Source organism: Globicephala melas, chromosome 13 (genome assembly GCF_963455315.2).
Source record: "Globicephala melas chromosome 13, mGloMel1.2, whole genome shotgun sequence".
Classification (NCBI taxonomy): Eukaryota; Metazoa; Chordata; class Mammalia; order Artiodactyla; family Delphinidae; genus Globicephala; species Globicephala melas.
Window position 1 is genome coordinate 7,389,865 of NC_083326.1, and position 144,179 is coordinate 7,534,043.

General features: G+C 40.4%; 2 protein-coding genes and 2 long non-coding RNA genes across 8 annotated transcripts; 3 read left to right on the forward strand and 1 right to left on the reverse strand.

Moving 5' to 3' along the window:
• The first annotated feature begins 5,881 nt into the window (after positions 1-5,881).
• On the forward strand, positions 5,882-28,224 carry ELAC1 (elaC ribonuclease Z 1). Of its 2 annotated transcripts, none has more exons than XM_060310267.2 (5): positions 5,882-5,976; positions 11,978-12,142; positions 17,515-17,982; positions 19,470-19,961; positions 25,843-28,224. In XM_060310267.2, the coding sequence occupies exons 2-4, from the start codon at positions 11,986-11,988 to the stop codon at positions 19,934-19,936; spliced, it is 1,092 nt and encodes a 363-aa protein (XP_060166250.1). In that variant the 5' UTR covers positions 5,882-5,976; positions 11,978-11,985; the 3' UTR covers positions 19,937-19,961; positions 25,843-28,224. The 2 variants fall into 2 exon arrangements, with proteins under 2 accessions (XP_060166250.1, XP_060166251.1); XM_060310268.1 differs by lacking the exon at positions 25,843-28,224 and adding an exon at positions 23,569-25,822.
• A 356-nt stretch (positions 28,225-28,580) lies between these two features.
• LOC132598331 (uncharacterized) lies at positions 28,581-55,020 on the reverse strand. Its single transcript, XR_009566366.1, has 3 exons — positions 54,863-55,020; positions 30,717-30,829; positions 28,581-29,621 (listed from the first exon to the last, which is right to left on the reverse strand). It is a non-coding gene; the product is annotated as an uncharacterized lncRNA (long non-coding RNA).
• Positions 30,682-40,120, forward strand: LOC138842947 (uncharacterized). The gene is made up of 3 exons (XR_011377965.1): positions 30,682-31,916; positions 34,367-34,546; positions 39,951-40,120. It is a non-coding gene; the product is annotated as an uncharacterized lncRNA (long non-coding RNA).
• A 165-nt stretch (positions 55,021-55,185) lies between the features above and the next one.
• Positions 55,186-115,583, forward strand: SMAD4 (SMAD family member 4). Of its 4 annotated transcripts, none has more exons than XR_004041979.3 (13): positions 55,186-55,577; positions 73,459-73,835; positions 74,704-74,878; positions 75,306-75,335; positions 80,006-80,218; positions 83,200-83,319; positions 83,414-83,530; positions 84,964-85,017; positions 97,792-97,975; positions 98,999-99,167; positions 107,440-107,578; positions 108,112-108,224; positions 109,066-109,202. XR_004041979.3 is itself a non-coding variant. In XM_060310187.2 (13 exons), exons 2-12 carry the CDS (start codon positions 73,587-73,589, stop codon positions 109,275-109,277), a joined length of 1,662 nt encoding a protein of 553 aa, XP_060166170.1. In that variant the 5' UTR covers positions 55,186-55,577; positions 73,459-73,586; the 3' UTR covers position 109,278; positions 114,918-115,583. The 4 variants fall into 4 exon arrangements, 3 of the variants coding, with proteins under 3 accessions (XP_060166170.1, XP_030723810.1, XP_069903148.1); XM_060310187.2 differs by lacking the exon at positions 108,112-108,224 and adding an exon at positions 114,918-115,583 and having other exon boundaries at positions 109,066-109,278; XM_030867950.3 differs by lacking the exon at positions 108,112-108,224 and having other exon boundaries at positions 109,066-115,583.
• The last annotated feature ends 28,596 nt before the right edge of the window (positions 115,584-144,179 follow it).

Consider the following 144,179-nt stretch of genomic DNA (forward strand, 5'->3'; position numbering starts at 1 on the left):
GAACTCTTAGGGTCACATAGCTACTTAAAATGGCAAAACCACTATTCAGAGCTCTTGCGTCCTGTTTTGACAAAACTCCGATCCTGTTTAAACTAGATTCTCCACATCCTCTGAGCACAGGCTGAGCAGCACAACACGACTATAGAACATCCCAGTCGTGCTCAGTCAAAATCACCAATTTCAAGACACCCTCAATGCTCCTGGCACTTGCCTGTCCAGTGACTGATATCTTCCCTGCTGTCAGATTCCCTGATGTCCTCCCACACCCTTGCTCTCAAGACAGCTTTGCTTCCCATTTCGCAGACAAATAAGACGATCAGAAGAGAATGTCCTCAAGCTCCCCTTCTCCCCATCTCCCCAGGAACCTTGAGAAAGTGAAAAGCAGCAGCTCCTAACTTCCAGAAGCTGGCCTGATACTAGGAACTCACAGCTAGGCCTCGGCCGGTGCTCTCCTGTTGAATGGAAACCATCTCACATCAGACAAGAACATCGACATCAGACAAGGCCGCTCTGACCACAATGGATCAAGGCCAAAACAAGGCTACTCCACCATCACGTCTACACACGGACAAACCTAAGCATTGTCCAAACCACAGAAATAACCTCCCTCGCGCCCTCCCCCCGGCCCCGCATCCTGGCTAATATGCTTGATTACGATACTTTACCAATGACAGTTTTAGCCTCACTCTAGTCTGCATTCCCTATAGAAAAGGTTTATCGAGATAATCAGTCATACGTGTGTCCCTGCTTCCTGACAGCACCCAATCCAGAGCGAACCCCGGCTTCCGTGGGCCCTCTGCAAAACTACCCAACGAAACCCCGAATCCTGTAATAGATGCTTCCTAACACACTCATACGGACACCCCAGAATTCCCCATGTGTGCGCTCTCCCCGGCTGCAGTGAGTGATAAACCCAACTTGGTCACAGTTACAGCTGTGCTCCTGGTGCTTTTTGGCTGGAGGGCAGTGCCAACCTGCATCTGCATCCACATGCTTAGGAATGGGCCACACTCCTGTCAGCCAGGACCAGCCCCCCACTTGGGCATGAGGTACCATCTCCTCTCACCTGCTTAAGGGCCTTGCTCATCAATTCTCCTCTCTCTGCATCATCCATTTTCCCTCTATTGGATCACTGTCATGCTGACTGGGGCCGGAGGACTCCTGACCCTTCTCCCCCTCCAGCTATTGCCCCAAGTCACTATTCTTTAAATCAAAACCCTTCAATACTTCCTCTATACTTCCTGACTTCCATTCTTCTCCTTCCACTTGCTCTTGAACCTCTCCAATCAGGCCTTCATAGCCAGCATCCACAGAAACCTACACACTGCCAAATTCAAAGGTCACACTTTTACTTTAATTTTACTGGATCCGTAAGCATTTGTCACAGTTGATCACTCCCTCCTTTTCATTGTTATTATTTTTTAATATAGATATAATTTCAAACTTATAGAAATGTTGCAAGATCAGTGCAAAGAACTCCCAAGCGCCTTTACCAAGATTCACCAATTGTTTATATTTTGCTCTATTAGTTTCGTCATTCTCTCTTTCTCTCTCACTATATAAATATTTATTTGCTGAATGATTTAAGAATAAATTGCAGACATGATGCCCCTTTATTCCTAAGTACTTCTGTGTGCATTTCCTAAGACCAAAGGTATTCTCTCACATAATCACAGAATAGGATTCTTTATGTATAGTATCATGTCATCTGCAAACAGTGACAGTTTTACTTCTTTTCCAATTTGTATTCCTTTTATTTCTTTTTCTTCTCTGATTGCTGTGGCTAGGACTTCCAAACTACGTTGAATAATAGTGGTGAGAGTGGACATCCTTGTCTTGTTCCTGATCTTAGAGGAAATGCTTTCAGTTTTTCACCATTGAGAATGATGTTTTCTGTGGGTTTATCTCTGTGCTTCCTGGACTTGGGTGGCTATTTCCTTTCCCATGTTAGGGAAGTTTTCGACTATAATCTCTTCAAAGATTTTCTTGGGTCCTTTCTCTCTCTCTTCTCCTTCTGGGACCCCTGTAATGCAAATGTTGTTGCATTTAATATTGTCCCAGAGGTCTCTTAGGATGTCTTCATTTCTTTTCATTCTTTTTTCTTTATTCTACTCCATTCTTCTGCTTCAGTTATTCTGCTATAGATTCCTTCTACTGTATTTTTCATTTCGGTTATTGTATTGTTCATCTCTGTTTGTTTGTTCTTTAATTCTTCTAGGTCTTTGTTACACCTTCTCGATCTTTGCCTCCATTCTATTTCCGAGGTCCTGGATCATCTTCACTATCATTATTCTGAATTCTTTTTCTGGAAGGTTGCCTATCATCCACTTCATTTACTTGTTTTACTGGGGTTTTATCTTGTTCCTTCATCTGGTACCTAGCCCTCTGCCTTTTCATCTTGTCTTTCTGTGAATGTGGTTTTTGTTCCACAGGCTGCAGGATTGTAGTTCTTCTTGCTTCTGCTGTCTGCCCTCTGGTGGATGAGGCTATCTAAGAGGCTTGTGCAAGTTTCCTGATGGGAGGGACTGGTGGTGGGTAGAGCTGGCTGTTGCTCTGGTGGACAGAGCTCAGTAAAACTTTAATCCGCTTGTCTGCTGATGGGTGGGGCTGGGTTCCCTCCCTGTTGGTTGTTTGGCCTCAGGCAACCCAACACTGGAGCCTACCTGGGCTCTTTGGTGGGGCTAATGACAGACTCTGGGAGGGCTCACTTCAAGGATTACTTCCCAGAACTTCTGCTGCCAGTGTCCTTGTCCCCACGGTGAGCCACAGCCACCACCCCCTCCACCTCTGCAGGAGACCCTCCAACACTACCAGGTAGGTCTGGTTCAGTCTCCTATGGGGTCACTGATCCTTCCCCCGGGTCCCGATGTGCACACTACTTTGTGTGTGCCCTCCAGGAGAGGAATCTCTGTTTCCCCCAGTCCTGTCGAAGTCCTGCAATCAAATCCAACGAGCCTTCAAAGTCTGATTCTCTAGGAATTCCTCCTCCCATTGCTGGACCCCCAGGCTGGGAAGCCTGACGTGGGGCTCAGAACCTTCACTCCAGTGGGTGGACTTCTGTGGTATAAGTGTTCTCCAGTTTGTGAGTCACCCAGCCAGCAGTTATGGGATTTGATTTTATTGTGATTGTGCCCCTCCTACCATCTCATTGTGGCTTCTCCTTTGTCTTTGGATGTGGGGTATCTTTTTTGGTGAGTTCCAGTGTCTTCCTGTCAATGATTGTTCAACAGTTAGTTGTGATTTCGGTGCTCTCTCAAGATGGAATGAGAGCACCGTCCTTCTACTCTGCCATCTTGAACCAATCTCCCTGTAGCTAAGTTTTTTAAGAGAGCTTTGAATTTCTTTTACTTTATATTTTGATTTTATGACTAGAACAAATGAGCTGTAAAAAGTTACGAGATGATCAGGAAAATTTGAACAGTGACTGTATATTTGATGATGTTAAGGAATTATTGTCTTTGTATGATAATATTATGGTTGCATTTTTTAAAGTCCTTATCTTTATATTTATATACTGAACTATCCACCATCATTATACAGAGATGAATTTTTTTAAAAAAGAAAAGATCCTTAAATGCTTTTAGAAGTGTTTATGGAAAAAATGATACTGTGCCTGGAAATGAAAATAATCCAGGGTTTTTTGTTGCCTTTGGAGGGGCAGGGGTTCTAGGTGAAACAAATTGGACCAGGTGTTACTAACTGTTGAAGTTGAGTGACGATTACACATAATGGTTCATTAAACATTTTCTCAACTTTTGTGTATGTTAAAAATTTCCCATAATGTAAAGTTTTAAAAATGAACAAAAAGCACTGTCCGGTGTTCTCTAAAGCTATAAGAACCTCTGAGGAGTTGTAAGAAACCTTGATTGGGGTATGGGTGGTGGGTGGCAGGAACCAGCCAGGAACCTCTGGAGTGGGCAGATCTATGGAGGGTACCGCTGTGGGGAAGCCCTAGCTGAGTTGTGATCGAGACCTAGCTGTAGAATGTGTCTTCCTGAGCACTTCTTAGCTAGGCAAGTGTCAGAATAAATAACGTTCAAGGTCCAGTTTTTAATACTTTGCTAAACCAGTCCCCACACAAACAAATCCACCTTATTTTTCCATTTCCAGAACACTAATCCAAGTCTCGACCATCCTACAAGAACCAGTTCAAGTCTGTTTCTTTTTGGGGGGGGTGGGGGGCACCTAGCGCAGCTTGTGGGACCCCTTGGCAGTGAAAGCGCAGGGTCCTAAGCACTGGACTGCCAGGGTTTTCCCTAACCCTGTCTTAACTGAGTGATCTCCCTATTTCTATCGTCTTATCACTCCTTTTGGCTTCTCTTTTGTTCCCTCATATTGTTAGTGGCTTTCTGATACCTCTTTTCCCAACCTCAGTGTATGCTCCTAAAACCAGGGGCCATGACATACTTAAAAAACTCTCTCGGTCTTCCCTGGTGGTGCAGTGGTTGAGAGTCCGCCTGCCGATGCAGGGGACGTGGGTTCGTGCCCTGGTCCGGGAGGATCCCACATGCCGCGGAGCGGCTGGGCCCGTGAGCCATGGCCGCTGAGCCTGCGCATCCAGAGCCCGTGCTCCGCAACGGGAGAGGCCACAACAGTGAGAGGCCCGCGTACCACAAAAAAAAAAAAAAAAAAAACTCTCTCAGCACCAAAAATAGTACTATCCACAAAGTCGGAGCTCAATTAATACTTGAATAAATAAAAGCTTTGAAGAGGCCCAAAAGTAAATGATCTAATGGTTTATTGAGCAAAGCAGTCGGGGTCGGGGGGCTGGGGTGGGGGGAGGATGGGATTTTGATCCCTCTATCCAGGTAGTTTTAAAAACCTCACATCCACAGCACTTCTATTCCTGTTATGAAGCTGTTGGATACTTTGACCACTTTGAGCATGTGAGCAAATACCAGTGCATCTAGCACTGCATAGGAGCATGAAATTTTAAAATTATTATTATTATTTTTTGCCTGCGTTGGGTCTTCGTTGCGGTGTGCAGGCTTCTCCTTGCGGTGGCTTCTCTTGTTTCAGAGCACAGGCTCTAGGTGCACGGGCTTCTGTAGTTGTGGCATGTGGGCTCAGTAGTTGTGGCTCGTAGGCTCTAGAGTGCAGGTTCAGTAGTTGTGGCACATGGGCTTAGTTGCTCTTCAGCATGTGGGATCCTCCCGGGCCAGGTCTCGAACCCGTGTCCCCTGCATTGGCAGGGGAAATCTTAACCACTGCGCCACCAGGGAAGTCCCAAGCCTGAAATTTTGAAAATTGGGATTTAAATCAATGACTGTTTTCCCCGTGGTTTGTAGTTACTACATGCAGTTTAGGCCCCGGCTCTTCACTCGCGCGTCCAGCAGGCAATGCTGTGCGTTCACTAAGTGAACACACCTGCGACGCTCGTGCGTGCACAGCATAGGCAGCCTCAGATTTTCAGCAAACATTCCGCTGTATCCCTGGAATAGCAAAGTGAAATGGAGCGGAGACTCAGGATCTATAGTAACGCTGCTATGAACTCTGATTCTAAGGCAGCGCAAGCTTACACTTTCAGATTTAGTGATTAAGATAGAAAGATTCATCCCCACGAAAGAACAGACTTTACACAAAGATATGCCAGAGCAAAGCATCTGGGAGAACACTCTTGTTTGAAAACATTACACGGAAAACAAAAGGCTGAACCGTATACTTTTTCACCTTGGGGGCTCTGGTCCTCACGGGTTACCGCCACCATCGAACCCAGTGCGCTGGTGCGGGCGAGTGAAGGAGAGGGAGTCCCACTGCAGCACAGAGCGGATGCCCGGGGCCGCTGCCCAGCCTCCAGGCGCGGTTGAACTCCGGCGGGAACCACCGAGCGCGGACCTCCGGCGCTTCCTAGAGCAGCCTCACGTGGGCACGGCCGGCGGCGCACTTCCGCCCGCGCGCGTCGTGTCCCTGTGGACGGCTGGGCCTCGCTGCGGGCCTGCGCCTCCCTCGGCTCTTGCCGCGGGTCTCGGGGAGTGGGTGAGTGGGGCAGGGCGCGCCGGAGGGGGGGCGGGCCAGGGTCTGCGCCGCTGAGGCACCCCACGCGCCCGCCGAGCGGGCTGAGGGCGCGCTTCCTGCGGACTCGCGGGCCGGGACCGGAGCAGAGGACCCAGGCCCGGGAGCGCCGGGGACGCGTACGCGCCTTGTCCACCCCGACCCCCAGACGGGGGCCTCAGTTGCCCGGCGCTCCTGCCGACGCCCACCCCTCATTTTGCTACACTGATGCTGAATTGGAGGAGAGGCTTGGCTGGCCAACGGTTGGAGACCTGGCCTCTGGCCCTGGCTCGGCCTTGGCCGCTCACTCTATCTCGCGGGTCACGCTTTTTTCATCTCTAAAATGGAGGCTGGCAGTATCTGCCCTACCTGCACCACTGGGTGATGGCAGGGTTGGCACTGCCTGCCTAGAAACTCGTTCTGAACCCGGCAGACTTTAGAATCTTCTGGGAAGCCTTCCAAGTGCTGAGGCCCCAGAATCACCAGGTGTTCGTGATATGGAGCCGGGACTGAGAACCACTGGCCCAGAGTGTCAAGTGACAGTTCTGCGATCGATCGTGTGCTGTGTTCTCGCCCAGAATGTGCACTTCCTCCAAAGTGGTTCATAGTCATGAAAAAGCAAGCGGCTGGGTTTTTTTGTTTGTTTTTTTTTTGTCCAAAAAGACAGGGATCAAAATCTGGTTTGGTCACTTATTTCCTAGTGCTTAGAATGGTGCATGTCACAAAACATGCACCACTGATTAAATAAATTAACGTCTGATTACTTCCGAGCTAGTGGAAGAGTTGTTTGGCTTGTTTTTCAACTTTTTATTATGGAAACTTTCAAGTATATACAAAAATAGAATCATGTACTGAATGTACCAACTCACAGTCAGTTTCATCTGGTACCTTCACCCCCACTGGATTATTTTAAAGTAAATCTAAATGTACCGTTTCATCCATTAAATACTTGTTTATGTTTATAGAACACAGTAACTCCTTAAATATAAAACCATCATCAATCTCATAAGAATTTCATGTTACCATCTATCCAGTGAAAGTTTATCCCCTGTTGTCTCTTTTTTTTCCTCCCATTGTCCAAATCAGGAGTCAAACAAGCTACACATGCTACACTTGGTTGACGGCTCATATCTCTTCATCTCCTCCCTCTTTATTATTGTTTTTCCTTGTATTTCATTTGTTGAAGAAACCAAGTCATTTGTCCTGTAATGTTTCTTACATACTGAATTTTGCTTTTTCTGTCCCTGTGGTGTCCTTTAATAAACTGGTATTTAGATAACAGCCTTTTCCAGATGCAGGTTATACTTTTTGGCAAGAAAACCTCCTAAATTACTGTGTACTTCATATTACATCGCATCAGGAGTTGGAGTAGGTCTTGTCTCTCTTTGTGGTGTCAAGATTGATCACTGGACCTTTTCCGTACAAATTGTATTGCAGGGTGACTAACTAATTGATCAGGGAATTACTGAAGGATGACAGCTAATAACTACGGAAGGAATGAGAGAATATCAGCTTGGCAACCCCTAATGAAATAATTGGTCCTGGAAATGATCATTAGTGGCTGTTAATGTCAGAAAAAGAGAGACAGCCAGACAGTATGTGCTCCCTGATGGAAGTACCCAATAATACCACTTGTCAAGTATTCTTAGACGATGGGTGAGGGATAAAGATGACAGGATTGACCGTGAGTTGATGATTGTTGAAGCTCGGTGATGGGTATGTGACAGTGCACTATATTAATCTGTGTTTGAAATTTTTCATAACAAAAGTTTTTTTTTAAAAAAGATTGACTGGTTGACTAGTGAGCTCACGTCAGCCCGATCCATCCATTATAGTTCTCCATTAGCCTTTCACTAAGTGGTTCTCAAAACTGACTGCATGTTAGAATCACAGGGGAAGAATTTTTTTTTTTTTAATTCTAAAACACACGTCTTTTGCAGAATTTCCTGTTTAATTGTTCTGGGATGGAGCCCAATCATTGATACGTTTTAAAAGCTCTCTAGGTGATTCTAATACTCTCATACTCTCCAGGGTTCTGTACCACTGGCTTAGATCTATTATTTGTTACACATGCCAAGTGATTATATTCTATTATACTTTCTGCATTTATTACTTTAAATTTTCAACTTTCTACATTCTGCATATTCTTCCGCCTCTTGCAAACTGCAATCCAATAAGAAATCCTCTGCAAATATTATCAGAGGAAGTCTTGATCTTGGAAGTGAAAATGTGGAGTGACACATGGAAAGGACACTAGCAATAACCTCAAGGCTTGTGTGGGGGGTGGAGAGATGTACCACCCACCCGCTGTGTGAGGTGACTGTATCCCCAAATGGAAAGGGAGATCAGGTGATACGTAGTTAGAAGAGCATGTTCAGCATTATGACACATTTCTTAAAAATCATCAATATTAAGTAAATTAAATATAAAATAAATTCAAATCAAATAAATAAATGAAATGCTGCTTATTGCAACCAAAAACAATTCAAAGATTTAAAAGAAAAGTTAATAATCTCCACTATCACCACCATCATTTTAATCACCTGTGAGATAACCAATATTAGCAATATGGTGTATATTCTTCCTCACCAGACTGTCTTGTATAATGTAGGGGTTTGGGCATTGTTATAAAAATGAGATTATGCCATAGCCATCTGTAACTTTTCTCACTGTCATCCCTTCAGGACAAGAGTTACAGACCTGACTGAACTGTAGAATAAATAGTTCATGATATGAATATACAATAAAATATTCAGTTGTTTCCCTATTGAGATATATATATATATATATACATATATATATATGTATATATATATTCCGATGGTTTCCAAATTTTAGCCACCTTAAAAGTAGCACAATAAACATCATTGTACACAGATCCTTTATTTCTGTAAGGTCGATTTCCAAAAATGGGATTGCTGGGTTAAAGTATATTGCTATTAGCAGCATCATTATTATTGGTAATATATATTGCCAGATTACTCTCCCAGAACATAATAGCAATTCATACTAACACCACTAGTAAAATGCAGGTACCCATTTTCCCTTGTCTTGGTTAGCACTGGATAGCATTAATATTTGCCACCTGATGTGTGGAAAATAATGTCTCTTTTCCTTTAATTTGCATTTCTTCTAACTACTGGGTGACTGAGCACTTTTCATGCTTATTGGCCGTTTGGATTTCTGCTATGAACTTCCTGTGTATATTCATTGCTTATTTTTCTATTTTATCAGTTTTTTTGTTCCTGTTAATGCATTTACTTGGACCATTTCTTAGGGGCATTAACCCTTTATCATACAGTACAGTTTTCTCCAGGTGTTTTTTTGGTCCTTTGACTTTAAGAATCTTGATATATGAAAGTTTTTATGTAGTAAAAATGTCGTTTTAAAAAATTTCTGGGTTTCATGTCTTGTCAGTAAGGGTTTTCTCATCCCCAAAGTTATATACATATTTTCCTAATTTTTTGAACATATTTTTTTGGACCTTTCACATTTATATTTCTAAACCATATGGAATGTATTTTTATATACAATGCAAAATAAGAATCTTGCTTTACTTTCTTCTGCAGAAGTAGCCAATTATGTCAGTGTTGTTCATTAAAAAAGCCACCCTTTTTATACTTTTGTTGTATATTGATTTCTGTACGTACCTGGGTTTATTTCTGGACTGTCCCTTCTCTGTCACCTCTATTTTTGTGCCAATATTATTCTGTTTGCTTTATGCCTGATTAATGTAGTAAGTGTTAATATCTAGAAAAGTTAAGTCACTACTCAATGCTTTGTGTACTTTTCTTGCCCATTCTCAGACATGTATTTTTTCTTCCATGTGATCTTTGGGTTGCTTTTGTTCCAAGATAAATCCCACTGGAAATCTGATAGAATTTACATTAAATATATATACGTTAATTATGAAAAGATAGACATTTCTGTGATAGTAAATCTTCCTATCAGGGAAGCTAATGTGTATCTCTTTTGGGGTCTTTTAGGGTCTATTCCTTTCCTATTAACTTTCTAGTTATTTTATAAGACTTAGTTTTCTCTTGTGAGTGAGGGGTTTATTCCTCATTTTTATTTTTATCTGGTTATTGCTAGGACTGAGAAAAGTTTTTGATAGATTTTTTTCCCCCTATAGATGATATATTTATCCAGCTTGCTGCCAAATTTTCTTGTTTTAGTAGTTTTTCTTAAACTTAATATGTTTGTTTTCTTCCCTGCCATCAATGTGGATGCTCTATAATTGGTTATATTGATATATAAGTTTGAGTTTGTGCTTATTTTATTTGATGCATATCTCCTATCACAGAAGTATATGAGAGATAGATGTGCCCAAAAGTAGTAAAAGGAAAAAGAGATCTCAGGAGTTGGCAGAAATCTACACTCAACAGGTTATTGCTGATCACTTATAAGATTAGAAGCCCAGGCGCTAACCCCTCATGGACTCTATTATTATGGGAGTGAGTCATTCACTCAGCATTACTGTGTGATATTAGCATTACTGTAGAGTGTTGTAGAGCGTTGCTGTGGCTTATGATGTTTCAGAGAAAGGGCTGCTCACCACGGGCACCAGAGATATCACTTAGTGAGCATAATTAAATTCCAGCTCTTGCCCAGAATCTCACTAGAGTTGTTTATTTATTAGAAAGACTTTTTTAAAAAATTAATAAGCAGAAAGTACAGAGTTCTTATATACCCACTCCTTCCCCCAATTTCCACTAATATTAACATCTTACATTAGTGTGGTAGTGATGAGCCAATATTGATACATTATTTTTTTAAATATTTACTTTATTTATTTATTTGGTTGCACTGGGTCTAAGTTGCGGCAGGCAGGCTCCTTAGTTGCAGCTCGTGGGCTCCTTAGTTGTGGCATATGAACTCTTAGTTGTGGCATGCATGTGGGGTCCGGTTCCCTGATACATTATTATTAACTAAAGTTTACATTAGGGTTCATTCACTCTTTGTGTTGTATATTCTATGGGTTTTGACCAATGTACAATGACGTGTGTCTGTCTTTACTGTATCATACAGAATAGTTTTGCTAAAAAATCCCATGTGCTAAATCCCATGTCCTAAAAATCCCGTGTGCTCCACCTATTCATCCCTCCCTCCCTTCCCCCAAACCACTGTCCTTTTTTTTTTAACAACAGAAATTTATTCTTGCACAATTCTAGAGGCTAGACATCTGAAACTAAGGTGTCGCCTGGACCTTTGTTATGGATAATAAAGCTACAACATAAGGAATGCTTAAGACAGAAGGTGACATGATAGAGTTGCCCTGGAGCTAGTGTCCTGGCGTCTCAATCCTAGCTCTGCCACTTACTAGCCGTGGGACCCTAGGCAAGTCACTACCTCTCTGTGCCTCAGCCTCCCCATCTCTAAAATGGGGATGATGGGGCTTCCCTGGTGGTGCAGTGGTTGAGAGTCCGCCTGCCGATGCAGAGGACATGGGTTCGTGCCCTGGTCTGGGAAGATCCCACATGCCGTGGAGCGGCTGGGCCCGTGAGCCACGGCCGCTGGGCCTGCGCATCGGGAGCCTGTGCTCCGCAGCGGGAGAGGCCACAACAGTGAGAGGCCCGCGTACCGCAAAAATAAATAAATTAATTAAATAAAATAAAATGGGGATGATGATATAGTACCCACCTTGTAGAGTCAAACCACTGTGTTTTTACCATTCCCGTAGTTTTGCCTTTTCCGGAATGTCATATAGTTGGAATTCAATTATAGTTATTAATTGACTGGGTTTGGCTTTTTCAACATTTATTTTTGTTTGTGTGAGCAGTCATACAAGGTTTGGTAATTTGTGGTTTTAACTGATTAAGAGTTACTAAAATCTTTCTTCGGATTTCTGTGGAAAACTATTAGAGAACAGGAATCCAAGCTATTCTTAATAACCAAAACATAGGTAATAGTAAAACTCACAAGAACCTGTTTTTGGTGATTTTGAGCAGCGATGTGTAATAATCCCTAAGGGCTCTTCTCGTTCCAGGGTGGAGGATGTCTATGGATGTGACATTTCTGGGGACAGGCGCAGCATATCCATCCCCAACCCGGGGTGCCTCTGCTCTGGTCCTTCGGTGTGAAGGCGAGTGCTGGCTCTTTGACTGTGGGGAGGGAACCCAGACACAGCTTATGAAAAGCCAACTTAAAGCAGGTCAGTGTGCATTCAGCTCTCTCATTAAGGCTGTCCCTTGTTCTGCTTCACTTTCTTGGCTCTCCTTGGGCCTTTTGCTTAGAAACAGCCCTGACAGTTGCACTCCATTTCAGTGCTGGAGCCCTGGCAATACTTGGAAGGCGCTGGGGTATCTGGCCACACCCACTAAACCATCTTTCTTCCTCCCTTCCTTCCTTCCTCCCTTCCTTCCTTCCTCCCTTCCTTCTTCCCTCCCTTCCTTCCTTCCCTCCTCCCTCCCTCCCTCCCTCCCTTCCTTCTTTCCTTCCTTCCTTATTTATGTATTTACTTTTCATTCTTCCTGTAAATGTTGAGAGCAAGGATTTCTATAGGCTTAGGGCATGGAGGATGGAGTGGGTTGCATCAGACATATTAAATAGACACTGCCCAAGCAAAGGAACATACTTATTTCCACCAGGAGATAGGTATAAGTATCATGAGAGAATACAAAGGGTGGTAGATGTTCTGGGGAGTGAAATGTTCTTTTCCACTTGGGGTCATTCTCAGAGAAGGTGACCTGTGAGTTGTTAAAGGAGGAGGAAGGGTTCCCTGGGCTGGGGAGAAGAAGGGCATTCCAGCCATAGCGAACAGAGTGAGCTTAGCACCAGGCAGACTGAAGAGTACCGTGTTCACCAGAGCCTTGGCCCAGAGTCAGGCAGACCAGGGTTCCAGTCCCAGCGGTGTCTCGGCTTATTACCTGAGCAGGTCAGCCAATTAAGCTTTACTTTGCTCACCTTTCAAATGGGCTTAAAAACTCGACTTAGAAGGGGTGTTGTGAGAATTGTATACAATAATCCCTTCTCTGTGTGGTTGTCTCCTTCTCATCAGTTAAATCTTAGCTCAAATGCTGTCTTCTCAAAGGCTGAACCTCTGGGGTTAAGTAATTTCTCCTCACCCCAGGCATTCTACTATTTTGTGCTATTTTTATTGACTTCTTAGCATCATCAATATCTAAAATTATGTTATTTAAATAGTTGTTTCTGTGGTCACTGTTTATTTCCCTGTACAATAAAGTAAACTCAGTGATCACTTACATACCTAGTAGATGCCCAGTGATATCTGTTCAGTTAATGCATGAATAAGATGTTCAACACTTAGTTCAGTGCCTCTCACTTGTTAGGTCTTGATAAATGGTAGTTATTGAAATTCCTACTACTCATCACAGTACCTAGCATTTGATGACTAAAGGAAGTATAGTTCTATCATCCAAGGATTCCTTGGTCTAGTGGTGAAAACTGACATGCAAACAGTCATGGTGTAATTTGCTAAGTAAGAATAATGGAGGTGTTTTCTAACTACTTTTGAAGCACTAAGGAGAGGGGCACTAACTGTATCTGTGTGTTCAGGGAAAGCAGCCTAGAGATGGTAACAGTTGAGCTGGGTTGTAAGAGACGAATAGAAGTTTCTCTGCGGAGAGAAGTAGGGATGGCCCTTCAAGGAACAGACAACAAAGTGAGCAAGAGTTTCTAGGAGAGAAATGACATGTTTGGGGAATATTAAGCTATCCAGAATTTTGAGTACTTGGCTGGATAGATGAGAGATAAGAATGCTTAAGGAAGTAAGTAAGGGCAGACTATGAGGACTCCTGTGGTATTCTAAGGTATCTGCACGTTATTCTATTGGCAACAAAGAATCATTAAAACATTTTAAGCCGAAAAAAAAAAAAAAATTAAGCCGAGCAATGACATGGTCTGATTTGTGTTTTAGGACAGTTTTCCAATGGCACATATATTGGGAGAGAGAGATTGGCATCAGGAGACCAGTTCCAAGGCAGTGGCATTCACCTGAGAGAGAGAGAGAAGATGAAGATGTTGAAGCAGGAAGTAGGGATAAGGATGAAGATGAGAGACTCAAAGAGATACTTATAGAGCCAACAGCAGGTGGTGACTGAGTAAATTCCTAGTCTGTGAAGAAGTGAAGAATTATTACAAGTTACAGGTGATGATGTCCCAGACCAAGATTGGGAGTTAGGAAAAGAGCTGTTGGAAGAAGGAACTAACGCACTTGGGACACGTGGCCTTGAGGTGTACACAGTTCAACCCTGATTATATACTGTCTTATGTTGAAACCCTGAGGTCAGAGCAGGTATTATGCTTTACTTCCCTTGGATCACACAGGGGTTCCTTTCACGAGAACATGCCTCCACATGCCAGAGTGGAGGCTGTAATATTTAACAGTTTAGAGAGTAGGGGTTAAGGTGGCAGGGTGATTAAAATAGAAACAAGTAACTGTTGTGTTAAGAGGTTTGGGTGTAGGGTAAGTCTTCACTTTTTATTTAGTACCTGTATCAGTTATGTAATGCTGCATAGCAGATTATAAATTTAGTGGGTTATTTGCATTTATTATCTCATAGTTTCTGTGGGTCAGGGAGTTCGGGCCTGGCTTAGCTGGATTCTCTGCTTCAGGGTCTCACTAGGCTGCAATCCAGGTCTTGGCCAGGGCTGCGGTCTCATCAGAGTCTCCACTAGGGGAAGGATCTGTTTTCAGTGCTCACTCAGGTTGTCAGCAAATCCTTGAGGTTGTAGGACTGAGGCTGCCTGCAGCAACTAGAGGCCTCCTATAGTTCCTCGTCATGGGGGTTTCTGCTTCAGGGTAGCTTGCTCGATTCCTGCCAGCAAGGGAGAGAGATTCCAGAGCAAGTCTGCCAGCAAGATGGAGTCTTGTAAATGACATAATCGTATTGCATCCTTGGGCCATATTTTACTGGTTAGGAGTAAGTCCCCAGTCCCACCCACACTCAAGGGGAAGGAATTATAGAAGGATATGAACAGCAGGAGGCAGGGGCCATGGTGGTACCCATGTACCACCTTAACTCTATCTGCCACAATACCTTTCTCTAGTGTTTTATATTTTACAGCTATTTTATATATATTTTTAAACAATGCACAAAGCTCGAGCTTTTTAAAATAAAAGTTTGGCAAAAAATAATAATAATAAAATAAAATCTAAGGGAACCTTTAGTTTACAAAATTTTTGTTGACTTAAGAAAAAATTTTCTGGCTTCAGAGAGGAGAGTGATATGGTAATCCTAGAACATTAGCTGAGACACTCTAGCACTTCAAAAGCCCCTGTCTCAACCTGGAATGCATCACCCTCAAAACATCTTGGCTTCTCTCAATAACCCAATATGGACCTATCGCTATTGGAGTCATTGAAGTCCTTTTAGCTTATACTACCTCCTGGGGTAATGGGTTTCATAAGGAAGTATTTTCTGTTTCTCTAGATATACTTCTTGCAAGTTTCCTTGGTCCTAATATGCAAGCATCTGATTAAAAAGTGTAGGTTTGCCATATCTACTTTTTTCATAATTTTAAAGAGTGAGCTTAAGCCTTTTTTTCCTCTAAAATGATTACAAAAAGTATTATAAAAGTATAATTTTTAAAATGATTATAATAAGTATACATGCTCGTTGTAAAAGTTCAAACAAAGCAGAAAAATATAAATAAGAAAAGCCTAAATCCCCCTCTCTTCGGTGAATTTTCTATACATGTAGATATGGTAATGGTGTAGGTGTATTTGTGTGTGTGTATAATTTTGCATAAATGGAATCAAACTATACTTGGTGTGACCTGCTTTTTTTCAACTGAATATTACGTATGAACGATGTATTGCAGACATTTTCCTACAGCACTAAATATCACTGCATTATCCCTTAGAGGATGCTTAGTATTCTACTCCTATATGGATGACATTTTCCCTGGTAACTTTCGTGATCTTAAGTGAAAGGGAACTCATGCATTTTTCTTTATTCATTTGATAGCTTCCTCTTACCTTTGATAATTGTGGTTGCCATTCCTTCTCCCTCTGAAATCAACTTTCTTGAAAAATGAAATGTTTGTCTTCCCTGAAACTGTGATATCTGTGGGAAGTACCTTTTCTTACTTAATTTATCTCACTTGCTTTGAGTTCACAGATTGTTTTGGTGTTCAGTTTTGGCTGTGTTTTGCAGTAGATAGGGAGAGGCCCAGAAAGTCTGATTTGGCAGTTTTGAGGTCAGCGTGAGACTCAACAACTGTTGTAGTTCTTTTGTCTCTTGAGTCCTCAGGTCACACTTGGGGGCGTGTTGGCAGCCCAGACAGCAGGAAGGGGGCAAGGAAAGGGTTCCAGAAGTCAAAAAACTGCAAAAACGAGGACTAAAAAGAGAAAACAAAAAGGAGCATGTTGAGGAAACTTCTAGCGTGCCTCCTGGCAATTTTCAAGGTTCAAGATCAGCCTCTGCCCAGTCTATTCTCTGCCACAGGGGCCTGGCTTGGTGTAGTAACACTGGGAACACTCGCTTGGAGAACACTGTTACCTAGATGTCACAGGACAAATCCCATCACAATAAACTATTCCTGTTCTTTTATGGCATCGATAAACTGTTCCTGTTCTTTTATGGTATCAAATGTTTGAAATGGGTGGGCCATGAGCTAGGACTGGAAGCCACTGTTATACTAAAAATGTGTTAATTGTGATTGTTGCTTTTAAAAGGCCTTGTGGTGCATCTGAGAAAAATGTTGATGTGGCATCCTGCCACATACCAGGAGTAAATTCAGTTTACCAATGGCTAAATCAAGTTACAACCTAAGTCAGTATGCACTGGAAAAGCTGTTGTATTAGTTCAGATTGAGAGAAAGGGAGGGGCCCACATGCCTTTACATAGCACCATGGGGGATCTACCCTCTAAACTGCACTCTGCATCTATTGCCCACTTCCTCCCCCTCGGTTCTTCACCCCACTCCCTTTCCACCTCCCTCCTTCTCCCTCCTTCCTTTCCTCTCCCTCCCTCATCCCCCTTCCCTTTTCTCCTTCTTCGGCCTCACCCAGACAGGCAGGCTCTGGCTTGGTTAGTTAATCTCTGTCCAGTGTGGAGTCCTTAAAAGGCAATTTTGAATTCAGGCACTGGTCCAGTCCGTTGGAGCCAGGGGAACATTTTTATGCTGGAAGTACTGTTCATATTTGCTGTTCTCAGAGGGAGCAGTAGGGGGCAGTGTAACTGCCAGATGTTTTTAACACTTGTGGCCTATCTGGTAACTTATGTGAATCATTTTGGTACACTTTATCCTTTTTTTTTTTTTTCCCCCAGTAAGAGGATGTGTAGGAAAGTACTCTTAAAACTGTAACACTGTGTAATTTGAAGATGTTTTATGAAAAAAAGTTATATCTTATTAAAGCCATCTAGTGAAATAATACCTGTCTTTCTTGCTTCTAGAATCATGTAGAAGAATATAAAGAAATAAGTTTATGGTGATAAGTAGAACTTCTAAATTCATTTTATTGCTTTCTATGTAAGTTGTTATGCATGTTTCAAGTAGCTTTGTATGAGTTTTATTTCTGAAAAATTCCCAAATTTATTTCTCTGCCTCAATCAAAAGGGAGAATTACTAAGATCTTCATCACGCATCTTCATGGAGACCATTTCTTTGGCCTTCCTGGCCTCCTCTGCACAATCAGCCTGCAGAGTGGCTCCATGGTCACCAAACAGCCGATCGAAATCTATGGCCCTGCGGGGCTTCGGGACTTTATCTGGCAAACCATGGAACTTTCTCACACGGAGTTGGTCTTCCCTTATGTGGTCCATGAGCTGGTGCCTACAGTGGATCAGTGTCCTACAGAAGAACTGAAAGAATCTGTACACGTGAATAAAGCAGACAACCCTCCCAAAGACGGACAGGGAAGAACTATCGTGTTAGACTCAGAAGAAAACTCGTACCTCCTGGTTGATGATGAACAGTTTGTTGTGAAAGCATTTCGCCTCTTTCATCGAATACCCTCCTTTGGATTTTCAGTTGTGGAGAAGAAACGCCCAGGTAAACTCAATGCACAGAAACTGAAAGATCTTGGTAAGTGTTTTTTTTCCTTTCTCGTCAATCGAGTTGTTAACCAGAGCAGTTAGAAGCGTCATAGAAACCTTCTTTTCTTGTCTCCCAGGCCTAAAACTGACATTTTCTCTACTTACTTCCTTTGCTCAAAGTTTGTTTATTAAGAGAAATCCTTGAGGCCAAAATATGCTATACAGAGCGAAAACCAAGTATCTATTTGAATTCTCTCTTCAGCTCCCTAGATGCACATTCTTGATCTGTCTTATCTTCAGCTTTTACTATCTTGGTTGGTGGAGTGGACCTGTTGTCTCAGGTCTAGGCTTTTATTTTTTCATGTCATGTTTTTGAAATATGTTTTCAATGACATCTTTGGCCAGAGACTTTTTGCCATAGTTCTTAACCTTGCAACTCCAACCAACTGCTTTCTGGGTTTTCCTTCTTTATTGACTTTGCCTAGTCAATCAACCTTGATTAAGTTAATTTGGTGTTTAGAACACTGCCTTAACCAGTTTTACATACCTGGGTTCATCACGCTCGGAAGCAAGCATCCAAAGATTGGCTTGGGGCCCATCAAAGGCTTCATACCTCCTCCATGCTAGGCCATCATGTGTGAGAGTTCTTCAGCGCCTCTCCCGAAGCAGTGTCCGGGTACATCATTCCTCCAGCATACCACCTTCCTTGGCATGGCTACAACAGAGCCTGTGAAAACACGGTGATGGTGATGGTTTTTTTGTGTGTCTTTTCTTTACTTACGCAATGTCTTCTTTCTTTTCCAACTAAAACAAAATGCTAAGTAATGAGGAAAAGTGCCTTAGGCCAAAGGTATTTTTATTATCTAAAAACCTGTGAAAATACTGTTGTATTGGGAAACTTTAAACATGATCTATGTTGGAATTAGTGAACACATTCTGTTTGTTTGTATGTGTTGCCCAGAGTGATGATCAGGTGTTATTCTCGATTAATATGAGACTTAAGCCCAGTTTGGTAAACATGGAACTGCCCCTATCTACAAAGAAGATTGATTATTTATAACTGCCTGAAATTCTGCTTGATGTTGTGATCCAGACAATCCCCTCTAACAGTTTTTTTTTTATTATGTTAGTTTGTTGGTACCTTGTCATTTAAATGGGCTCTTTAATTTTACCCAAAGATGAGCTTATTAAATACAGCACTCTCAAATAATGTTATTCCCATGCACAGCAGAGAATCAAGGCTGTTATCTTGACTGTAATAAGGTTTTAGTGGGACTTAAGAGCTTAAAACTCATCTGACACGTGTGCTTGGAAATGTTTTAAGTACTTGGGCATTGCTAATATCAATAGCCAACAGTGAACTTTTAAAAATGTATAAATATTCCAGTTTTCCACAAGTAATAAAATATTTATAACAATTATGAAAAGAATTGGATGCCTTTTCCACTTGCTATTTGCTGTGCTGTTGAAACAGACTCTCTTAACAAGTCATAAATGCCATTCCCATGACGTGATGTTATCTGCCTCTGTCATTAGGTGTTCCGCCAGGTCCTGCCTATGGGAAGCTGAAAAATGGAATTTCTGTTGTTCTGGAAAATGGAGTTACAATTTCTCCCCAAGATGTCTTAAAAAAGCCTATTGTTGGAAGAAAAATCTGCATTTTGGGTGACTGTTCTGGGGTTGTGGATGATGGAGGAGTGAAGCTGTGCTTTGAAGCAGACCTGTTGATCCATGAAGCAACCCTGGATGACACCCAGATGGACAAAGCAAAGGAACACGGCCACAGCACGCCACACATGGCAGCAGCATTTGCAAAGCTGTGCCAAGCAAAGAGGCTCGTTCTGACTCACTTCAGTCAGAGGTACAAACCAGTTGCCTTGGCCAGAGAAGGAGAAACAGATGGGATCGTAGAGCTTAAAAAGCAAGCTGAATCAGTGTTAGATCTCCAAGAAGTGACTCTAGCAGAAGATTTTATGGTGATTGGCATTCCAATCAAGAAATGAAGCCAGTGTTCCTGAATGCATTCTGGTGTGTCTGTGAATATGTTACTGAACGAACAGTCAAGTTTGTTGTTGTCGTCGTCGTTGTCGTTTTGGTCTAAAATTATTTGGGTCCTAACAATCCTAACAAGGATGGAGCTGCACTGCTGAACTAACTCAGCATTGAGAAGGGAGCAAGCTTTGTGATAATAGATCACTTTAAAAAGAATAAAGCCAGAATCCTTCTTCAAGTCCACACTTGACAAAATGATAGACTGTTCAGGTGTATATGTTTTGTGGCTGCTGCCTCAGAGGGTAGCCAATATGCCATGCAATCCTGGGCTTAGCTTCTGCCCGGCTTTATTGCTGTTGTTGGCAAAGCAGTAGCAGGGCTTGGCCCTCCTGGCTAAAAATGGTATTTTGGCATTTTGTGTTGAATCTGTTCATGTTATTAACAGAATAGAGAGAAATGTAATGAGACATTGGATATGAAGGATTGAAGCTGGCACGTTAAGTCTTGAATTCTTTGCTTGAATACTGAGTGCAGAGTCAGGCTAGGTGTTTATCCTCCAATTACTATTTTATTGAACTTTCCAGTTTGCATTAAACCTGTGGTTCTCAGTTGGAGGTGATACTCTCCCTTAGATGGAGTTTTGAAATTGTGGGGATGTCTCTTGTCAAAACTAGGGGGGGTTACTACTGGTATTTAGTCAGTAGGGGCCAGGATGCTAGATCCTACAAAGTTCGGTCAGTCCTAAACAGTGAAGAATTATCTCGTCCCAAAATGCATATTGCAGGCCTGTTGAGATACACAGCAAGTTAAAACTTATACTCCCACTGTGAATATACTTTATAAAAATTAGTGACATACTGAACTAAACTACGAGGTAAGTCAAATTCTACAACAAATCCTAAAAAGCTAGCTAAGGGAATATGTTGGAATTGGAACATCTTATCCAATATTATTGGTCATAAATGAGCTATGAGCTGGAGCTTATGAATCTGGAGGTTAAAAAATGATACCTGTCCAACTTGCGTTTACACTTTCCAATAAATAATTCTTTGAGCACAATTTTAGTAAATGTTCTTTCTAGAATAGCTTTTCTTCATGAGTTGCCTTCCACCTGCCTTCTGTCTTTCATGGGGTATCTCGGACTCATTTTCCCACAGTATTTCTCAAAATGTGTTAATGGAGAGGTAGTCTCAAGTACTGATTCAGTCAAAAGGCTTCCCTCATCAAATCAGTCTGGGAAACCCTGTGTGCTGTGTGTCCCTCCGGCAGAGTTCTGGTTCCCATCAGTACATTCAAAACAGCACTGCTTCAGGGATCACCAGCCAGTCTTTGGTGCCAGAAGGCCCTGATTTCAGAGTCCCATTCTTTACCTCATGATGGTCCTGTGTGCTCTGGAGCAGATGACTTACTCTCTGAGCTGCTCATCTCTAAAAATGGGAAAAATAAGAATAAGACAGTGAGAAATTGTCACTGAAAAATAAGACAGGGAAAAAATTAAATAAGACAGTGTATAAAAGGAGCATAGCACATTGCTTCAGGGCATAAAGTCCTAAAGTACAGAGGCCTGTCAACTCTATTGAACCCCTTTCTGAGTCATATTTCACCGTATATTATCTATTAACATCTCAAGAACCTATGAGTTTATTGTACACTTATTCAGAAATACTGTCATGGTGTATACTATTAAACTCCTTTGGGTCCTGGGGCTTTTCTAGTAAAAATTGACTCCTGGATGGGTCTGGAATCCCTAGAGTAATGATAATCAAGATGGGTCTAGTTACTCAGTATCTCAGTCATTCTGAAGCAGTCTCCAGAGTGGTCTGACTCAGCCCTGCTCTAGGCTCCCGGCCTGCCAAGTACCAAAGGTGACCAGACCTAAAGTGTATCTTGACTTCTGAACTCAATTCAAACAAGCATTTATTAGATACCAGTGGTGTGCCAAAACCTGTACAAGAGGGAATGGCTAGTACTAGTACCTCTAATGCCTGGAGCTCTTGTGGATAAAGATTGTATCTTAGTCACCTCTGCATTCTTGGAAATACCCACCCGTAGTAGGCACTCAGAAATGTTTATTGAATGAAATGAGGCCTTGATGTCATGCATGCACAAAATTTATGACCTAAAGTTTAGAACCTGTGCCTAGCCCATTTTATGACTGTATTTGTCCAAAATTTTTAGCTGCCTGATTGGTGGTACCCCATTCACTGCGTTGGGAGTACATAAATGAATATAAGACAGAATTTCAAGCTCACTGTCTTAAGTGCTGAAGACTGATAGGTAAATATCAGTAAATATGCAGTTCCTTCAAGTGTTTCTGATTTTATAGCCTACCACTCCATTTTGCTGTTCCTGAGCGTTCCTTGAGAGCTGACTTGAGCTCAAGCCCTTAGAATCAGGCTCTATTAGTATGTGTGGGCTAAGCCCTCAGAGAACATGATGTGGAACGAATTGATATGTTGGATTAAGTGTAGGGTATCAGTTCATGGTGAGAGTTCTTTCTTGGACTCTCTTCTGGCCTAGAATTTGTTCTTAATGGTAGAACACATTCTAAGAATTTGTGGAGCTAGAATTAAGAGTGAATCTTAAATTGGATTTCCTAGAGCTTGTAATTTGTTCATGGTTATGTGACTCCAGATGGGATTAGAATATGTGGTGTTCCCCAAATGTATTTGATCACTGAATCCTCTTTTGCCAAGGAGCATCTTGGAACACTGAGAAATGCTGTTTCTTAATACTTCTGAAAAGTATTATATTTATAATTTTTACCTGGACAATTTATTGAAGTAATAAGTTCCATATCTACACCGAGTATAGTATTTTCTTTGTCTTAAACTGACTTTCCCATTGTCAGGAATTCATAGGTTCTTGCTTACTTTAAATAAATATGCACTTTCTGTTTCTCTAAAGGTATTTAGACTTGCCCAAATACACCCCAAATCATCTTTGTTTTCAAATACCCATGCCTCATTAATATACTTTTAATAAACTTTTAAACATAAAAGCAGCATATGCTCAGTAGTTAATTTTTTTTAAAGATTCAAGAAAAGAAGATGATTACTCATAATTCCACCATCTAGAGAGCTACCGCCTTGGTCCAGTGATCCTCAAACTGAGATGTGAGTCAGTATAACTCAAGGTAGTACATAGGTGGACAGGGTGCATAGGTAGCCAGAGATCCTTGGGCTCTGATTCCAAAGACTCTAATTCAGTAGGTCTGGGGTGGAACCCAAGAATCTGCATTTTTAAAAAACCACCCCCAGGTGATTCTGAAGTATATGAGTGGTAGAACACATGAGGAGAAAAAGCTGTCTTTATTTATGCACTTTGAAAAATTGAGGTGTATATAAATATTTTATGTATATTTAAACATGCTTATAGATCTATGTATATTACACACATGCATATTTTTACATGTAGGTTGACCTCAACTGTTTTTCTCATTTAACATGAACATTTCCTCACAGTATTAACTGTTCTTTGAAAGCATGAATTTAATGATTTTATATTATTCCATTCTATAGAGGTAATATAATTTATCTGTTTTCCTACTTTTGGGGCATTGAGATTGTTTTCCATTATTATAAATAATAATATCATGAATATTCCTGGGCATAAATCTTTGTATCTCTGCGTATTTCCTTAGGATTGATTTCTCTGAAGGTCAAATCTGACTTACTGTTTTGGACTCTGGGTAAGAATCTCCCACTTGTTTTCCAACTCAAACCGCAGCAGCATGAGAGGCCTGTTTCACTACTCCATTGACAGATGATATTGAATATCATCAATTAATGACTTTTCTAACACTTCTCTTCCAAGACATTTGTCTTATAAAGATTATTTTTGCCTTCTAGTGAAAATAACTTTATTATGTCTTTCAACCACCACATATAATTCAACTGTGATTTCCTTGAATATTCTTATGCCACCTTAAAATCTGACCGTTCTTTCTTAAAGGGGTAAAAATCCTTCCTGCTTCAAATATGTTCATGACAGATGTAACAGTGAAGGTAACTTTTGTCTTCACAAAGATATAAATTTATGGTGAAATGTACTGATTCTGTCCTTACTGACCGATGGATTTTTTAGGTACTGAATGAGTCAAGAGTTATTTTTTTTTTATGGGGAGAATAAAAAGGAAACGCTGGTGATGTTCACTCTTTGGCAAGATACGAATAGAGTTTAAGGTGGGGTGCGGTGGGACATGGGGTAAGATTGAGAAATTGTTTTCTTCCATAGTACGAAGTAAAAAATAAAGAGTACTTTAACCATATTATGTTTTTTAAAAAGGGGCAGGTGGCAGTAAATACTGGGTGAATAAGAGTGGAGGATCCTTAGCGAAATGTGCAAGGGATGTGGGGAGGGACAGGCAGAGGACTGTTTTATATAAGCCTAAGAGCCCTAGTACTATTTGGTATTTGGAACTACTTATGTGTGTATGTGTGTGTCATTTAGTTTAAAAGTTACATTAAAACACATAAACATAGATAAGACCCTGCTCCAAATAATTATGTCAGTTGGTGTCTCCAGATGGGTGCCCCAGGCAGCTAACAGTTCCTTTCAAGAATTTTTAACATTCCGATCCATTCTCCATACCACAGAGAGATTTTTTTCAAATGCAGATCTGAGCCTAGCGCGCAGATTTTAACGTTCTTGCCTTGCCCTCCCCTCCAAGCTAACCTTACTGAACGGCGCCACTCGTTTGTGCGGCCCTAGCCACGTGGGCCTTTAGTCCTTTGTCAGAGGCTCCTGTTGTTGCACAGTCTTGGCATGGACTGCTCCCTGGGCCTGGACCCTGCTCCCTCAGCCTGGAGCGCTCTTCCTCCTCTCCCCAAGTTAACCCTTGCTGGGCCTTCTGCTCACAGCTCTGCAGTCACATGCTCCTGGAAGCCTTCCCAGACTTCCCCACTAGGTCGCATGTGACTCTCAACAGTACCGGCACCCCACATTCCTGTTGCCTGTCACTTCGTATTTTCATTTTGTTCCTGTGAATATTCAGTTGATGTTTCTCTTTCCCACTAGCACTGTAAGCTTCACAAGAGCAGAACTGTGTCTGACTTTGTTTCCCTTTGTGCCCTAGTGCCTAGCTCAGCCCCTGGAACAAATTAGGCATTCAATAAGTAGTGGTGACTGGTTCAGTTTTCCTTGCCATCCTGTTATTCTATAAGATGCAATACCTTGTTCTCCTAGGGATTTTTCCTGATTAAAGCAAAAAAAGCAAAAATCCCTACCCTTATGAGGCAAATCTTTATAAATACTAATTCTAAAGCTTTAGCTTGGTGTCCTAAGATATGCAGACAGATAACCTAGAGTCAGGAAAGGGCTGGAAAAAGGAGTTTCTCTGCCTGAGAAAGTGGGATGTTGGCCTTCGCTATGCATACGAAACTCAGAACAAAGGTATAAAGAATGAGGGAAGAAGGCCAAGCCCCATGTGGGAGTCTGGAGCCCCATGCAGGGTAGGGAAACGGTGGAAGAACCTTAAGGACACAGAGGTCTGATGTTCAATTTTATGGTGGCTGTGTTGCTTGAAAGTAGACTTTCTTTGAAGTCTGCTGGACACAGGATTTGGGGATCTCAACACTTCACACCACCAAACTAGAACACGTTCTGAATTCCATGACTGGGTTGACGTGGGTGGGAAAAGGACAGCAGGAGTGAAAGAATGAGACAATCCCAAACTAATATGGTTCAGAAGGAGCAGAGTCAGAGGTGTGACCACGAGAACCTTCTCCCAGGAATTTTCAGAAGATGGCAAGGAGTGCACTGACCTTTACATAACCCATGGAATTGGGAGGTAATATAGAGGGTTGAGCCAATTTCACGTATACCTTAAAGGACAGGGTAGCTCTAGCTGACACCTGGATGCAGATATTTAGGTGCCCTCGACAGACTTTTTTTCTTTTTTTTTTTTTTTTTGCAGTACACGGGCCTCTCACTGTCGTGGCCTCTCCCCGTTGCAGAGCACAGGCTCCGGACGCACAGGCTCAGCGGCCATGGCTCACGGGCCCAGCCACTCCGTGGCATGTGGAATCTTCCCGGACCGGGGCACGAACCTGCGTCCCCTGCATCGGCAGGCGGACACTCAACCACTGCGCCACCAGGGAAGCCCGACAGACATATTTTTAAGGATTAAAAAGCTGTCACATCGAGGATAAGGAAGTTGAAGGGGGTGCCTAAGTTTATCCAAAGTAAAGAATATTTCTGCTCCTAAATAAAGCTAGCTGAGAAACACTGTTGCTCTGATGTCAGCATGCTAATCATACTCAGCAGACACAGCAGGTACAAAGATTAAATTCGCCCACAAAAAAGTAAAAGGGGAAAGGCGAAGGATCAAGTTTCCCAGCTATATAAATCCCCCTGTAACTGCCAGAAACTCTTCAGGCAGACTCAGGTAGAGCTAAGCAACACTGAGTTCAGTGTCACGAAATGTAACCAAGGCTATTTTGTCTAGGTTGTTCTCCTCATTGTTGTGGCTTCCAGATCATAGGCTTGTCTGAATGACACCATATCTCCATCAAACATCCTGGACTGGAGTTGACCTTGTAGACATATCCATGTCTGGGGCATCTGGGGCAGCAATCCAAGTGTTGCTCCTAACTGGCTTGCAAAGGGTCTTGCGTGGAACACATCCTCACACAGCTAGTAGCTACTGGAATGCGATCGATTTTCTCCCCCATACACCTACACTGAAAGGTAGTATAGCCTACTGCAAGTGGTCTTCAAACTAGGGTATCTGTACCCCTGGAGGTATGCAAAAACTTTTCTAAGGGTATACAGGCATGCTTTCATATGAAATATTTCCTAAAATCAATCTTTCTGAGAACTAGCATAGGCAAAGTGTCTTACTGGGTCAATTGTACAATGCTCCAGGATACCAAAGAAGGGGATAATTGAATTATTGGTATTGGGGTGAAAACATGAATGACTGGGTAACAAATTCTTTTCAAGTTGGGTAGTTTCCAGTGTGTTGCTTTGAATAAAACTGAAGGAGGATCTAACCAAGTTTAGATCAAGGAGTAGCTAATCTGTCCAATGATAGATTTTAATTGCTTTATTGAGATATAATTCACATACCATACAATTCAATGGGTTTTCATATATTCATGGGGTCGTGCAACTATCACCACTATCAATTTTAGAAACTTTCAGTTATCCCCAAAAGAAACTGTACCCTTTGGTAGTCACTCTCACTTTCTTCCCAAACCCCATGGCCCTAAGCTACTTTCTACCACTAATCTACTTTTACCTACTAATCTACTTTCTGTCTCAATAGATTTGTCTATTCTGGACATTTCATACAAGTTGAATCATATAATATGTGGTCCTTTGTGACTGGCTTTTTTCACTTAGCTTAATGTTCTCAAGATGTAATTGATGTTGTAGCTTATATCACTACTTCATCCTTTTTATGGCCAAATAATATTTTATTGTGTAGACATACCACATTTTATTTATCCATTCATCAGTTGATCCAATGATAGATTATTAAAAGGAATTTTTACAATATACTTATATCAGGAATGCAAAATGAGACATGGCTACAGATCTTTTAATAAGTTAAAAGAAGATGATATAAATAACTTTAATTTTAAAGTAAATTACTAAAACAGCTTCCTTAAAAAACACAATTTGCTAGAACTGACACAAGAAAAAATATAGGACTATTCACTTTTCTATTTATTAAGGAAACTGAATTTGTGATTAAACCCTTCTTATAAAAAAACAAAACTCCAGGCCCAGATGGTTTTGCTAGTGAATTATTCTAAACAATTAAGGAAGAAATATACCTTTCTTCCACAGACACAGACGCAGGAAACAGAAAATGAGTTAGGAAATGTTCCCTCTTTTTCTGTTACTTTTTCTAAGTAACCTTGATGCCACAACTTAAGGACATCAAAAGACAGGAAAATTACAGGTTAATTTCTCTCACAAAAACTCTTAAGAAAATAATTAGCTAATTGAATCCAGTGACATATAAAAAGAATAAGACATTTGACAAAGGGAGTTTATTGAAGAATGCCAGTTTTGTTTAACATTTAAAAATCAATATTATTCACCACATTAGCAAAAACTACTGGGCATATACCCAGAGAAAACCATAATTCAAAAAGACACATGCACCCCAATGTTCACTGCAGCACTGTTTACAGTAGCCATAACGTGGAAGCAACCTAAATGTCCATCGACAGGAATGGATAAAGAAGATGTGGTGCATATATACAATGGAATATTACTCAGACATAAAAAGGAACGAAATTGGGTCATTTGTAGAGGTGTAGATGGACCTAGAGACTGTCATACAGAGTGAAGTAAGTCAGAAAGAGAAAAACAAATATTGTATATTAATGCATATATGTGGAATCTAGAAAACAGGACTTCAGTCCTACAGCTGCAAGGAGCTTAATTCTCCCAAAAGCAAGAATGAAACATGCTTCCCCAGAGCCTCCAGATAAGAGCCCAGCCCCTGTTAACACCTTAATTTTGGGATTGTGAGACCCTAAGCAGAAAACTCAGTCAACAACTAGAAACCCCCTCCCTCACAATGGACTTCTCATCTACAAAATTGTGAGATAATAAATATATGGTATTTTAAGCTGCTAATTTTGTTGGTATTTTGTTATGCAACAATAGAAAACGAATATAGTCACTATGTAATTTTCAAACACGGTTTTATTGAGATATAATTTACATACTCACAATTTATTCAAGTGTACACTTCAATGACTTTCAGTATATTCACAGAGTTGTACAATCACTGTCATTAATTTTAGAACATTTTCATCACCCAGAAAAGAAACCCCTTACTCTTTAACTATCACCCCTCAGCTTCCCGTCCCCCTAGCCCTAGGCAAGCACCAATTTACTTTCTGTCTCTGTGGATTTGCCTATTCTGGACATTTCATATAAATGGAATCATACAGTACATGATCTTCTGGTTTCTTTCACTTAGCATAATGTTTCAAGGTTCATCCAAGTTTATGTCCATGTATCAGAACTTCATTCCTTTTCATGGCTGAATAATAAGTAGTCCGTTGTGTGGATATACCATATTTTGTTTAGCTATCCATCAGTTGATGGATCAGGCTTGACTCTTTTTTTCTGTAATTGTGGTTTAAAAAAACCACAAAAAACCTGCAATAATATAAATTTACCCTAACAATTTTCAAGTGTATATTACAGTATTGTTAACTATATACATATTGTTGTACAATGGATCTCAAGTAGTTTTTCATCTTGCATGACTGAAAATTTATGCCCATTGAACAACAACCCCCTGCTTCCCTGTCCCCCCAGCCTCTGGCAATCACCAATCGCTACGTAATTTTTGGTACACAATTTGGACATGGTTCGAAAACTTGAGTAACATTATTATTACAAAGTTATTTTCATCCCCATTTACTCACTTATAAAACAAGATTCTCAGGGCTCACATCTATAAAAATGAAAACTAGAGATAGTATGGGTACTGAACCTGGTCATGCTTTAGTGTTAAGTAATATTTATCAATGGTCTTGGGCTGCACTCCACAGGCCTACAAGGCCTGTGCTTGCCCAGCTTCAAGACCAATAAAAGAGCCCGGAGTCAGCAACAGAGACAATGGTTTAATGGATGGAGCTTACACGTCTGAAGCAAGGTCCTGGAGCGACACCCCATCGTGTGTGGCAGCCAGCAGTCAGGACATGGTAGCTGTCTTCGTCTCTGGGGGAAGGGGAGATTACCAGTTATAGGGGAATTAATGTCAGGTGGACTCATTAGTTACCAGGGAAACCAGTAGAGGGGCACGCCCCTCACTGTCCCTTTGACAAGAACAATCACCAGCTGGGGCCTGGACCAAATACATAGGAAGGTCAGTCATGTGCATAGGGTTTTGGTAAAGCAGGCACTGATCTAGCAGAGGATGTACAACAGCCATCTTAAGTGGCCTGACCATAAAAATGGACACAGAACTGATTGTAAAAAAAGGAAAAAAACCGACTCATTGATCTCACTTAAGAAATGTATTTCCGGGGCTTCCTTGGTGGTGCAGTGGTTAGGAATCCGCCTGCCAATGCAGGGGACACGGGTTTGAGCCCTGGTTCATGCTGCAGAGCAGCTAGGCCCATGCGCCACAACTACTGAGCCTGTGCTCTAGAGCCCGCGCACCCAGAGGCGGGGCTCCAAGACGAGAGAGGCCACCCCAACGAGAGGCCCGCGCACGACAATGAAGAGTAGCCCCCGCTCACCGCAACTAAAAAGAAAGCCCACACACAGCACCGAAGACCCAACACAGCCAAAAATAAATTAAAAAAAAAAAATGTATTTCCAATAAAACTTAACTTTTCATATTAGTAACTTGTAATTAGGTTATTTCGATCAATTATAACTACTTATAATTTTAATAATAAGTCAATCCATAAGAAATTTTTTGGTCACAAGAAATATAAAAAAATTGTTTTCAATATATTCAGATTTTTGTTACAGGAAAATATGATAGAGTGATCAATAAAAGTATGCAAAAAAGCATAAAAGGGCTTCCCTGGTGGCGCAGTGGTTGAGAGTCCGCCTGCCGATGCAGGGGACACGGGTTCGTGCCCTGGTCCGGAAGGATCCCACGTGCCGCGGAGCGGCTGGGCCCGTGAGCCATGGCCACTGAGCCTGCGCGTCTGGAGCCTGTGCTCCACAACGGCAGAGGCCACAATGGTGAGAGGCCCGCGTACCGCCAAAAAAAAAAAAAAAAGCATAAGAATACTATTAATTAAGGTAAGTAGAATGGAAAACAATCAAAAGGAGAACAGGAATGATGAAATATTTTACCGGGAGGACCACTGGCGTAGTAGATGGGAGCATAGACTCTGAAGTAAAACTGCAGTGTGGTCTTGAATAAATTATTTCATCTCTCTTTTGCCTTAGTTTCTTCATCTGTGAATCTGGAATGGTAATAGGATTGCCATGAATAAACTGTTATGAAGATTAAATGATTTAACATAGATAAACAATTAAAACCGATAGTACTATATACAAGTTAGACATTATCATTGTCAAACCTCAGATCTGAGCCCGGGGTGTTCCCTCATCATTCACTTCAGCTTTAACTCCCATGGAGTTTGGAAACTGCCCTTAGAGTACTCCACCAACCCAGAGGGTGAGTAGGGAGTACCTACAACCCCCCAGTTTAGGAAGGTTGGGTCCAGGACACATTGCTTTGAATCTGTTTAGGCCACTAGCCACATGTGCTACTAAGCATCTGAAATGTGACTAGTCCAAACCAAGATGTACTATAAGTGGAAAATATTCCCTGGATTTCACACAATATGAGAAAAAGAATATAAAATATTTCAATCATTTTTTACATTGATTATGTGTTGAAATGATATTTTGGACATATTAGGTTAAATAAAATGTATTATTAAAATTAATTTCACCTGTCACTTGACTTTTTTAATGTGCCTACCAAACAATTTAAAATGACATATGTGGTTCTCCTTGTATTTCAACTGTACAGTTCTTTACACAGTCCACCTCAAGGTCAGCAGTCAGAGTGATCCCTTAGAAAGATAATTAAGGTCACATCGCTACTCTGCTCAAAATTCCCCAATAATATTGCGTCTCACTCAAGAGTAAAGGTCAAAATCCCAACCAAGTTCTACCAGGTCCTAAGTGATCAGCCCTAACCACTGCCACCTCCAATCTCCCTGGTCTAGGGTGGGACCAAGATTTTGCCAAACCTGAGGCTTACACCATAGGTGAACAGGAGGGAAAGGAAAGAGGAACGTGGGTCCTTGTTAAGGAAAAGAATGCAAACTACAAATATAAAATTAGTTACAGAATTGATGTTAATTTAGAATTAGAAAATAAATCTCAACAATTTAATTCAGATCCCTTTCTTCTGATATCTCTTTAGGCAATTTATCAGACGTGCTTACACAGAGATTCTTCCAGATTGCAGCCTGGCTCCACCACCCCATCTAGAACTCTCCACGACTCCCAAAATTCCCCTCAGGAACAGAGGTCCAGGCAAGTGTCATTGGCTTCGTGGTAAATCTCACTCTGCTCCAATCTCATCTCCTATCATCCTCTGCTCTTTCTGTCACCTCGCTGTTCCTCACACCAAGCGTGTGCCCACCTTAGGGCTTTTCTACTTACTGTTTCCTGAGCTTGAAACATTCCATCCCCAGCTACATTCATAGCTCGCCCTCTCATTTCCTTCGGGTCTCTGCTCAAATGTCATCTCATCAGAGCAGCCTGACCTAGATAGACACTCAAAAAAATCTGTTGAATGAATGCATGTATATAAACTGAATGACAGGGAGACCCCTATCATTTTTCAATATGAAATCATTTCTTCAAGGAAATAATTCACTCTGCACCCCCAGCCCATATCCTCATGGTAAATAGGAAGTGAAGTCACAGGACATTCTATTCCTTTCTATCTGTGTCTTTCTAGAAGAGCAGTTTAGCATGGTGGCTAAGAGTGCGATGTTTGAAATCCTAGCTCTGTCAGTAGCATGTGACCTTGCGCAAGGTCACTTAGTTTCTATGAGATTCAGTGTCTTCCTCTGTAAACTGGATACTATAACAGTATCTGTCTCACAGCGGTGTTGGGAGGATTAAATGGGTTGATATGAGTAAAACACTAAGAATAGTGCCCGGCATATAGTAAGTTCTCAAAAAATATTGGTAAACAATAGCATATGTAAATTATATAGACTATAAACTCCTCAAAAGCGGGAGCCCTGCATTCTTTGTAGCTCAGCTAACATGTAGAGCCCACTCAAGATTTTTCTACCGGTTTGGCTCAGCGGTATTAATTTATTAGCACATGCAGGCATTGTCTTGCTTGCTGGTTTCTCCATCTGCTCTAAATTTAGTACTAAATAAAGACAGTTGTGGGGTGGAGGAGATTTTAGAGATCTCTGGTCCAAATCCATTGGGCTTTTGTTTTGTTCAAAAGCTGTAATCTAGACAGAATTTAGAAATATCTGCTGAAGACTGTTTTTAGGCATGTGTTGCAGAAATTTGTAGCATCTATTTACATTGTTATGTGTATCCATACTTTGAATCTTCAACCATTTGCATATGGCAATATCCTGATATTCCAAATTTGATGTTACTCTGTATATGAGCCCACATAATTCCTAACTCATTATAATGTATGGATATTAAATCAATTGATTTATGAGAAGCAATCCACTTTTTCAATCTTAGAAGTAGAACAGTCACAATTCTACAATCCCAGGTTTAAATAAAGATGTCTAGGAGTAGGGTTCCATTATTAAACTTTACATTTGTTTTAGTGCATAATAATACCTTATGTCTGTATACCTTGTTTAATGTTTACAATCACCCAGTAAGGTAGGCAGGTAGGGGAGTATCATGAATCTCATTTTATAGATGAAGAAATTAGAACCAAGAGGTGTTAACTGACTTGCCTAAGTTTACTAAGTGGTAATAAATGGCAGAGCCAAGACTATATTCAGTTTTCTGACTATTAGCCAGTGTCCTTTTCCACTCTCCGGGCAGAGGGAAAAGTTAGGAATTCTTCCACCAAGTTTTACAGCCAGACTGTACGAAGGACCTGACAGTACTCACCAACGGTGGTCTGTGTGTAAAGGCTCCTTTGGTCAGTCCCAGTTTGTAATGCTATAGGCCCATCCCCTTGGCAATGAAGATTTATACCAGGAAAATGTTGCAGATAACTGTGTTTAACTGCATCTGCTAGAACCGAGAAACTTTGGGATTGAAAGATCAAAAACAATCATTGAAAAAATAACTTGAATAGTGGTGGGGAATCTTCCAATCAAGTACTCAACCTCTTTGCTCCTTACTTCAAGCTAAAGATGCCTATGAAACCCCACATAATGTGGCAGCAGAAGATATTTTTGTAGACAGAACTTTGAATAAAAACAATCATAGTTTTGCAGAGTCTGTTTTCACTGGAAGAGAGCCACCACCCCAGAATTTCTTGTCACTAAATAGTTAGGAGGGAACAGGATCAGAAGTAGAAAGAGAAGTAGCCTGAACATACAGCTGATGGGGATGGACTCTACTTGGTTTATGATGTAAAGGAGTTAGCATGAGTGGTAGGGACAGAATGACTAAAATCTCCATGCGGTTAGCATATATATTCTGATCAGATGAGTGTAAACTGGCATAGACAAGTATGAAACATTTGATGTTGGACATAGAAAGGGGTGAAGAGAAAGCCAGACAATGTAAGGGATCTATTCCACATAACACCCCAGTATGATAGTTAGGAGCCTTTATATTTTAGAGGACTGAATACCCATTCAATGAGCTTGAACAATAACAGAATTTATCGATTTCTTACAAGTCCAAAGAACAGGGATGGTACCAGCATCAGATGCAACTGGTTCCAGAGCTCAGAGGAATCAGGGTTTTCCCTCTCTCTCCTTCTAACTTTTAACTCTGTTCTCCTCTGTTTGTTATCCCCTTTCCTACTGCAGATGGGCTTCCTCCGTGTAGTCAGAGATGGTTGCCAGCAAAGGCAGGCCAATGATCCATCCTAGCACAGCAATCCCAGCACAAAGAAAAAGCATGGCTTCCATGTATAAATTCACAGAGAAGGATTGTGATTGGCCAGTGTGAGCCATATGTCCACCCATGGACCAGTCTCAAACACTCAGGTGAGTTCCAGGATTCATCAATCCTTGGTCATGTCTCCACATGCAAATCAAAGCAAGCAGATGGGGTCTGTTACCAGAAAACTGGTGATGAGGAATTTGGCTGGGCTATCACCATCCACTATAGTAGTAGTTCCAAAATTTGTCTGAAGGTAAAAATCACCTGGACCTTTGTTAGAAAACAGATTCCTGGGCTTCCCACTCAGACCAATGCAATCAGAATTTACAGGGGAGAAGAATGGTAATTTGTACATTTAACAAATAACCCAGGTGTATTAGTTTACTACTGCTGCTGTAACTAATTACCAAAATCCTTAGTGACTTAAAGCAACATAAATTTATTATGTTACAGCTCTGGAGATGAGAAGTCCAGAATCAGTTTCAATGGACGAATGTCAGAGTGTGGAAAGGACTGGTTTCTTCAGTAGACTCTGAGGGGAAAATTAATTTCTTGCCTTTTTCAGCTCCTAGTGGCTTTCTAACAACAAGGCTTTTTTTTTTTTCCTTTTTATCTTTGACTGCGTTGGGTCTTTGTTGCTGCACGTGGGCTTTCTCTAGCTGCGGCGAGCAGGGGCTACTCTTCGTTGCGGTGTGTGGGCTTCTCATTGTGGTGGCTTCTCTTGTTGTGGAGCACAGGCTCTAGGCGCACGGGCTTCAGTAGATGTGGCATGTGGGCTCAGTAGTTGTGGCTCACGGGCTCTAGAGCGCAGGCTCAGTAGTTGTGGCACACAGGCTTAGTTACTCTGCGGCATGTGGGATCTTCCTGGACCAGGGATCAAACCCGTGTGCCCTGCATTGGCAGGCAGATTCTTAACCACTGCGCCACCAGGGAAGTCCCTCATAGTGGCTTTCTAGTGGTATTCCTTGCCTTGTGGCTCCATTTTCCATCTTCAAAGTGCACCACTTCAACTTCTGGTTGCAACGTCACATTGCTTTCCCTTTGACTCCAAATCCTCCTGTGTCTCATTAGTCAGGATTATTATGATTACATAAGGCCCACCCAGATAATCCAGGATAATCTCTCCACCTCAATATCCTAATTTAATCACATCCGAAAAGTCCCTTTTGCCATATAAGGTAATATTCATAGGTTCTTATTATCAGGCAAGGCTGAGAAACACCACAAGGAATGGTTAGTTAACATAAGAACTGCAACATAAATATTCCAAACTATAAATACTGTAGAAGAATAACTAATTATTTAACTGTATATAATATATAGATGCCCAAATTGGGTGTCCCAACCACCATGTTTTGGCATGTACCAATAATTCATGATATTTTATTGTTGTATAGTGGATCATTGAATGAATTTACCACAATCTGTTTGTACATTCACCTGTGGATGGACATTGGGTTATTTCCAGTTTTTGGCTATTTTGAATAAAGATGCTATGAACATTTGTGTACAGGTCCTTGTGAAGACATATTTTCAACTTGGGGCAGTGGGATAAACATCTAAGAGTGGAATTTCTGGGTATGGTAAATGTATATTTAATATATATATATATATTTTTTTTGTGGTACGCGGGCCTCTCACTGTTGTGGCCCCTCCCGTTGCGGAGCACAGGCCCCGGACGCACAGGCTCAGCGGCCATGGCTCACGGGCCCAGCCGCTCCGGGGCTCGTGGGATCCTCCCGGACCGGGGCACGAACCCGTGTCCCCTGCATCGGCAGGTGGACTCTCAACCACTGCGCCACCAGGGAAGCCCTATATTTAATTTTTTAAGATACTGCCAAACTGCTTTCCAAAGTGACTGTCCCATTTTACACACCTACCAGCATTCCAGGCACTCCACACCCTTGTTAGCTCTTGGCATGGCAAGTCATTTTAATTTTATCTATCCTAGTAGGCATAAAGAGGTGTCTCACTGTAGGTTTAATTTGCATTTCACTGATGACTATTACTATTGAGCCTCTTTTCAATAGTATATTTTTGCCATTTGTATATTTTCTTTAGGCATTTTGTTTTCTTTGTCTTATTTCCCTCCCATCACTCTTTCCTGATTTTTTTTTTTTTTTAAGATCCTGCTAATGCAAATGCCCTTAAAGTAGCGGTGGTGGCTTCATCCGTGGTGGTTTCTGCTAAGTGAGGCCTTGGAAGGAAGTGATGATGGTAGATGAGATTGAGGAGGTGGGTCTGGTGTGGTCAATGCTGAGGGCAGAGTAGGGAGGAGCTGTGAGCGGTTACAGATCAGGAAAAGCTAGGACAAGAGCAGCTGTAGTTTGGGCAGAAATGAAAGCCTTCCCCATCACCTTAGGGCTCTCCTCCCTCAGTTGTTCCTGTCAAAGTTTTATTATTTGCAACCAAAAGAGTAGTAACTAATATAACCTAACAGGTCACTGTGCTCCCTAGCCATCTGATCCAATATAAATCCTGACAATCCTGAGTAGTAGCTATGAGACTTCTTTGGATGTTTATCTTCTGAGCCTTTGTTTCCTTATCTATAAAAAAAAAGAGTTAATGGCCATCATCAAAAAGTCTACAAATAAATGCTGGAGAGGGTGTGGAGGAAAGGGGATCCTCCTACACTGTTGGTGGGAATGTAGATTGGTGCAGCCACTGTGGAGAACAGTACGAAGGTTCCTTAAAAAACTAAAGATAGAACTACCATGTGATCCTGCAATCCCACTCCTGGGCATATATCCGGAAAAGAAGAAAACTCTAATTCGAAAAGATACACGCACCCCAATGTTCATAGAGACACTATTTACAAAAGCCAGTCTAAGTGTCCATTGACAGATGAATGGATAAAGAAGATGTGGTATATATATATATACAGTGGAATATTACTAAGCCATAGAAAATAATGAAATAATGCCATTTGCAGCAACACAAATGGACGTAGAGATGATCATACTAAGTGAAGTCAGACAAAGACAAATATTATATGATATCACTTATATGTGGAATATAAAAATTAGTACAAATGAACTTATTTATAAAACAGAAACAGACTCACAGACATAGAAAACAAACTTATGGTTACCAAAGGGGAAGGGGCAGGGATAAATTGGGCGTATGGGATTAACAGATGCACACTACCATATATAAAATAGATAAACAGGGCTTCCCTGGTGGCGCAGTCGTTGGGAGTCCGCCTGCTGATGCAGGGAACACGGGTTCGTGCCCCGGTCCGGGAAGATCCCACGTGCCGTGGAGCGGCTGGGCCCGTGAGCCATGGCCGCTGAGCCTGCGCGTCCGGAGCCTGTGCTCCGCCACGGGAGAGGCCACAACAGTGAGAGGCCTGCGTACCACAAAAAAAAAAAAAAAAAAGGTAAACAACAAAGATTTACTGTATAGCACAGGGACCTATATTCAGTATCTTGTAATAAACTGTAATGGAAAAGAATACAGATATATACATATATAAGCATAACCGAATCACTTTGCTGTACACCTGCAACTAACAAAATATTGTAAATCAACTATATTTCAATTAAAAAAATTTATTTTAATTTAATAAATTAATTTAAAATGTTAATGGCACCTTCCTCACAGAATTATTGAATAGCTGACATGAGATCACACGTGCAAAAATGCTTAGCAAATTTTTAAGTGCCCAAAGGGTGTAAAGTGTTGTTGCTCCTATGATTGTTAACCAGGAAGTGACTGACAAGTGCTGGCAATCAGTCATCTTGTGAAAGGGTATTCCCTTTCTAGATCCCTTTTGCCAACTTCATTACGTACATCCAGGTGAAAAAGTCTGAGAGCCACTTGGAAATAAGAGTTTGCCAAAAAGGGATGGGGCAAAACTAATCTTTGATTCCTGAATGTAGCTCATTTGATTCTCACAACAGCCTTAAGTTTCTTTTGAGGATAAGCTCAGGAGTGGAACTGCTGGGGTTTAGGGCTACCCAGCCTTATCCTCACGCAGTAATGCCCAGGGCTCTCCTGAATGACCACGCCAGGAGCAGTCACTTACACTCCCATTGGGAGCACCTTAAGCATCCTGTTGCCCCACCCACTGCCAGCAGTTAATGGCATCTGATTTTCTTTTCTCCAATCTGAGAGGTGTAAAATGGTATTTAGTTTTGATTTACATTTCACTGATTACTAATGAGGTTAAACATCTCTTAGTAGACTTATTAGTAATTCAGGTTTCTCCTGTGAATTGCCTCTTCCTATCCTATGCTCATTTAGTTTTGTCAGATTCCCTGTCTTTTCCTTAAAGCTATCTTAAAGGACTTTTTTTGAATATTGTAAGTATTTATTTTGTGTTGATTTTGAACATTACAAATAACTTTTCCCAACTGACCACTTGTCTGTTAGTTCCATTTATGATGGCCTCCATAGGACAGAAATATTTAATTTTGATTTCATCAAATCTATGGATTTTTTTTCCCCTTAAAATTTGTGAATTTGGCCTCTTTTTAAAATTTATTTTATTTATTTTTGGCTGTGTTGGGTCTTCGTTACCGTGCGTGGGCTTTCTCTAGCTGCGGCGAGCCGGGGCTACTCTTTCATTGCGGTGCACAGGCTTCTCATTGCAGTGGCTTCTCTTGTTGCGGAGCACGGACTCTAGGCACACGGGCTTCAGTAGTTGTGGCATGGGGGCTCAGTAGTTGTGGCTCACAGGGGCTCAGTAGTTGTGGCTCACAGGCTCTAGAGCGCAGGCTCAGTAGTTGTGGTGCACGGGCTTAGTTGCTCTGCAGCATGTGGAATCTTCCCGGACCAGGGCTCGAACCCGTGTCCCCTGCAATGGCAGGTGGATTCTTAACCACTGTGCCACCAGGGAAGCCCCACATACATTCAATTCAAGTTCAGAAGTATGTAACCTCATCCATCTTACATGTATATCTCCTTTCTGCCATGTCAAAATCTCAGTTCTCAATGACACCAATATACTCATTTCCTTTATCCTTCTTTTCAACAAATTATTTTTTGATTTTGCTATTCATATTTATTGCTTTTCTTTCCTCTCCCCCACCATCATCAAATATCATTGATTTTTGCCCTTATCTTTATGGGCTTTTGCATTGAACGCTTAGCTCATTTGGTTTCAATATTTCTTGTTTGTTAAATAAGTGCATGTGGCACTATATATCCCTTTTAAGGACTACCTTACATATACTTTGACACGTGGTGTTTCATTTTTTTTGTAATTTTCCTTATTTTAATATCTTTATTCTGGTATTTAATAGTATTTTTTGCATTTTCAGATTTTTAGGAATTTTAAGCTATCCTTTTGTTATTGATTTCTAAATATATTGCATTCTTCATTAGAGAACATGGGCTGTATGATGTTAACTCTTTGGAATTTATTGAGGTGCACGACTAGTACATGACTGATCTTTGAGACTATTCCATATATTCTTGGAAAGAATATATATTCTTTATTTGTTGAGTATAAAGCTCTCTAACAGACTGAGCTTACTAATTGAGTCATTAAAATATGCTTTATAGGGGCTTCCCTGGTGGTGCAGTAGTTAAAAATCCACCTGCCAATGCAGGGGACACAGTTTCGAGCCCTGGTCCGGGAAGATCACACATGCTGTGGAGCAACTAAGCCTGTGCGCCACAACTACTGAGCCTGCTCTCTAAAACCCGCAAGCCACAACTACTGAGCCCGTGCGCCTAGAGCCAGTGCTCCGCAACAAGAGAAGCCACCGCAATGAGAAGCCAATGCACCACAACGAAGACCCAATGCAGCCAAAAATAAATAAATAAATAAAATTTACTTTTAAAAAATATATATATATTTCACTTTCTTAAAAAAAACTATTTGATCCATCAGTTTCTAAGGTAATACACACAGTCCCTGACCTATGATGGTTCAGCTTAAGATTTTTCAAATATACGATGATGGGAAAGCTATACAATTTCAGTAGAAACTGTACTTTGAATCTTGAACTTTGATCTTTTCCTGGGCTGTCGACATGCAGTACAATACTCTCTCCTGATGCTGGGCAGTGGCAGTGAATCATAGTTCCCAGTCAGCCACAAGATCACCAGGGTGAACAACTGATACATTTACAACCATTCTGTACCCATACAACCACTTTGTTTTTCACTTTCAGTATGGTATTCAGTAAATTACATGAAGTATTCAACACTTTATTATATAAAATAGGCTTTGTGTTAGATAATTTTACCCAACTGTTGGCTAATGTTAAGTGTTCTGAGCTTGCTTAAGGTAGGCTAGGCTAAGCTATGATCAATAGTTTAGGTGTATTAAACGTGTTTTCAACTTTTTATCAGGATATAACCCCACAGTAAGTTAAGGAAGATCTCTATATTAAATGTCCAATTACGGTTGTTGATTCTTCTATCAGTTGTTGCTTTATATTTTTTTGAAGTGATATTGTTAAGTGCATATATTTTATAATCTTTATAGCTTCTCAGTCTATACTGCATATGAAGTCCTCTTTGTCCCTTAGGATGTTTTCTACTTTAAGGTCTATATTGAGTAATATTAAATGGAGTTCTTTTGGTTCATATTTACCCTGTATCTCTTTTTCCATCTCTTAATATTCAAATAATGATTCACTGGGCACTTCCCTAAGCAGTGCTGTATAAGAGCATGGCAAGCATCAGGATGCCCCTGAGTCCAAGTTCAGCTCCTACGGTTGCAATCCTGCACTGCACCCTGCTCCTTTTCTTATTATTTTTCTCTCCCACGACTGTCTTGTTCATATTATATCCCTATCTTGGAGCACTGTAGCTGACACCTAGTAGGCACTCAGTAAATATTTGTTCAATATGAATGCCCTCAAGAGCATACAGCCTTATTAGGAAAATGAGATCCCTTCAAGAATAACTTATGGAGCACTTACTACATGCTAAATCTTTCCCACATGTATTACCTCTTTGACCTTATCTCCATCCTTGCTCCTCTCTCTTACCCTGTCCTATCTGCACTGATCCTACTGTTGTCACATTAACACACTAGGCTCATTTCTACTTCAGGATCTTTATACCTGCTCTCCCCAGATTTTTGCATAGCTCACTCCTTTACACCTCAGGTCTGCTCAGATGTCACCTCTTCAGACAACCTTCCCTAATCACCCTATTTAAAATACTACTCCACCCTCTCTCCAAATCTAGTCATTCTCTATGATCTTTTTGAAAAAAAAATCACTATTTAATATTATATTATTTGTTTGGCTACGTTTATTTTCTGTAGAATGTAAGTGCTTTAAAGACAAAGAATTTGTCTCATACACCACTACATCCCCATCTAGAGCAGTGCCTGGCAAACAGTAGACACAATAAATTTTTGTTGGAGAGAATTTTCAGTTAATTCTCAGGGAAAAAACGTTAAAGAAGTATGATGATACCTATTTTTACAGATGAAGTAACTAAAGCCGAGAAGATTCAGTAACTTGCCTAGGAACACAGTGATGGAGAAGGATTTGAACACAGGTCCCTTGACTCCAAAGCTCATCCATAACGCCCACCGCTATTTTATTGTCTCCTAATGAAGGAGAACGCAAACACACAAGATGGTAGGAAGTCAGGTGCCAGTTGGGGGCTTGTGGTTTTTTGGATGAGATCAGCTGAGACGAAGTCACTGGTAGACAGAGGGTTGGGCCCTACGGATGACTGAGAGTTGGAAAAGTGGGGAAGGGAGGGAGGCAAACCCTAGGCCTGGCCTGTGATTGCCCACTGTGGCTTTTTCCTTTGCTGAAGAATCAGTTCTGATTTGCTCCCTGGGGGAGCAGTTAGGGCAGGCTGTAGGGGAGGAGGGCATGAGCCTGCCTTCCAGGGCCTTTGGGTCAAACCCTCCAACAAAGAACCCTATCCCAGGGGACTTTGTGGACTGTGGTTAGGATAGGATTTAGGACCTGCATTCTAACTAACCAGCATAGCCTCAGGCAAGTTCAGACCAGAACCTCCCCTGCAAAGCCATTTATCTATGTGCTGGGGAGGGCAGATGGGCATCCAGGCTGGAGGGGGCTTCTGAGCCAGGCCATCTTTTTTAGAGAGGATCGGTGTTATTGTTGAACCAGGTAGGAGCTGACCTGATAACCAGCATCCCTGAAAAGGAGAGAGAGGAAACAGCTCTGACCACCAGTGGCCTCCAGGGCCTTCTCATTTCCTTGGCGATTAAAGATACGTACATGGATATGCAGGTACCCAGCAATGGAGGAGTCTCGCGCCACCTCAGAAAGGGCTGTGGCCCCCTCGCAACTTAGGAGCAGACCCTGGATCCTGCAGTGCTTCTCCACCAGGTTCACCTTGCAGGCCAGGCTCCGGCAAGCTCTGGGTAGCCATAGGCAGGGAGGGAGCGGAGGGCAGGAAGTGTGGGGACAGTTAAAAGGTAGCAGCTGAGCTGCATAAGTTGCTTGTATATTTTGGAGAAAACCATAATTCAAAAAGAGTCATGTACCACAATGTTCATTGTAGCTCTACTTACAATAGCCAGGACATGGAAGCAACCTAAGTGTCCATCGACAGGTGAATGGATAAAGAAGATGTGGCACATATATACAATGCAATATTACTCAGCCATAAAAGGAAACAAAATTGAGTTATTTGTAATGAGGTAGATGGGCCTAGAGACTGTCATACAGAGTGAAGTAAGTCAGAAAGTGAAAAACCAATACCATATGCTAACACATATATATGGAATCTAAAAAAAAAAAAAGGTTCTGAAGAATCTAGGGGCAGGACAGGAATAAAGATGCAGACGTAGAGAATGGACTTGAGGACATGGGAGGGGGAAGGGGAAGCTGGGATGAAGTGAGAGAGTGGCATGGACATACATACACTACCAAATGTAAAACAGATAGCTAGTAGGAAGCAGCCGCATAGCACAGGGAGATTAGCTTGGTGCTTTGTGACCCCCTAGAGGGGTGGGATAGGGAGGGTGGGAGGAAGACACCAGAGCACGGGGAAACGGGGATATATGTATATGTATAGCTGATTCACTTCGTGATACAGCAGAAACTAACACACCGTTGTAAAGCAATTATACTCCAATAAAGATGTTAAAAAAAAAGGCAGCAGCTGGGTGCAGCTTAGCAGAAGTGCCAGGGAAGTGAAAGTCAGCCAGGCAAAGGAAAGGGGAAGAGGCAAAAGCAGAGAGGCAGCAGCTGCCACTGGGAAAAAGGGAAAGAAAACGCTCAGAGCAGTGGCAAGTGTTCTGGGAGCCTCAGAGAGGTGAGGGCTCTGCCGGCCTCCTTTTCTTGGAAGAGGGGGACTGAAGGGCTGAGTCTTGGAACCAGGTGTCTTTACCCTTCACACGGCTCCTTCCTGAGGGTTAGATGTGGGGCGTGTGCTGCTGAGATGCTCACAGCATCCTTCTTCTCCTTCAAGTACCTCCCCTCTAAAAGGTGCCACTTGATTATCCTCAAATCTCTAAGAAAATAGTAACTGTAGTTTTGGTTCAAGGTAAAGCTAATGATTTTCCTCAAGGTTGTCTCCCAGGAAAAATGCTTCACAAATAAAAGATGTTGGTGATGTTAAGGTATAATAGTTTCCCCCTTAGAGCTGAAAGCTACAATCCCTTTGTACAAATATTCATTATAAAATTCTTACATCCCTAAAATGATACCATAGCACAAATGCCAACTCTTTTTTGTTTGTTTGTTTTTGCTTTTGATGATATCATCATTTATAGCACTCCCTGCCTGCAATGTTCCCTCTTGTGCCTGTGACTTGAGGACATGGGGAGGGGGAAGGGTAAGCTGGGACGAAGTGAGAGAGTGGCATGGACATATATACACTACCGAATGTAAAACAGATAGCTAGTGGGAAGCAGCTGCATAGCACAGGGAGATCAGCTCGATGCTTTGTGAGACTGTTAGATGCCAAGTTCACTTGTTGGGCTAAAAACTGTCTAGATTTAAGGCTGATTTGGAGTCTCCTAGGGAAGGGGAAAGACTGGATAAATTATAAGCCTTTCAGTTAATGTTCATCACCATTCAATTCCTTACTCTAAAGTGTGGCATCCAGTAGGCTCACTCTGCATGTACATTGAATGAAAGGATGTTTGAAAAAAGAAAGCTGACCTTATGATTGAAAACCATTTGAAGTGCATAGAATCAAAACTGTGGACTGTCTCCTAAATGTTCCTTACCATTATTCCCCTCCCCAATAAAATTTGCATTTTATTTTATTATTATTTTATTTATTTATTTATTTTGTGGTACGCAGGCCTCTCACTGCTGTGGCCTCTCCCATTGCGGAGCACAGGCTCTGGACGCGCAGGCTCAGCGGCCATGGCTCACGGGCCCAGCCGCTCCGCGGCATGTGGGATCTTCCCGGACCGGGGCACGAACTTGTGTCCCCTGCATCAGCAGGGGGACTCTCAACCACTGCGCCATCAAGGAAGCCCTAAAATTTGCATTTTAGCCCCTATAGTTCTGGGCCCTAGAGTCTACCTTGCCTCTGGAACTCTGATCCAGGGAGCAGCAGTATCGGCCTCATTTGTGAACTTGTTAGAAATGTAGACACTCCAGCCCCACCTGGGATCCACTGAATCAGAATCTGCACTTTAACAAGATCCCCAAGTGATTTGTGGGCATGTTAAAAGTTGGAGAAACACTGCTCTAAAGCACCTGGTCCACCTCCTTCCTAAGGCACCTGATCAGGAGGCCCTCCAAGGCCCTGGCTTCAGCTTATAACTATAAGGGTCACCGGGCAGCTCCATACAGTACAGTGTGTGGTGGGCTGGAGCCTACAGAGTTCAAATTCCAGCTCTGCTGCTAAAGGAACTTTATCACATGGGCAAGTGACTTAAAAAATTCAACTTACAGAAAACTTGCAAGAATAGTACAAAGAACTTCTGTATACCTTTATCCCTATTCACCAATTATAATGTTAACATTTTGCCACATATGCTTTAATATTTTCTCTCTCTACCTATATAAATATTATTAATGTTTCTGAACTCTTGGAGGGTTAGTTGCATACACTGGTATGCCTTCCCCCTTAATACTTCAGTGTGTACTTCCTAAGAACAAGGACATTCTCTTACATCATCACAACACCAGGGCCAGATCCAGGGGGAGGCGAGCAAGGCCTGGGAGTGAGTGATCCCAAGGGGGGGCTTCCTTGAATTTTGCACACTAGGAGTCTTGCTTGCCACACCTAGTCCTGGCCCTACACACTACAGTCATCAAAATCAGGAAATCTAACATTGATTCTGTTGCCCATATTACAATTTTGTCAATTGTCCCAATAATGTCCTCGATGGCATTTTTTTCCCCACACCCAATTCAGAATCACGCGTATAGTTGTCATGTCTATTGAGTCTCCTTCAATCTAGAACCATTCTCTAGTCTGTCATGATATTGACATTTTTGAAAAAATAAAGATCAGTTCTTGGGCTTCCCTGGTGGCGCAGTGGTTGAGAGCCCGCCTGCCGATGCAGGGGACACGGGTTCATGCCCCGGTCCCGGAAGATCCCACATGCCGCGGAGCGGCTGGGCCCGTGAGCCATGGCCGCTGAGCCTGCGTGTCCAGAGCCTGTGCTCCGCAACGGGAGAGGCCACAACAGTGAGAGGCCCACTCTTATAGAATGTCCCTCAACATGGGGACAAGTTTTTTAAATCTCCTGATGGTTCAGTTTAACCACCTGTAGATTGAGACTTGAGACAGGACAGGTGTGGGTGGATTAAAAAGTTGCTATTACTGATTAGGAGCTTGTTGGTACCATGCTAAGTGCTTTACATGCATTATCTCATTAAGTCCTCCCTACAGCTCTGTGACAAAGGCTGTCTTTTTACCCCCGTTTCACAGATGAAGAAACTGAGGCTTGGAATAATTTGTCCAATGTAAGGAGTGAAATGGGGACCTGAACCAAGTCAGTCTGCCTCCAAGGACTATTTGCTTAGTAAACATGACAGTGATGCTTACCTAAATTTATGTAACATAAAATTCACCATTTTGGAAATTCCCTGGCTGTCCAGTGGTTAGGATTCAGCGCTTCCACTGCTGGGACCCCGGGTTCAATCCCTGGCGGGGGAACTAAGATCCCACAAGCCAAAAAAAAAAGAAAATTCACCATTTTATTTCCCCCCCCATTTATTGAGATATAATTGATATATAACATCATTTAAGTTTCAAGTGTACAAAGTGATGATTTGATACATGTATATATCACAAAATGATTACCATTATAAGGTTAATAAATCTATCACCTCACATAATTACATTGTTTTTTCTTCTGTGGTGAGAACATGTAAGATCTACTCTCTTAGCAACTTTTAAGTATACAATACAGTATTGTTAACAATAGTCAGCATATACTATTAGGTCCCCAGAACTTATTCATCTTATAATTAGAAACTGGTACTTTTGTCCAACATCTCCCTACTTCCCCTGCCCCCCAGCCCCTGTCAACCACCACTTTACTCTCTGTTTCTATGAGTTTTAATATTTTAAAGTGTACAATTCTGTGTCTTTTAGTACAGTCACAATTTTGTACAACCATCAGCACCATCTAATGCCAGAACATTTCCATCACCCCAAAAAGAAACCATATATTTCCCAATTCCCCTCTCTCCTATCCCCAGACACCCACTAATCTACTTTCTGTTTCTATGGATTTGCATATACATACAATATAATACTACTGAACAGTAAAAAGGAACTAACTACTGATACACACAGTAACATTTTGGATCTCCAAAACAACTGAGTGAAAGAATCCAGATACAAAAATCTGCATACTCTAAGATTTCATTTATATGAGATTCTAGAAAAACCAAAACCTTAGCAACAGCAGACATGTCAGTGGTTACCTGGGGTCTGGAGTACGGAGGTGAGGACTGACTGCAGAGGGACAGAAGGGAACATTTTGGAGTGATGAAAGTGTTCTAAAACTGGATTGTGGTGGAGGTTATACGATGTATGCATTTACCCAAATTCATCTCTCTACCTAAAAAAGTTTGTAAATGTAAAATTATACCTCAATAAAACTGTAAAAAAAAAAAACCCAAACATACCTGTCTTCCATTGTTCAACTCATCAACATGTCTTCCTTCATAGGCTGGCCCCGAATCTATCTTCCCAGCCTCATCTCCCACCTCTCCCCTCCGTGCATTCACTCAACAAATATTCTAACATTCCATGCAAGGCCCAGTGTTAGGCACTCTGGAGGGAGTGAGAGAAGAGAACCTCTGTCCTCAGGGAACTCACAGTCTAGTCTGGGAGCAGAAAGAAAGGGTGCTCAACCTTGAAAAACATCAGGGGTCCTAGAGGATCACTGAGTCTTATAGGAGAGGAAGAAGAAGATATGTTCCAGTCGCTTTCAATTTCAAGTTGCAAACAAGTTTCAATTTAATTTTTTGAATAGGGAATACATTCACATGGTTCAAAAACAAAAGAAAGTGTACAGTGAAAACTTTCCTCCCACCCATCCCCCATCTGCCCACTTCCCACTCCATTCCACACAACCACAGCTGTCATAAATACACATTACTTTTTCTCCTTTTTAACAGAAAAGATAGCATAATATACACATTGTCCTGGGCCTTGCTTTGTCATTTGGCAGTAAACCTTGGAGATCTTTCCATACAGGTACAGCAGAAAACTTTACTCTGACAGTTATATAGTGTTCCTTCGTATGGATGTGCCATAATTTATTTATCCAGCCTCCTTTTGGTAAGCATTTGAGTTATTCCCAACAGCCTGTTACGGCAAACAATGCCATAGTAAGTAATCTCTTATAAGTAGTATATTATGTTTTGTTTTGTATATGGCCAAATATATCTGTGGCTACATATTGAAATTTCTTTAAATCATTTACAAACACACCAACCACTTCCGCATCTCTAGGCTGTTTTCTCTGCCTTGAAATTCCCCGCTCAATCCCTTTCTACTGGCAAACTCCTGCTTTATCTCAAGATCTAGCTCAAATGTCACTGTCTTGTGAAGATTTCTGAACTCCCGCAGGCAAGATGGGGTTGCTCTTTCTCTTTTCTCTCACATATTCCATCCCCACATCACCAGAATTGTCTACTAACACTTCACTCTTCCCCCACTTGACTGGGAGGTACTCAAGGGCATGTGCTATAGTAGATTTATCTCAGAAGCCCTTAGAACTCAGTACCTGGTAGATATTGAATAAAACGTTCATCGCATGAACGGTTAGGACTGACAAAGACGGCTCGCATTGCTCCTGTCCCTCACTTTCAGCTGCCTCCCAGCCTCTGTTAATACTTAGAGGACTGCCATCAGACAAAGGTGGGCCAGGATTTCCCTTCCCCTCCCACCTGATTCCTTCCTTCCTGCTTTCACCCCTTTCCCCCCTCAGGAATCTGTCCACAGCTGCCCTTGTGGCCCTTGCTGGATCTAGCTATTACGGTGGAGAAGGAAGGAAGGAAGGAAGGAAGGAAGGGAGGGAGGGAGGGAGGGAGGAGGGAGGGGGGAGGGGGGAGGGAGGGGGAGGGAGGAGGGAGGGGAGGGAGGGGAAGGGGGAGGGAGGGGAGGGGGGAGGGGAGGGGAGGGGGAGGGGAGGGGGAGGGAGGGGAGGGGGAGGGGGAGGGGAGGGGGAGGAGGAGGGGAGGGAGGGGGAGGGGAGGGAGGGGGAGGGGGAGGGAGAGAGGGGAGGGGAGGGGGGAGGGGGAGGGGGGAGGAGGGGAGGGAGGGAGGGAAGGAAGGAAGGGAGGGAGGGAAGGAAGGAAGGAAGGAAGGAAAGAAGGAAGGAAAGAAGGAAGGAAGGAAGGGGAGAAAGAAAAGAAAGCGAAAGAAAAGAAAGAGAGAGAGAAAAGAAAGGAAAAGAAAGAAAGAGCAAAAGCAAGCAAGGAACTGGAGCCTTGGCTCCACCCATCTTCTCCCTTCCCCATCAAGCCTGGCTTTGGCCGCCTCTAAAGCTAAAACAACAAATCACCTGATAGTCAAATGCACAACAGTCAGCCTCAAGCATAACTTCCTACACTTTAAGCCAGAGGAGATGACAGAGTTTACTATAGTGCTTTTAGGAATGTGGGAAACACAGTGTTCAGGTTAATCAATGTTAAGTGATCTTCAAAGGCAACTTGGATAATTGTAAAAAAAAACCCAAAACACTGGGTTAACCCCAAAGTGATCATGTACTACCTCTTGCCTGGAGCTGTTAATTGCTATGTCATTTCCACAAGAATACTGCATATTATTCTATTCCTTCCTAGGTGGGCAGTACAGGAGGTGAGAGCTCTCTGTCTCCATCTCTGGGATGAAAAGGTTAAAACTCTGTATTCTCCTCACCCTAGGGAAGCTCCAGTTCACAGGAGGTGGAGCCATCAAAGAAAACAAAAGGGAAAGAAAGCTTTCAAGCCTTTGCCTGCCCAGGACTGAGATGGATCTGGGAATTGAGACGTTTCACCCAGGGAGGTCTCAGGAAAGGTGGTAGCTTAGATCCTTTGGGGGCTGTGGTCTTCAAAATTTCTTGCTTACCTCCTAAAAGAAATTTGACAAACTATGTTTCTTCTTGTATTTTTAAAGGTCATATGTAAAATGTTTCATCTTAAGTTTAAATAATGGCAAAGTTTGTTATTTTTGGCATATTATAGGTACTGGCATTTAAAAATAAGATTGTTACATCATTCTTTAAGTGTATCCAAGGGAATCTAAATATCACGATGCATCTATCATCCATTTAAAAAATACATAAAAAGCATTTCTTTAAAAGAAGTTTAACATCATTCTTTATCTCTTTACCTTATATTTCCATTCCACTTGCCCCGGAACATTTTAATGTAATATTTTAGGCTGGAAAGTCTTTTATTGATCAGCCTATTTTATTTCCCTATAAAAATAAAAATAACTTTGAGTCTCTAAGTTTAAAACATTTATCTCAATTGTATTACCAATATAATTTTGTTATTCTTTTGGTTCAATTTTGAATATCTAATTTATCTAAATTACATACTATGAATTTTGATCAACCATTAAAGTGTAGAATATTTTTGCCAGAATAAAATAGGGTTCAGAGTCAACTCTATTTCTCATTTCCACTTGTATGGATAGAAGCATGAAACACCTTGTTCATTCATTCAACAAATATTTATTGAGCACCTCCTATATGTCAATAGGAACTCTAGGCACTTGGGATAACTTAGTAAACACTACAGATAAATCCCTGCTCTTGTGGAGCTTTCATTCTAGGGGGAGATGACAGACAATAAGCACTAAGCATAACACATAAGTAAATAAGACAGTATGTTAGAAGATAAGAGCTATGGGAAAAGATAGAGCAGGGTAAGGGTGATCTGGGGTGTAGAATGAGGGTTCAGAATAGGTTGTGATTTCAAAAAGGTCAGGGTGGGCCTCACTGAGAAGATGACATTTGACTAAAGTAAATGAGGGAATTAGCAATGCAGATATCTGGGGAAACATGTGTTCCAGGCAGAGGAAACAGCTAATGCAAAGGTCCTACCTTGGGAACCTGGCTGGTGTCTTCTAGGGTCAGCTAGGAGGTCAGTAAGTCTACAGCAGAGTCGTCCAAGAGAAGAGTAACAGGAGATGCAATTAGAGAGGTAATGATCCGAAGTGTGGTGACGGTGTAGATCTCATAGAACCCTGGAGACTATTTTAAGGATACAGACTTTTACTCTGAGTGAAATGAGGAGCCATTGCAGGGATTTAAGCAGAGGAATGATATGATCTGACTTGTATTTTAGGAGGATCACTCTGGCCGTTATGTTGAGAATAGACCCTAAGGGGCAAGCATGAAAGCAGGGAGAGCTTCTAGAAGACTAACCCAAGCATGAGATGATGGTGGAACAGACCAGGGGAAGCAGTGGAGGTGGTGAGGAATATTCTGACTCTGGACTAGACATGGGATGTATAAGAAAGAGGGAAGTCCAGCATGACTCCAGGGCTTTTGATCTGAGCAACTTGAAGGGTGGACTTCTCATCAACTGAGACAGGGAGGTTGTTGGGCTGAACAGATTTGAGGGAGGAGATGTGCAGTAGGCTGCTGGGTATCATAATCTGGAATTTAAATGAGAGGTCTGAGCTGAAGATATAAATTTGGGAGTTGTCATCATATATGATGATCTCATGTATCTTAGATGGTACTGAAAGTCAGGAGGCCTGATTAGATCACCAATGAAAGGTGAGTAGAGATAGAAAAGAGAAGAAATCCAAGGAATGAGCCCTGAGTCATTACAAGGTCTGGGAGAAGAGATGGAATCAACAAAGAAGAAAGAAGTAAGGGAATGAGGGATCTGATGAAGTGATGAGGAAGAAAACTAAGAGGGTGTAGTTAAAAAAAAGGTGAATCAAGTGGTTAGCTGTATCACTTGTTACAAAGAGGTCAATTTAAGATGATAATTGAGAATAGGTCATTGGACTTAGGCAATGTGAAGTTCATTGTTGACCTTGACAAGAACAGTTTTGACAAAGTGATAAGGATGAAAGCATGAATGGAGTGGGTTTAAGAGAGGGTGAGAGACCCTCTCAGCTGAAGACCTAAAATATGCCACATATGTAATCTCATGTGTGTTGTTATGATCCTATTACCTATGTATGTAGTCTTAACATATACATCATATTTGGCATGTTTTTCAACTTTATATTAAATGTATCATATGTTATGTATTTTGTTGCTCTAGAATGGGAGAAGAACTAGAGACAGCACAGAAAACTCTTTTAGGAGTTTCATTGCAAAGGAAGCAGAGAAATGGGGCAGTTACTGCCAGTGGAAGTGGGTCAAAGAGAAGATTTCGTAGGACTGGAGAAATAACAGCTGCTTATAAAAGTTTATGGGAATCACCCAGTAGAGAGGGAAACATTGATAAGATAGAGGAGGGAGGATAATTGGTGGAGTGATGGTGACACCCTTGATTAAGCAAGATGATATTGGGGTCTATTGCCTTAGCAGAGGGACTGGCTTTAGCGGGCAGCATGGAAAATTCACCTACGTAATGGAAGGGAAGGTGGAGAAGAGGTTACAGATGCTGGTATGTGGGTATGGGTAGATGAGATGGCGAGATTCTGTGTAAGTTTTCGTGTCGTTGCTTCAACTTTCTCACTGGAATAGGAAACAAGGTTATGAATCAAAAACAAGGATGAGAGGGAAGGAGGTACAGGTTGGAGGACAGAGAGGTACGACATCCAGAAGAATGGAGGAGGGAAGTAGAATTCCTGGGCAGCACTAAGGACCCACTTGAAGTTCCAGGTGATGAAATTAAAGTGAAACTAGCCAGCGTGATTGTGTTTTTCTTTAGCCACATTCAGATGTACGGGGGCTGATGTGAAGTAGATGGAGAGCTGGCTTGAATCAGGATTGTGGTTTTGCCCAGTAACGGCAAAGGGGGAAGAGGAAAGGGGGTTGAAGGTGTGGTGTGCCAGGGAGTGATTGTAATGACTGACCAGGAGTGTAAGCTGGATAAGGATGGGAGAGAGGATAAGCGGATTGCAGAGTTGTTGGAGTTCGAGTACTACAGGGAAATATGGAAATAGGAGGGGCTGTTCAGAGTGTGAGGGGTTTGAAACTGTGAAGAAGTTATTGAGTTTGATGAGGCTCTTGTGATTATGCCAAGTGAATAAGTGGCTGAGTTAGGGTAGGACAAGATCCTTGGAGGAGACGTCATGGAACTGAGAGGGCAGGGAATGGGGATGATTATCGGGTATATATTACAAACGCTTAGGATTAAGACTGAAATGGTACTGGAGTGACTGACAAGAGCAAATGATGAAAAAATGAAGAGAAATGAGAGCAATGATGAGGGATACTGAATGACAAGACTTAAAGCTGCAGGTTAATGGGGAGGAGAGAGAGGGATGGTCTGGAAGTATTGTGGAGGAGCAAGCAGGAGGCCTACCTCACCTCCAGGCCCAGTCTATGACGCTCATGGTTGAAAATACAGGACCTACGACTTGAGAGGGGGAGGGGAAGCAGTGCCCCAGGGGAAAGTCAGGTTTCCCTTAAACAAGGAAGCAACAGAACCTGAAGAAATTCTGAGGAGGTTGAGCTTATAGGAATTGTCCTTTGAATAAATAAATAGAGACTCTAATGTGGCCCCATATGATCCTGCCTCTAGGTGTTCATGTCCTGTGTGGTCTCCTTCCCCTGAGTGGGGGTGGGACTTGTGATTTGCTTCTGGCCAACAAAGTACGGCAAAGGTGACAAGATGCATGTGTATAGATAATTGCGAGAGATAGGAATGGAAGTTCAGATATAGCAATGTTATCAATTCTTTTAACTCCTTCTAAGGTATACTGCGAAAAATCAAATCACATAGTTAGGTTTTCCTTCAATTTTGTTGATAGCAAATAACTGAAAACCACCTGACTTGCAAGATAACTTATAACCATTCGCTTTGAGTCATTCACTTTCTCAGCACAGTCACCAATTTCTGACTTGTTCCTCTGCATTGTCCTGGAGGTTTTTTACATCTTGGATCGATGCACCTTAGTAATGGGTGAGAGTTTTTACTTTGGTTGGACAGCGGGAGTAGAACAGTTTTGAAAGGGGGATGCTGTGTCTTCAGGTGCTTTCTCAAGCTAAGCAATTTTTTTTTTTTTCTAAATCTTTGCCCACATGCAGCATGCGGGATCTCAGTTCCCCCACCAGGGATCGAACCCGTGCCCCCTGCATTGGGAGCATGGAGTGTTAACCACTGGACCGCCAGGGAAGTCCCAAGCTGAGCAATTTTAGACTATAGTACACATTGCAGTGAGGCATCTGGAAATGAATTCCCTTAAAACTAGTCTTGGAAAGTCTTCATAAACCCCAGGGAACACCAGTTTGAAGACACAGTTTTAGAGGCTGTCGTGCAGAAGAAGAAAGAGCCCAAGCTGTGAAAGAGACGACAGCATGGGATTAGGGAACTGGGTGTAAAACATAGGTTGGGGAATAGACAGTTTCTGGGTGACAAGACTTAAGACATGACTTTAGAGCCTTCCGACAGTAATTAGTCTTGGTGGGACCCCAACAGAAATATTTCCTGGTTGGTGAAAAAATATATATGTAATTAGTATGTGTTTTCTGAAATTTTAAAAATATCAAATAAATGCATTCATCCTGTAAAATTTTCAAATAAAAGAAGTATAAAGTCAAGAGCAGAGTTTACACCTTTCCCCACCCAGCTGGTAACCTAGTTAACAGGTGTCTTGTAGGACCTTGAAAGTCCCTTCCAACTCCGAGGTCTGACTAAATCTCTTCCAACAGGAACCACTGACTTTTCGTAACACCTGTCCAGGCTCTCAAACCTATGGTTCCATTATTGGCCTGCGCACCTTTTCAACCTAAGAAGGCATCTCAAGAGTTTAAACACATTTGGATCTAGTGACCCAGGGCTGCAGTCATCTTAGTCTCTTTCCAAAGTACTAAACCGCTACAACCACCTTCTCCCCAGAGCAAGCTATTAAAGTCTAATTTTTGTGCCCACGCTGGTCCTCATAAACGAGGCCCTTTTGATCGCTATTTATAAACTTACTGGACACCCACTACACGCCGAGTTCTCCCGCGCTGCTTGGGAACTTTTTGGCAAAGGGACGCCCATTTGTCTGATGACCACTCCCTCCAAGCAGCCTTTCCCCCGACCTTTGCGGGAAGTGCCCTCGGCCAGGGCGATCCCAGGTTGGGACTCGGGGCTCCCCGCCGACTGTGCTGCCCCGCGGGCGCCTGCGCAGAACGACCCTCGTCACTCCGGCTGGAGGCGGGGGCAGCCAAGAGAAAGGAAAGCTGAGGGGGAAAAGGGCCAAACCCTGAAATTACCCGGATGTGGTCTCTGCGCGCGCATGCTCAGTGTCCTCTCGACAAGTTGGCAGCAACAACACGGCCCTGGTCGTCGTCGCCGCTGCGGTAACGGAGTGGCTCGGGTGGCGGAGCCCGCGTTCGCGGCCGCCCGCTCTCCTCCGGAGGCCCTTCCCGCCCTCCCCTCGGCTGCACGGCCGCCCAGGGGGCGGGAGCGGGTGCGGGGAGCCGGGCGCCCCGCGAGAGGGGCCCCCTGCCGCGGGGCGGCCCGGGAGCTCGAGGCGGCCCGGCCCGCGCGGGCAGCGGCGCGGCGCCGAGGAGGGGCGGCCTGGCCCGGACGCCTCAGCGCGGGGGCCGAGGAGCGCTCCGGGCCGCCGGGGGAGGGACGGGCCCGGCGCCCCCGCGGACGAACCGCCGCGGGAGAGCGGACGCCCCTTGCCGTCGCCCGAGCCCAGGTAACGCGCCATGTCCCCTCCCCTTCTCCCGACCGGGCCCGCGCACCCCGCCCGCGGCTTCCCCGCCCCGGGGCGGGCTCCCGGCGGTGGCGGCGGCGTGTAGCGCGCGGGAGGCCGGCGGGCCGGCCCGGAGAACCAGCGCGGCCGCCTGACGGGCCGACGGCCCCGGCGCGGGTCGGACCGAGCCGTGGTGCCTCGTGTCCGTCGGTCTCCGGGGTCGGTCCTCCGGCCCCGAACTCCCTTCGCAGTTTGTCGCGGAATCAAGTTGAACTCGGACTGGGACTCCTGCAGCGGCCGCCGCTGCTCTTTGTTGTTCTGAGTAGTTTCAGTGTCCCTCCTGGCCGAGCGAGTCGGGTCGGAGTGTACTGCCTTAGATCTAAATGAAAGTTGTAAATGGTTTGTCTTAATTTCTTTTCTCAAGCAAATTTTTGTTTTCTCTTTGTCCCTTATTTTCTCTTCCTGGTTGAGTCATTCCAGTTATGTTTCTGGCTTTGGTTTGTTTACTTATTTTTTGAGTATTGTGGGTGATGGCGGTATGCAGGAAACATTCTTAGCAGCTGACACCCGCCCGCCGCACTCCTAATGAAAAATAAAAGACATAGTTTATCTCATTGCTAGGACTACAAGTACTGAGCGTGAAATTTGTTTGGGGTGTGTAGGGCGGTGGCTCCATCACATGCCCCAAACTGCTGTTACGATTTCTTAAGCTAGATTTTCAAAGATTTTCAAAGAAATTGGTGTGTTTTGTTAACTTGAACGGTTTTTTTTTTTGGGTGGGGATAGAGAGGTTTAAAAAAAACCCTATTGAAAATTGATAGTTATTCCCCCCGCCCCGCGAAAACCCTAGTAAAATTAAAAAATATATTTGCCTATTTTCAAATAGTTTATTTTGAATTTAGTTTCTTAACGTCTTTAGTTTTTGGACTGTAGTTTAAGGTGAAACTGCCAGTTATTTAGGAATAATAAGTATAAGATAATGGGGAATCATTTTAATTAGCCTCAGTTGACTTTGTGAAAGCATGTTGTCTTGGCTGATTTTTAACAACATTTGAGTTTTGCAAGAATTAGCATCCTTTTGGTCCCAGTAGCAGTTTGACTATTCGGGTGTTAATTAGATTTAGAACGTTGCACTTGAATAGTTTTTATTGTAGTTTTCATAAGTTGTCTTTGCTAAGTTGTTCTTAGACTATATTTCAGCTGAAATATAGCCTCGGGAGTTCTAATGTGCAATTTTTCTTTTTCTGCTAAAGATTTATTTTGTCTTTTGCAAAGTTCTAATATGGTTAGTACGTGACATTTCAAGTTGTAAATGATTGATATAATTAACATCTTAAAATATGAATTTTTAGTTACAATATTTCTCCCATAATGTTATGATTTTGAGTTTGTTACAGTACAAGTGTAATACAGGTAGGCCAAGCGTTTAAAATTTGGAGCATCTTTAGGTCTAAGGGTGGTGATGAATTATGTAGGTATAAGTTGTTGGAATTAAAACTAAGTTGTTCTAGAGAAAATTTATATAACATTTTGTGAGTCTATTAATAGAAGTGACTTTTTCTTTGCTTTCCAGGTTTTTGGGTGAGGTTGCTTTAAGGAGGTATTGCATCTTAATTTTTTTGTTTTTGAAGTGGGAGTGCCTAAGTAGAAACTTCTATGTTTAGCTGAGTTTCTTCGATATGAGCGAGTGTAGAAAAAACTGCAAACCCGTTTCAGATTTAATGAAAACTTGTGCTGAGAAAGTCACTTTGAAATTTTTCGGAGCAAGTTTTGTATGCATCATTGACCTTTTCCGAAGTCTTTGCTGCTCAAAGCAATTCTACTTATGCTAGGAAGCAGCAAATCTTATTTCTAAAAACCTATATACTTCACTTTCTTAAGCTACATTTTAGTTGAGCTGTTTCACCATTTGTGTGTGAATTAATTTTTCTGCATTCCCCTTCAGATTTTTCCCCCCAAATTAAAGAGCAAGTATTAAACTAATTTATGCTGTCCAGTCACACTCCAGCTCTCTGGCTTTGAAGCTGTTTTTTCTGATTGAGCCGGTGTTATAGTAACATCATTAGACACTATTCTAATTGAGCTGTGAAGTGCTGAGGCCTCTACTAGGGCAGTTAACCCTACAGGATCTACCTCACTCATTACAATTAAAATGCATATTTAGTCTCATCTAAAATTTTGTCTCTTTTGGTGAGAACATACATTATTTTTCTTATGTTTAAGCTTTACTTATTTCAGTTCTGTTGTGTTGCCTTCTAGCTTATACCTAACTTTTTTTTCATTTTTTTATTCAGTGATTTTAGAGTGAATCGTTCTTTAAACACGTTAGCCGTTTCCCTGCTCGTTGTATATGTTTGGATTTCCTTTTTTTCCCCTAGAAGATAGTGTAGTTAGGCAGAAATTTTTGTTTTGTTTCAGTAATGATTAAAGGTGAGGTGACAATCATGTATAAAACTAATTGACTGAAATGAGTTTGATTGATTTCATTATTTTCTACACTAAAGTTAAAGGAGTTAGATCAGCATAACACAGAATTTAATACCACTTTGTTAAATTATCAAATTTTGGGTTTTTTGTTCCACAGTTGATGAAGATTCAATTGTTTTAAAAAGAGAAATTCAAACAGTTGACAAATATGTCTAGATATTATTCATTTGAGCAACTTTTAGTATGGTACTATTAGCATCATAATATGCCAAAACATATGCATAATAATGAGTCAGATTTAGAATTTTTCGATTTTTTTTTCTCATCCTAATATGTGTAATTTTGGTGATAGGAAATGTGGCTAAATTCCAGTTTCTCAGGAACAAGATATTTTAGGTTGTGTCACCTTGACACTATTACGTGGTGTACTTGGCATCCAGGAAAATTTGTTTTAACCATGACAGTGGATAAAAACTAGGGTAGTACTTACTTATGTAAAACTAAGATGATAGGTCATCAGAATCTTATAATTTAAGTCTTGATTGTTTACTACTGCAGATTATAGGTCAGACAGCTACTAGAGATTGTAAAGAGTGCCTGTTTTTACATCTTAATTTAAAGTTGGTGATAATTGTAAATACCTTTAAGCTTAAAGACTGTACTTCATTATTTACATTTTAAATGAGAATTGTTTGCGGTTTGGAAAACTTATAACTGTGTGGGGTTCGTCTTTTTATTGCTTTTTCACTCCCAAGGTTTAGGGCAGTGGTTCTCAACCTCGGCTACATTTTCAAATCTCTTGGGGAGCTTTACAAAATACCGATGGCTGGAACCCACCTCCAGAAATTGTGACTCAGATGGCTTGGGGTGCAGCCAGATCAGAGTTCCGAAATTGTTGAGCTATTAGGGTCTTGTAACTTCTTTTTTTTTTTTTTAACTGTTTCATTTGTGTCAGCTTTATTCTTTAATACAGTGATATACACATGGGTGATATAATTATCTCACTTCTGACTTAATGGGTTCCTTGAAGGTATTGCCACATTTGTTTTGTTTCCAAATCTGTCCCTCTGTCTCTCTCCTCTTTGAATCTCTTTCTTCATTTTTCAATTAATTTGAATTGTCTGGTGGCAAGTTATAGGAAGCTATCTCTCTCCTGATGAGAAGTTGGTTTATCATTGCTATCCCAAATAGGAAGTTGATATTTTGACATATTCTAAAATGCTTATTTGGGTTCCTTTTAAAGACTAAAGACTTTGTTTAGGTGCCAAACTTTGCATCTAAACTCCCAGTGGGAATTTGATCTTCCTAGAGGTTAATCTGCTTGGAAACCATCACATTTTCTAGGCATCAATTAACTGGTCACTTTGCTGGTTCCTGAGAAGCAAGTTGCATTGATTTAGGTTTTACTATCAGAGGTTAACTTACACACTGTGAGACAGTTGCTCAACGAGCCCAACTAGTTAGCAGTTCTTTAGAGATCATCTAGAGGGGCATGTTCAGTTCCCCATTTATCAATGTATTACTTGAAGTAGTTCATAAGTGCTGGTCTACAAGTAGTTGCATCTGCGTCTCTGGAAGAGCTATTTAAAAAAAATAGAACAAAATATTCTTTGTCCCATTCCAAAACACACAGATTCAGGATGAGAATGGAGTGCAGGAGGCATGGGAATCTGTATTGTTAAAAAAAAAAAAAAGACCTCTTGATTTTAAAGCCTTTGGATATTTTAGTGTGCTTATCTTTATTGCTTCATTTGTTTTGATACAGTACAAGCTTTACTTTGCAATCATTGGTGCGCTGGAGTAATTTACTTAAAATTCATTGGGGTTCATCAAACCCCAATCTGCATGTTTAGAATGCAAATCTTATTTATGATGTCAAAAAAAAGACTTCTACTGAATATTTTGTCTTTGGTATGTAGTAAGGTATGATTTTTGTATCTTAATGTATGTAATTCAGGTCTTTTTCAAGTCAAAATGTATTTCTAAACGTTAAGACTGGATTAAGGTTATTTATCAGCGGTATTCACTGGTGAATTCTGGAGCATTTGATATCAGTATGTGGCCAGTCATTGAATCATCTGGTGAAAGGATTACTGTACGTAAGCACACTAGGTGCATCTGTGTCATAGAGGTCTCCTACCAAAACTAGTTGAAGGAAGAATTTTATGTGTATAGATGTTGAAATTAAGCAGCTGGCTAATAGTAAGAAAAATGGCATAACTTCTATGTAATTAATCTTTTAAATTAGTTTCATATATTCTTGACATTGCAATTTGTTTCACTATCTTTTTGGTAATTTGTAAAGTGAAGCATGTGGAGTAGCATAGACTACGTCAGTGCTTTGTAAAACTGACAACAACTCAGACTCCCAGGGTGCTTTTTAAAGGTAGGGCCCCACTCAATATATATTTAGTAGGCCTGAGCCTACTGCAGGGGGAAGTCTGATACAGCCCCTTTTGAAAGAATAAGCTAGATGACTTGATAGTCTCCTTCATTCAGAAGGTTTTATGAAATGTATTTTTCAGTTATTAAAATTCATCCTACTTCACAATCTTTTAAAACGGTATTTTCCAAAGTGTGGTCCACGGACTCTTGGGGGTCCCCATGCCCTTTATCTTCTAGGGGTTCATGAAATCAAAATTATTCACATAATAAAATTGAGACATTATGTGCCCTTGTACTGTGTTGACATTTGCACTGATGGTAGGGAAGCAGTGGTGGGTAAACTGCTGGCACTTTATCTTGAGTCAAGGCAGTGGCACCAAACACACGTTAAGCATTTGAAAAAATGCCAGTTTCAGGGGCTTCCCTGGTGGCGCAGTGGTTGAGGGTCCGCCTGCCGATGCGGGGCACGCGGGTTCGTGCCCCAGTCCGGGGAGATCCCACATGCCGCGGAGCGGCTAGGCCCATGAGCCATGGCCGCTGAGCCTGCGTGTCCAGAGCCTGTGCTCTGCGGCGGGAGAGGCCGCGACGGTGAGAGGCCCGCGTACCGCAAAAAAAAAAAAAGAAAAAATGCCAGTTTCACTTAAGAATATCCTTGGTGAAGCAGTAAAAAGTTTTAATTTTTAAAATATCTACCCTGGTGTGCATATCTTTTCAGTATTCGGTGTGATTAAATGGAAGTGTGCATAAAGTTCTTCTGCAATCAGCGTACAAGGTTCATCTCTAGGAAAAGCACTTGTGTGATTGAGCTGCACGCTAAACTATCTGCTTTTTTATTTTTACTTAAAAGAATGACTGATAGGTAAACTGTAGTTACTTAGACTTGGATGTTTGGCAGACATTTCCTTGAAAATAAGTGAAGTGAGCCTGCCACTCAAGGAAAATAACTATTTGTTGCCAATGATAAAAATATGATCTTTCAAGTGAAAATTAGATTTTTGGAAAACTAGTATCTGCCACCATGGGCTTGCCAGCTTCCCAGTACTTAAAGATTTTTCTGATGAGATTGGTGATGAGATTTAGCAATGTGATTTTTAAAAATACATTGTGTAAGGAAATGTATCAACATTGGGAAGGTCCGTATAAATCATTGAACCAGTGTTTTTCCAGATGACCAATGCATGATGTTACAAATCATGCATGGGTAGGAGATCCATTCAAAGCACAATATGGACCAATGGATTTTTATATAGCAGAGCCAAGAAGTTCACTGATACAGTTTCAGATTCCACATTGCAGCTAACCTTTAGGAATTGCCATTTGTTGTATTTTGGTGTTGAATGAAAGAAGAATATCCATCATTATCTAAAAGGGCCATTAAAATAGTCTTTTCTTTTCCAGTTATCTGTGTGAGGCGTATTTTCTTCATAAGCGTTAACCAAAACAACATATCACAATGATTGGATGCAGAAGCAGATATGAGAATTCAGCTGGCTTCTCTTAAGCTGGATGTTAAAGAAATTTGCAAAAATGGAAAACAGTGTCACTCTGAATACTGACTTTTTAAAAATTTTTATTTATTTTATTTTTGGCTGCGTTGGGTCTTTACTGCTGTGCGCGGGCTTTCTCTAGTTGCGGTGAGCGGGAGCTACTCTTCGTTGTGGTGCGCGGGCTTCTCACTGCGGTGGCCTCTCCTGTTGCAGAGCACGGGCTCTAGGTGCCCGGGCTTCAGTAGTTGTGGCACGTGAGCTCAGTAGTTGTGGCTCACGTGGGCTCAGTAGTTGTGGCTCACGTGGGCTCAGTAGTTGTGACTCACGGGCTCTAGAGCGCAGGCTCAGTAGTTGTGGTGCACAGGCTTAGTTGCTCCATGGCATGTGGGATCTTCCCGGACCAGGGCTTGAACCCTGTCCCCCGCATTGGCAGGCGGATTCTTAACCACTGTGCCACCAGGGAAGCCCCTGAATACTGACTTTTTAATTTGTTTTAGAAAATAGTTATTTTTCATAAAATTTATTAATATGTAATGGGTTTATTATTTAAAATTAATTTAATAGAGTAAATAAACATTTGTTTTAATTTGTGATATGATAAATATTAATAGATGTAACTCATATAAAAAAAGGCTATTTGGAATTCTCAATCATTAAGAATGTAGGTAAGTGGACTGGAGACCAGAGAGTTTGGCAACTGCTATTTTATTTTATTTATTATTTATTTATTATTGTTATTTTTAATATCTTTATTGGAGTATAATTGCTTTACAATGGTGTGTTAGTTTCTGCTTTATAACAAAGCGAATCAGTTATACATATACATATATCCCCATATCTCTTCCCTCTTGCGTCTCTCCCACCCACCCTCCCTATCCAACCCGTCTAGGGGGTCACAAAACACCGAGCTGATCTCCCTGTGCTATGCGGCTGCTTCCCACTAGCTATCTGTTTTACACTTGGTAGTGTATATGTCCATGCCACTCTCTCACTTTGTCACAGCTTACCCTTCCCCCTCCCCATATCCTCAAGTCCATTCTCTAGTAGGTCTGCATCTTTATTCCCATCCTGCCCTTAGATTCTTCATGACTATTTTTTTTTTGGTTTTTTAGATTCCATATATATGTGTTAGCATATGGTATTGGTTTTTCTCTTTCTGACTTACTTCACTCTGTATGACAGACTCTAGGTCCCTCCACCTCACTATGAATAACTCAATTTCGTTTCTTTTTATGGCTGAGTAATATTCCATTGTATATATGTGCCATATCTTATTTATCCATTCATCTGTTGATGGACCCTTAGGTTGCTTCCATGTCCTGGCTATTGTAAATAGAGCTGCCGTGAACACTGTGGTACATGACACTTTTTGAATTATGATTTTCTCAGGGTATATACCCAGTAGTGAGATTGCTGGGTCATATGGTAGTTCTACTGTTAGTTTTTAAGGAACCTCCATACTGTTTTCCATAGTGGCTGTATCAGTTTACATTCCCAGCAACAGTGCAAGAGGGTTCCCATTTCTCCACACCCTCTCCAGCATTTATTGTTTGTAGATTTTTTGTTGACGGCCATTCTGACTGGTGTGAGGTGATACCACGTTGTAGTTTTGATTTGCATTTCTCTAACGATTAGTGATGTTGAGCATCCTTTCATGTGTTCGTTGGCAATCTGTATATCTTCTTTGGAGAAATGTCTGTTTAGGTCTTCTGCCCATTTTTGGATTGGGTTGTTTGTTTCTTTGATATTGAGCTACATGAGCTGCATGTAAATTTTGCAGATTAATCCTTTGTCAGTTGCTTCATTTGCAAATATTTTCTCCCATTCTGAGGGTTGTCTTTTCCTCTTGTTTATGGTTTCCTTTGTTGTGAAAAAGCTTTTAGGTTTCATCAGTTCCCATTTGTTTATTTTTGTTTTTATTTCCATTTCTCTAGGAGGTGGGTCAGAAAGGATCTTGCTGTGATTTATGTCATAGAGTGTTCTGCCTATGTTTTCCTCTAAGAGTTTTATAGTGTCTGGCCTTACAATTAGGTCTTTAATCCATTTTGAGTTTATTTTTGTGTATGGTGTAAAGGAGTGTTCTAATTTCATTTTTTTACATGTAGCTGTCCAGTTTTTCCAGCACCACTTATTGAAGAGGCTGTCTTTTCTCCACTGTATATTCTTTCCTCCTTTATCAAAGACAAGGTGACCATATGTGTGTGGGTTTATCTTGGGGCTTTCTATCCTGTTCCATTGATCTATATTTCTGTTTTTTGTGCCAGTACCATACTGTCTTGATTACTGTAGCTTTGTAGTATAGTCTGAAGCCAGGGAGCCTGACTCCTCCAGCTCCATTTTTCTTTTTCAACATTGCTTTGGCTATTTGGGGTCTCTTGTGTTTCCATACAAATTGTGAATTTGTTTCTTCTAGTTCTGTGAAAAATGCCAGTGGTAGTTTGATAGGGATTGCATTGAATCTATAGATTGCTTTGAGTAGTACAGTCATTTTCACTACGTTGATTCTTCCATTCCAAGAATATGGTATATCTCTCCATCTGTTTGTATCATCTTTATTTTTTATTTATTTTTTTGCGTCTTTATTGGAGTATAATTGCTTTACAATGGTGTGTTACTTTCTGCTTTATAACAAAGTGAATCAGTTATACATATGTTCCCATATCTTTTCCCTCTTGTGTCTCCCTCCCTCCCACCCTCGCTATCCCACCCCTCCAGCAACTGCTATTTTAAAGTAACTCATTATCTGTATTATTGAGAAGATTATGGGTTGGTTCCATTGTTTATATATGTGGTTTGTATTATACTGCTGCTGTTTCTGAGAATATTAACTCAGTTTTTTAAAAATTGAAGTATATGGTTGATTTACAATGTCATGTTAGTTTTAGGTGTGCAGCACAGTGATTCAGATATGAATATATGGATGAGATATATAGATAATATATATATTCTTTTTCAGATTATTTTCCCCTTATAGGTTATTACATAATGTTGAGTGTAGTTCCTTGTGCTATACCGTAGGCCCTTGATTAGCTCAATTTTGTTCAGTTATGTACTGGGAAATATGTAGCAGTCAAGTTAAGTAAAAAGGGAATTCATTGGCTTCGTCTGGAATCAGAGCTGGCCTCAGAGTGCTGGATCCAGCGTCACAAGAAGCCAGTATCATCAGGATTCTATCAAGTTAAGTAAAAAGGGAATTCACTGGCTTCGTCTGGAATCAGAGCTGGCCTCAGAGTGCTGGATCCAGGGTCACAAGAAGCCAGTATCATCAGGATTCTATCTCTTGGCTTTGCTTTGCTTTCTGTTAGTTTATGTCTCAGATAGGTGCCAGACTAACTACTCTCAGCTTCAAGTTCAAGCCCAGCAAAGAGCTCCCCGCCCCCCACCCTCTGTAGTTCCAACAAAAGTCCTGGAGCTGTGTTATTAGCCTGACTTGGGTCCTCTCCCATCTTTGAAACAGCTAATGTACCTAAGAGGTAGCTCTGGTTAGTCAGGATTGGGATTGTCCCACCTGTCCAGATTGGGAAATCAGAGTACTGTTATAGAAGGGGAATTATATGCTGGCAGACAAAAAACAGATGTCAACTAGAGGACTTTGTTGATTCTTCTTTTAACAACCTTTAATTTATTCATTCAGAAAAAATGTTAATTTTTAAATAAGATTATTTAAGGTGAAATTGCTGTACCAGTATGACATTTAAATCTAATCCCAATGGGTAAACAAGAAGCACATCGCTAAATTTGTCCCTGTAGTTCATCTTAAAAGTTACCACACAAAAAAAGTTCTTTTTGTTTCTTTGATTGTGTTATTCCCATCTCAGATCTTTATAATCATTAATACCTGCACATGTAATTCTTTATGTTCTTGGAAGTTCTCCTCCAATTGCACTTATTTTGACAAAGCTCAATCTAGGCTGTAACTTGTACTGCACGCAGTTGAACTAATCCTGTGCACCGACCCCTGCCCCCTTCCCCAGCTTGTAAGCCTATGCTTGGAATTTCTTTCTAGTGATACTCTTCACCAGGCCAGGCTTTTTTTTTTTCCTTCCTTGTTAAGCACTCTCAAATATTCCCTTTTTCTTTTTTTTTTTTTTGCGGTACACGGGCCTCTCACTGCTGTGGCCTCTCCGGTTGCGGAGCACAGGCTCCAGACACGCAGGCTCAGCGGCCATGGCTCACGGGCCTAGCTGCTCCGCGGCATGTGGGATCCTCCCTGACCGGGGCACGAACCCGTGGCCCCTGCATCGGCAGGCAGACTCTCAACCACTGCGCCACCAGGGAGGCCCAAATATTCCCATATTTGATCCTTGACCAAAGTATCTATAACTTCTAGAAAATATACCTGTTTTTTTCACATAGTGTAGTCAATAATCCAAAAGTAAACATACATCCAAGAAATAAAAAAATGTCAACATTCATTAAAGTTTATGAATTTCCGTGAGAGCCTCTCAGGTCAGTACTCAGCCTTTTTAATTTTAGAGAGTATTTTAATTATTTTGGCTTTGTAGTCCATGGAGTTGCTTTTAGACCTATGGTCAACTTCAGGTGACAGCTTATGTTTAACAGCAAGGCTAGAGACAAAACACAAAATAGGTAGATATAAGAACAAACCTCTGTTCCTTTTGCTGACTTCCTGCCTCCCGTTACCCCATCGCTGTGGGATGGCTTGTTCTATTATAGCGATTTTATCTAATACCTGTGTGTTGGAGACTTTCAAGTAACCTTAACTTCTCTAATGAGCTCTTCAAACTCAGCATATTTAAAGCTGAATTTGTTACTTAATCTCTTTTAAATCTTTTCTTCTTTCTTTATCATTCTGTTAACCTATCTAGGAAATAGGCCATCTTTTGACTCTCTTCTTTTTACTCCTTATACTTAGTTGACTAAAAAATCTAGTCTGTTCTACCTAGAAACGTCTTACTGGTTCCCCTTTTGTTTCCATTGCCCATGCCCCTAATCTAGGCCCTGTCACTCTTCTGATCACTGTTTCTTGACTGGTCTTCTGTTCCTCTTTGCAAAGCTCTTCTCCATGCTCTCACTATAGTTTTCTTTCTAATACAGATCTAATGCTGTTATTCCTCCCCCTCTCTACCAGAAACCTGCTCTAGACAAAACATCTGCACTCTTGTCCCTCTGCTTTTTCCTATGATTTTCCTTCAGCCTGGCAAATTCTTATTCACATGTGGTAGTTGTAAGTACTCTCCCGTCCATATTCTGATGGCTCTCTTCTGGCATATGGTTAATATTTACTTCTCTGTGTCCCTCCCCCACCTTGAAATTAGGCATGGTCCTGGGTTCTCAGCTTGGGCACTAGTGACATTTGGGGCCAGATCATCCTTTGTTGGAGGGGCTGTCCTGTATGTTGTAGGATGTTTAGCAGCAGCCTTGGCCTCCACCCACTAGATATCAGCGTACTGCTCTGCCTTCCACCTCCCCCTTCCAGTTGTGGCAGTCAGCATAGTCTCTAGACATTGCCAAATGTCCCTGGAGGGACAGAGTTGCCCTGGTTGAGAACCACTGGCATGGCCGTGTGACTTGGTCCATCCATTGTGAACAGAAGTGATAGTCAACGTTTAAAAGCCAGTGCATGAGTTACCTATCTTTTCCCCTGCCATTTAAGGACATATGTAGAAATGGAGACTTTGTTAGCCTAATCCATGAGAGATGACAATGAGCAGTGATGGACAGTGCTGTTATGGGCATGTATCTGTGATTGACATATAGTTTATGCAGAAAACAAACCTTTGTTTTAGGCTACTGATATTTGGGAGTTGGTTGTCACTGTGACATAGACTAGCTTAGCCTGACTGTTACATCATGCTAAGACTTAGCTTACCTGTGGATTTTCCATGCATTCCTATTTCCAGATCACTTTAATTCCTACCTCTTTTAGGCATCTGTTACTTAGTGTAATGATATGTTGGATCGTCTGGATCAGTGGTTCTCAGTGGAGTAAGTACTGCCTCTTTAAGAGATGTTGTGGAAGTTACTGGGAGGGGCTTTGGTGCGGGGTGGGGGGGGCGGCTAGGGATGCCATCCTGCACGTGAGAGACTGTGAAGAATTTTTTGCATACCACAACACTTTTAAATGCCCAGAATATTCATGTAGGAGGAAAACGTATAATTAGCCTAGAACCTAACTCCATGTTAATATATATTCAGTTTTTGGAAATTAAGCTTCTCTTAATTCATCTCTTTTTTTTTTATTTTTTTTAAATTATTATTATTTTTTTATTATTTTTTTTTTTGCGGTACGCGGGCCTCTCACTGTTGTGGCCCCTCCCGTTGCAGAGCACAGGCTCCGGACGCAGGACGCAGACGCGCAGGCCCAGCGGCCATGGCTCACGGGCCCAGCCGCTCCGCGGCATGTGGGATCTTCCCGGACCGGGGCACGAACCCGTGTCCCCTGCATCGGCAGGCGGACTCTCAACCACTGCACCACCAGGGAAGCCCTGTTTGTTTTTTAAATTAATTTTTATTGGAGTATAGGTGATTTACAATGTTGTATTAGTTTCTACTGTACAGCAAAGTGAATCAGTTATACATATATCCACTCTTTTTTAGATTCTTTTCCCATATAGGTCATTACAGAGTACTGAATAGAGTTTTCTGTGCTATACAGTAGGTTCTTATTAGTTACCTATTTTATATATGTATAGTAGTGTGTACATGTCAATCCCATTAATTCAGTTTAATTGAAGTTTTTTTGTTTGGAACTTTATTGACAGTTAACTATTTTGGAAAATCTACCTCACCAACTGCAATGCCATTGTGCCAAAACAACACACCTGTCTTGGAAGGTCTGAATTTGTAGTTGTCATGTTTATGGTGATTTACTGTATCAGTTCAGGCATCCAACCTCTTTATTATACTTTCTGATTTTGTTGATATGCCTGAGCATTTTTATTGAAATACACACTTCATTATATACTAATCTTTTCCCCCTTTATATTATAATTAGGGCATTGTTAAAATTTTTAAAAAGCGTAAATAGGTTAGAACTTTGTTTCCGGAGAGCTAATGGGGTGATATAAATTATTTGTTATAAAAATGGGGTGGGGCTTCCCTGGTGGCGCAGTGGTTGAGAGTCCACCTGCCGATTCAGGGGACGCGGGTTCGTGCCCCGGTCTGGGAAGATCCCGCATGCCACGGAGCGGCTGGGCCCGTGAGCCATGGCCGCTGAGCCTGCGAGTCCGGAGCCTGTGCTCTGCAACGGGAGGGGCCACAACAGTGAGAGGCCCGCGCACCGCAAAAAAAAAAAAAAAAAAAGGGGGTATTCTCAAAAGCAGGGGTCCCCAACCCCCTGGGCCGCACAGCAGGAGGTAAGTGGCAGGTGAGGGTGGGTAGCTTCATCTGCCGCTCTCCATCGCTCGCATTACAGCCTGAACCTTTCCCTCCCCTCCCCCGTGCATGGAAAAATTGTTTTCCACGAAACCGGTCCCTGGTGCCAAAAAGGTTGGGGAGGGCTGCTGGATAGAGTTGAGAACCACTTTCTGATTATGTGCTACTTGTTTTTTTTATCTGTAGTGCTTTGCTCCTAGCGGATACAGTGTTTGCTGAATTGGCCAATTTATGGTCCCCAGATTGCTTTTATATCCTGTTGCATTTGATCACCATAGCCAGTCTATAAACTTGGCAAGGCAGATATTGTTTCCATTTTATAGATAAGAGAATTGAAAGAGAGGTTAACTTGCCTAATCATGCTGCTAGAGCTTTGATTAGAATATATAATTTTGTTTATACCAGTCCAGTGCCCTTGTCTACTATCATTCCATACCACTCTTTACAAAATTATAATCTAGAGCTATTTAATGTAGAACAACACCTATATACCCCTGCGGGTATTATTTTTTATACAAGGAACTTTTTTTTTTTATTGCAAGGAACTTTTAAATTATGTTTCAGGCACTTGTGGTCATAGGAATATTTCCACTAGTGTTCAAAGAAATGTGCAATTAAAACAGTTTCTGAGAAACTGTTAGGGCCAAAAATAGCTTAAATTTTAGAGATGATAACATCCAACAGGGAGATTGTGATGAAATAGTTACAAACACTTTAATTACATTATAAATTGGAACAAATCTTTTGGAATATAGTATCAGAAAATGATTTCAACGACATAAGCATTTGCATTCTTCAAAATTTGTTGCAAGGAAATGACACCAAATAAAAAAGCTGTAGTCAACTTGCAATCATTTGCCTGGTATATGAAAGGAACTGTGTACTGTACTAGGATTTTTTAAGATGGCAAGGTGTTGCTGTTTTCTTCTAAACTTACGGCAACAGGGTGTGAAACAAATACATAATCAAACAACTATAATATAATGTGTTGTAATTGGGGTGTGTTTTTAATTTGATGGAGGCATCAGGTAATATACTAGGGTACATAGTAAACACACCAGGGAAGTAATTCTCCTTCAGGATTGTGGGGAGAGGAGACTGTGTTAGGGGAAACTCTTGGAGAAATTGAGACATTTAAGCTGCACTTTGAAGAATGGCTAGGACTTCACCAAGTAGATAAAATAGGACTGGATATTTTAGGCAAAAGAAATAGCCTGAGCATGAATCTGAAAGCACATGCAGAAATGCATTCATTTAACAATAAGAAACGGTTATATGTCCTAGGAATTGGGCATATAATGATGACTAAGACGAGTACAGTCCCTGTCCCTGAAAGCTTTTGAAGTCTAGAAATTATAATTTTGAGGTTGGCATTCTGAGATTTCAAACTGGTGATTCTCTTGGGCCAGATGTGAGTTGAAGGTGTGTTTGGTTTGGCATACACAGTGGTTGCTCTTTCTCCTTCCTTCCTTCCCTTTCCCTACAGGTGTGTTGCCAATACTTATTTTTGACATATAAATAGGCATTGAAGATGTGGCAGCTCAAATGCCACTTCTGCTGGAAGTGAGTAGCAGCTATTCATTTTATTTATTTATTTGGCTGTGCCGGGTCTTAGTTGTGTCATCCGGGATCTTTTTTAGTTGTGGCATGTGGGATCTAGTTCCCCTGACCAGGGATCGAACCCAGGCCCCCTGCATTGATTTTTTTGTCAAATTTTCTTTGACAAATTTTAATAGGAGAAAATGCAGAAAAATACATAATGTGTTTTAGGAAAATCTCTTTTTAAAACATTTTAGTATTCAGAGAGTAGCTGCTTTTTACTAAACATTAATATAGATTTTTCACTTTGTACACTCTCCTTTTAATCCATGTTCAGAGAGAATTTAAGTAACTTAATTTGTCCCACTACTTAGTGTGAGAGCTAGGATTCTAATCCAGATCTCTAACTCCAAAACCTACCAGGCAGGTAATCTTTGGTTATCTGGAAAGTGTACCCTCAGCATGTGGGCAAGTGGTTAAGTATTCAAAGGTATAAGAAAAACTGCTTTTTCTCTGCCTAGGGCAGGCGTTTATGTAAAACAGGTAACAATAGAGGGGAACACGTGTTAAATAGCAAGTGATATAAATTTAAAGGAAGCCCAAAACTACAGCAGTGTCTGGTAGAATAGAAATGGATAGAAATGACTAAGATAAAGAATCATGTAACTTTGTGAGAGAATGTAGGGGGTAGTCAAAGAAAGAGGTAGGTCAAAGATGATTTACCAAGCTTTCCAACGCTGGGTAATTGAGTGGAGTTTAAGCTGTACAAGTAAAGGTCGTCAGAAGAGGAACAGGTTTTGGTAGGGACTGATGAGTTAGTTTTATTAATTTGGTCGTGGAGGGTAGGCTTTTAAAATTCAAGTAAATAGCCGAAGAAAATAAAAGCAAAATAAGCATGGAATGCAACACCATCAACAAACAAATGAAAAACAACCTGGCATAAGTACAGCCTCCACTCCTGCTTTATCTCACTTATTCTTAGGCTGATGGCCTTTTCTTATTCCATGTGAGATTTTGAGGTTAGATAAGTTAGTTTGTGTTATGAATGTTGAATGGATTTTTAATTTTTTTGAAAATAATTTACCCTATTGCTTTTATGGGTAAAATCTTTTGAGGAATTTAGTGGTCTCTCTTTTTTAAAAATAATAACTTTATTGATATATAATTCACATACTATAAAATTCACTCTTTTAGAGTGTATGATTTGATGGTTTTCACTATAGTGACAGAGTTGTACAACCATCCATTTTAGAACATTTTCATCACTCCCAAAAGAAACTCCATACCCATTAGCAGTCACTCCTCCTCCCCCCCACCAGCCTTTGGCAACCACTAATCTACTTTTTGTTTTGGTCATTTGCCTGTTCTGAATATTTTATATAAATGGGATTATACAACATGTGGCCTTTTGTGACTGGCTTCTTTCACCTAACATGTTTTCCAGATTCATCCATGTTGAAGCAAATATCAGTACTTCATTCATTTTTATGACTGGATAATATTGCATTGTATAGACATACTCATTTATACATCCGTCAGTTGAGGGGCATTTGGATTATATTTATGGCTATTATAAGATACTACTGTGAACATAGGTTTCTGGTAATTTTGGATGGAATTACTAAGGGTGGGATTGCTGGGTTATATGGTAACTCCGTGTTTAACATTTCGAGGAATTGTCAGACTACTTTCCAAGATGGCTGTACCATTTTGCAGTCCCACCAGCAACATATGAGGCTTCCATTTTCTCCACTTTCTGGCCAATACTTTTTTTTAAAAAAAAATATTTATTTATTGGCTGTGTTGGGTCTTAGTTGCGGCACGCGGGATCTTTCGTTGCAGTGAGTGGGCTTTTCGTTGTGGCGTGCAGGCTTCTCTCTAGCTGTGACGCGGGCTCCAGAGCGTGTGGTCTCTATAGTTGTGGCACTTGAGCTCTCTAGTTGTGGCGTGCACGCTTAGTTGCCCTGCAGCATGTGGGATCTTAGTTCCCCGACCAGGGATTGAACTGGTGTCCCCTGCATTGCAAGACGGATTCTTAACCACTGGACCACTAGGGAAGTCCCTCGCCAGTACTTTTTTTGTCTATTCTTTTGATTTATCCAACCTAGTGGATGTGAAGTGGTATCTCTTTGTAGTTTCGATTTGCAATTCAGTAATGACTAATGATACTGAGTACCTTTCATGTGCTTATTGGCCATTCTTCTTTGGGGAAATGAGTATTAGAATCCTTTGCCCATTTAAAAATTATTCATCTTTTTATTGTTGTCAGTGGTCTCTTATAACAAAGTTGTGTGTTGTTAACTGATAAACAGTATTTGGTACCAGGTGATGGTGAATTTTTCATGTGTAGTGATAGACTTTTAGGTTTAGCTAGTTGTTGATCAAGAATATTTTAAAGTGCTGGTCTTCATAAGTAATCTTTTTAAGAAGTTGTGTTAAGATTTTACTTTAGGGTGTAGTACAGTCGACAAGACTTGATTGAACATACTTCTATAATAATGAGAAGGCCTAACTTTAACATTTTGGGAATGTCAAAAACAGCAACATTTTAATTAAGTCATTTAAAATGCTAAGCACCACATTTTAATTACGTCCATTCAGTCTTTGACTTAACTGGAGCAATTCCATCTTTTCCCAAGAAATTGAATCTAGTTTGTGAAATGTGTTCTAATATCTGTCTCTCTCTCGCTCTCTTTTTTTTTTTTTAGGTTATCCTGAATACCACATGTCTAATAATTTTCATTGCAACGTTAGCCGTTGTTTTTCACTGCCTCCAAAAGATCAAAATTGCTCCGGAAATTGGAAACATATTTGATTTAAAAGAAATAACTAACAAATGGACAATATGTCTATTACGAATACACCAACAAGTAATGATGCCTGTCTGAGCATTGTACATAGTTTGATGTGCCATAGACAAGGTGGAGAGAGTGAAACATTTGCAAAAAGAGCAATTGAAAGTTTGGTAAAGAAACTGAAGGAGAAAAAAGATGAATTGGATTCTTTAATAACAGCTATAACTACAAATGGAGCTCACCCTAGCAAATGTGTTACCATACAGAGAACATTGGATGGAAGGCTTCAGGTTAGTCTTGTTCTAGAGGCTTTTCTGTATCTTCGGTAGTGGCAGATTTTTACAAATTCTTTTTTCCTCTTAAGTTACTATGGGAAATCTAATGCTTGCTCTGTCTCTTTAGATATCATAGTACATCCTGTACCAGTACATATTATGGGAATATATGGAAGAATGTATCTTTCATACAACAGAGATATAGCTTAAAAGTTTTTAAATGTTTTGACTAAAAAAAATGTTCTGTGTAGAAAATTTGGAAAATAAAAATAAAAATCAGAAGAAAAGCCACATCTTTAGTAACTTGGTATTCATCCTTTTTTTTTTTTGGTATTATATGCACATTTAAAAAACTGAGTTATACTCAGTTCTTTTATAATTTAGAAATCTGATATTGTATGTTTGGTACTTTTCATATGAAAAACAATCCAAAAGAATTCAAGCATACTTTTAACACTTGCGGGGTTAAAAACTTACATTTACAAATTTTCTTTACCTTTTATTTTCATTGATCAGATTTTTCATATAGAACTACATAATACACCTCCTGTATTTAATAGTTTTAAAGAAACATATAGAAAGCTTATATTGTTAGATTTTAAATTTTTATTTCTAGATTTTAGGCACGGTTTCTTCTTCAAACTCGTACTTTTTTTTTGCATTTTTAAAACCTGAGCGTAAGCCTTGAAATCATACCTAAGTTTATTGCTTTGTGACCACAGCCAAGTAAGTTATTTTGAGCTTTAGTTTTTCTCATTTAAGAAATGGGGATTATAATACTGACTCTGTAGGACTGTAAGGATTAAATGAGAACATATAAAGTGCCTTGTATAACATGTGCTGTATAACTGATGCTCAGTAAATGTTCATTTATTTTTCTTAGGTGGCTGGTCGGAAAGGATTTCCTCATGTGATCTATGCCCGTCTCTGGAGGTGGCCTGATCTTCACAAAAACGAATTAAAACATGTTAAATATTGTCAGTATGCATTTGACTTAAAATGTGATAGTGTCTGTGTGAATCCATATCACTATGAACGAGTTGTATCACCTGGAATTGGTAAGTAGACTTTGCTTTTATGCTTAGAAGCACAAAGGGAAAGGATCTCAATAGTGTTTTAATTTTTCTCAGTTAAATTACAGATTTGGAGATAGCCCAGGACTTCAACTAAGGTTAAAGAATCAGACATTTTTAATGAAATACAAATATTTAAATTTGAATTCAGAACAAACTTGTATTTTGACTGCTAAAACTAAGTATGCATAGTTGATATTTTGTCCACTTAGAACATTGTTTTTGAAAAATAAGATGGAAAGCATTTATGCATTGTTAGATAGCATTTATACTACTATTCTTGAATTGAAATTGTTCATGGAATTTTTGAATCCCTGGCTTAAATTTACGTTATGTTATTTTAAATATAATGGAAACTATTTTCATGCTAATGATTAATGTTTTATTTTCTTTTCCCCTTTAAAAATTTAAGATCTCTCAGGATTAACACTGCAGAGTAATGGTAGGTAATTCGTTTCTTGTAACTTTCTCTTTTCTTTTACCCCATCCTCTTTATTCTTTATTGACCCAGAACTAGTTTGTGTGGGCGCTGGTAACATTGACAAGAAAAAAACTTACTGCTTTGGAAATGTAGATTTGGGGGGGGCATTCATCAGCATTTAAAACTGGATTTAAATAGGCTGTTGGCTCTTTGGCTTTGAACTGCTGTTTATGACCGAAAGTAGTCTAAAAAATATGATAGGGGAACATAAAACATACAAAAGAAGAATAGATTTTGAATTGGTAAAAACTGGCTATTTTGGAAGAAAATCTCACAGAGCCAGTTTATTTTTTTATTGTTTTGAAAATCCTCAAAGTATTTATTTTAATTTAAATGGATATAAATAACCTCTGATAATTTAGAATCATGTGTAATATAGTTTAAAAACACCAAAATTGTCATTTTTCTTCATTTCAGCCTAACTTATTTTTATGAATGGTAATTTTATGAAGGACTTAAAACTGTGTACTATATTAATTTTTTTGTCTTGTTACATTTTGAGTAACTAAAACAAGGCTACTTTAAAGTATCTGCCAATCACAGATGTTCTAATTCTATTTTTAAAAGGAAAGAGTGTTTTGAGGTGGGGAAATGTAACATATGGGAGGTGTTTTTTGTGTGTAATATTTGAGAACAGAGGTCTCTTAAAACTTTAGCTCTGTTTCTTGGAACATGTTAATGAACTGAAATTTCTGTAAGAACTAATTAATTTGCAGAGAAATTCTGATAAAAGAGCCACTGTCATCTTAGTAAGGTGTGCCATTGTTTTGAAGGCAAATTAGTGGCTCAGCACCTCTTTTGTTGCAGAATCTTAAGAGATGGGCCAGAAATATCTGACATTAAAATTTAGGAAGAGCATGGAAGTCTACTTGTTTTTATTCTCCACTTCTCTTCCATGTCAGTAATAATAAAGGAAGACTCTAGTGCCTTTTCATACTTGTTAAGGGTTAGTTGGTTTCTGAGAACAGTGGGCTGATAAGGGAAGCTGTTGTGGTGGTCTGAGAAGGGTAGCTTTAAGATTGATTGGGTAAAACCCAGTCTCTTCACCACACAGACGTTGATATCATATCACCTCTTTTTGAAAGTAAACACCCTTCAGATTTTCACCATTCTTCATCTGTGTTTTTGGAGAATGAAAGCTTTTAGCTCAGTGGGTGTTAGGGGTTGGGCAGCTGTAGTGATAACTATATCAGAATCTTCCTAGGGGCGTGGTTGTGAGGAGATCTGATTCTGAAGACTCATTACACTGCTTCCTGTCCGAAAATACTGCTGTTAGGAGTACCTGTTATTGATGGGCTTGTGTGGGTTGATAGCCCCTTTTAGTTGCTCTAGCCCTATATTCAGCCTTATGGATCCCCCTAGTGGTGGCTATGTAAAGGCTGGCTTCAGTGACTTCTTTCCTTAGAAAACAACAGGTGTTTCTCACAGGGCCTTTTAGATTTGGACCAAGAAATAATATAAGGCCAGGTAGTTAAAAGTTAAGCAAATTCCTTCACTTTTGAGTTGGGATCTTGGTGGTAATCATTTCCAGCCTGTCTCATCTCTCTCGTGAAACTTTCCATGACCACATTGACTTGTGTGTTGATTTTAACAAATATTTAATGAGCATGTATTGCCTGGTACTGTGTTAGGTTCCAGGGACGATAAGATAAATAAGGTATGTTTTTTCCCCTTGAGGGAGCTCATAGTCTAGTGGAGGAAAGAAAAGGTAAATAAGACAGTGACAGTACCATCAGACAAGCTGTGACCTGCTTGCTGGTGGTAATAAAGAACAGAGACCTAGGATGAGCTCAGTGTCTTCAGCTTTTCTGTCTGCTGTGTGTTCTTTACTCCTCACAGAACATTTTACAATCTCTATATACAGGTATGTCCGCTCTAAGGGTATGGTTAAATCATAATAGCTAACACTTTCTAAGTATTTATTTTGTGTCAAAATAATTTACAAATATTGTCTCATCATTCTCATAATACTCCTACATGGTAGATGGCATTATTTACATTTTATCAGATGTAGAGACTGGTGCCTGGAGAGGTCAAGGAACTTGCCCAAGATTAGACAGCTAGGAGGGGCTGGAGTAATGTGTGCTCACTATTAGATATTTAAACAATAGAAAAATATCATAAAAGACTGTAAGCTCTGTGAGGGCAGTGATCTTTCTTTTGTTTACTGTTGTATCCCAAGTGCTAGAACAGTACCTGGAACATAGGTGCTCAATAAATATTTTTTCAGTGAATTAATTTGTTGAATGCTAGTCCATAAAGAGAAATACTTAACAGTTTGGTGTCTGTTTCCTGGACTTTAAAAATATATACTATATGTTTTTTTCAATCTTATTTTTTTGAATAGGCAATACATGGTCCATAAATCAAAATACTATAAAAAGGTATACAGTGAAAAGAAGTGCTCCCACCCCTGTCCCCATTCCCCCCTACCTCAGGTAATCACTTTTTTTAGTTTCTGGTGTTTCCTTCCAGGGTTTCTTTGTGCAAAAATACATGTATTATTTCCCTTCTTTCTTACACAAAAAGCGTATTGTGCACTGTACTGGACCTTGCTTTTTCACTTATAGGATTTTTTAAACATGAGTATGATCATAGTGTACAGTAGTGTTTTATAACCTACCTTTTTTCTCTTGGCAAAAGTATATTGCAGACATCTATCCTTGTTGATACCCAGTTTTACCTAAGAAACTTATGTTTTAAGTTATTTGATTAAAGAGACCTGTAGACTGGTAGAAGTCCCAAACTTACACTTGGGAAGGTTTAACCAACATATTAGGCAAGAAAAAGTTATGAGGCATAACTGTTTAAAAGCAGAATTCAGTTGTTATTTTCAAATCTTTCTTTCTTTTTTTTTTGAGGGGTGTGCTGCGTCATGTGGCTTGTGGGATCTTAGTTCCCGACCAGGGATTGATTGAACCCAGGCCACAGCAGTGAAAGCACCGAGTCCTAACCACTGGACCACCAGGGAATGCCCAGAATTCAGTTGTTATGATTGCCCATTAAGCCAAAGTGTCAACTGAAAAGCAGAAATAATGAGTATCAAGTTGACCAGCTATATCCTCAAATGAGTAACTTTCTCCTTATGTACTAGCAATACCGATATCTTGGTCAAAAGATCCCAGTCGCTATAAACAGCAAAGAACCCTAAAATTTCCAAGAATTTAATAGAGATGTCAGGATCTATGTGCAGAAAATCATAGGACTTTGTTGAAGAGTATGATTTTTAAGAAACTGAATAAATACAGTCATACCCGCTTTATGTCTCAAATGATTTTTTCTTTGCATTTTTATAATTTGGCCAACATTAGTGGTGAGTGGTTAGATCCACTTTTTTTACTGACATATAATGATATGTTAAGCTCCTTTTGGTTATCTCTTTGTTTCCATAGAATTTTCTAAAGAGAAACTCTTTGTAGTGGGATTTATGGGTCTTAAAAATATCAGCGTCTTCATTACTTTTGATGCATGAGAAAGCCCTTTAAGAGATTGTATGTGGAAGTCTGAACAATAGATTATTATTACCTCTTTGAAATATTCTCAGTTTAATAAAAAAGTAGCTGTGTAACTAGTTAGTATTTATGTGTAATGGATTTTTTCAAAGATTAACATAGAGAAAGATAAGGAGCATTATATGCTGATTCTCAATGGAAAAGAGAATGTCTTTTTGTGGACTGTTAACTGCTCTAAGAAAAGAACCTAGTGTTAGAGTTCAACGGATTATAAAATTCTAGGGTAGTGTTAGTTCAGATGAAGTAAAGCGTTGTTTGCTAAAGATAAAAAGCAAACCCCAAAACTGTAGCCTAAAAAGAAATGGGGAGGTTCTGGGCAAGAGAAGCATTGATTATTGTAAGTGCAGCTTCAATTTTCCTTTTTTTCCTCACAACAAAGCCAACTAATTATTCCCTGGTTTGTTCAAGAAAAGGTGTTATATCAGCTAGAGCCTAGCTTTGCTATTAAGGTGTAACCACGTAGGCGAAAGATGTTGTTTATCGAGTTTTTTCACACTACATATTTATCAAACATCATTATTTGGATTGGGTTTCTAGAAGGAAGTTTCAGTTTGACTTACCATTTGGGATTTTTCTGCTCATTCTGATCTTTTAGGGGACATTCAGTATACTTCGCTTTCAAAGAATATGTTACTAAACAGTAATTCTAGATCTGGAATTGGATAGCTGTCAGATCCCACTCATATTTTTACACCGTGAAATTAGCAAAAAGATTAAAAAAAGTAATTACTTGATCTCAATTTGGTCGTCTTAACTAGGTAAATATTTTCCCCAGCCACTTGATTTTTTGTCTACTTTATTCTATGTATTTAAGGTGATGATTACTTTTAGATTATTAATCAAGAAACTAAAAATACCTCTTTAGGACTATTGCTGGAGGTTGTTGGAATATGGTCTACCTTCAGATTTCAAGGAGTCAGTCAGATTGATCTGATGCCACTACCTCTAAATAAATAGCTTTTGCTGATAGAATAGTATGCTTTAAAAATAGTACTAGAAAATTCTGAGTTAGACTGATACACACTATAGTTGATTTAAGGTGTTGTTATATTATAAGATTTTTTTTTTCTGGGAATAGAAGCTTATAAGATTTTAAAATATGTTTGCTTTTCTGTATAGCTCCACCTAGTATGTTGGTGAAGGATGAATATGTTCATGACTTTGAGGGACAGCCATCATTATCCACTGAAGGGCATTCAATTCAAACCATCCAGCATCCACCAAGTAATCGTGCATCGACGGAGACCTACAGCACCCCAGCTCTCTTAGCCCCATCTGAGTCTAACGCTACCAGCACCACCAACTTTCCCAACATTCCTGTGGCTTCCACAAGTGAGTTGTAGAGTCAGATGTAGTCAGCAAGATGAATTTTCCTAACCATTAAATATTTATAGGTAACCACTTGGAGGAAACCTCCAACAGAGTATCTTTCATAGGTAAACAAGCATTAAATAGGTTTTTGAGTTGTCCTGGAAAAAAATGGTGTTTGTAATTTATTTAAATGTTCTTATGTTGATGTATAGTCACTTGGAATTTAAGTAATGATTTAAATTAATGGTGTAATTTGTACTTTATTACACGCAGAAGTAAGAAGTCTCTTAAGCTTTCAGATCTATTTTAGAGAAATATTTAAGTTACCAACAAGTAGTTTTGAACCAAGAGGTTTATAAAAATCTTTGTTAATGGAATTGCAAGCTTTCCTCTAATCAGTATTTTTATTTTGCTGTATCTGGCAGAATATTACTTTATAATAGTCATCTCAGTCTCCAGTTGTGCAAACTTAGAAAAAGGAATCTTGACAAATTTGTTAGTAACAAACATATAACCCTCAAGATAGATGTTAAGTATTTTAGTCAACTTTGAAATAAAGCTAAATTCTGTGTATCTAACTTTATTTTATTTTTTTTCTAACAAGTCTGTTTTCAAAAGATTCTTCCCATTAAAGAGGTGCTCACCTTCTCTGCCATGTCATGGAGGCAGAGTGCTATTAGGTCCAGATTTTCTTGGGGCCTGGTCAAGGAAATAATGACCTTATTTTCATAGCCACCAAAGGTTGGACAGTTTTCAACTTGGCAAGTTGAGTGGCCTTCTTTTTGTTTTTAAATTAATCACAGAACAGGGTCTTCCCATTTGTATTGTATTATTTGTACCTGCTTGCTAAGGAGATTGTATCTAAGCCCACATCAGCAGTGAATTGTTGATAGATCTGGACTGATACTTGTTAGTTGCTATCAAAGGAAGCATTATTCTGTTTAATATCAGATCAGATTCAACATAGAAAGTTGATCTTTGGAATAAGATCAAAGGACTGATTTCTGTAGGACTGATTTCTACAATTGAGTTTCAAATAAAGTATACCAAATTTCCCCCTCTTTAATTCATTTTACCTCTTCACACAATATCTTTTGGATTTGCTACATGAGATGACAGTCTCACTATAGACAGCATATTCCAAGTGGGCCATATAGGTTAAACACAAACTTGGGAACCTGAATCTTTAACCACTTGGTGCTTCTGTTATCTGTCTACTCTTTATTCACTAATTTGGGAATATAGTTGACAAACAGAGTGGGTAGGGAAGGAGAATAAAAGAAGGTACGTTACAGCCACTTGAGCATAGATTAGTGCCATTTAACCTCTGTTGATACTACCTGGAGGTTGAATTTGCATGCCTTTGTTGATGCTTGCTAAAGTGACTTCATTTTAACTGTTACGTTCCCTGGGACTGAGTCCTATTCAAATAAAGTGATATGAATGAAATGTGGATAATTTTGTCTTGGTGTTTTTTGGATATATTTTCGCAATGAGTAATGATTACCATAAGTTTTAGAATTTGTTGCAGAATGGTTCCTTAGATCTCAAAAAGTGTATTGATAAAATTAGAAGAAAGAAAAGAAATTGGACTAAAATAGGGGAATTGGAAGACTATGTGAGCTGATTTAGTTGTTTAATTTCATTTTATGTACTTGGAATTGTGTAATGGAAATACTCAGTACAGATAACTGCAGTGGGCTTTATGTTCATTTGGTACCTGAGTATCTTCAGGGTTTCTTTCTAAATATCTGTAGTAAATTAAAATAATTTAATTTCTTCTGCAAGTGACAGTTTTTGTAAGATAGCTAAGAGTATGCACCACGTACAGTCGTTAAAAAGCAAGAGTAAAAATTTAATTAACTTTAAAGATGGAAAAATTTGAGGGGGATGAATAGGATGGGAGGTAGCTGAAAACATCCTCTTTAAAAAAATAGAGAGTATTGAAGTAGTCTCTTTAGCTTTCAATTTTATAATCTTAGCCTTAAGGAAATGTGAGTTGTAGAGAGGAGAAAGATGTTCCTTTTTCTTCATACTTTGAGCTGTTCATTGCATATTCGAGCAATGGTGTCATTTACTCTCTTCTATCTGATTATACTCCCACATAGATGAGAAAAGATTGAGGTAATGACAGTAACAAATAACAATTATGGAATTTCATTGCTTTCCAAGTGAGATGCACAGTTGACTTAATTAATTCTTGCTTGAAGAAATTAAGCTTTTTCTGTACAAAAAATAAAGCCTTAAAAATGTAAGCAATTTCTTAGAATGGTTTTGAATAGAATAGTTCTCCTGGTATATTACATACAGAGAGAGCAACTAATTTCTTGTGAATCCAGGAGTATGGTAGTGTTCTTAGAGGCAATTCTTGATTTTTAAAAGCACATGAAAAAATTTCAAAATAGACTGATTTTTTGTTTTGTTTTGTTTTAACTAGCAGATGCTGTGTTGATTGGACAGTGGAGCTTACCTTTTTTTTTTTTTAACCTTCTCACCTTACCCATCACATTCCATTTAAAATATTTGCCTGCTCTCCTTTTCTTTGATCACCCTCTAGCATTCTGCCATTACCAGTACCAGTGCTGATAATAATGAACTTTCCAACATTTTCTTGAGCCTGGACTTTTGGAGTCCTAGTCAGAAAGGTCCAGAGCTAGATGGAGTGGCTGGGAGTGAGCTAGTGTGCTTCTGAAGAAGTTATTATGATAGGCTAGACCTATAGTGGGGTTTTGCTGGCATTTGAAGAATATTTGTGAAGAAATGGGCCAATAAAATTAGCTAGATATTACTTAAAGATAGAATAATTTTGAACTTCTTCAAGTTAAGGTTTGCCTTTATAGATGACTCTAGGGTTTTTTTATTATATAGGCCATGGGTGAATTCTGCTTTTTGCTCATCTTTGTAATTGTGACCATCAGATATAATTGATCCTTCATTTACTGTATAAAACCATAGGATTGCCTCTATAAATGTACCATATTAATGTCTTCTTGTTCCTCTAGGTCAGCCTGCCAGTATACTGGCAGGCAGCCATAGTGAAGGATTGTTGCAGATAGCTTCAGGGCCTCAGCCAGGACAGCAGCAGAATGGATTTACTGGTCAGCCAGCTACTTACCATCATAGTATGTATATGCTTTTTAAAATCTTCTAAGTAGTTGAGAAAAAATAGGCAGAGTTTATAAAAGCAAATTAATCCATGTGGGCCTTAATTTTTAGACAGCACTACCACCTGGACTGGAAGTAGAACTGCACCATACACACCTAATTTGCCTCACCATCAAAACGGCCATCTTCAGCACCACCCGCCTATGCCGCCCCATCCCGGACATTACTGTAAGCTCTTGTTTTTGTTGTAAGGGCCTTTTCTTTTTGAGAACTTTGTTTTCTTTCTATTCTTTTAAAAATGTTTTTACATCTTTTAGTCATCTTAAAATTTGGTTTCATTAAATGATTAGTGCTTTTCAGTATTTTTGGTAAACAGTTTTATTTTTCATAGTTATGTTATCATACCTTTGTTTTAGAGGATTGATATTTACAGAATACTTTTATTTCTTTGTTGCTGATATTTCATTAACACCACATTGATTGCCATTCATTTGTTTGTTTGTTTTGTGTATGTTGTTAGATCTCATGTGTATCTGTATATCCACCCTAAGTGTATTGAAACTCCTTGAGTGTCAAGATCTCAAGGTTTCTCTCACCACAGAGTTCAGCATACCATAGACACTCAGATGTTGAATCTGTCATTCCTCTACTCTGTGCAGGCTTGATTGGGAGGGATACCCTACTGATAACCATAGCTTGTAGTTTCAGGCAGAACAGGAACATTGTTCATTTGGCCTAGTAAAATCAAGAGTATAAATCTTTCATATATATTAAATCCCTTTTCCTCCATTATAAGATTAATAATACCAAAGAAAACTTGGAAAATACACAGAGGAGTAAATAAGAAAATAAAAATTATCCAGAATCCTACTACCCAGAGATATCTACTTCTAATATTTTGTCACATTTTTCCTTCCAGTCATATAGTCGGGTATATATATAAATTTGGGGGGAGAAGGAAATCAGACTGTGACTGTGTTGTTGTACCCTGCTTTTTTACAGTTACGTTACTATTTTTCCATGTCTTAAGAGAATGTAGTTTTTAATGGCTGCCTGGGCCAGCATAGTTGTTACGGGTGCTGAGTTTGGACCCTTAACTGGCTGTGTGACCACTGGCAAATTATTTAACCTCCCTAAGACTTAAGGGTAGCAATAGTAGTATCTGTCTCAGGGATGTTGTAAGAAGTAAATGTAATAATTCATGTGAGGTGTTTAGCACAATGTCTTAACACATAATAATCTCTCAGTTATGTTAGCTACTGTGCCATTTTGTAAATATTCTTAATTTAATAAACGATAAACACTTGTTTTAAAATGGACCTCACAATTTGAATTATTATTATATATTACATTATGAATTGTACTGTATTACATGGATAATTTATAATTACATTAAATTTTGCATGTACAACTATTGTAAATTGTTTAACAGTTGGTATACAGCTCTAAAATGTTGGCTATTAAATAGCTACAAAAGTAATTCAAGAGTACTTGCTTATTATAATTATAAAGTAAACTAAGCTTTTACATTCTTAGACATTGCATAAGCTCGATCTAAACAATTCCTAAGGTATGATAGTTATATTTAAGGTTTATTAAAAGTTTCAGCATTGGAAAACTTTTAATAAATGAAAATGGGATTTTTATTGTCTTTTCTTTAGGGCCGCCAGTTCACAATGAGCTTGCATTCCAGCCTCCCATTTCTAACCATCCTGGTAAGTGTATTTCAAAATTAATTCCCTACATTTAGCTTTTCTTTATGGCAATTGAAACACATACACACAGAGAGATTTTAATATAACTGCAGAGTAACTTAACTTTTCAGATAAGTACAATACTCATTATGGCATTAGTTAATCAACAGTTTATGAGTAACCAATATAAGCACACATAAACTGTCCATATTTGGTTTTTTTTAACTGTCTCTGAAAGAAAAGACAAGAACTGCATTTTCGGCTAAAATATAAAGTACCAAAATACCGGTTTTAAGATGCATGTAATACATAAATATGCAGTAGAAGAAACTAGGTTTCAAAATAGAACAGCTGTAAAACTGTAGCTTAAAAAGCCAGGAAGAATCTGAAGTAGATGGTGAACAGAAAAATAATTCACCGTATCTGTCTTAGAAGATAGATTCAGGAATCTCTGGTTAACTGCAATTTAGAAACTATTTGCACTAAATTATGTTCAAAAGATTAGATGAAATAGCTAAGTAAACTATAGAAGTAATAAAACAGAAAGTTTGGAAATAAAAGAAAATATTGAAGGCTTCTTAACATAAACAGTGGATTTTGATTTGCTTTTCTTCCCTCCATCCTATCCTATCTGTTTTTCTTAGCTTAGAAAGATGCAGCTATATAATTTCAGTTCATCACCTTAATTTTCCCCCTAGTTTTACAAAAATTTTATTATGGAAATTTCAACATGTACCAAATACAAGTATAGAAAATTGTACTCATTCCTCAGTTTCAGCTATTATCAACTAATGGCCAATCTTGTTTCATTTATACCCTCACCTACTTTTCATATCCTTACCTATTATTTTGATGGAAATACTATATAATCATTTGATACATAAATATTTCAGTATATATTTCCATTGAAGATTTTTAAAAAATATAACTACAGTAACCATAATGGTCAATTTAAAGAGTAACATATAGTTCCTCAAATAGATAAATAATTTTCTTAAACAGTGTTCTGCTATTTATTATTTATGTTGGTTCTAACTTTTCTTCTAGCTGTTAAAGAAAAATAACATTGAGGGTAAGACCTTTATGCTTATAATTCTTCTCATATTTCAGTTTCGGGAATTTGAAGAATTTCTGGATCAAAAGGCCACATTGCTTTAGTGATCACATCAGAGTATGAGAACCAGTTTTATCATGCTCACCAGCAGTAGATGTGATACTTCAATTAACTTTTACTGATTTAGGAGGCAAATATTTGTTTTGATAAGGAGAAAAATGCTGCTGGTGGGACAGAAATATTTTTTAACGATACATATTTACTAGTTACATGTTTACATTTTTAAATATATTTTTTAATCATACATATTACTAGTTAAATTATCCTCTTAAGTGGATTTTCTGTATGTTATTTGCATATTTTTGTGATTTTAAACATTTTTTGTGGGTCAAGGGGTCTTGCCTTTCTATAAACATTTTTATTAAGAAATGTAATAAACAGAACGTACATAAAACCAGTATACATACAGTCTGATGAATAACATTAAAGCCAACACGTGTGTAACCAACACCCAGACTGAAAATTAAAACATTGCAGCACCCTCAGAAATTTTCCCTCCCCATGCATTTTGTCTCAGTCAAAAACTTTTCATCTCCTCCTGCAGAGATAACCACTATCCTGCTTTTTATGGATTTAATTTTTTTGCTCTTTGAAAATGATGAATGCATCCCTAAACAATCCAGTAGTTTGGTTTTACTGCTTTTTGAAATTATATAAATGAAATCATTGTATCAGAATCTTAATTCATGTTAATAAGCATATTGTGGTAAAAGGGGGAAATCTGGAGTCTTAAGAATGAGAATTTTGCTGGCTTCAAGGCAGCATCATTGACAATCAGTAGTGACCCCTGGCAAATTGGGGGGTGTGGTTCTCAGTGTTCATATGGCTTGGCAGAAGGTGGTCCACAGGAGTAGGGATAATCAGGGCTCTGAAAAAAGATCTACCATGGATGAATAGTGGAGTGGGGTTGGGAATGGTGGCATTTAGCTAGTTATTTGGACTCCGTTTTGGATTCAGCAGTTGCTTTGGCCTCTTGATGGATTTACTTCATTCTCATGGTAGAACTCATGTTGAGGCCTAACAGCTCCTGGTGGTTAGGGAATAGCATTCACTAGTTTTGAGGATATGCATCTGTAGGACCCTGCACTGGCATTAAAGCCTCTGTTTTTGAGTAGAACGGGAAGTGACTTAATGGCGAGGATGATACTGAAAGGTCTTTGTCCACGTGGTTGCGGGAGGGGTCAGCTCTGCGCCTGTACCATTAATGGAGTCAGCTTGTTGGAGCCCAGCTGGCTGTGAACTCTCTGACTGTGAATATGGATGGGCCCCAGAAGAGTTCTACCTCACAGCTGTTCTTCATTTCTCCTCTTGCACTGGTAAGAGAATATGCTGACTGGCCTTCCTAATGGGACAGCTTCCAGTCATAGTGCCCTCCTCCCTACCATTTAATCTCTACTGCTACTCAGTATTTCTTTTAAAATTTGAATCTAGTTATGTTATTTCTCTGTTGAAGAACTTGCACTGACTTCCCTACTTATTGCTTAGCCTATAGGATAAAGTCCAAATTCCTTAGCTGGGCAGAAAAGAATCTCTGATCCGGGACCCTGCATACTTCTCTAGGTTCATCTCTTCATACTTTAACCATCCTGAACTGCTTACCCAAGCTTGCTTGACTATATCATCCCTCTGTACTTTTTTTGTGCATGGTGTTCTCTGCCAGATATGTTATATACTCTGTATTAGTTGTCTGTTGTTTGCTCTGGCTCATAGTCTCTTGAGCTTGCAGTCAAGTTGTTGGCTCAGGCTGCTACCATCTGAAAGCTTTTCTGGGGTTGGAGAATTCACTTTCAGGGTGGCTTAGCACCTATCTGGCAAGTTAGTGGTATTGTGGGCAGGAAGCTCCAGTTCCTTTCTGCATGGACCTCTCTGCAGAGTTTCTTGAGTGTCTTCACATGGCAGCTTGCTTCCTCCAAAGTTGAGGGATCAAGAGAAAGCAAGACAGAACCTCGGGGTCTTTTAAGACTTAACCTCATAAATCACATCTTCATTTTTGTAAGATCCTATTTTGTAGAGAGGGGACTATACAAAAATGTGAATGTCAGGAGGTGAGAATCATTGGTGCCATCTTGATGCCCATACCTCACACCCCTACCCTCTTAAGTGTGGTGACCTCTTTTTAAAGTCACACCACAGTTGTGAAGAAGCATTCCCTAATCCCTCGTGTCCCCTGTTATCTAGTGCTTTGTAAATCCTAGCTAGTAGTTTACAAGATCTGCTATCCTTGTTTCATGAACAAATAGAAAAGGAAACCAAAGTAAACATATTTTGTATTAGGTGTATGGTTAATGCAGCCCTTTAAGGTTTGATTAAGAAATGCTAAAATATTCTACCACTGACTTAGGACTGTATAGATGGGAAATGTGCATATATGAATACGTAAAATATTTTTAATAATTAAAAATCATCAATAATATATAGTATATCTGTTTTGATAAAGTGTTTTTGAATATAATTGCATGTATGTCTTAGGAAATATAAGTAATATAAATTGTTGAAAGTGAAAAAAAGTTAGTATTGGTCTTTACCTTGGTATAAAAGATTTCAGACAGGACATATACTTGGTGATTTCTAGGCTTTGATAACTAAGTTGAAAAATATTTTTGGAAAAAGTTAATCATTTCATTTTTAATCATTTCTTTTTATGGACTAACACTCTTTTGCTTTTTTGTAAAGCTGAGATATATTCATTAAATTAAATATTGATTGCAAATTAAAGCGAAGAGTTTCCTCAGCGTCTTTGAGATTGTTTTGGTCACTGATAAATGAATACAGAATTCACAGATTTTCAAATTCAGGTTGTGTTCTAGTACTTTGGAACTAACTACCATTTAAGAGAGTACCTTTATATTTTCATGAAAGATTCTCATAGGACATCTCATTCAGATATAAATAATAAAAGGAATAATTCATAATGAGTCATTTAGGTGCTTCAAGCAAATTTCTAACTTTTTCTTGAATGACTCTTGTTTCAGAAATTAAAGATAATGCCTTGGAGACTTACACTTTCTATTATAATTGAATAACAATTTTTTGGTAAAGCTGTGCTTTGTAATACGTTTTCTCATTACAAAAAATATTTAGCTGAGTTTTTATATTAAAAAAAATTCATGTTCTTAACTCGTCTTTCAAAACCTTTCCTCTGGTCAGTGATGAGCAAGCAGCCCATAGACTTCATGGGACCAGTTCAACCTCACTAACTTAAGGAACAGGAAACTAAAAATAGCAACATCAGCAAGCACATAACAATCCCACTCCCTTTCAAGTGAGTTGGGACGTTAAGAAAGCTCTCTTGGAAATGAGTAAATTCTGTCTTGCTGTTGATACTAGTTTTGAGAGGCTGTAGACTTGTCACTTATGTGGCATTTGGTCCTTGGAGCGAAAGAGCACAGAGAGATCTAGAAAGGCTTAATGAGTGTTTCCTGTTACCTTCTCCTGTTTTAAAAATAAGAATGTTCCCTCCTCGTTTTATAACAAATTTAGAGTGGACTCTAAACCTTTAGAACCATTTCTAAACCTTTAGAAAAGGTTTTCACATGGTATTTTGTATCCCAGCACCACTAACTTCTCTGGATTACCTATTAGGTTACCTCTAGCCCTGTCTCTCCTCACAGATAGTAACCCCCTTCCTCCTGCTTTCCTGGGCCTTAATAATCCTTTTAATTAGACGGTCATTTTTCATCCCTGGTCCGTGGTGCAACTCTGATGTCACTTTCCTTTTATACTCAGAGCTTGCCAAATGCAGCTTTATGTAACCACCATTGTTGTATGCTGTCTGAAATATTAGGCAAACAAAAACCCCTTTGGTGACTGGAAATAATAACATAATGTTTAAGTGTAGTTGCAGATGTTGCAATTTATAATGATAAAAGTTATTTTTCTTATTTAAACATGGAGATTATACAGGTCCCCTTTTCCCCCTCAATTGACTCTCTTGGCAAAAAGATTGCTTGCCATGGAACTTTACTTGTAAATAGTATTCTTCAGTATGAACTAGGAAATGCATGTACTTGGATCTCATTTTTTTAACCAGCGTTGAAAACATTCGTGACTTCAGGATATTATTTGTAACAAAATTGACTGTTTGGGCTGATTGTTAAAGACCTTATTGAAGTGCTGTTACTGTTTATTGCTGCCAAAACATTGGGTAATTGTTATCTTGTCTTAAACAACCTCTTTAGTTTTAGCTTCAACCAGTATACCTGCCTGTTATGTTGGCTGAAGCTTCTTGTCCATAGCATAATGTGATGCCTTTAATAAAGAATTTTACTATAAGGAACAGCTTCATAAATATTTCAAAACTAGCTTTTTAAGAAGGCACTTCAGTATATCGCTAGTTTTCATGTTCTCATGATAATAAAAATATTTAAAGGAATGTTTGTGGTTAGTTGGTCGTTCTGTATGGCAAAACATTTGAATTATTAAGTTTTTGAATCACCCAGTTTTCATGTGGTCTCTTTTATTAATACTTCATTGGAAAGTACTTTTTTCCTTGACAACATTTTGAAAAGCAATTAGATACATAGACTTTACAGGATTTTTGTTTTTAATATATTTTAAGCATTAATCATACTTCATTTTAACATCTTTTGGGAGGTTTGAAGAAATGTATTTTTTTTGTCATTCTGAGTATCTTTTTATATTGTTGAAAATTCTAGGTCAGCCAGAGTTCATAAATGGCACCGTGAGATGCAGATAAATAATTGGTTTATCATAGAAAACTTTCAATCTCTAATAAATGGCACTGGCCTTTATTCCCCCCTTATGTCAGACCCCTTTCTGCTCTAGGGCTTTTGCATTTGCTTTCCTCTTGAGCTGTTCATTCACAGTCTCCACATAGATACATGGTCTTTCAGGTCTGACTTTTTCGGATAGGATGTGCCCCTGGTCTAGTCTGAAGTACCTTTCCACTCATCTTCTGTCCCATACCTTGTTTTATTTTCTTCACCGTGTTTATCATTACCTGAGTTACCTTGTTCATTTATTTGATTACTTGTCTGCCTCTGCACCTCCATGAAAATAGGACAATAGCTGCCTTGTTTACTGCTGTGTGTGCCTACAGTGATTCTTATGTACCCCATAAATACCTGTTATTTAAAAAAGGAAAATCAAATAATTTGCATGTATGTAGGCTCTATGTAATAACTGTGTTCAAACAAAAATTAGAAATACTTGATCAACGATATTTGCAAACCAAACCTAGTAGTGGCTCTCTTTTGCCCAATTATTTAAAATCATTTATTGAAGTTCAAATGAATACATTCAACACATTTTCAGAGTTAAAATTGTAGTAGTTTGAGTTATTTGTAGTGAGGTGAATGGACCTAGAGACTGTCATACAGAGTGAAGTAAGTCAGAAAGAGAAAAACAAATACCGTATGCTAACACATATATATGGCATCAAAAAAAAAATGGTTCTCAAGAACCTAGGGGCAGGACAGGAATAAAGACACAGACATAGAGAATGGACTTGAGGACACGGGGAGGGGGAAGGGTAAGCTGAGACGAAGTGAGAGAGTAGCATGGACATATGTACACTACCAAATGTAAAATAGATAGCTAGTGGGAAGCAGCTGCGTAGTACAGGGAGATCAGCTCGGTGCTTTGTGACCACCTAGAGGGGTGGGATAGGGAGAGTAGGAGGGAGACACAAGAGGGAGGAGATATGGGGATGTATGTATATGTATAGCTGATTCACTTTGCTATACAGCAGAAACTAACACACCATTGTAAAGCAATTATACTCCAATAAAGAGGTTTAAAAACCAGTTTTAGCGAGGGAAGACAGCAGAAGCAAGAAGAACTACAATCCTGCAGCCTGTGGAATTAAAACCACATTCACAGAAAGACAGCCCTCTGCCTTTTCATCTCGTCTATGTACCAGATGAAGGAACAAGATAAAACCCCAGAAAGACAACTAAATGAAGTTGAGTTAGGCAACCTTCCAGAAAAGGAATTCAGAATGATGATAGTGAAGATGATCCAGGACCTCAGAAAAAGAATGGAGGCAAAGATTGAGAAGATGTAAGAAATGTTTAACAAAGACCTAGAAGAATTAAAGAACAAACAAACAGAGGTGAACAATACAGTAACTGAAGTGAAAAATAACACTAGAAGGAATCAATAGCAGAATAACTGAGGCAGAAGAACAGATAAGTGACCTGGAAGACAGAATCGTGGAATTTATGGCTGCAGAGCAGAATTAAAAAAAAAAAAAATGAAAAGAAATGAAGGCAGCCTAAGAGACCTCTAGGACAATATTAAATGCAACAACATTCGCATTATAGGGGTCCCAGAAGGAGAAGAGAGAGAGAAAGGACCCGAGAAAATATTTGAAGAGATTGTAGTCGAAAACTTCCCTAACATGGGAAAGGAAATAGCCACCCAAGTCCAGGAACCGCAGAGAGTCCCATACAGGATAAACCCAAGGAGAAACACACCAAGACACATAGTAATCAAATTGGCAAAATTTAAAGACAAAGAAAAATTATTGAAAGCAGCAAGGGAAAAACGACAAATAACATACAAGGGGACTCCCATAAGATTAACAGCTGATTTCTCAGCAGAAACTCTACAAGCTAGAAGGGAGTGGCATGACATATTTAAAGTGATGAAAGGGAAGAACCTACAACCAAGATTACACTAGCCGGCAAGGATCTCATTCAGATTTGATGGAGAAATCAGAAGCTTTACAGACAAGCAAAAGCTATGGAGAAATCAAAGGCTTTACAGACAAGCAAAAGCTAAGAGAATTCAGCACCACCAAACCAGCTCTACAACAAATGCTAAAGGAACTTCTCTAAGTGGGAAACACAAGAGAAGAAAACAACCTACAAAAACAAACCCAAAACAATTAAGAAAATGGTATTAGGAACATACATATCTATAATTACCTTAAACGTGAATGGATTAAATGCTCCAACCAAAAGACACAGGCTCGCAGAATGGATACAAAAACAAGACCCATATATATGCTGTCTACAAAAGACCCACTTAAGACCTAGGGACACATACAGACTGAAAGTGAGGGAATGGAAAAAGATATTCCATGCAAATGGAAATCAAAAGAAAGCTGGAGTAGCAATACTCATATCAGATAAAATGGACTTTAAAGTACAGAAGGTTACAAGAGACAAGGAAGGATACTGCAGAATGATCAAGGGGTCAATCCAAGAAGAAGATATAACAATTATATATGCACCCAACATAGGAACACCTCAATACATAAGGCAACTGCTAACAGCTCTAAAAGAGGAAATCGACAGTAACACAATAATAGTGGGGGACTTTAACACCTCACTTACACCAATGGACAGATCATCCAAACAGAAAATTAATAAGGAAACTCAAGCCTTAAATGACACAATAGACTAGATAGATTTAATTGATATTTATAGAACATTCCATCCCAAAACAGCAGATTACGGTTTCTTCTCAGGTGCACACAGAAAGTTCTCCAGGATAGATCACATCTTGGGTCACAAATCAAGCCTCAGTAAATTTAAGAAAATTGAAATCATATCAAGCATCTTTTCTGACCACAACGCTATGAGATTAGAAATCAGTTACAGGGAAAAAAACGTAAAAAACACAAACACATGGAGGCTAAACCATACGTTACTAAATAACCAAGAGATCACTGAAGAAATCAAAGAGAAAATCAAAAAATACCTAGAGACAAATGACAATGAAAACATGACGATCCAAAACCTATGGGATGCTGCAAAAGCAGTTCTAAGAGGGAAGTTTATAGCAATACAATCCTACCTCAAGAAACAACAAAAGTCTCAAATAAACAATCTAACCTTACACCTAAAGGAACTAGAGAAAGAAGAACAAACAAAACCCAAAGTTAGTAGAAGGAAAGAAATCATAAAGATCAGAGCAGAAATAAATGAAGTAGAAACAAAGAAAACAGTAGCAAAAATCAATAAAGCAGGGCTTCCCTGGTGGCGCAGTGGTTGAGAGTCCGCCTGCCGATGCAGGGGACATGGGTTCGTGCCCCGGCCCGGGAAGATCCCACATGCCGTGGAGCGGCTAGGCCTGTGAGCCATGGCTGCTGAGCCTGCGCCTCCGGAGCCTGTGCTCCACAATGGGAGAGGCCACAACAGTGAGAGGCCCACATATCGCAAAAAAAAAAAAAAAAAAAATCAATAAAGCAAAAAGCTGGTTCTTTGAGAAGATAAACAAAATTGATAAACCATTAGCCAGACTCATCAAGAAGAAGAGGGAGTGGACTCAAATCAATAAAATTAGAAATGAAAAAGGAGAAGTTACAACAGACACCGCAGAAATACAAAGCATCCTAAGAGACTGCTACAAGCAACTCTGCTAATAAAATGGACAACCTGGAAGAAATGGACAAACTCTTAGAAAGGTATAACCTTCCAAGACAGGAAGAAATAGAAAATATGAACAGACCAATCACAAGCAATGAAATTGAAACTGTGATTAAAAATCTCCCAACAAACAGAAGTCCAGGACCAGATGGCTTCACAGGTGAATTCTATCAAACATTTTGAGAAGAGCTAACACCCATCCTTCTCAAACTCTTCCAAAAAATTGCAGAGGAAGGAACAGCCCCAAACTCATTCTATGAGGCCACCATCACCCTGATACCAAAACCAGACAAAGATACTACAAAAAAAAGAAAGTTATAGACCAATATCACTGATGAATATAGATGCAAACATCCTCAAGAAAATACTAGCAAACAGAATCCAACAACACATTAAAAGGATAATACACCATGATCAAGTGGGATTTATCCCAGGGATGCAAGGATTCTTCAATATACTCAAATCAATCAATGTGATAAACCATATTAACAAATTGAAGAAGAAAAACCATACGATCATCTCAGTAGATGCAGAAAAAGCTTTTGACAAAATTCATCACCTATTTATGATAAAAACTCTCCAGAAAGTGGGCATAGAGGGAACCTACCTCAACAAAATAAAGGCCATATATGACAAACCCACAACAAACATTCTCAGTGGTGAAAAAGTGAATGCATTTCCTCTAAGATTAGGAACAAGACAAGGATGTCCACTCTCACCACTGTTATTCAACATAATTTTGGAAGTCCTAGCCACCGCAATCAGAGAAGAAAGAGAAGTAAAAGGAATACAGATTGGAAAAGAAGTAAAACTATCACTGTTTGAAGATGATATGATACTATACATAGAGAAACCTAAAGATGCTACCAGAAAACTACTAGAGCTAATCAATGAATTTGGTAAAGTTGCAGGATACAAAATTAATGTACAGAAATCTCTTGCATTCCTATACACTGATGATGACAAATCTGAAAGAGAAATTAAAGAAACACTCCCATTTACCATTGCAACAAAAAGAATAAAATACCTAGGAATAAACCTACCTAGAGAGACAAAAGACCTGTATACAGAAAACTATAAAACACTGATGAAAGAAATTAAAGATGATACCAACAGATGGAGAGATACACCATGTTCTTGGATTGGCAGAATCAATATTGTGAAAATGACTCTACAACCCAAAGCAATCTACAGATTCAGTGCAATCCCTATCAAATTACCAATGTCATATTTTGCAGAACTAGAACAAAAAATCTTAGAATTTTTATGGAATCACAAAAGACCCCGAATAGCCAAAGGACTCTTGAGGGAAAAAAAACAGAGCTGGAGGAATCAGACTCCCTGACTTTGGGCTATACTACAAAGCTACAGTAATCAAGACATTATGGTACTGGCACAAAAACAGAAACATAGATCAATGGAACAAGATAGAAAGCCCAGAGATAAACCCATGCACCTATGCTCAACTAATCTATGACAAAGGAGGCAAGGATATACAATGGAGAAAAGACAGTCTCTTCAATAAGTGGTGCTGGGAAAACTGGACAACTACATGTAAAAGAATGAAATTAGAACACTCCCTGACACCATACACAAAAATAAACTCAAAATGGATTAGAGACCTAAATGTAAGACCAGACACTATAAATCTCTTAGAGGAAAACATAGGAAGAACACTCTGATGTAAATCACAGCAAGATCTTTTTTGGTCCACCTCCTACAGTAATGGAAATAAAAACAAAAATAAACAATTGGGACCTAATGTAACTTAAAACTGTTTGCACAGCAAAGGAAACTACAAAGAAGACCAAAAGACAACCCTCAGAATGGGAGAAAATATTTGCAAATGAATCAATGGACAAAGGATTAATCTCCAAAATATATAAACAGCTCATGCAGCTCAATATTAAAAAAAAACAACCCAATCCAAAAATGGGCAGAAAAACTAAATAGACATTTCTCCAAAGAAGACATACAGATGGCCACGAAGCACATGAAAAGCTGCTCAGCATCACTAATTATTAGAGAAATGCAAATCAAAACTACAATGAAGTATCACCTCACACCAGTTAGAATGGGCATCATCAGAAAATCTACAAACAATAAATGCTGGAGGGGATGTGGAGAAAAGGGAACCCTCTTGCACTGTTGGTGGGAATGTAAATTGATACAGCCACTATGGAGAACAGTATGAAGGTTCCTTAAAAAACTAAAAATAGAACTACCATATGACCTAGCAATCCCACTACTGGGCATATACCCAGAGAAAACCATAATTCAAAAAGACACATGCACCCCAATGTTCATTGCAGCACTATCTACAATAGCCAGGACACGGAAGCAACCTAAATGCCCATCGACAGACAAATGGATAAAGAAGATGTGGTATATATATACAATGGAATATTGCTCAGCCATAAAAAGGAACAAATTGGGTCATTTGTAGAAACGTGGATGGATCTAGAGACTCTCATACAGACTGAAGTAAGTCAGAAAGAGAAAAACAAATATTGTATATTAACGCATATATGTGGAACCTAGAAAAATGGTACAGATGAACCAGTTAGCAGGGCAGAAATTGAGACGCAGATGTAGAGAACAGACGTATGGACACCAAGGGGGGAAAGCGGTGGGGGGAAAAGCAGTGTGATGAATTGGGAGATTGGGATTGACATGTCGACACTGATGTATATAAAATGGATGACTAATAAGAACCTGCTATGTAAAAAAACAATTTAAAAAAATTATAGTAGTTAACATGAATGGACTTCACTAAAAATACAGATGGGACAAATGACCTTTCATCCAAGAGACAACTGAAAAATCCTGCTCACAGAAACTGTGTAGTTGGAGTGTAATTAACCTTGACTCTTGTCTGTGATGTCTGGCTTGGTTATGCCCTCTCTCTCATTTAGGGATCTATAAATATATACCATAGATTGATGTTATTCAAGAACACTTCTCTGAAATACGTATTAGAATCAGTGTGCTTTAAAAAAAAATAAAAGTTCAAACTACGTAGAAAATATTATGTGCAGTTAGATGAAACATCATGGTAAAAAAATTTGTTTCTAATTTCTGTTTTTTAAATTCCCTGTTGATTGGGTACTTTCAGGTAAGAACCAAATTCCAGATTTTAAAAATGACTTTAAGTTTCAAGAATGTAAGATACTAAGCTGAAAAGTAGAAGTCATGGCAGTGCGTACTTTATAATGCATTATAAATTCTTTTGTGTGCTCTCTCTTTCCTTCACCCTTTAAGAAAAGCTTTGTCATATGGAGTGAACGTGAAAGCCTTAAATCTTTCTCACATGATTGGCTGTTCTCTCCCATTTATCTCCTATAGCTCCTGAGTATTGGTGTTCCATTGCTTACTTTGAAATGGATGTTCAAGTAGGAGAGACGTTTAAGGTTCCTTCAAGCTGTCCTGTTGTTACTGTTGATGGTTATGTAGACCCTTCTGGAGGAGATCGCTTTTGCTTGGGTCAACTCTCCAATGTCCACAGGACAGAAGCCATTGAGAGAGCAAGGTATTGATTGTATAGTTAGATAGTTAATTTTAAAAATTGAACATAGTACATTGTCTTTTATTCAGAGATATCTTTCAATGTAAATTATGTTTTCGAATATAAAAGAATAAAGATCGTCTTGAAAATTCAGAATTTGTAAGCATTTCATTTGAATTGTAGATGTTTGTTATTTAAAAGATGATAAAATACCGTGTTTTTTAAAAGTCAGTGAGGTTTCTGTGTTTTGAATCGTAACTAGACCTTTTGGAACCCGGTTTGAAAACTAGTTTTTATTTCCTCTGATTGTATGGTATTTCTCCAAATTTACTGAGAGGAAATAACATAAAATGAAGACATGTTTCCACAGGTGTTATTTATAATGGAAGACTGATAATAAAAGGTAAATGGTTAAGTAAATTTTAATACACTTTCATTTTTATGCAGTCATTAAAATATAAAAAGTTTACATAATCAAATGTAAATACTTAAGATGAAATATTACAGGAAAACATACACAATTTTAGGTACTGTGTGATCTCAACTCTTTAAGGAAATGTGTGTGTGCATAAGCACATAATCTTGGCTCTATCCCTAGCTGTGTGATTTTGGCAAATTATCTACTCTCTAAGCCAGTGCTGTCTAATAGAATTTTCTGTGATGAAGGAAATGGTTTATATCTGTGCTGTCCAGTATAGTAACTTCTAGCCACATGTAGCTGTTGAGCAGTTAAAATTTGGCTCATGTGATTAACTGAATTTTTAAATTAATTTAAATTGAATTGTGAAGGTTAAGTGAGAATTTATATTGAATGTTCCTGACACATAATAAGCATTATGTGAATGTTCATCATTATTACATATGAATAGGATACTAAAAAAAATAAACATACAGAAATGTTAACAGTGGCTATCTTTTGGTTATGGTGTTATATAATGTCCTTTATTCTTTAAAATTTTTCAGTATTGGGTATGCTATATAATCTGAACTAAAATTTATTTTTAAATACTTATCAAAATGAAATGTGATTCACTTTTTCTTCCTAAGGTTGCACATAGGCAAAGGTGTGCAGTTGGAATGTAAAGGTGAAGGTGATGTTTGGGTCAGGTGCCTTAGTGACCACGCAGTCTTTGTACAGAGCTACTACTTGGACAGAGAAGCTGGGCGTGCACCTGGAGACGCTGTTCATAAGATCTACCCAAGTGCATATATAAAGGTTAGTTGCAATTTTACTCAAATATTTTAGACTTGGAAAGCTCTGTTTGTTGTTTAAAGAATTGAGATGGAGGTGGGAGGAGTGTAAAAATGTCTCTTTATGTATTAAATAAGAAATTATGTTTGTATATAAAACACATTTCCTGGGCACTTTTATTGATATGATTGGTTATTTAGTTTTGTGGATGCATTCATGCCCTATTGTTTTATTAGCAAATTTGTTAAATGTTTTAGGGTAATACACAGGCTCTTGAAAATACTGAGTGAAACCTCCAAATTTCCTTTGATATAAAATATGTAAAACTCAGACTCTGAAATTGCATCTTAGCCAACCTTTAGGATTTTATGGAAGGGAATTCTAAAAGTATAGCTTTTCACATTAAGAACTGAGAAATGAAAAATTCTTCAATACCACTTTTTTTAAGGTTAGTTATTTTGTGCATTAAATAGTTTTATTTACTATTATTTTGCAAATTAAGCCTGAGGTATTTTTCATTAATTATTACATATTCAACCTATTTTAATTTTAATTTATAACATACACTGTTTTTGAAAGTGGAAGATGGTAATTAGATACCCTAAATATATTTCTAATTTCAGATTTTTCACCGTCATCCTCAGCATGTTTAAGATTAGCTATTGTAAGTTAGTGGAATTAACTCTGCCTCATCACTTAGTCCTAGGAAATTGCTTAGCACACAAATAGAATTATCTTTATTTGTGTTTTCTAATTTTTCCACAAGGAATTTTGCTTATTTGTGCTTTATTATTTTTAAGTGGTGCTGTGTTTCCTCGTATGCTTTGTAGTCTGTTTAATATTTGTTGGCAAGTTTTTCTCAAGAGATTTTATTTTTTATTTTTTCCTTCCTGTCATGGCTTCTCCCTGTAGGGCAGTTTTGCCTTAGTCTGGCACCCTGGGATCCACATCTCAGGACCAATTCTTATATTTAGAAGGTAGAGGAATTTTTGTCCCTTGAGGAAATTGAGTTCCAATCCCCAGGTATGCTCAGGGCCTAATTTCCTGTTGCATAGATTTCTCTGATGCTTACCTATGCCATGGACAAGAATTTTATTCCTAATTGCATTTCTGAATTAACTGTCAAACTGTTTTACTAGCACTTGATTTATGGGCAGGTGCCCAGTTGTAGCCCTTGGAGAGCCTGTTTTCTCATTCCATATCACTCTGAGAAGTCAAATTCCTGTCCTCTACACCTGTTTGGTGCTGGTACCCCAAGTACCTTCTGTCTTTCGTCCTTGCTCTCCACTGTGGATTTTGTTTATCCATCATAAGTTAATGGACATGAGTTGTGTCTGCTTTTTGGCTATTATGAATAATGCTGCTATGAATAGTCATGTATAAGTTTTTAGGTAGATGTATTTTTTTCATTTTCTTGGATATATGCCTAGGAGTGGAGTTGCTGGATCATAAGATAACTCTATGTCTGACTTTTTGAGGGACTGCCAGACTGTTCTCCAGAATGGTAGTGCTGTTTTACATTTCCACCAGCAATATATATGGAGGGTTTCTATTTCTCTATATTCTCACCAACACTTGTTATTATCTGCCTTTTTTATTTTAGCCATCCTAGTGGATATGAAGTGGTATCTGCCTCATTGTGGTTTTGATTTGCATTTCCTTAATGGCTAATAATGTTGAACTTCTTTTTGTGTATTTATTGGCCATTTGTGTATCTTCTTTGGAGAAATGTCTGTTCAGATCTTTTCCCATTTTTTAATTGGATTTTTTAGTCTTTTTATTATTGTTATAAGCGTTCTTTATATATTCTGGGTATCAGTCCTTTATCAAATACATGATTTGCAAATATCTTCTTCCATTCTTTGGCTCGTCTTTCACTTTTTGCATGATAATGATTTGCAGCACAAAAGTTTTAAAATTTAGTATAGTCTATCTATTCTTTGGTTGCTTGTGCTTTTGGTGTCATATCTAAGAAACCATTGCCTAAGGCAAGGTCATGAAGATTTATGCCTATGTTTTCTTCTAAGTGTTTTATACTTTTAGGTCTTACATTTAGGTCTATGATCCATTTTGAGTGAATTTTTGTGTATGGTGTAGGGAAAGGATTGTTCTTTTGTATGAGCACCAGTTGTTCCAGCAACCATTTGTTCAAAAGACTGTTCTTTCCCTTATTGAATTATCTTGACACCCTGTTGAAAACTCAATTGACCTTAAGTGATAAAGGTTTTTTTTCTGGGCCATCAATTCTATTTCGTTGCTGTATATATCTATCCTTGTGACAGTACTACCCTTTCTTGATTGCTATAGCTTTGTAGGAAGTTTTGAAATTGGGGAGTGCGAGCTCTCTAGCTTTGTAATTTTTCAGGATTATTTTGGCTATTGCCAGCCCCTTGGATTTCCACATGAATTTTATGATTGGCTTGGAAGATATCTATTTTTAATAGTTTTTCTAGCCTTTGTATATGTTTGGAGCAGAGAGCAAAGGTGATTATGCATAACTATGCATCCATCTTGACTACAAGTCTCTGGATTACTTGTGCAATTAGAAGTGAATGGACAGAGGACTACAGTGTTGAATATATACTTTGTGCCAGACAGTAGTTATGAACTTAACGGATATGAGGTAGTATTTAAAACATTTAAGCTTAAAAAATGTGGAATCTTGTATAATTAATTTCTAGGATTGTCAAATAATGTAGGATCTCTATTTTGGTACAAATGGTCCTTGAAAAGCCACCCAGGTATGAGACGTGTCATCACTTGATAAAACCACTGTCATGGATAGATTTTTATAGCAATCTCAGACTTTTGCCTTGAACAATAAATAACTCTCTTGTGGTACATTTTAGTGGAGTAAAAAAATCCCATTTTTGTTATATTAACTAAGATTTAAAAATAGTTATTTCTGTTTACTAAGTATATTGTTCTTCAGAAGAGTCTTCTCATTAGCCAGAAAGAGATGCAAGTTTATCCTAAATCTAACCATTGGCCTTTTCTTCATTTACTAATTTTTTGGGCCGCAGTAACTAAAGTTTAGGTTGTCAGGTAGATTTTCACCAGAGATCATGTTACTGGGGTGAATTGCATACAGATACATGAACCCTTGGAAGGAGTGCCCTTACATTGGGGAGTCCACATGGGGGAATCCATCCCTACCCCCAATACACATACATACACACAAACACATTTTTTTCTTTTTAGTTAAAATGAGGAAAACATAGGTTTAAAGAACCATTCTTTCATTTTATAAACCAAGAAGCTAGGACTAAATTGTATTTTTTTTTCTCCTAAGATGTTGATTTTTTTTTCCTGCTTCTCTTATGATATAGCAGTCACCTTATATTTATGAAAATCTGATGTAACAAAATGGCATTTTACAAGCTTTAAATGGAGCAAATGTTTGAATTCTGTTTAAGTGGCATTGCTCTTTTGCTTTCAAAAGTAAGATCTGTTTTGTTTTTGTTGCTTAAGCAGTAGACACTCAGGTTTTTTAAGAGTTTTTTTGAGATACTGAGATAATTCACATACCATATAATTCACCCATTAAAAGAGTACAATTGAGTGATTTTTAGTATATTCACAGAGTTGTGCAACCATCACCACAATCAATTTTAGAACATTTTCTTCACCCCAGAAAGAAACCTTGTACTCTTTAGCTGTTACCTCCCAACAACCCATTTCCGCCAGCTCTAGACAACCACTAACCTACTTTTTCTCTCTATAGATTTGCCTACTCTGAACAGTTTTTATAAATGGAATCATATAATGTGGTCTTTTGTGACTTCTTTCACTAAGCATAATGTTTTCAAGCTTCATCCATGTAGCATATATCTGTACTTCATTCCTTTTAGGGCTGAATGATATTTCATATACCACATTTTGTTTATCCATTCATCAGTTGATGGACATATGAGTTTCTACTTTTTGGCTATATTATGAATAATACCACTATGAACATTCATGTACAGATTTTTGTGTGAACATACGTCTTCATTTCTCTTGCATATACCAAGGAGTGGAATTGCTGGATCATAAAATAACTCTGTGTAACTTTTTAAGCGACTGCCAAACTGTTTTCCAAAGTGGCTGTAGCATTTTATATTTACAGCAGCAGTATATGAAGTTTCTGATTTCTCTACAGTCTCATGAATACTTGTTGCTATCTGTCTTTTTGATTTTAGCCATCCTAGAGGGTGTGAAGTGGTATCTCATTGTGGTGGTTTTTGATATGCATTTCTCTTATGATGATGAGTCAGGTTTGTTTTTGAACACATATGTTAGGGGCAGGGGGCAGGCTGTGTTTCTAAACCACAGCTGGACTAGGTTGAAGTTATTATGATCCCACTTAAATTTATTCCCAGTTACTATATATCATGATTCTTACCTCCAGGTCAGATTACTTAGCAAGTCCTTAAAGCAGTCTTATATTCAGATGCCCGGTATACCACCAACACAATTATCTGTTTCTCTTTCTGGATTACTATTTCTTGGTGTTGATTTAAACAGAGTACTGTAATTGAGCCTTATAAAGAAGAATGCCAAAATTTGACTCCTGGTTGAAAGGGAATATCCTGAAGACACTCACCTTTGTTAAATAGTAAGTTTGTAATAAACTTATATGAGAGTAACCACAGGAAATGTGTTTAAATAAATGAAATCAGAGGTAAATTGTTGATTAGCCCAGGGGTGGTGATGAAATATGTTTTGGATCTGAGCCAAAAAGAATATTTAAAACCTTTGGTTACTTTGAATTGTTTTTATCAACAACTCAGTCAAATTTTGAAAGGAAGATGGTTGCATTTCAATGAAAGCCTTAATTTTACTATCCAGTATAACAGGTGAAACCTATTATGGTATAGACAGAGTATACAGTGGGGAGGCAGCCTGAGTTTTAGTTAGCAGTATAGCCAATAATATGTCTTTTGGTGTGGGTGCTGTAATTACATAAATAACCCATGTGGAAAGAAGGTTTGCTGAGGTGCTTAATGAATCGTTTTTACTACATCTGCAGATAAAAGGTTTAAAATTTCATCTCTGTGGTTAATATGTGCTCCTGGTGTTAGCATAGATTTAGATTAAGACAGTCGTAATTATGATTGTTTATAACATATTGTAAAGAACCTATGTGTGAATATCTCTTGGTTATTTTTAATAACTCATGGTGGAGGTGGGGATATGTTGAGAACATATTGAACCCTGGGAATTTATAAGTAAGCTGTATTCCCTCCTCCCGGGCCATACTAGGTTAATGATGGTTAAAAAAAAATTTTTTTAAGTGGTTGTAAAGACCTAAATGTGAAACATAAACCTCTTAGAGGATAACATAGGAGATGACCTTGGGTATGGCAATGACTTTTTAGATACAACATCAAATGCAGGATCCATGAAAGAAACAGTTGATAGGCTGGACTTCATTAAAATTAAAAATGGCTGCTCTACGAAGGACAGTGTCAAGAGAATGAGATGATTAGCCACAGAGTGGGAGAATATATTTGCAAAAGACACATCTGATAAAGGACTGTTATCGAAAATATAGAAAACACTTAAAACTTAACAGTAAGAGAACAACCTGATTAAAAAATGGGCAAAAGACCTGAATAGATGCTTCAGTGAAGAGGATACATTGATAGCAAGTAAGCATATGAATAGATGTTCAAGTTCATGTCATTAGGGAATTGTGAATTAAAATAACAGTGAGATACCACTACATACTAGTAGAATGGCTAAGATCCAAAACACTGACAAAACCAAATGCTGGCCAGGATGTGGAGCAACAGGAACTCTCATTCATTACTGGTGGAAATGCAAAATGGTACAGCTACTTTGGAAGACAGTTTGGTAGTTTCTTACATAGCTAAATGTATTCTAACCATATGATCCATCAGTCACACTCCTTAATATCCACCCAAATGATTTGAAAATGTATGTCCACACGAAAACCTACACACGGATGTTTACAGCAGCTTTATTCACAGCTGCCAAAAACTTAGAAACAACCAACATGTCCTTCAGTAGGTGAATGGGTAAATAAACTGTGGTACATCCACAGAGTGGAATGTTATTCAGCACTAAAAAGAAATGAGCTATTAAGTCATGAAGAGACATGGAGGAACCTAAAATGCATATTACTAAGTGAAAGAAGCCAATCTGAAAAGGCTACATACATGTTGTATGACTCCAACTCTGTGACATTCTGGAAAAGGTAAAACTATGGAGACGGTAAGAAGATGAGTGGTTTCCAGGGATAGAGAGGAGGGAAGAACTCATAGGCAGTGCGCAGAGGATTTTTAGGGTAGTGAAAGTACTCTGTATGGCACTACAACGTTGGATACGTGTCGTTATACATTTGTCTAAACCCATAGAATTATAAAACCAAGAGTTACCCTAATGTAGCCTGTGATTTGGAGTGATAACGGTGTGTCAGGGTAGGTTCATCGATGTAGCAGGGGCACCACTGTGGTGCGGGGCGTTGACGGTGGGGGAGGCTGTGATTGAGTAGGGAGGCAGAGCTCACTTTACTTTTTACCCAGTTTTATCTTGAGCCTAAAACTGCTCTAAAAAATAAGATTTGTTAGTTTCTTTCTTTAAAAAGAAGTGGTGGTAGAGCTATTTGGCATTTCAAATATTTGAGTCCCACTTTGTACTGTGCTAGGTGATGCCTTCTAAGAGGTCAGAGAGCCCAGTGGAAAATTTCAGAATCTAATGGACTCTTGGGAATCTTGAAAAAACAGTGGGTTTTGTTCTGGGCATTGTGGGATTTCTGATTTCCAGACCTGACTTTGTCATGCTTTCTGTTCTGAAGCCTTTTAGGACTGATAGTTTGGTCAGGTAATAAATACATCTATTTGTGACAAATTTCTAACTCTTCGGAGAATGGGATAGTCTTAAGTTTTGTCCGTCATTGATGCTGGAAGATTGGCATTGAGTAGAGAAATAAGTAAATAGGAATGTGGTTTGCTGTTTGGAGAGGGTTCTCTTGTTTATTGTTGTTTTATGCTCTTATGTTTCATGTAAATACCATGGCTAAAGACAGAATTTTTCAGGCATCTGAAAACTAATGGTTTGGGTTTCAAACCTGTTGTTTATCTGATAAAGTACTATGTTATGCGTTCTTTGATTTCTTTTATTGTCAGGGATAATTATGCTTGCTTATATTTGGGTTTTGTGCATACTAGAAGGATTTTTTTTAACGTAATTTACTCTTGACAAAGGAATATAGTCACATGGTTCAGAAATTAAAATGATATAAAAAAAGTGCATTGAGCAGTCTTGCTTCTACTCTGTCCTTGTTTTCCTTTCTTGCAACTTCTAAGATGATCACTCTGCTTGTGTAATCTTCCAGTGCTTTAAAAAATGCCAGCCCTTGGCATGGCTGATAAAGAACATTGAAATTACTTATGAACTCCTTAACTTATCCTGAAAGGTCAATGGCTACATGGGAGGCCAAAACTAAAATAAAATATAATAAGTAACATTTATTGACAGCTTACTGTATACTATGCCAAGTTTATAACAACCTTATAAAAAAGCATGTACACTTAGCATTCCCATTTTATAGATAAGAAAATTGAGGCCTCAGAGAGGTTAAGAAATTTAACCCATGTAGGTAGCAGGTATCAGTGATAGGATTCAAAGCTAAGCATTTTTTTTTTTATCACGAGCATACAGAAAGTAATGAGAAACTAGTTAATGAAATCCCATGTATCTATCACTGAGATTCAGTAGTTGTTAAGATTTTACATTTACTTGATCTATTCTTTTTCCTCTGTTTCTAAAGTATTTTAAAACAAGTCCTAAATATCATGTTATTTTGCTCCTATGGATTAAAGTGTGCATCTCTGAGAAATGTAGTTGTTTTCTTATATAGTGACAGTGCCTTTTATTCACTCCTCCAAATAGAATGATAAAGAAAAGAAGTTGGCCATATGATCTAGGCCATCGATTCAGCCTAAAGAAAACTCTCAGCAATTTGGTTATGAAAGGGAGGGATGATTTCTTAACTGTTCATTTTACACAGTGGTGTGGTTTTTCACAAGGACAATAATGGCTGCCCCACACTGAACTCTAGATAAAGGATACAGAGAGCTGTGGCAGCCAAAGCTGTCCTCATAGTGAAATGTGCCTCTTGGTGAGCTTCAAGCCACCTTTCCTAAGAACTGCATATACATAAAAAATTAAAATTTTGAATTCTTTAATTCTGAGAGCTGAATTAAGCTATGAGTTTTATGCATTGGTTTTTGATGTATGGAATATTTTCTGCTGGACTCATGGCATGAGACTTATACTTTTTTTTAAGGTCTTTGATTTGCGTCAGTGTCATCGTCAGATGCAACAACAGGCAGCTACTGCACAAGCTGCAGCAGCTGCCCAGGCAGCAGCCGTGGCAGGAAACATCCCTGGCCCCGGATCAGTAGGTGGAATAGCCCCAGCTATCAGTAAGTATACTTTTGATTTTTTTTTTTTAAAGTGCAATAGTTGGCGTTTTATCTTGATTGACTCAGTTGATTAGTTAATTTAAGCAATAATAGAAATTAAAGTTCTTTTTACTGGGATAACATTTTTGAATTTGTAAACAAAAAAAAGAAAACTGTTATTCTGTAATAGTTGCCCTTTGTCTAGGACCCTGTGTTCATTCTTTTTGTATCAAAAAAGGGAATATGGGATAAAGGAGAAAGGGGGTTATTATATTATATTGATCAGTCTCCCCTTTTTTTTGCTGATGCTTTTAATTCTTGCCTCACCAGCCAGGGTGGGTTGAGATCACCGACATGCTTTGCTTTATTCTAGAAGGAAAGCATATTTCAGTTTCAGAGTTAGGCACCTCTCCAGTTTTTTCTTAAGTATGCTAAGCATGGAGAGAAAACTAAGTGAGGGTGGTATTTTGGTAACTTGTAGACTTTTTTTTAATTTTAGGGTAAAATTGAACTGTGTGCCAGGTTTCACACTGATGGGGAATTTTTTACTGCAGAGTTAAACTCCTGACTATAGACTTTTATGATGGAAACACGTGGCACCCATCTTCCACGTCTGAAGGCATAACTAGTGATTCATTCAACCCCTGTTCTTAACCTCTTCAGTGTGGTAAGCAAATCACACTGGCTAAGAAAACTGCAGTGGCCCTGCAGGTTTCTCTACAGTACATAACAAATTCCTCCCATTAGTTTCATTGTAATATTGATGAATGCAGATTGACTATATGACTGTATGTTCTGGAAAATTAGATGCAGAGTCTCCGTTGTGACTTATGTTCAGGAGTTTACAATTTAGAGGTAGATAAGGCATACTCATTTAGAAAATTTTATTTTTTAAAAGATTTGGGCATCTAAACCATTAATTTGCTAGTTTTGATGTTATAAACATGCTTTTACTAAAGAATCCAGATCTATTATTAAATTTTTCTTTCTCATCTACTGCTCCCTGTTGAGTAATTACGTATTATCTCTGTTACATTGTGAAACTGAGAGACAGACATCATCTGGGTCATCCAAGAAGTCTTAGTGGAACCAGGACTGTTAACTGTCTCATTATTAGTCATGCCTTACTCTGAACTAGACTGTTTAGACAGACAGTAAGGTTCTTAGAACCAACCTGTAGACATGCACTACCTCTTAAAAACAAGTTGTTTTTTATTCCTTCACCTCCACTTCTAAAGAGAATAACAGGTGGGGTGTTGGTGGATTGTGGTAATTCATAATTGATGGTAGCTAGAAGACCCATGTGGAATGTAGGTGGTCTTTACCAAAAGTTTTCAGTCCCTGTTGATAAAGTATAGATCTACACTTACTTTTTGGCACCTTGACAGAGAAGTTATATGCTGGGGAGAATGAAGTAAAGAAAGCTAATCACCTTATTAATGTAAGATTTAGGGAGGATGGGAAGAGATCAGCTGTCCCTCTGACGTCATCTAAATCTTTTCTGTTAGGTTTGTCAGCTGCTGCTGGAATCGGTGTTGATGACCTTCGTCGTTTATGCATACTCAGGATGAGTTTTGTGAAAGGCTGGGGGCCTGATTACCCAAGACAGAGCATCAAGGAAACACCTTGCTGGATTGAGATTCACTTACACCGGGCCCTCCAGCTCTTAGATGAAGTACTTCACACCATGCCTATTGCCGACCCACAGCCTTTAGACTGAGGTCTTTTAACTTAATGTTGGGGCCCTTAACATTATCAGGATGGTGGACTATAAAATGCAATCCTGTTTATAATCTGAAGATATATTTCACTTTTGTTCTGCTTTATCTTTTCATAAGGGGTTGAAAAATGTGTTTGCTGCCTTGCTCCTAGCAGACAGAAACTGGATTAAAACAATTTTTTTTTTCCTATTTAGAACTTTTCAGGCATGGCTCAGAGCTTGAAGATCAGGAAAAACACATTCTTATTAAATCTTCACCAGTTATGTATGAAGGAATCATTCCAATGCTGGAAAATTTAGCCCTTTAAAATGTTTTAGAGCCTTTTATATGCAGAACATTGATATGTGTGTTATTCTACAGAATAAATTCAATATTGCTGATTTTAAAGGCAGAGAAGTTCTCAAAGTTAATTCACCTATATTATCTTGTGTGTGAGTTGTTATTGTTGAACATACTTTACTCCAAAATATTGTGCCATGCGGGTGAGTTAATTTTACCAAGAGCAACTTTACTCTGTGTTTAAAAAAGAAGATAGTAATGTATTATAACCTTTTATGCAAATGTTTTTTTCAAGTTAAACTAGTGAAGATGATTTCAATTCAGATTGTCTTGCGACTTCAATTTTCTTTTGCCAAGGCAAAACACTAATCTCTGTATATTGAGAATTCCTTAAAATTACCAAAGGAATATCATTTAAAATTACATTTGTTATCTTTGTTGGATAACTATTTATCATGAAATCTACTTTAGCCCTGTTAAACAGTAGATGTATTCTATATTTCTAGGCACAGGGTTGGTTACTAAGAAGCCTAGAGGAGGAATTTCTTTCCTTCATTAACATAGGGAAAGGTTTTGTATTTTTAAAAACACTAAAAGCAGTGTCACTCCATCTAATATCTTAACCATTCTGCAAAGGTGGCAGTGCTTAAACTAAATAATGAATATTTTGGGAATTGCTAAATTCTGTGTTAAATACAGTGCAGAATAAGGGAAACATTACCGTTCATAATAGGTAGTTTGGATATTTTTGTACTTGATTTGATGTGTGACTTTTTTTTCGTATACTGTTTAAGTCATGTATGTTATGACATTGTTTAAAATTCAGTTTTTGTATCTTGGGGCAAGACTGCAAACTTTTTTATACCTTTTGGTTATTCTAAGCCCTTTGCCATCAATGATCATATCAATTGGCAGTGACTTTGTATAGAGAATTTAAGTAGAAAAGTTGCAAATGTATTGACTGTACCACAGATAAAATATGTATGCTTTTTACTTAGCTAGTAGCATAAATAAAACTGAATCTCAACATGCAAAGTTGAATTCTAGGTTTGATTTTTAAGTTTTTTTTCTTCTGCACTTTTGAGTCCAACCTTAGTGGCGAGACACCTTCTACTAAGTGACAGGCAAACAGCCAGTACTATTGGGCAGCTTTGGTTTTTTTCTCCCACTCTACCAGGACTTCCCTATGGACATTATCAAGTGTAGGGTTGGTTATTTTTTTAACTTTTATTTTACTGTAGCAAAACTAGGCCTGATTGTCTATAAGATAAGTAGGTTGTCTACAGGATAAATAGTGTGAAATAAATCAAGGATTATCTTTCAGATGTTTTTGCTTTCTTCATGGAGGGCCTTTCTAAGTGTAATAAGATTATTTCAGGTGTGTTACAAGTTTGAGACATGAGAAACACTTAATGCATGATAGTCATCCTTATATCAACTTAAATCAACAAATCTTCTACTTCTTTGCTTAGGTCTTCTTAGTAAGACCATCCTAGAAACCACTGAGTTTGCTTATTGCTGTGATTTAAACATATCTTGATCCAAGCTACTTGTATTTTGTTTTTTAAAGTAACATTTCTACCAACTCATTTATACTCTTGAGTACTTACAGATACTTCTGTTAAAGACCTAATCTTAATCTGTAAAGTTTGGTGATTTTACGTTTTATTGGCAGATTTTTTAAAAGGTATCTTCATTCTCTAGAAATTTTTTACTTAGGTCTGTTTTATTGTGAATGAAGAATAGGAGCAAGAGGGGAGAGAGTTTTAGAATAACAGATTTTAAAAATCGAGGATGTTAGATTAGAACCACAAGCATGCTATGATATAATCCATTGCCTCCTATTCTACTTTAAAGAAGGTTTACATGTTTAATCATCTAGGGAAAGTATTGTGGAAAATATTTGCTAAGTAGTCTGTCTTTCAGGCCAAGCCACCCACTTTGGTTTCCTTTTGCAAAGAGCCATAAAAATACGACAAGTACATAGAAGTACTTCTAGTTATTAATTGCTTTATACTTGTGCCTAGGTTCAGTCACATGCTTTTGAGAAAACATCTAGTATGTTATAATCAGTTATTTCTGAGGGCTTATAGTTGTTGAACAGTATTTACGTTTCTTAGAGGTAGTCATCTTTGATGAGTAAGACTAAAAGAATCACAGTGTTTAAGATTTTATGGCTGTTTTAAGAGTAGAATAGTGTCCACAGTTCTTGGAATCTGGTTGCTCTGAGTATATGGTTCTGGGTGTGTTTTCTCTAGCTAGTTCATATCTCAGAGACTCTCAGAATATTGAATTTCAGTGGAAGCTGAGAGAGAGATGAACCAGGTTTGTACCTTTATAATCAATCCAGTATGAGGCCCATTCCACTTTTGTCTAGTGCCTTTCAGTGCATTATCAAAGGGAAATCCTTAAATCCAAAATGGTGTTGCCTTTATTTTCCAGGGAGTAGATTCTTTTGTGGGATATAGTCTGTCATTTTTTATAGTATACTACCCCTGGTATACAAAGATAATGATAATAAATCACTGCCGTATAACCTTGTTTTTCTAGAAGCATGGCTCGTTTGTATTGACCTAATAGGCAAATAGGTTGCCTGTCCCATTCCTCCTGTAAACATTGTAGGTTTACAGGTTGAGTGACCTGGCTTAGGGATAACCATACTCAGAATACCCAAATAAAATGAACACATATGAGCTGTGTTGTATTTCAAAGTTAAAAATCCACTTTCGTGTGGAAGGGTGTAGTGTAGAGAGGGGGTATTTGTAATAGAACATTGAAGGCAAAATAAAATGTCCTGTCTTCCAGATGATACATATCTTATTTCGAAAGTTTATTGCAGTTGTCTTTTTGACCATGCCCATCTGAAGAAGGGAAATTTTACATGTTCCATGGTGCTCCTTAAGTATATGTGGAGGTTAAAGAATATATGGTGAAGTATTTCGATTCCTGGTTTGGTGGTAACTAGTTAGTAGTTACTAGCTATTATGCAAAATCAGATTAGTTCAGAACCTCTTTGAGAGCCTTTTGGAAGAAGAAGTTTTATTCTCAGTAAGGCAGAATAATCCTTTTTGTTGATAGTTTCTATAGGTTGCTCCCTCCATCATTGAGTCATTTTGCTGGCATTTAATAATAGCAGATTGGGAAAATGGTGAATTTTAGGTTACTGGGGTAAATGAGTATATGAAAGCAATTACCTGTATGTAAAGTCAGTTAACAACTCTTTTGTGGATGGGGTTTGGCTAAGACTAGCAGATAGAAAAAATGCTTTTTTTTTTTCCTTCCTAAAGGCAGAACCCATTGTTGCGGATAGCTATCTGTAAATAATCACCTAAGTCCTCCTTTGCAAGATTATTGAAGATGGGGTATGAGAATCTTGTGTGCAACCTTTCTATTTTTTCCTCACAACTAGATAATTTCTTTTCTCCTAAGATATATCAGGAAGGATGTAAAAAGTTAGTGGCCTTATTCATAGCATCCTCAGGCCCAGCCTTGTCTGTAAGCACTTGTCCCAGTGTTGCTAGGTTGTTTATCTTATTTATCTGGTATCACTGTGGAATGGAATTTTCTGCATAATCCAAACTTGCCTTATTTAAACAGTAAAACTTTTTTTACTTTGGCCATTTTTTTGGGTGGAGTTATTTGATATGTATATTAGAGAACATACTAGATACAGTGTTTCTTTTGTGCCTCCTGTCTTGTAGACTTTAGAGGCTGCTGAGACATGTGGGACTGTTTTACCTGCACTAAATGGTCGCAGACTCCTATGGTTTGGAATGTTTGTTTTGGTATACTCCCCCCGCCCCTTTAATGACAGCAACCACTTCCTGTGTGTTACTAGTATACCTCCCCTTAGTTCCTTCTTCCCTTTCTGATTCATTTTCCCGACTGGGCAAGGAAGCCAGATAACCATACTTATTAGAACTTTCTTTAAAACACCAGGGCAAACTGGGACAGGACCCAAGGAAGTTTCCTGTAAAGTATTGAAAAGAACTTCACTGCTTTGGCATTTGATATCAGTTTGACTGCTTAGTGTGCTTCCTGATTCTTGCTGAGTTTCAGGTAGTTCAGATAGAGAGAAATGAGTCATATTCATAATTTTCCCCTTTGAAAGGTTTAGTTGCTTCCACTTGAATGCTGCTCAAACAAATACTGGGGTTACAAGGGTTGGTTACTAAGTTAGCATCAATAGCCAGAGGCAATACCATTACCTAGAGGACACCAGCAAAAAGAAAAAGAACAGCAAAAAAAATAAAAACCTTGGAAAATGAGGGGGTCATTTTGTTTTGTTTTGGTGTCCCCTTTTTGAGTCCTATCTTCTGGCCTTCCTCCTCTACAGATATTTTTGACCTTTAGGTGCCTTTATGAGAATTGAGGGTCTGATATCCTGCCCCAAGGAGTAGCTAAAGTGATTGCTGATGTTTTCAGGGATTTTAACATCAGACTTGAATGAGTGAATGAACCTTTTTTTCTTTTCCTTTCATCATCTTTTTTTTTTTTTTAAATGTAGGAAGAACTAAGGAGAAAACTCTAGTGAAGACAATCATTTCTCTCTATTGATGCGGATAATTTTCAGCTTATTTCAGATGCTTTCTCAATAGGTCTCAGAACTAGTGTTCTTGTTCAACCTGAAACTAGTAGTGGCTCTGGGCTGGGGCCAGACAGTTGCACTCTCTAGTTTGCGCTCTGCCACTAATTTGATGTATGACCTTGGGCAAGTCATTTACCTTCTTTGGGCCTCAGTTGCCTCATCTGTAAAATGAGGGAGTTGGACTAGATGAGTTCTTCCAGCTCTGAAGTTTAAGTGACCTTGCCTACCTTGCAGCAGTTTTTGATTTCTTCCTTACCTTTGGTCTGCTGTCTGAGGGGGCTTTTTACTTATTTCCACATTATTCAAATGAGACTAGGCTTGATATTTTATTACTGTTCTGTGGACAAGAAGTTACATAATATGTCCTTAAAACTTAAATTCAACCAAAGGCCTAGCACCGCCTTGGGGGCTGCAATAAATACTTAAAAAAAAAAAATGGAGAAAAGCCTTTATCTTATTTTCCCATCATCTCTATTCAAGGTGTATTAAGGCTTTTTTTGGAGTCATGATATTCTACCTTTTGGGTTGGTATGTGTGTGACACCATCCTCTTAAGTACTGTGTGCTGGTAATTTTTTCTTTAAAATGGATTGAAAACTTACTGTAAATGCCTAATGGTTATTAGAGGTCATTGCTTTGGGTCTTTGGTTTCTTAACTCTTCTATTCTGAAAACAGGGAAATTCCCTTGAACTGTGTCAATTAAAATGGTTTATATGACTCAAGAAATTAATACCAGTGGATGATTATTCACTTTATTTTTGGCTCTTTTTAGGTCCATTTTGATTAGAAGACTTCTGGCTGGAGCATTCCTTTCAGAGTTCTCTTCCAGCCTATCCTTGGATGAGTATAATTAATGGACTTGGCTTTTTCAAGGACCTTGAGAACCTTCCTTGGGGGGTGGGTCAAGGGTAGGGGATTGGGGAGTCCTGGTAGAGGCCAGCTCTGTGGTAGCTGGAAAGGAAGGAATGAAACCAGCTGCTGTTGCTGTGGCTGCTTGTCATTGATAGAAGGACTCATGGGCTTGGATTGGTTAAAAGGCCAAACATAGAGTCAGCAAACTTCTTCCAAGTTGGGTTCTGGCCGATGCCTTGGACATGTGATTTAAGGGAAAAGTGTGAAAGCTCCTGGATGATGAAAACCTGGTGAGCTGCAGAACCATTTGGAGGAGGTGACTAGGGGTTGGGAACAGATTTGGTGATAGTACTTCCCAACTCTGTCTCCTTCTCTGAAGTCAGAGGAATGCAGCTATGCCAAAACTCACAGAAGAGCCACATTTAACCTCTGCTTTTGGGAAAACTGGTTAGCTAAGGCTGGTAGTTCCTTTGTGGCTTTTTGTATACTTTTGCCTGGTTGAAGTCTGTGGCTAAAAAATAGTTGAACCTTTCCTGAGAACTCTGTAACAAAGTATGTTTTTGATTAAAAGAGAAAGCCAATTAAATCATTATGTGCTCATTCTTTTTCTTAAAGCCTGTGGATGTTTTAGATCTAGAAAGAATTTCTAATCACGTAGCGAATTCTCAGACTTGAGGACATTTTCCTTCATTGCTTTGTGACAATTGAAATGGGAACTACAGCATTTCAAATATGACCATGGAAGAACAGTCCCCATTCTTATCTCATTTCTAAAAGGAGAGAGTGGAATGATGGTGGTTGAAGAGGTGGGTACTAGGGAATTACGAGAACCAAGATGCTTAAAGGAGAGACAGAAATTGGAAATTGGAGACTGACCCTATCATTGCCCATCTAAGGATAAAGAAAGCTATTCCCCCCTAGCTGCCTCCTTTATGAAATGAGGGGTCAGTGTGGGGCAGGGGGTGGTCAGGTAAGGTTTTTCTTTGGCAATGGCTTGTAAAAAAAAAAAAAAAAAAATCACGACCAAATCAGAATTTTCTTTCTGGTCTTGCTGATGTGAGTTCCAGAGACATTTATCAGGCCGAGAGACTCATTCTCGCCTGACCTAAAATTTACAGTATTTTAAGCTGAACTTGGAGAGGGTTGTTGATTGGCATGCTGTTGAGGGGAAAAAAACGAAACACAAAAAGCATTCCTTTGTGGAACTCTTCAGGAATAAGGGCAGTTTTGTGTATTCTTCATCTCTCTCTGCCCTCTGCTTTTGACCCTTGATTCTTTGTGCTTTATTCCCTCTCCTGCCTTATCACAGCTCCCACAAATGACAACCTGAAAAGTCCCAACTCCTCTTCAAACCCTTCTCACCCTGTCTTCTCACTGTGATAAATTGTAGTGCCCTTTACCCTCAGCCCCTTCTGTTCTAAAAGAACAATTCTTTTAGTTCTGGCCCTACTTTGGGGATGGCATCTACTTCTTTATTTTGATGTAGTCCTTTTGGGCCAGACAGATGGACAGGATGGGTTCAGGGAATTTGTCACCAGCAGACCTACCCTAAAAGAATGATGCTTAAAGGAGTTTCTCTAAACAGAAAGGAAATGATAAAAGAAGAAAGGTAATATCAAGAAGAAATTAAAAATATGGTAAGCAAAATAATATAGTAAGCAAAAATATGTGTTAATACATAAATCTCATCTTGAGTTTTCTAAATTATGTTTGCTAGTTGAAGCAAAAATTGCAACACTACCTAAGGTGATTCTAAATGTATACAGAGTAAATATTTAAAACTATGAAAAAGCTAACCAAAGAGATAAACTCAGAAATACTATAGATAAATCAAAATGGAATTCTAAAACATGTTCAGTAACTCACAATGAGGCAGGGCAGAAAAGAAAACAAGCAAAAAAACAGAACAAAGAGAAAATGTTTTTAAAAATGTCAGACTTACTATCTAACATATTAATGATTATATTAAATGTAAATGGTTTAAATATACTAATTAAAAGACAGATATTGGTAGACTGTATTAAGAAACATGACCCAACTATATACTGTCTACAAGAAACTTCAAATATAACAATATAGGCAATCTGAAAGAAAAAGGTTTATAGGAAAATATATATTAGGTAAACAGTCAAAGAAAAGCAAGATTGGCTATGTTAGTATCAGATAAAGTAGATTTAAGAGCAAAGAAAAATGCCAGAGATAGAGAGGGACAGTATGTAATGATAAAGAGTTAATTCGTCAAGACACAGTTAATCCTAAGTGTGTATACACCAAGCAACAGAGCAAAAAATGGGAAGCAAAAAATGATAGAATTGAATGGAGAAATATATCCACAACCATAGTTGGGGACTTCAACATAGCTTTTTAAACAGTTGATAGAATAGTTAAAATCATCAAGGATATAGAAGAACTCAACACCACCATCAACCAATATGATCTAACTGACATTTATAGAACAAGTCATCCAAAAACAGCAAAATACTGTGCTTTTCAAGTGCAAACAGAACATATACTAAGATAGACTCAAAACTTAATGAATTTAAAAGAATTGAAATCATATAAAGTGTTCTCCAACCACAGTGGAATCAAACAAGAAATCAGTAATAGATAACAGGAAAATCTCCAAGCACTTAGAAACTAAACAGTATATTTCTAAACCATGGGTTAAAGAGGAAGTCTCAAGGGAAATTTTTAAAAAATACACTGAACTGAATGAGAAATGAAAACATCAACATCTGTGGGATTCAGTTAAAGCAGCGCTGAAAGGGAAATTTATAGCACTAAATGCAAACATTAGAGAAAAAGAAAAAAAATCTCAAATCAGTACTTTAAAGCTTCCACTTCAAACACTTAGAAAAACCCAAAGCAAGCAGAAGGAAGGAAATAAATTTGGAGCAGAAATCAGTACAATTGAAACAAAACCAACAGAGAAAATCAATGAAACAAAGAACAGGTTCTTTGGAAAGATCAGTAATATCAACAAACTGCTACCAAGACTGACAGAAAAAGACAAGACACAAATTACCAATATGGGGAATAAAATGGGATATCACTACAGCCACTATAGACATCAAAAGGATAAGAAGGGAATACTACAGATAACTTTACACACATAAATTTGACAACTTAGATGAAATTGACCAATTTGTTGAAAAACACAAATTACCAGAACTCACCCAACATGAAATCGATTATTTAATAGCCTTATAGCTATTAAGGAAATGGAAATAATTTTAAAATCCCTGAAAAGAAATCTCCAGTCCCCAGATGGTTTCACTGAAGATTCTACCAAAGAAGAGTTAATACCAATTACACAATATTATCCAGAAAATAGAAGAGAATGCTTCCCCATTCATTTTATGAAGCTAGTATTACCCTGATACAAAACCAGACGAAGATGATACCAAAAAAAAAACCAGACCAATATCCCTCATGAATATATATGCAAAAATCCTTAACAAAATATTAGCAAATAGAATTCAGCAACATACAAAAAATTATACACCATGACCAAATGGAGTTTATTTTAGGAATGCCAGCCTGGTTCAGTATTTGAAAATCAATCTAACTACCACATTATCAGGCTAAAGAAGAAAAATATCTCAACATCCTACACCCATTCATGATAAAAACTCAGAAAATAGGAACAGAGGGGAAATTCCTCATTTTAATAAAGCACATCTACAAAAAAACCTACAGCTAACATAATACTAAATGGTGAGAAACTAAATGCTTTCCACCTAGGATTGGGAACAAATCAAGGATGTCTACTCTCACAACTCTTATTCAGCACAGTGCTGAAAGTTTTAGCCAGTGTAATAAAGCAAGAAAAGGAAATAAAAGGCATACAGATTGGGAAGGAAGAAGTAAAACAATCCCTATTTGTAGATGACATGATTGTCTACGTAGAAATTCCCAAGGAATGTATTTAAAAACTAGAACTAATAAGTGAGTCTACTGAGGTCACTGAATACTAGATTTACGTACAAAAGTCAACGGTAGTTTTAGCATAAGCAATGACCATGTGGATGCTGAAATTAAAATACAATACTGTTTACAATCACTTGAAAAAGAAAGGTGTAATCTAACAAAACATGTATAGGACTTGTATGCTGAAAACTACAAATGCTGATGAAATAAATTGAAAAACGTCTAAATAGAGGAACATGCTGTGTGTTCATGGATTGGAACACTCAATAGAGTAAATATGTCAATTCTCCCTAGATATACAGGTTTAATGCAGTTCCTGTCAAAATCCCAGCAAGATTTTTTCTCGTAGATATAGGTAAGATTATTCTAAAATGCACATGGAAAGGCAAACCAGAAGGTAAGACAATTTTGATAAAAGAATAAAGTAGGAAGAGTTAGTTTACTCAAATTCAAGACATTATAAATATAGTGTATGTGTGTGTGTATACTGAATGTGTGTGTGTGTGTGTGCATATATATATATATATATAATTACTGTATATTGATTACTGTAGTGGAGACTGTGGTATTGGAGGAACAGACACACAAATCAGTAAGATGGAATAGAGAACCCAGAAGTAGACCCACAGAAATATGCACAACTGACTTTTAACAAAGGTGCAAAAGCAATTCAATGGAGAAATGATAGTTTTTTCACCAAATGGTGATGGAGAAGCTGGACACACATAGACAAGGAAACGGACCTTGACCCAAATTTTATACTTTATATGTAAATTAACTAAAAATGAATCACAGACTTAACATGTAAAACCTAAAGTTATAAAACTTTTAGAAAAAAATCTTTGGGATCTAGGATTAAGCAAGAAGTTCTTAGACTTGACACCAAAATCAAAATCCATAAATGGAAAATTTGATAAATTGGATTCTGTCAAGATTGAAAATATTTGCTCTGTGAAAGACCTTATTAAGAGAATAAAATGACAATATCTAGAATATATAAAGAATTCTCAAAACTCAGTAATAAAAAAAACAAATAATACCATTAGAAAATGGGCATAAGAAATGAGACATTTCGCTGAAGAGGATATAAGGTGGCATATAAGTACATGAAAAGGTACTCAACATCACCAGCCATTAGAGAAATGCAAATTAAAACCACAATGAGATATCGTTATACACCTGTAATGGGTAAAATAAAAGTACATCATATGCTAACGGGGATGCAGAGAAAGTGGACCACACATACATTGCTGGTGGGGATGTAAAATGTTACAACCGCTCTGGAAAACACTTGGGCAGTTTCTCTTTAAAAAACCGAACATGCAACTAATCACAAATTCCAACTGCACTCCTGGGCATTTATCCCAGAGAACTGAAAAGTCATGTTCACACAAAAAAACTGTACCTGAATGTTTATAGCAGCGTTATTTGTAATAGCTGAAAACTGGAAACAACCCAGATGTTCTTCAAGAGACAAATGGTTAAACAAACTGTGATACATCTACACCATGGAATACTACTCAGGAATAAAAAGGAAAAAACGATACATGCACATCTAGATGGATCTCCAGAGTATGCTGCTGAGTAAAAGAAGACAATTCCTCCAAATTACAAATTATTCCAATTATAGAACATTCTTGAAATGACAAAAGTACAGAAATGAAGAGCAGATTAGTGGTTGCTAGAGGCCAAGGTTGGAGGTCAGTGGGTATACAGCAGAAAGGTAACAGAGGGATCCTTGTAGTGATGGAAATGTGCATCTTGACTGTACAGTTGACCTTGGACAACCCGGGGGGCAAGGGGTGCCGACCCTTTAGCAGTGGAAAATTTGTGTATCACTTTACTGTCCCCACAAGTTCTGCACCTGTGCATTCAATCAACTGCATGTAAGTGGACCAGCGCAGGTTAACCTGTGTTGTTCAAGGGTCAACTGTATTAATGTGGATAACCCGGTGTGGAATGCTCTATAATTTAGCAAGATGTTACTGCTGAGGAATCTCCGTATCATTTCTTTTTTTTTTTTTTTTTTTGCAGTACACGGGCCTCTCACTGTTGTGGCCTCTCCCGTTGCGGAGCACAGGCTCCGGACACGCAGGCTCAGCGGCCATGGCTCACAGGCCCAGCCGCTCCTCAGCATGTGGGATCTTCCCGGACCGGGACACGAACCCGTGTCCCCTGCATCGGCAGGAGGACTCTCAACCACTGCGCCACCAGGGAAGCCCTCTGTATCATTTCTTACAACTGCATGTGACTCTATAATTTTCTCAAAATCAAAAGTTTAATCTTAAAAAAAGTCATACTATGAGGCTTACAATGAAAGACAGGTCTCTCTTTCTCGAACCCTAACCCTAACCCTCACCCCTCTCTACTCCCATTCCTGTTTCTTAGCTCTTTTTCTGGGTTTACCTCCATCTTTCTAAATCGCATACTTGCGTTGCCATTTCTTGGTTTAAAAAAAATTTTTTTAGACATCCACTGACTTCCTACTCTGAAAAATGAGGATTTGGCTCTCTCACACTATCACTACCACCATTATTTCCCATTCACTGATAGAATTAAGTCATAACTTTGATTAATTCAGTATTCATAGCTGAGACACTTGGTGCGTATTTTCTTTCTTGGATAATTTATTTTTGGCTTTTGCTTTTTTCCTGGAAATTAATTGCCTCAGTATTTTAATGTGCACATTTGCTTAGTCTATGTGTCTCTTACTTTAGCCTCCAACTTTGCAAAAGAACGATGAAATTCCTTTTATTATGGTCAGTCACATCAGATAACCTTTTAGTTCCATTAATTAGTTACTTTTCTGGAGGTGGCCTGTTTTACTGCTCCAGTGTGAACGAGGCCTGACCCCACTGCTAGTGTCATCCATGGACATCTTTTCACTGTTAGCGATAGGATTCTTGAGGATTACTTGGAATCAGAAGGTGAAGGTAGGAGGAGGGGGATATGACACTGTAGTGAGTTGCTGGTGAAAACCCTAGAGAAGTGGGCAAAGCTGAAGTCACCCCTCACACAGACGCTTAACAGAATATGCAGGATGGGATTTAGAATAGGTCAGGCAGCCACACAGCTAGCTGACGGGACCGGGATGCAAGGGTTCCAGGAGGAGTGGAATCCATCCCACTGGTCCTGGCAGCAGTGACAGCTGGCATTATCAGCTTGGAATCAGAGCAGCCTGGTATGGCATCTAACCCATCCTCAAACCGGAAGTCAGGACTGCCACCCGTGCACGGTCCACGGCACACTGTCCAGTGCTTATTAGTTGTGTGCTTCCCAAGACACCTTAGAACTTTGCAAACATCCCCATTTGCTATAGTTCTTGGCAGTAAAACTTTTAAGTAAATTAAAGTAGTACCATGTACTATTCAATCAATGAAAAGGAATGAATATAATATACAAGATACATGGAGTATAATGAGAAAATGAACACCCACAGACTCACTCCCCACATTCAGAACTAGCACAGTTGTGTCAGGAACAACCTTTTACAAATCTCATATGAGGTTGGGTGCCCAGGGCTGCTGGGACCTTGGGGAAAACTTTAGTTGAGGCAAAACTTGCAGGATTGCCATGGCACACAGCCGGCTGCCACAGCTGCCATCTCAGGCAGCTCGGGTCACAGAAACAGGACGAGGGCAGGGCCGGGACCCCTGCGACTGCTGCCGTCCCCTCTGGTGTTCCCATAGGACACAGCCCGAGGAAGCCCATCTTGGCTGTGCAGCATCCCTTCAGACCTCCCGTTTGCTAGAGGGGACTGTCCTCAGGTGAGCCGGAGGTCTCTCCAGCCACACCGGGTTCTCACACTTTACACTTCGTGTTCCACACACAAAATCTAGCCCTCAGCTGTATGTTTTAGGTGCTCAGTGAGATGTGTTGATTGGTGGACTGCCAATCATAAGGGATAAGGGATAAGCTGGGATAAGCTGCATCCCTCTCAGTTCCGTGCTGCTTTCATTCGAGGCTGATCTCCAGGAACTAGAACTTGCTCCTCTGGGGCTGTTCTCCCTGAATGATGTTATCAGCAGGTTCTTCAGGACACTCTAGAACTGCTTGGGGAGTGAGCCCTGAGAAGCTGTCCTCCAAGTCCACCGCAGCTCATCACGGTGCTGCCCGGAGGCTCTGGCTCTGAAGAGAAAGGGATGCTCTGATATGTTCCTCCAGACCGTGAGCAATCCTGGGAAACAGAGTGTCCCGGGGCCTGCAGGTCTCACAGCCCTGTGGCTATGGGGCAGGGCACCCCTCACTTCCTACCTTTATGATGGCTCTTCCATGCTAAGCCTCTCTTCTGAAAATCCCTCAATCACTGAGCAATCCCTCTCGCTCTGAGCCTCTAGTTTATTCTACCCCGTTTAACACTTGTGTAATACTATCTTCTTTGTTCCTTCTTGTTTCAGGGAATCTATGTAAGCATCTTGTCTAGAGTGTGAATTCCTTAAGGACCTGGTTTATCTAGTAAGCAAAGAAACCAGCTCTGGTTAATTTAAGCGGAAAGGGAATTTGTTAAAAGGATCCAGCTTGGTAATTAGAATCCTAACTAGAGCAGGAGATGTGGGCTTGGAATCCACAGAGCCAGGCACTGCCTGTGTCACATTGCAGAACTTGTCTGCTGGGCCCTGAAACAGCAGCGAGCTTTGACTTCACTGCCTATGCTGGCCTGATGTCGTTACTGCCTCTGGATCCTAGAGGGAACTGCCTCTGCAGTTCCAGCCACCCTTGCCAGCACGGATTCTGCACCGTCCCCAGGTCTTCTGTCGGTAGCCTACCAAGTGAAGTCTGAGTCAAGAACACATCATTGGAGAGCCTAGATCATCGGGTCCACGTCTTGGCTGCAGGAGAGGCTGGGAGGGCAAGTATTTGGCAGGTTCTCCTTTTATAACGGGAGGTGGGCTCTGCCTGACAGGCGGGAATTCCTTAAGACTAGAGAGCTCAGAGGCTAAGGCAGGGACCATGACTTCCACTGCTTTGTGTGCTCTATAGTGCCTAGAATGGTACCATCATATGTAATCAGTAGGTTGTTCCCACCTTGTGACTGGGGCATGACTCTGCTAAAATCTTGCCCAGGAATGAGCCACAGAGCAACAGAGGGTTCATGCATTTATCACTATTTCTGGTTTTCAATTTAATTGGTTCTTTATTGGACCAGCACACCTGGAGGCATTTCAGAATGTCAGAAACCTAATATCTTGGCAAAACGTCAAGGTTGTTTTAGGTTTTCCCTATTATGCCTCAGGCTGCTATGAACATTAATGTTCAAGTTTTTGGATGGATATCTGTTTTTATTTCTCTTGAGTAAACACCTAAGAGTGAAACTTCTTGCCTGTATGCACATATTTTAAGAAAGTACCAGGGCTTCCCTGGTGGCGCAGTGGTTGAGAGTCCGCCTGCTGATGCAGGGAACACGGGTTCGTGCCCCGGTCCAGGAAGATCCCACATGCCACGGACCGGCTGGGCCCGTGAGCCATGGCCGCTGAGCCTGCGCGTCCGGAGCCTGTGCTCCGCAACGGGAGAGGGCACAGCAGTGAGAGGCCCGCATACCGCAAAAAAAAAAAAAAAAGAAAGTACCAAACTCTTTTTCAAAGTGTTGACATCATTTTACTTTCCTACTAGAAAAGTGTGAAAATTTTAGTTCCCCACATCCTCACCAACACTTGGTATTGTGAGTCTTTTTAATTTAACCCATGCTAGTGAGTATGTAGTGGTCTCTCATTGTGGTTTTAGTTTGCATTTCCTTGATGACTAATGATGCTGAGCATTTTTTCATGTACTTATTGTCCATTTATATATTTTTCTGTGAGTCTGTTTAAATCTTTTGCCATTTAAAAAATCAGATTGTTTGCCTTCTGATTGAACTGTAAGATTTTAAAATATATTCTGTAGAAAGATCTATATCAGATATATGTATGGTGACTATTTTCTCCCAACCTGCAACTCGCCTTTTCATGTTCTTAATAGTGTCTTTCAAAGAGCAGTTCAAAATTTTGATTACATCAAAGTTATTGTTTTTCATTTATTGTTTATGTTATTTGTGTCCTAAGAATTCTTTGCCTACCTCATAATCATGAAGATTTTCTCTTTTCTTGTAGAAGTTTTATAGTTTTAGTTTTTACATTTAGGTATGTGATACATTTCAAGTTGATCTTTATGTGTGCTGTAAGGGAAGGGTCAAGGTTTTTCCCTATTAGAATATCCAATTGTCCAAGCACCATTTATTGAAAAGTCTTTCTGTTTCACCCATTAAATTATTTTGACATCTTTGTAAAAAATTAATTAACTTTACAGTAGAGAAACCTGACAAATTTTACCGCAGCCCAGTGATCAAGGTTCATGTAAACAGTGATAAAATCATGTTGATACTCTGTGCCCTTGACATAATGTGATGAAAATGGTACTTTACGTCTTTGATCTTCTTCCCAGTCTCATCATGAGAAAAACATCAGAAATCCCAACTGAGGCACATTCTACAAAATACCAGTACTCTGCAAAACTGTCAAGGTCATCAAAAACAAGGAAAGTCTGAGAAACAGTCACAACCAAGAGGAGCCTAAGAATACATTATGAGTAAATAGAATGTGGGATCCTGGGTGGGCTCCTGGGACAGAAAAGGGACACTAGGGAAAATCTAAAGAAATCTGAATAAAGTATGGACTTAGTAATATTAATGTATCAATATCATTTCATTAATTGCAACAAATGTACCATTATAATATAAGATGTTAATAGCAAGGGAAACTGGGTGTGGACTGTATGGGAACTCTTTGAACTATCTGTACATCTAAACAAAAATAGTAATTTACCGTGTTTTCTTTTCACTTTGTAATTTTTATTTTACATTTATTGGAAGAATTTATTTAGATGTTTACACAAAGTTTTTCTGGTATCATAGCTCATGTCCATCCAATAAATGGAAAATATAAATAAAATAAGTTGGTTTAGTTGTTTGCTAAAATTACTGAATGTTTAGAATCTGACTCTTCCGAATCCCTTCTGACCCTGAATTGCCCATGACTGTTTTTATATATTGTGTCCTCTTTACACCATCGAGAGCCTTGTGATGCAGCATTTCTTAAAAGACCACTTCACTATCATCTCAGGGAGTTTCCTCTAAGTTGTTAACATGCATTCTGCAAGTTTTGATGCACTTTCTTCGTCTGACAAGAAGTTAACAAAGTTTCCAGGCAACAGACAGCATTCATGTTTCTTCACCAAATTGCCCTTTAAGGGTTTGTGACATTTTGAGGGTTCACGTATACTCAGGGAATATAGGCAGTGGGCCAATAGCACTTCACATGTCACTGATTATAAGGTGACTTCCGATTTTCAGAGATGTTGAAATGTGATAAAATATGTGTCTCAGAAAAATTGAAAATATATGTTAGTATTTTGCAACTTTCTGTTCTCATCCAGTGATATGTGCACATCTTTTTATGTTAGTTTATATAGACCTGCCTTGTTTTAATATAACAGCTGCAACATTCCATAGTGTGGATATCCCACAATTTATCTAACCACTGTTCTAATATGGATATCTGACTTTTCAGAATATTATGAAAATGCTACAGTAAATGTCTTTCACAGGGCTTTTTGAATATTTCTCTAGGATAGATATTTAGAAGTAGAATTGTTGGATTAAAGAGTTTGCCCATTTAAAATTTTATTTTATTTTTTGCCTGCACCACGCGCTTGTGGGATATTAGTTCCCCGACCACGGATTGAACCTGGGCCCCCAGCAGTGGAAGTGCAGAGTTCTAACTACTGGACTGCCAGGGAATTCCCAGTTTAAAATTTTAAATGGTCCCCCAGAAGGCCTTATCATTTTGCAGTCCCAACAAATGAGTATTAGAGTTCCCTCACCTTTGCCCACTTTGGATATTATCAACTTACAAATTGTGTCAGTCACACTGGGTTAAGGGTGATGTATTACTATTATTTTATTTTGCGTTTTCCTGATTATTAGTAAGTTTAGAAGCTTTTCATATGTTTATGGCTTGTTTATTTTTTCGGTGAATTGTAATTTTAAATTTATTAGTATAAGATTTTATATATCTGGACCTGGATATTTATCCTTTGCCTGTTATGTATGTGTAAATGATTTCTTCCAGGCTGATTCTTGCTTTTAGTTGTGTTATTGGTCCCAATGTCTAATTGAAGTTTTGAATTGATGTAGTTAAATTTCTCAGAAACTTCCTTTACAGCTTTCTGTGTTTTATGTTTTGCTTAGGAAAGTCTTCCCTACTCAAGGATTACAAAAGCCCGAGGGGCATTTCTGGGAAAGGCAGGCACCCCTTGAGTGTGTGAACTGAGAGGCAGCCCCAGGAAAGGCGAGCTGGAGCTGGACTGTGATGAGGCTTAAGGACCAGGCAGAGGAGTCTGGACTTCAGTGAGTACGCGAGGTCAGCCTGACCTATTTTGACATTGGAATGCTTCTTGCCACTGCCAGGGAGGGAGAGGCTATATTCCAAGTTAATATTCCATTTTAACACCTAACATGAAAGAGAAACAGAGGCACTTAAGCCTGGAGTAAACACAGTCGTACTGTGACAACAAAAGCACCACTGATGGACTAATAAAAAGGGAAAGGGGGGGCTTCCCTGGTGGCGCAGTGGTTGAGGGTCCGCCTGCCGATTTAGGGGACGAGGGTTCGTGCCCCGGTCTGGGAGGATCCCACGTACTGCAGAGCGGCTGGGCCCATGAGCCATGGCCGCTGAGCCTGCGTGTCCGGAGCCTGTGCTCCGCAATGGGAGAGGCCACAGCGGTGAGAGGCCCGTGTACCGCAAAAAAAAGAAAAAAAAAAAAAAAAAAGGAAAGGAACCAGGGGTGAAACGAGTACATCTTTGCAGCGTGTAAGGCAGCACCTCATAAACGCTGCCAACCTTTTGCTTGCTGTGACAAACCAAGCCCCGGGAGCTTCAGTTTAAATTGAAAACCAGACCACAAGCAAATTGCCCTTAACAGTTGTTTTAGGTTGGATTGTGTCTTCCAAAAAGATATATTGAAGTTCTAATCCCTGGTACCTGTGAACATGACCTTATTTGGAAATAGGGGCTTTGGGTGGGACCCTGTGAAGTCGGAGGCAGAGACTGGAGTGATGCATCTACCAGCCAAGGAAGGCTAAGATTGCCAGCCACCACCCGAAACTGGAAGAGGCAAGGAAGGCTCCTCTTACTTGGGAGCACGGCAGGGCCCACACCTTGATTTTGGACTTGCGGCCCCCAGAACTGTGAGAGAGTAAGTTTCTGCTGGGTTTTTTTGTTGGTTTTTTTTTTGCGGTACGTGGGCCTCTCACTGCTGTGGCCTTCCCGTTGCGGAGCACAGGCTCCGGACGCGCAGGCTCAGCGGCCATGGCTCACGGGCCCAGCCACTCCACGGCATGTGGGATCTTCCTGGACCGGGGCACGAACCCATGTCCCCTGCATCGGCAGGCGGACTCTCAACCACTGCGCCACCAGGGAAGCCCAGTTTCTGCTGTTTTAAGCCATCTGGTTTGTGGCGCTTTGTTACAGCAGCTCTAGGAAATTAACACAACATTCATTCCTTGATTTTTGAAACAGGTAAGGCACGCCCACTGAACTGGCCTGTGCTGGAGGCCTCGGGCGGCTCTCGGAGGGGTGAGATGGTGGCAGCACAGGACGAGTGGGAGGTGGTGCCTTCCTGCCCTGGCAGGTTGGATTCTCCATGGAGAAGTTAGTTTGAGGCCAGCCCAGGCCATGTTGCAGTGTCCCTAGAGGGACCTTCTGAGAACCAGAGCCTGAGTCTGGAGGACAAAGGCTGAGAGGCAGACGCGGTGGGATGAGAGCATGTCTGCGATTCTGCCAGGACAGGGTTAGGGCTGGGGGGCCTGCTGATCATCTCCTGGAGCTCGGGAGGCTCATTTCCTTGGTACATTGATGATCGGCAAATAGGAGCACTCAGAAGGAGGGTGGTGACGTGCAAAATCTACCACCGAGGGTGAAAACACTACTGCAGCAGGACCTGTGCACCCGCGACTGGCCGACACCTGGAGACCGGGGAGACAGTGGTTCGAGTGTCTCGGCATCATCAGACCCGCCCGTGGTCACTCATTGTTGCACTTTCGGCAACTTCTCTAACTTCTTTAAGCTTCAGTCTCTTTATCTGTAAAGCACTGACAGGCATACTTAAGGTCTTAGGTTTGATGTGAGGATAAATTGAGAAAAATGTATGTGAAGTACTTAACAATGTGCCTGCTGCCAGGAAGGGGTTGATAGAGCTTAGCAGCCATCATCTTCACCATCATCATCACCATTATCATCATCTTCACCATCATCACCATCATCACAATCATCACCATCATCATCATCTTCATCGTCATCACCATCATCTTCACCATCATCATCATCACCATCACCATCACCATCATCACCATCATCATCATCACCATCATCATCATCATCATCATCATCGTTATGATTATCATCAGAGCCGTAATGGAAAACTGGTGTGTTTGGGGGCTGCCCCCTCACCATTGAAATATACGGGCCTATCAACGTGCCCGGGGAAGGCAGGCTGTTGGGGGTCCTCATTAGGCACCTGGGGACTCCCGCCCTCCCCCAGGCACGCCCTGTCACCTCTGGGGTGTCCGGAGGCCGACCGGTAGCCGGGTATAGGCATGGGGGGGAAGCGGACTGCAGTCCAGGGTGTGGCGAGTCCGGGCCTGCAGGCCACTGGGATCCTGGGAGGGGCGGAGGGAGCGGGGCGTGGGGCCCCGGGGAAGGCGGGGCCGACGCGGGGCGAAGCCACGGGGAGCTGCGGGGGCCCAGGGCGAGGGGTCGGGAGGTGCACTCGGGCTTTCCGCTTCCCACGATGACCGCTAGGGGTCGCCAACGCCCCGCGCAGCGCCCTCCTCGGTGCCGCCTCCCCTCCGCCCCTCTCCTCCCGGCTCCTCCCAGGTGAGTCGCCGGCCTGCGAGGAGGACGCGCCCGTTCCAGCTCCGAGCCGCTCGCCTGGTACCCAAGCCCGAGGGCGGAGCCGGGAACCGGACTAACACCGGTGGTCCTGTCCCTATATTTCGGGTATTAGGGTTCTTTAATTCGATGTCGCAAGGACTCCGGGAGACAGCCTAGGACGGCTGTCGTTTTCGTCCACAAAGAGCCTCGATCTTGCGGAGGAACTAAGCCAGGCCCTCGTTTGCTCAGAATCTGGGGTCTGAGGCTGAAGGTCGGCCGGCATCCTGAGCTCCTTCCCTTCCTGGACCTGAATGGAAGCCTCCCCCTTGATGCAAATGGCTTGGCGCTCAAAGCATCGGAAGGATGCTTGGTACCCATCAGGCCCCCAAAGTGCTCCCGTTACTGAAAGGTTGGGGGAACACCCCCTCCGTCCCCGGCCTGAGCCCGGGGAGCCACAGTCCAAAGAGGAAGTTCTAGGGCCAGGCCCCGGAGGCACGAACATAACAACAACAGTAATAATAGCAAAAGCTAACACTGAGTCAGCACTTACTATGTGCCAGGCACCGTTCTGAACTCGTTAACTGTAGTTACTCATTTAATCCTCACAAACATTTTCCGAGGGAATATTATCACTGTTTCACAGATGAGGAAAGTGAGGCATAGAGATCTTAAATCTCTCAGGGTCTCAGTTTCCTGAAAATTCACCGCTTTTGAAGGAAAGTAACCCACCAGGTTAGTCATCAATTATTTTACTGAAATAGCAGCCAATTCATGGTAAGTGGAAAAGTGTAGGGGTGAGACCAGAAAAATGTGTTTTCTGGATGCGCTGCCGCGGGACAATTGCGTTAAAGAAAAATTGCTGAAGAACCTAGAGGAGAAACGGCTGCTAAAGGAGCTGCCCGTGAATTTTTCTCTTAAGGCGCCCCCTGGTGGGAAGGGCAGTCAAGGCTGCCGCCTTAGCAAAGTCCCTTGAAGGTCAGCCTTGGAAGGGATGTGTTCCCAGCCTGGTGAGGGAAATACCAGTTTTGCCCTAAGTGTGAGAACCTCTCGGTGTGGGCAAGAGGCAGGGTGACATGAAGCTGGAGGGGACAATCATTGAGTCACCTTCCCGACTGATGGCCCATTGAGAGGCCACTAAACAGAGGACTGTGTGGGCATTTGTGGCATGTGAACCACGTGGCACAGGCGATGTCGGGCAGAGGTGGAACTGGAGGGGCAGGTAAGCAGTGGCTTGAAGCAGTCCCAGGACTGCTAACGGTGTCAGAAACTCCATCACCAGAGAGAAGAGGACGTGGCACAAGGCTAGGTCCCAATTTTGCCCCCCTCTGAACATAGAAAATTCTTCCCGGTGCTGAGATAAGCCCTGCCTCCCAGTAAGTTCCTTCCAGGCCCAGAGCCCTGGTTCCCCCAGGGAGGGCGTCTAATGCCCCAGGATGAATGAGCTCATCAGATACTTTCCAGTGTGTGGGTGGGGGGATCCCTGGGGCCGCTGGAGGAGGGTGCTGGCCCTGTTTCAGAGCTGCCTTTGCAGTTGGAGCTCAAACCACCACCATGGCTGTGGGAGCACTGTCACAAGAGTCCTCACACCACCTTTTTGGGTCAGCAAATAGCTGTTCAGTCCATTTGTCCTTGAGAATGATGTACCCCCATAGTAGGAGGAAGGGGCATTCAAGGCTATTGTTACAGAAGAGCCTGGCCCCCCAGTACGATTGCCAACTCCAGGGCACGAGTATCCTGTCTCATGCTGCTGCTCTAAGGGTTGCAGTCTGTACTCAGCCTCCTGGTGTGGTTCTCACCCACCATGTGTTGACTTCAGCTTCTTCCCAAAGAAAGAAGCTGCCCTTGTTTGGGCCCAGTCCCTGCCCCCCATGCTAGCCATAAACAATGCAGTGTCAAGCACTGGGTGGTGTTTTTTATTTGTTTGTTTGTTTTTGCGGTACGCGGGCCTCTCACTGTTGTGGCCTCTCCCGTTGCGGAGCACAGGCTCCAGACACGCAGGCTCAGCGGCCATGGCTCACAGGCCCAGCCACTCCGCGGCATGTGGGATCTTCCCAGACCGGGGCACGAACCCGTGTCCCCTGCATCGGCAGGCGGACTCTCAACCACTGCGCCACCAGGGAAGCCCTGGGTAGTGTTTTATAAAGTTTATTTAATAATGTAGTAGAAAGGACAAGAGCTTTGAAGTCAGACCCACTTGTACATATCTCACTGTTTATCAGCTAAAATATTAGGGCAAGTTTCCTCATCTATAAATAGTGGTGGTGGTAATGGTGGGGAATGAAAACTGTATTATTGGACATTGAGAAGATGAAAAGAACACCCATGGTGAGACTTCACAAACGGGAGACAGAGGCAACCCAGGCCCCCGATTCTTCAGTGGTGGTGTCTCCAGCAGGATTTCAGATTCTGCCCCTAACAGCTCCGCTGCCCCAGGGCCTTTGCTTGGCCTCGGAAACACTCTTGTGATGTGCCATTCCCCACTGCTGCAGGCCTTTGCCTGAGCTGGTCCCAGAAGGAAGGACCTCAGCTCTATGGGATTACATGAGGGGCAATGTGGGAAGTAATTTAGAGAGAAAAGAAAATTTTAAAGTAACAGCAGCTAATACTTTGGAGGGGAGTCTAAAAAATCAGATGATTAAGTCTGGGAAGAAAAAGACTAAAAAGAACTGAAGAAAGAGACTGAGACTAAGAATTCAGGTCAGAAAGGGGAGAATTTCCAGCAGAGGGAAGCGTGGGTGTGGGGAGCTCGAGGGGCTCAGGAGTGCTCTTCAGCGAGAACTCTGCAGCCAGACGGCTCGGGTCTCATCCTAGCTCTTGCATTTACAAGCTTGGTCTTCGTCCATCTGTGCCTCACTTTCCTTATCTGTAGAATCACACCCCTCGGAGGGCTGTTACAAGGATGAAATGAATTCGCGTGTATGCATCACTCAGCATAGTGCCTGACTGGTGGTGAGCGCTAGCTAGTGTTATTTTTCCTTTGAAATGAAAACTTAGAGAATTGGGGAACATGAGTGAGGGCTGAAGGGGTCCATAGGGACACCTAGTCTAGCCATTTATTATTATTATTTTTTGGCGGTACGTGGGCCTCTCACTGCTGCAGCCTCTCCCGTTGCAGGGTACAGGCTCCGGACGTGCAGGCCCAGCGGCCATGGCTCACGGGCCCAGCAGCTCCGCGGCATGTGGGATCTTCCCGGACCGGGGCACAAACCCGTGTCCCCTGCATCGGCAGGCGGACTCTCAACCACTGCGCCACCAGGGAAGCCCAAGCCATTTCTTTTACAGGTGAGAAATTTGAGCCTAGAGAGCTGCTCTCCCCATAGCCCCTCACACATGCTCCAGACTTGTGCCCATCACGAGCTCCTTCTTTGCTGAGTTGTCAGACTGCTTCCGCAGCGCTCTTGGGGGTCTGGGTCTTGCTGAAGCACAGCACCTCGCAGGGTCGCCATGGCCTGTCTGTGCATCAGTCAGGGTGCTTGGGATGGGCAATCCAACTCAAAATAGTTTAGGAAAAAGCAAAAAGAGGTAACTGCTCATGGACTAGGAAGTCTGGGGTGCCTTTGAGGCACAGGTGGATCTGGGGCCTGAAATGATCCTATCAGGACACTGTCTTGCCTTTGTGTTTCTGTAGGTGGGTTTCATCCTCAGGTGGGCTCTCCTCGTGGTGGGTAAGGGGGACCACCTGCAACTCTAAATGCACATTGTCCTCAAGTTTTAAAATGTAGGGTTTATTATTAGATACGGGAAGGCAGACAATTGCCTTCGCATGATCAGGAGACAACTGCCATTGAAAAGATACTTTGTTTCTCACAGTTTCCAAGAGGACTGGGCTCACCGTGCAGGGCCACACGGGGAAGCATCATGGTGGGTCAGGAGGCAGAGGGCCCAGCAGCAAAACAAACGTGGGCAAGAGCTTGTACAGTGCTTGTGGGAAGGAACGGGTGAGCAGGGTAAGCAGGACTGGCTAGTTTGAATAATTTCAACGGGCTCTGAGGTAGAGGGGCTGCCCCTGGATGTCTCACACCTGTCCCTGGGGTGATTAGGGGAGGGAGAGCGTGACCCCCGAAATGTAAGAGCCAACGAAGGAGGCGGTTGGGGGGTGTGGGCTCTGACTGGTTAGTTTGCATATGAAAGGCCCACTGGTTTACCATCTCTAGGAACTGGCTAGCCCTGGGAGGGGCAGTCTCATCAGGGTTAGCAAGCCCCCAGATGTCAAAGCATCAGAAATACAGAAAATTTAAAAACACGTAATGAATACGACTTACAACTAGCAACCCCATAAAGAACTTGCCTCTCTCAACATCACCTACTGACATCCGGGAGGGGTTCTGATTGGCCCACGCTTGTGAGATGCTCAAAGCCGCATGCTGGCGAGGACATGGAAAAACTGGATCTCTCATCCCTTATTGATGGGAATGTAAAATGGTGCAGATACTCTGAAAACGGTTTGGCAGTTCCTTAAAAAACTAAGCTTTTAGGGCTTCCCTGGTGGCACAGTGGTTGAGAGTCCGCCGGCCGATGCAGGGGACACGGGTTCGTGCCCCGGTCTGGGAAGATCCCACAGGCCGCGGAGTGGCTGGGCCTGTGAGCCATGGCCGCTGAGCCTGCGTGTCCGGAGCCTGTGCTCCGCAACGGGAGAGGCCACAACCGTGAGAGGCCCGCGTACCGCAAAAAAAAAAGAAAAATAAAAAACTAAGCTTTTAGCCTATGACCTGGAAATGTCACATTTATCCCAGAGAAATGAAAGCTTATGTCCACACACAAACACGTACACGAGTGTTCATAACAGTTTATTTGGAATAGTCCCCCAAAAGCCAATCTCAAATATTACACACTGTATGATTCCATTTATACAACATTCTTGAATGACAAAATTAGGGAGATGGAGAAGAGATTCCTGTTTGCCCGGGATTAGGAATGAGAGTGGGGTGGGAGCAGCACAAGGGAAACCTTTGTGGTGCTGGCATGGTTATCTTGAAGGGGGTGTTGGTTACAGGAACCTGTCCACGTGGTGAATGGCATCGCACTGCATACATATTGTCTCAGTGTCAATTTCCTGGCTTTGACATATTTGATCTCCTATGGTAGATGTCACCATTGTGGGGAACTGGGTGAAGAGTACCTGGGACTTCTCTGTCCTATTTTTGCAACTTCCTGTGAGTCTATAATTGTTTCAAAATAGAGAGTAAACAAATCTTAAAGAACTCTTAGCTCTGAGAGGAAATAAAAGCCTTCCTGGGGTCGCTGGTCGTGTTAGGTCAATGAAGAATCATAGTTGCCTTGTTGGGGAGGCGTGGGTCTGGGCTGTGTTTTTCTGCCTGTGTCCTGGGAGAAGAAAGTCTCCGTTTTGCACTCGCATCGACCCCAGCTGCAGCCATCATTGTGCTGAGTGAGGAGATTCAGAGCTAATCAACATGGTGAGCTTTAGAAATAAAGACCCTGGTAGGTCTTTAGAAGCAAGAAAAGTGATGGAATTTTCTGTATTCAGCCCAAATGAATCCTGCCTGGCAACCTGGAAAACACTGATGATGTACAGTGAAACAATTAGGAGACAATTTTATGTGCCCTGTGATTGTATCCATATGTAAAACATAAAAGCATGTGGCTAAATCAGGAAGAAAATAGGCACAAATGAATGCATCTGTGCTTTGATGGCAGTAGAATTAAGGGTACGTGTCCTTCATCTGCATTTTAAACTCTTTAGGAAGTTGTTTGTGGTGTTTTTATTTTAGATTTTATTTTATTTTATATATTTTAAAATTATTTATTTTTTGGCTGCGTTGGGTCTTGGTTGCTGTGTGCGGGCTTTCTCTAGTTGTGGTGAGTGGGGGCTACTCTTCGCTGCGGTGCGCAGGCTTCTCTTTGCGGTGACTTCTCTTGTTGCGGAGTACGGACTTCAGTAGTTGTGGTTCGCGGTCTCTGGAGCGCAGGCTCAGTAGTTGTGGCGCACAGGCTTAGTTGCTCCTCGGCATGTGGGATCTCCCCAGACCAGGGCTCGAACCCATGTCCCAGCATTGGCAGGCAGATTCTTAACCACTGGTCCACCAGGGAAGTCCCTAGATTTCATTTTATTTTTTAAATGTATGCTTTGAGATGTATTTTTTCTCCTTGTCCCCTAGCAACCACTTCTGTTTGCTTCTTGTGTATCCTTCCATATTTTCCTGATGTAAATCCAAGCAAGTCTCAGTAATACTCTTACTTTTCTTTACTCTACTGTAAAAGTAGAGTACTAACTGCATTGTTTCTGCTCCTTTCTTCACTTAGCAATCTTTCTGAATCCCTGCATGAGACTTTTTCCCTAAACAAACAAAGGGGAAAAACCAAAGAAGCAAACAGAAGTGTAAATGCCATGACTGCCAACATAGCAAGCAAACTGGGATCCTGCACTTAGAGGACCACCTGGTTGGCAGAGGTCAGGCCACCCTCCTCCACTCCCCATCTTTCTCCCCCCCTCATTTCCTAGTGAAATGAAGGACTCACAGCCTTTGCCTGGCAAGCAATGCTCCCCCGTCCAGGCGGCTGGGCAAGTATCTGTTTCCGTATTGGTTCATCAGGTTTGGGGACAGAAGGAAATGGGCTTCTGCCAGCTGCTGGGGCATCTACCTGCTGTGCACTTGTCACTTACTGTCTTGCCCCCGCCCCCAAAGTAAATAATTTTGAACCATACAAGCAGCCTTAATTATAACTAGAACCCACTTCCCTCCCTTCTCCTCCCCTACTGGGGCAGCCTGCCCTCTCCTGCCTGTCCATTTGGCTACAGGAGACAATCCCAATCCATGGGTCTCCTGGGACGAGTGAGGACTTCCAAGCCCTTCATTCGGGGAGCTGAGAGGCACCCCTGGCCCCGGGGCTGCCCCGTTCCGGTCAGGGTGCCAACCCCACAGGGCAGGCCTTGTCTGGACGACGTTCTGAAAGCTGGGGGAGTCTGGGTGTGGCCAGGCCCATACCCTGGGAGATAGGACTGGGCTCCAGAACGCAAGGGTAGGATGCCATCAGGGATGGAGGGAGGATGAGCTGATGTCGGGAAAAGCAGCAGAAATGCCAGCGGTGATGGCCCTTTCTGTGGTTTCCTGCCCTCAGCATGGCTGTGTCTTTCTCCTTCCTGTACCTGGATGTGCCTCTTGGGAAGAGCCCTCGGGAGGCTGACTGTATAGAAGTTTGCCCCCCAGGGGTACTTTATCTGTCCTTGGGACGGAAGCACCTACAGCCCCGGCCAACAAATCCTGGTGACTTGGCCCTGGAATGTAGGCGAGCTGGAAAGAAGCCCCAGACCACAGGACACCCTGGAGCCAGCTCCCTGTACTCAGTGGGTGGCGCCTCTGGTTTCTCCGGAAAATGTGTAAAATGGCCGCCTTCCACTGGCCAGCAAGCCCAGTGTCACCAGATCTAATTTTTTAGGATAAGTTGGAACCCAGATTTCTCTTGATGCTCCCTAAAGTTGGAATGTTGGCAAATGATTAAAAAAAATTGTCAAACATCGCAGGCCAGTCAAAACAGGTCTGAGGGCCAGATTTAGGCCTCAGGCCGCCAGTTCGTTGACCTCAGACCCAGACCTCTTCAGGCCCTGTGCTGTCTGCTGGCGGGCACCCAGCCACCTCCACCGGCAGCAGGTAAAGGTCTGCAGCCTCGCCCGCCCCACTTTGAGCTGTCATTCAGCTACGAGACACTGAAACACTGCATTTTATTTATTTATTATGACCTTTTAATTTATTTTTTTGTTGTAGCTGCTGTACAATATTATATAAGTTACAGGTGTACAGTATAGTGACTCACAATTTTTAAAGGTTATACTCCATTTATAGTTATTATAAAATATTGGCTATGTTCCCTGTGTTGTGCAATACATCCTTATAGCTTATTTTATACCTAATAGTTTGTACCTCTTAATCTCCAACCCCTGTATTACCCCTCCCCCACTTCCATCTCCCTGCTGGTAAACCACTAGTTTGTTCTCTATATCTGTGAGTCTGCTTCTTTTCTGTTATATTCACTAGTTTGTTGTATTTTTAGATTCCACATATAAGTGATATCAAACTATTTTTCTTTCTCTGACTTAGGACATGCTGCATTTTGAGGCATGCGTGCATGAAAGATTTTCTGGGAGTCTGGTGCCCATCTTTCCCACTGTTCTGCAGGAGCAACTTGAAACGGCTCATGTGCTCTGCAGTGACACTTGATGACCTCGAGCCAGGCCTGTCACTTCTCTCTAGGCCTCAGTTTCATCATCTGTAAGATGAAGGAGTCCAGCTAGACACACATCCAGATCAAACTTTTGTTGGTTTTAGGACCAGTTTTTTGGAGGGGGTGGGGGAGGAGAAGGAGTTTTCATACCATCGGATTAAAATGCAACAATTTCACTCATGGTTTTAGCCAAGTCCTTAAGGCAGCACCGCCCAATGGAAATGTGATGCGAACCCCGTATATAATTTTAAACTTTCTGATAGCCACATTAAAAAATTAAAAAGAAAGAGTTGAAATTAATTTTAATAATACATTTTATTTAATGCAGTATAAAAATATTATCAGTTCAACGTGTAATCAATATAGAACAGTTTTTTAAAAATATTTTATTTATTTTATTTATTTATTTTGGTTGCTCCAGGTCTTAGTTGCGTACGGCTCGTGTGCTCCTTAGTTGTGGCTCGTGAACTCTTAGTTGCAGCACGCACGTGGGATCTAGTTCCCGGACCAGGGATCCAACCCACGTCCCCTGCATTGGGAGGCAGATTCTTAACCATTGCGTCACCAGGGAAGTCCCTAGAAAACTTAAAATATTTTACATTATTTTTCATACCAAGTCTTGGAGAGCCAGTTTCACACTTACGGTACATCTCATGTGCTTGGTAGCCACACGAGGCCAGTGGCTGCCGTGTTGGACAGTGAAGCTCCAAGGCAAGAACTGCCAACTATTCCCACATTCCCAAGCGAGATGCCAGGTCACCTAAGGGACTGGGTGAAACAGTGACTATCTTCCCCTCCTCCCACCAGACTTTTCTTCCCAATGAAAAAACGTCTTCACAGTGACGGACAGACTCACCACATTCAGTTTACCCAGCAAGCACTACTCTCTGACACAGGAAGCTCTCTGTTTCCACCTTCTGTCCATCAGCTCTGGGGCCAGTTCCAGGTAGGCAAGCCCTGCAGAGGAGAGATGGAGGGCTCACTCCATCAGGACGTTTAGCTGACCACCACCTCTAGCCTTGAGAGCCAGCGGGAACATGTCCCTCTGGTAAAGCGGGCCTTACCCACCACTGCCAACCCTGAAAGAGCCAGAGGCAGCTGTGAGTAGAAGAAACTTGAGGTGGGGAACAGAGAAGACTCCCACCATGCTTCCTTTCCAAAGGCAGGCTCCCAGCCTGCAGCAGCCCTGGGTAGGAGAGTGAGCTTGAATTTGAAGTTTGGAAGTCCTAGATTGTTCCACTGGGCTGGGGACTCATTCCTGAACTAAGGCTATTTTTGTTTCTGAAAGTAATTAGAGGATTTTCTGTAAATACTCCAGCAAAGACAAAGTGTGTGTGTTGCCTGGGGGCGGGATGGGGAAGGAATGGGAAATACCGAAACAAGCAGGACTGTTGATAATTGTTGAAGCTGGGTGACTGGGTACCTGGGGGTTCATGATACCATTTTCTATATTTTTGGTGGTGTGTGAAAATTTCCATCATACAAAGTTTTAAACGGTGACCAGAGGACTTTTTGAAATTGGGAGTGAATAGGCCAGGCACAGAAGCTACTGGAGAGTCATTTATGGGTAGGATCAGAGCAGGTTTCAGTGGGTAAAAATTGTGGGCAAAAATTGTAAAATAATAAAACTGCTTTCTGGGTACATCCCATGAGACCCACTTGTCCGATGCACTGGTTGTTTTTTCTGGGTGGTTGAATTTATAGGTTCTCATCCTCCAACCATTGCCTTTTCACATTCCTGGGGATGTTCTTTCTGGCTGAGACCCCCCAGTGCTCGCCCCAGCAGGGCCTGGGCTCCCCGACTTTGTTGGGTGGTTTTATGACATAGTAGCTCCTTATGACAGACACCCAGATGGATGTTCCTGAAGCGCAGAGGCCCTTGGGGCACAGGAGGACAACCTCTGTGAAGATACTGAGCACAGCAGGGACCATTAGTCACCAAGGAGCATTTGACATTTTGAAATGAACTCATGGTCTCCCATAAATAAGCTCAAACACTGGATCATGCCTGGGGCAGGGAGGCCATGGCTGGGGGTCGGCTGAAGTGCTGTGGGACACGTGGTAAAACGTCTAAATGTATGTAAATGTCTAAATATGCGTAAAGTGAGCAGCCTGGTGCGTCAAGCTGTCTCCATTTGGAGCCTCTGTCCCTGAAACCCACACCTGGGGCCTCCGTGGGCCTCTCCGCCTCTGCGCGTTTGACTTTTGTTCCTGAGTGTAATAGCTAATACTTTGTAAAGACTTCCTGAGTGTTAGGCACTGTCCAATGCTTGTGCGAATTACTTCATCTGCACAGCAATGCTGTGAGGAGGGGATTTTCATTTCCCTGCTGTGCAGATGACAAACAGGAGCTCCCAGAGGTTTCTGCTGAGTGACTTGCCCAAGGACACACAGGGAAGGCCACCACTGTGGGATCCCCGCCCCCCCCCGCCCCCCCCCGCCCCGGGGAGCATCAGGAAACCGGACTCATTACGCAGACAAACCAAAAAGTCCCGGCTGCCAGGGAAGGCTCTGGGGTGGGGCTCCCAGCTGAGGTCCTGGAAGAGTCCAGCAGCATTATGTTTCTTATGGGACGTTCCAATACCTGCCTGGTGACATGTGGGTCCTGCCAAGCAGGGGTTCTTGGGTTACCTGGGAGAAGAACTGATTAAGAATAACTTGCGATGAGGTCAAATGTTTCTTTCAAAGTGCGAGAGAATGGTTTTCTGGGCCAACCCTTCCCTTTGCCCAGCCTAGGTGGCCACACCCTTTGTTTGCTTAGCAAATCCTTCCTCCAGCGGCCCTGCAGAGGCCATCAGAGACGTGAGCTAAGAACATCTAACGCTTTTGAGTTTACAAAGTGCTTTCCTGACACCATCCTGCTTCTCTCTCCATAATACAGCAGCAGGCCTTTCAGACCCGCTGGAGAGATTACGAAGCAAAGCCTATGGTGGCCAGATCTACTGCCTGGCAGCTCAGCCGGGATCAAACCACAAATTCAAAATCAGATTTCCCCCCCCCCAAAAAAAGGAAAGGGAAAAGAGGTGTTAAACTGATGGGATTTTGTACAACCACCCTGTGTGTCTTAAGGATTTCTCTCAAGCCCAGTTCCTCTGTGCTTTCTTGTCAAGCACATACCCCTTCCCTTTCTCTTCCCAGGTCTTCTTGCTGATGAGTAAACAAAATCCTTTATTGTCAGTCACCTTGGAAAATGAGGGCAGCATTAGAACTGCACTCATCAGACTGTGCAAGCATCCGTCTGGATGAGCAGGCTTCTGGGTCCAGATTTCAATAAAGGCAGACAATGCCAGGCTGGATGATGACTTAGGACTAATTAAACTGGAATTTTCATGGAGTACTTAGATCCATCCCAGGGATATAGAATTCATTGCGGCCTCCTTCCTTAAAGGCGGAGGAAGGTCTAAGTGGAGAGGTGGGTGGAGTGGGGCAAGGGCGTGACTTGCCAGCCACAAGACCATCTTGTCCCCGCATGGTCAACAGGAGCCCAGGGCAGTAAGAAGTCCCCTTTTGAGAGGTGGGAAGCCCTGCCTGCTCCTGTCCGGTTTCTTGGAGTTCTCCTGTGGGTTCTTTTACCTTTTTTCTCCGCCTTTGCTATGTCTCCTCGGTCTCTGCCCCCTCCCTTGCCTCCCACCAGCCTGCTCTGAAACTTGGCTCTCCTAACGCAGAGGTCTGTAAAGCTTTCCTGATGACCAAGAGCTTCCGTGCAAGCCTCAAAAGCTTCCTTTGCCAACTTGCTGACGAGGACATTGTCCCCTATTTGGCTGGTTGGAGCTCTACTTGACTCCTGAGCCTTTGTAGCTTCTTTTCCATCCCGTATGACAAAATACTCCAGGCTCATCATGTACAATTCTTGTCCCAGACATTTCTCCCTGAAGCGCTGGGAAATGGAACACTACTGTCAAAATTTGGTTAATGAAGACAGTTAAAAAGATGACTTTGTGTGTATATTCTCACCCCATTCTACCTCCTCCCCTTCTTTTATGGAGCACATAGTTAATACATATTATACTCCCGCTTTATTTTCTCCTTTTTATTTTTAAAGTCCGTAAAAGTCTAGTAAATTCTATTTTACTAGAATATGTCTTCGTATTGGTTATTTAAGGTCAATTAAGTGGTGTATCCTTTTCATTCCTTTCAGACTTTTTGTTTGTTTTCTCCAAATTTCTGGGAGAAATATGTCACTACCTCCTAACTATAGCTATAGTTTAGGATTTGCCTATTTTTTCTTTTACCTGTCAACATTTTGCTCTCTACATTTCGAGGCTATTTTATCATGCACATACAAATTTAGATTTGCTAGATATTTGTGGTGAATTGATCTTTTCATTATTATGAAACACCACTTCCAGTAAAGTTTCTCAATTTTTTTCTTTCTTTTTTTTTTTGCAGTACGCGGGCCTCTCGCTGCTGTGGCCTCTCCCGTTGTGGAGCACAGGCTCTGGACGCGCAGGCTCAGCGGCCATGGTTCACGGGCCTAGCTGCTCCACGGCATGTGGGATCTTCCTGGACCGGGGCACGAACCCACGTCCCCTGCATCGGCAGGCAGACTTTCAACCACTGCGCCACCAGGGAAGCCCAAGTTTCTCAATTTTAAATCTATTTTTTCTAATATTAATATGGTTACTCTGACTTTCTTTAGATTTTTGATTGCCATATCTTTTTCAATACTTAACTTTTAACGTTTCTGTATCTTTTTACTTTAGGTGTGCTTCTTATATGCAACTTATAGCTAGGTTTTGTTTTTATCAAGTCAGACTATCTTTTAATTGGAGGATTTAGTCCATTTACATTTAATATAATTACTGATTCACTTGGACTTAAATGTTATTATTTGCTCTCTATTTGCCCCAATTAGTCTATGTTTCCTTTTTCTTTCTTGCCTTCTTTAGTTCTTTTAAAATTATTTCATTTTTTTTCCTTTCTTAGTTTGGTAGTTATCCTTTTTTTAAAAATATGATTTTTAGTGGTCAAACTTAGAGATTACAATTTTTTTGAGTTACCAAATTCTAAAAGAAATTAGTACTTTTACCTCTTCTTAGACAATATGAGTACCTTACAAAAACCTTAATTCCATTTATTCCATTTCTGATATATAAGCTATTTTTGTGGATCCTTGCCCTGCAGCATGTAAGCTTTGAAAAGCTATGCTCAGTCTCTCAGCTGCTCTCTGTGGCTCAGCAAATGCACCCAGGCTCTGGACACCTGCCTTACCTACCTGAGTTTCTGCTCTCCATGAGGTCTTGGCCCAGTAATTTTTCACTCTTATGTTAGCTCTTCCTTCAGTGATTTTTATATTTAGTCCAGCTTTGCTAGTTGTCCTTGGTGAAACAATTGGTCTGATTTACCTATTCTGTCATTAATGGCAGTGGAGTATTAGCTATACTCTACTTGAAGACGATTCACTGAGCAGGTATAGGGGCAAGTATTGCTGCTAATAGGGCAGTCTAAATCCCAGAGCTCTTTAGCACCTGTGGTGTCTGGGAAGGGTGGTTCACAGACCCAGCCGGTGATGCTGTTCCGGGGCGGAGGTGTGTGTCAGCCAGTCCTAGGAGCTGCACATATTTCTTATCTGCCTGAATGAACACAATCCAACAGGGCACCTGAGGTGGCCTGTGCTGTCCTGAGCAGATTTGGGATCAGTGCCCAGGGCCCGGTGCCATAGGGGTCTCCCCGACGTCTATAGGTCAGTATGAAAATAGACTCCGTTCCACTTTCACAAAGATGGATACAGCAAGTGCTCAGTGCATGTTCAAAGACCTGGGTCAGAATCAAGGGTCAGAATCAGTCCATCCTTGCCAGGGGCCAAGGAAGGGTGAGAGACAGGCCATTCCTGGAGCTAATGCATCATCCTCCTGTGACTGTGAATGAAGCTGCCATTGCAGGTGGGGGCTCTTCATGACCCTCACTGGCAAGGGCACAGCTCAGGTCTGACTCCACACCTCACACAAGGCCATTTTCTTGGTGTTATGAATTGAATGGTGTCCCTCTAAAATTCATGTATCGAAGCCCTAACCCCTGATACCTCAGAATGTGACTGTATTTGGAGATAGAGCCTTTAAAGAAGTAATAAGTAAATGAGGTCATATGGGTGGTCCCTAATCCAATGGGACTGGTGTCCTTATAAGAAGAGGGAGAGACACCAGAGATGCAAATGCACAGAGGAAAGGCTG

Excerpts from the sequence above, each read along its gene's own strand:
- ELAC1 (XM_060310267.2), top strand. The coding sequence starts at position 11,986 with ATGTCTATGGATGTGACATTTCTGGGGACAGGCGCAGCATATCCATCC. Across the intron at positions 12,143-17,514 it reads GAAAAGCCAACTTAAAGCAG|GGAGAATTACTAAGATCTTC; the intron begins GTCAGTGTGCAT and ends CTCAATCAAAAG. Across the intron at positions 17,983-19,469 it reads ACAGAAACTGAAAGATCTTG|GTGTTCCGCCAGGTCCTGCC; the intron begins GTAAGTGTTTTT and ends CTCTGTCATTAG.
- SMAD4 (XM_030867950.3), top strand. The coding sequence starts at position 73,587 with ATGGACAATATGTCTATTACGAATACACCAACAAGTAATGATGCCTGT. Across the intron at positions 73,836-74,703 it reads CATTGGATGGAAGGCTTCAG|GTGGCTGGTCGGAAAGGATT; the intron begins GTTAGTCTTGTT and ends TATTTTTCTTAG. Across the intron at positions 80,219-83,199 it reads CATTCCTGTGGCTTCCACAA|GTCAGCCTGCCAGTATACTG; the intron begins GTGAGTTGTAGA and ends TTGTTCCTCTAG.